This window comes from Zootoca vivipara, chromosome 3, assembly GCF_965207765.1.
Source record: "Zootoca vivipara chromosome 3, rZooViv2.hap1.1, whole genome shotgun sequence".
NCBI lineage: Eukaryota > Metazoa > Chordata > Lepidosauria > Squamata > Lacertidae > Zootoca > Zootoca vivipara.
In genome coordinates, this window is record NC_142586.1 from 66817176 (window position 1) to 66961354 (window position 144179).

Here is a 144179-nt window from a genome sequence, read left to right on the forward strand (position 1 = left end):
TGAAGCTATTTGGGAATCCCTAGCCTAGAGTGGAAAACAAGAGACATTCAGGGACCATCTGGGAACAAGGGTGGTCCAGAGAGAAGATGGCTTATTCCAATGGATGCATGGTATTATGTGTATCATTGCATATACCCTGGACCTGACAACCCTTCTCAGACCCTACCTACCTGATGAGAAAGAGTTCCTCAAATGAACAGCCTTTTGGCTTGGAGCCTGACACTCTGTCTCCTCTCTGTTGTCTATCACTGGGTGCACTGCCTGTAGTGGATGAGGGTGCTGACACTTGCTGGGGCATCCTCATTAGGGATCTCTGCCTTAGGAGGTACTTGATGGACTCAGGCTCGATTATTCTTTGCTTCTCTGGCCTGTGTTACTGGCTATTCTGTCTCATCTGGATCCTCTCTCTTTGAGTCAGTGTCCAAGTCGCTGCTGGGAATCTGGGTCACATTCAACAAGTTCCTATCCTAGATACTTGTAAATGTGTAAAATACTGTAACACAGAAGCCTGTGCAAATAACGATTGAAGGTATAGTGGTATTTGATTTTTCAGTAAAAGAGAGCCCTGAGGGGTTTTTTTCTGGGTGTAGGGGGTGTTATTGACTCATGTGTCAAAGCTAAAGTCGCCCACGTGGCTTAGTTTCACGGCAGAGTGGGCAGATTGCAAGGACTTTCTCTTAATTTGATTAGTCGCTTGTATTTTAAAGAACATATATTTTTGGACCCTGTCTGCTCTGAGATTCTAGTAGCTGTGCCTGTGTGAAGGCAGAACACGGCAAATATATGTTGCTCTGCTGCATCTTGACTGATGTAATGCACCCCTATACATCTTAGTTATCGCCACTACTGTCTTCTAGAGGACTTTGCATTGGTCGAGGTATCTTGGGAGGCTGAAACTTCCTATACCAGGGGGTCCCCAAACTAAGGCCCGGGGGTCGGATGAAGCCCAATCGTCTTCTAAATCCGGCCCACGGACGGTCCAGGAATCAGCATGTTTTTACATGAGTAGAATGTGTCCTTTTATTTAAAATGCATCTATGGGTTATTTGTGGGGCCTAGGAATTCATTCATATTTTTTTCAAAATATAGTCCAGGTCTGAGGGACAGTGGACCGGCCCCCTGCTGAAAAAGTTTGCTGACCCCTGCCCTATACAAACCAGTTGTTGTTGTTGTTGTTGTTGTTGTTGTTGTTTTGCTTTTACAAATATTCTTCTGATGAAGGCTGTCAGGTGATTAATGCCTGTATCAATTCATTACTTCTAACCAAGTCATTAATCAACAATTCCATTAAGGAACTATGTGCGAAAATCTCAGACTTACTGGTTATTACTATGTTTCAGAATTGGTCATGTGTAGACTCACAGTAGATAAATAGGTACCACTACAGCGGGAAGGTAAACGGCGTTTCCGTGTGCTGCTCTGGTTCGCTAGAAGCGGCTTTGTCATGCTGGCCACGTGACCTGGAAGCTGTACGCCGGTTCCCTCGGCCAATAATGCGAGATGAGCGCCACAACCCCAGAGTCGGTCACGACTGGACCTAATGGTCAGGGGTCCCTTTACCTTTAGACTCACAAGCAGACAGAAGATCTGCTTTTAGAGGTTAAGTTAGGCTTTACTGTGATCATCCTTTAGCCAGGTGGAGTAAGACTTGTGCTTCTTGCTGCATAGCTGACTGAACGTTTTAAGAATTTTGTATTGTATGCCATTGCATCGTTCTAATTTGGCTTTTAAGTTATTTTATTTGTTTGTATTTGTTGTTGCTGTTAAGTCACTTTGAGACATTTGTTTATTGTATAAGTGACTAAAAATGCTAATGATGCCAATAATAATAATAGAATTTTAAAGACAAATAGAATCCTCTGTGAAATGAAGAAGTGGAGCCGTAACATAACATTTGATGAAGAGACGGGCCTTGAGTGACACACAAGAAAGAGAACCAAAAGTAGAGATATAAGACAATTGCCCACACATTTGTCACTTCACGAACCATGATGACCTTTAACACCCACAAGTCAGTGCAGGCTAATAACTAGAGGCTCACCAGATTCATAGCAAGGTTAATGAGGGTTTCTGGGAAACCGCCACTCAGGACCAGGGATGGGGAATAAATTTGATTCCGTTTGCATTTAAAGGGGAATGTTGGGAGGGTTGGAGAGATGGAAGAGAGGACTAGCGAGGAAGAAGAAAGCGCTGTTGTGAATGTGTGGCATATGTCTGTGATCAAGTGCTAGAAGGGGCTGTGTAGGAATGAGATGGAAAGGGACTTGACTGGGGGAAAAGGACAGCAGCATATAATAATAATAATAATAATAATAATAATAATAATAATAATAATATATTATTTATACCCCGCCCATCTGGCTGGGTTTCCCCAGCCACTCTGGGCGGCCTCCAACAGAAAAATGAAATAAAATAATCTATTAAAGATTAAAAGCCTCCCTAAACAGGCCAGCCTTCAGATGTCTTCTAAAAATCTGGTAGCTGTTTTTCTCTTTGACATCTGATGGGAGGGCGTTCCACAGGGCGGGCGCCACCACCGAGAAGGCCCTCTGCCTGGTTCCCTGCAACTTGGCTTCTCGCAACGAGGGAACCACCAGAAGGCCCTCGGCACTGGACCTCAGTGTCCGGGCAGAACGATGGGGATGGAGACGCTCCTTCAGGTATACTGGACTGAGGCCATTTAGGGCTTTAGGTTAGCACCAACACTTTGACTGTGCTCGGAAACGTACATTCCTTCACAATGCAAGAAAGGCTGCAGCCTTCTAAGGGCATCAGAGGAAGGAAATTTACACCTTCCCTCAGGGGTGGGGAAGGATTTCCACCATAATTATAGGAGGTGAGCTGCAAAATGTTCTGCTCCTTGACATTCCCCTGGTGCTGCCCAGCTGACTGGGGAATAGCTGAGAGGGGCTAAAAGCGGGCTTCCCTGATTGGAGATAGAGAAGGACTGTTGGTAGGATGTGATGATGCCAGATGATGCCAACTCCTGATGCAGTCTCCTCACCTGAGGTTTATGAATCCTTTGGGGAGAGAGATTGGGGAGAGAGAGAGAGGCAATTGCTGTAAGCTGCCTTGAGCCCATGGGTAAGGTATAAATATAGACAAAATGGTCCAGCTGAAGAGTGAGCTACTATTGAAAATACTGTAACTCATTTTAATGGACTGCCTATGCAGTAGAGAAGCATTTCTGATGAACAAGGGAAGAGTTAAATATATTTTCCCTGGTGTTCTTTCCCAGTGGAGCATGTGGCTCATTCATCTCTTGAAACGTGTCCTTTGTCACAGATGCATGCAGGACAACAACAAACCTATTCATTCCTCACCCTGGCAGCAACAGAGCCTGTCCTCTCCAATGAACCTCGTCTTCTGATTTCCCACAAGGTACCAATCTCCTTTAATTACCCCTGCATTGGTGCTCATGGAAAGGCTTCAGAAGAAAATGTACTGACCTCTAGCCAATATGTGTGCCTCTAGCTTCCTTGTTCTTTGCCAGTTCCGGACCTCATTTACTGGTGAAGAAAAAAAGAGGTCAGGAAATTTGCACTAATAGGTTAGATCTGAGAAGTAGGAACATAAGGCTGCAATTCTCATGTTGGAGTAAATTCCATGGAATTAAATATGTCTTGCATCATTCTAAGTGGACATGTTTAGGATCACACTGTTTGTGGTCTGTGCTGGTGCCTGCCATTGGGCAGTGAAAATCTGGCGTATCACTGAAAAAGAGACTAATTCATCACCCACCAAAAAAGAGGGCACAGATCTTTCATGAGCTAATTCTTATGTAGAGATGCAAATTTAGAAATAATTTCTGTAACTGAAATAGAAAAACAACACATCTGGCCATAGTGAGGAAGACGGCGAACAGGCAATCAGTTTGTCTGCTCAGCATAGCTGCCAAGTTATCCCTTTTTTAAAGGGATTTTCCCTTATGCTGAATAGGCTTCCTCGCGAGAAAAGGGAAAACTTGGCAGCTATGCTGCTCAGCCTGCTTCCCCAGTGCTAAAGGTTGATGGGTAATGAACCTCGGTTGCTAAAGGTTGATGGGTAATGAACCTCGGTTTATGAACACCTCGGTTTATGAATTTTCGGTTTATGAACGCCGCAGACCCATCTGGAACGGATTAATTCATTTTCCATTACTTTCAATGGGAAAGTTTGCTTAAGTTTATGAACGCTTCAGTTTATGAACAGACTTCCGGAACCAATTACACCCATGCTTCAGTTTATGAATGCTTCAGTTTAAGTACTCCGCGGACCCGTCTGGAACGGATTAATCCACTTTCCATTACTTTCTTTTTTTTTTTAAAATATATTTTTTATTAATCATTTTATCCACAAACATACAAAATACAAAAATACAAAATACAAAAATACAAATACAAAAAACATCAAAATACAAAAATACCAAATTCAAACAACATATAACAGAAAAATATATCATCTCTCATCCATTTTGATATTCATTGTCTTCAGGCTTCCCCAATTCCCTACTATCTGATTTTCATTTTTATAAACCTCTGTAGCAGTTTCTAAATCATCTTTCTTACCCATCATGCAATCCCTTTAACACTTCAAAATTGATTTCATCTTTATATCATCTACCAAAATTCTTAACTTTCAATCTTCTATTATCTCCCTATTGCCTTGACTTCTTTATTTTCCTGGATATTCAAACTCTAATTATCAAATACACTTTCCATTACTTTCAATGGGAAAGTTTGCTTCAGTTTATGAACGCTTACTCTGCGGACCGTCTCAAATGGATTAATTCACTTTCCATTACTTTCAATGGGAAACTTCGCTTCAGTTTATGAACGCTTCAGTTTATGAACAGACTTCCGGAACCAATTGTGTTCATAAACCGAGGTACCACTGTAATAATATTATTTACAACCTGCCCATCTGGCTGGGTTTCGCCAGCCACTCTGGGCGGCTTCCAACACAATATTAAAATACAATAATCTATTAAACATTAAAAGCTTCCCTAAACAGGGCTGCCTTCAGATGTCTTCTAAAAGTCTGGTAGTTGTTTTTCTCTTTGACATCTGGTGGGAGGGCATTCCACAGGGTGGGCGCCACTACCGAGAAGGCCCTCTGCCTGGTTCCCTGTAACTTGGCTTCTCGCAGCAAGGGAACTGCCGGAAGGCCCTCGGCGCTGGACCTCAGTGTCCGGGCAGAACGATGGGGGTGGAGACGCTCCTTCAGGTATACTGAATCAAGAAGACAAGAAATTTTTAAAAAGAATGGGAAATGTTTATAATGCATATACAAAACCATTGTAAACAGGCCAAAACATTAGCAGGATTTAAAATACACTTGTAATGTAACAGAACGTATAGATAATTTAGGAAGATGAAAACCTGGATAAGTACTGATACGCAGTTGAAAATAGAATCAAAAGGACCCATGGATGGATGGGGGGGGGGAGTCAGGAGATTCAGAGTAATCTTGATATTTGGATTTTGTATGGTTTTATGTTGTATGCTTATATTTTTGAAAATCATTAAAAAAGATTATTTTAAAAATCCCATAACGCCTTTAAGCCAGGACCACCTATCTATGGTGGCGTGTGTGTATTTTGCAGTAATCCAGAGGGGGAAAGCTGCTTGGCAGAAATCAAAGTTCTCACACTCAGATCTCGTTTGGCTCCCATATTTTATCTTTTCAAACTGTGTTTGCGGACAAAGAAGCATGCAGTAGCAAAGGAGTATGAAGCCTGATGGAATCTGTGTTTCTTGACAGCAAATCATTACTTAATAACCACGTGACACTTCCTATAATACGTTGATTTTAAAAGCTACCTGTTGGTTTTTCCTCCAGCTAAAATCCCACGAGACAAGATGCACAAAGGGGTGAGCACTGGAGCCTACAATTCAATGTAGCTACATAATAAGAAAGATGGGAAACGATTGCACCTCTTCATTCGCATTGCAGCAAGTGCAAATGTCAGAAAGACAAGGGATTATCAGCTCATTTGTGAGAGTTTGCCTCTGGTGATCCTGGGGCAAGAGTCTTACACCATGCTGCACATTGGCTTGGAGTAAAACATGACACCCACAACAATACATTTGAGTGGCACATGGTGTGGGAGATGTTTTTCCCGTGTCTGAGCTAAAATGTGGCTTCCTTTCCATATATCCCTTCCCCCTTTTGGTGATTGTTCATGAATGGGGGCAAACTTGCCAGGCCACTTGCCAGACCCATAGAAATTAGTGAACCTAAGTCAAGGTTCATCCACACTTCCACTTGCCCCATGTTCTCTAGGCGTGGGTCTGAGAGGTTTCTCTTTTGTCCTGCCACTTCTTGCTGCTTACTCCTGAATCGGCACAAACATCAATTGGGTCTTTGATGTTTGTTCTGATTCAGCAGTAAACAGTGAGTTTTCCTGGGGAAAGGGGCAGGACAAAATAAAAAAACTTCTCCAACCTGTGCTTAGAAATCACAGGAGAAATGAAAATGTAGATGAGTCCTCTGTCTTATCCATTAACTTAAATGGATCTACTCTTGAGTAGGGCTAGCGCTGAATAGCACCCTTTGATTAAATGAAACCTGATTACACTTATCAAACTGCAGCGGCATATGATGCTTGTAACTGCGACTGCAAAATATAAATGCAGGTTTTGTAGAGCCCTAAAGTAAGGTTGCCTATTTTTCCTGATTCAGGTGAAAAGGTTGTATTTGAGGAACAATGAGCCATGCAACATGCTTAACAATCAGACACAAAGCAGGTCTACCACAATGTCATAGCTGCCAAGTTTTCCCTTTTCTCGCGAGGAAGCCTATTCAGCATAATGGAAAATCCCTTAAAAAAAGGGATAACTTGGCAGCTATGAACAATGTTTCCTGTTTAAAACTAATTGGAATGAAAAGGAAAGTATCACTTTCTTGGACTGAAACATCTGGTGGAAGAGACAAATAGACAAAATATTTAACACAGACGCTTGTGTACTCATTGGGTTATTTGTTTTTATATTGCCACCAAAGCTTTCCCTCCACACTTCACTCCGAAACTCTGGATTAGACATAGCCCTGTTGATCTGTGTGAGGAGCCCCATCTTACATTGAAAGCAGTAGCGGGGGTTGGGTGGGGGTTAACCAGCCCCAATCCAAGAGCATTAGCACCAGAAGGTCCAGAATCAGGTAGCTGGTCAGTAAAGGAGCCCATGTCCGAGAGCCCATTGGGTACAAATTTCCTTTGTGATGAAGTAATGGGAGAAGCAGATTCTGCTGAATTTCTGCATGGAAGATACAGTGGTACCTCAACTTATGAATTTAATCCGTTCCGAATGGACCTTCGTAAGTTGAAAAATTTGTAAGTCGAAGCCAATGGGGGATTTTTTTTTAAAAAAAATCGTAAGTCGAAAAAATCCTATCTAAACCGCATCCAAAATGGCGGATGGAACTCTGTTCATAACTCGAAACATTCGTAGGTCGAGTCATTTGTAAGTCGAGGTACCACTGTATATTTAAGAACAGGAGTCCATTCCAGAAAATGTTGGGAACTTCATTTTGATCTTCTTATTAACCATCTTACGTCTGAAGGGCTACAAAAAGCTTGACAATATCTTAGAGGTGCCCTGAATATTGGCTATGAGTAAGAAGCAAGTCTCAAGTCCTTAACAGCATGAAAGAAGATCAAGCGATCATCAAAAGCACATTTTTTGCTTTCATTTCTGACACACTGCTGTTGTTCCAGCTGGAAAAGGGCTGTGCTCCAGGCTAATGTCATAAGAAGGTAGCAACTTGACAAGTCTGCTTCTAATTTTAGAGCCTGAATGGTAAACATACCTCATGTACACTCCCAATCGAAATGGGTGGAAAAAAAGGATAAAACTGCTAAGCTTCGACTATGTGAATGCCCTTGCCAAAGATTTGTTGAACTTCAGTTTATTGGCTCTCATCCAGTCCATTGCTGAGGCAAGAAAAGGCAGATGTACATGTTCTGCCTTGGTCAGACCACACCTGGAGTCCTGTGTCCAGTTCTGGTCGTTGCAATTTAAGAAGGACATTGACAAGCTGGAATGAGTGCAGAGGAGGGTGAGCAAGATGGTCAAGGGTCTGGATACCAAGCTTCTTTGAGGAATGGTTGAAGGAGTTGGATATGTTTAGCCTGGAAAAGAGAAGACTAAGAGGAGATATGATAGCCATCTCTAAATATCTAAAGGGCTGTCACATGGAGCAAGCTTGTTTTCTCCTGCTGCAGAGGGTAAGTGTCAGGAGTGTGTGCAGGAGCCAGGCCCTGTGACTGGTAGGGCCTCACAGGACTGGGGTCTTCCTGAGTTTGGCCTGGAAGGGCAAGGTGCGGCCGCACAGGTGAGGCTTGACAGAAGACTTTTAGCACCTGGTGGCAAGGGCCGGGAGGGGTATATAAGACCACCATTTCCCTCTGGCTCTTTGCCACAGCAACACGCTACCCACCTAGCTGTGCTTTGGCTTCCTGACTCCTGGTTTCCTGACCCTCAGACTCTTGGCTTCCTGACTTGGTTTCCTGATTCATGAACTCTTGGCTTCCTGACCCCTGGACTGCTGATTCCTGCTTCCCGACCCTCTACTCTGGTCCCGACGTACCAAGCTGGGACTCTGACTGCCTGTAATCCAGACCGTGACAGTAGGACCTGAACCAATGGCTTCCAAGTCACCAGAAAGGAGATTACAACTAAACAACAGGAAGAACTTTCTGATGGTAACAGCTTTTTGACAGTGGAACAGACTCCCTCCAAAGATGGTAGACTCTCCTTCATTGGAGGTTTTTAAGCAGAGGTTGGATGGCCATCTGTCTTGGATGCTTTAGTTGGGATTCCTGTGTTGGACACTAGGTGATCCTCGGGGTCCTTTCCAACTCTACAATTCTATGATTGTTCTTTTCATGTTGTGTAGCTGCAACAAGAGTCTGACCGAACATGAGTCTGACCAAACTGCGGGAGGCAGTGGAAGACAGGAGTGCCTGGCGTGCTCTGGTCCATGGGGTCACGAAGAGTCGGACACGAGTAAACAACAACAGCTACAACAAGAAAACAAGCAGCAGATATCAGAATGATATTGCTGGAAGATAGAAGAGGACGGTTGCCCATCCCTCTCCAGAGAGTCTGTTATGTCAGTCACTATCCAGCTGGAAGAGACTGTGCCCCATTATAAGGTACTATTAAAGCTGCTACTATGGATCTATTCGTGAAGCTCCAGCTACAGATCCCAGCGCGGCGGCGCCATCGCCTTGCTCGCCTGCGTGGAGCACCAAGCGCTGCCTTCCTGGCAGGAAGCAGACACCCCTCCGCCCCTGAAGGCAGCCCTCTGACACAAACGCTAGGCCAGCCGGGGGCGGGCTGCGTGCCTCACTCCTTTCAGGAGGACCCGCCTGGGCTGCGAGCTCCCACCAGCGAGCCACGCGGCGGGCGGGTGAGCGGGTCAGGGCTGCTGGGCGGGCTGCAAAGGCATCTTCCAGCCGCAGAGGCGCAGAGGGTGGGGGGACCCCCGCGGAGATGGGGGGCGCCTGAGGGATCCCTGCACCACGGCGCCACAAGCTTAAGACGGCCCTGAATAAAGAGTATGACGTCACTACAGGACTTGCAGTATATTTCAGCGAGGCTGACACACACACACACACACACTTCAGAGCTCTCTTGGAGTGCTGGGCACACTTAGGGTTACTGAAATAAAGTGTCCCCAGCACTCCAAAAGCTAAAAAATCAATGGGTAGACTGCTTGAAGCATGTTAATTTGCTTCCTGGGACAACGTCTAAATCACTTTCAGACAAAAACAAATAGTCACATGGGGTGTGTTTGCTGTACGTCCTGCCGAGCCCCCGGCAAAGATGTTTTGAAGCCTGTGCCAAGCATCATTTGAGCCTTCCATTGCTTCCTTTGCATCTGGGTTAATTCTGCTGATTAAACTATACAAGTGGGCTTTGGCTGCCAGCCTTTCCCCTTGATGGAACAAGAACACAGCACTGTGGCAAATTCCCCCGAATGGTTCCTGTATTTTAACTGAGGCATGTATGGCAGTGGCGGAGCTTCATGCTCCGGCACCGAGGGGGCAGAGAGCAGGCAGGGGTGGGGCTGGTGCGCGTCCTGGGGTTGTGGTGTGCCGCCTGAGGGGGCATGGTGACCAGCGGGGGGGGGGGGGCAGCCGTGATGACACCCCAGCAGGATTGTGCTGCCAGGGGCGGTGCACTCCGCCCGCACTCCTCTTCCTCTGCTAGTGATGTATGTTCTGACCAAATGGACTCCATGACAAGTTAGGAAGGTGCAGTATCAGTTATAACACCATCACCACCAACCGCCACTGGCCTTACAGACTCAATCAGGCCAAAGCCATCCAAAATAAATAAAAGTGAAACCCTACTGCATGTACTGAATCCAATTGTTTCTCACTTGTACCAATTGCACGGTACAAGTTAGAAATATGGGACAATAACAAGATTGGTTCAAGTCTATTTGTTTTAGGCTACAAGGCAGAACGAAAACAGAAGTGTGCCCCCAGCTATGAATGAGTCACAGCCTCACTGTTTGTGTCTTGTATCAGATTTGAATCCAATCATCTGTGATCTGCATAGAATTTATTACGGTACAGTACTCTTATTTACTGAATTTCTCTGCTGCCCTCCATCTGAGGATCGCAGGGCAGTTTGCAATATAAAAAATCAAAACCACAGAGCTATGACCCGCAAACTGCTGCCTCTTGCATTGTTTGATCTTTGGGCCTAACTTTGTTCATTTTTTCTCTGTAATCAGAGTATATATGCCTGGGCACTTCATGCATCTGATGAAATGGTCCATGAAAGCATATGACACCATAGGAATGTAGAAAGCTGGCCAATACCAAGTCAGGGTAGGTATTTGTCCATATAACCTAGTATTGTTAATTTGACTGACAGAAGCTTTTTATCCAAGTTTTTAAGCTTGCACAAGACTTTGGTGTTAAGAGTTTATTTATGCTGCAGTTTAATAAGAGGTGGTTCCTGTATGCCAGGCATCCCCAAACTGCGGCCCTCCAGATGTTTTGGCCTACAACTCCCATGATCCCTAGCTAACAGGACCAGTGGCCGGGGAAGATGGGAATTGTAGTCCAAAACATCTGGAGGGCCGAAGTTTGGGGATGCCCTCTGTATACCATGGCCATCGCAAGCCAGAAAACAGCATGCAAACTGGGGATCTCCCATGCCTATCTGTTTTCTCCATGCCTATATATTTCTCTCTCTCCAGGGAAGCAGAGGCAAGCCACAGATGTAGGGCCAACCTTAAGATATTGTTTAAAGCCATTGCACTATATTTGTATTTCAATAAATTCTGTCAGTGTGTCGGCTCAGATCATTTGCTTTGTAAACCACACACCACTTTCTGCTTTTACCTTCTGAAGAAGCACCTTGACACACTCAAAGGCTTGAATGCTGTTTCACTAGAACACATCAGTCCAATAAAACATATTGTTGCAACGTCTATTGTTGCAACATATTGTTGCATGGCCACTGTTCTTCCCACTGCAGTTTTTCATACATTGGGTCTAGAATTCTTGTGGGCTGTGCTGCCCCCCAGTGACTGAAATGTTGACTTGCTCATTTTGATTTCCTTCAGATACATGTTAGACTGCAAGAACCTGTGTACTGTATACAGAAAGAGGAATGTGAAAAATACTGAAAATTATTCCTAGTGGGCCACCTGAGGAATGGTAAGTTGTCACAAAAGAGGATATTAAAATGGGTACAGCTTTTTATCCACAGGAGGGCACAGAGGGGAACCTACCTCCCCAATTTTATTTAATCATTCATTTCAATGATTCTATTATTGATTTCTATTATTTCAATGAAAATTGTCTGTCCCTATTTCTCCAAAGGAAATCAAGATAGCTAGCGATAATGAAAACAGAGTAAGCAAAACATAATCCTTTAAAAAGCACCAATATATATTCAAATTAATAAATTAATAATATCCAACCTATTTAACAAATTCCAGTAGCATAAAAGTAACATAACTGAACAAGCAAAAATCACACAATGAAGAAATGCTTTTTTAAAAAGTCAGGTCTTCACCAATCACCTGAACAGCATAGTGATGAGACCTGACAGGCCTCATTCAGCAAAGCGTTGCATAGGATTGGTGCCACCACAGAAAATACCCTGTCCAATATAGTGTCCCAGATATGTGCATGTGTGTGTGTGTACATACACACCACTTTATTTGCATTTCTTATTTTAAAAATTAATTTAAAACCCAAGAGAAAGGCATGCTACTTTTTCTGCTCACCTTAATGAATCACGCTACAAATAGTAGACCAGAGACCATTTTTAAAGGTGTTTTTATTATTATTAAAAAAACAGATCTAGGAAAGACTTGGATCATACTGAAGACAACATAAACGAACCCTTAGCAGCACATGTCTTCTCGGAAAGAACACCATAGAGTTCAATGGGACTTACTCCCAGGTAGGGATGGAAGGATCTTTCCAATTTGATTCTCCCAGTTTCTCATTTCTCAAATCTTAAATTCAGTTCTCTACATTTTGCAGTAATCTGTGGCTTTTTAAATAAGAATCCTCATCAAAATTAATTGACATCTTAGTGCCAATTTCTCTCAGTAAACAGATTTTTACCTGCAGCTTTGACTAATGTACACATTTCTGAAAGCACTGTCCTCTAATATAATGTATGTTTGTATGTTATTTTCACGAATATTTTTGTTTTTATGCACACTGTCTCCTAATGCATGCTTCTTTTGTAAACATTGGCTGGAGAACTACATCACAAAATTCAAGTGTACAAATTTTTGAAGGATCTTTGTGTTGTGGTTTGCATATTGTTTTGGAATGTGCAAATTTTATAGATTCAGCTTTTAATGCCTACTGAATCTAATTTTTCCTCTATCCCTACCCTTGGGCATATAGGACTGGCACCTAAAATATCACATTTCTGAGCACTATTGACTGCATGTAATATGCTCTAAAAAGCCATTTGTCACATGGAAAGTTGAGTTAGTTCAGAACTCTGGATTTATGCTGGGATGAATGAATGAATAAAGGAGGGAGAGAGAAGACAGAGCAGACAGGCCTGTGGAAACTCAATAATATTTTATTTGGAAAATGCATAAGGTTGACAACAGGGCAAGTGAAAAAGGAATGTGAGGAGCATGTTACCAAAAAAAATTAAGACAAACAATACATACGGTATGTCTTGAAGTACATCAAAAGCAGGAAACCAGCCAGAAGGACTTTGGAAGTTGTTAGATACATACCCAGTTCTGAAATGCTTTATTTGGGAAGAACCACTGATGGAACTAGTGAAACAGAGAAGGCAAGAGATGGCTTATTAATGAAAATGTTCAGCTTGTCACTAAAATCAGCCTTCTTATTTGAGGATTTTAAGTAGCCAATGCAATGCCATTTTTTTAAAAAAATGTGACTAGGGGGGAATTGTAGGCCAGCTACCCTAACAACAGTGTTTCTTAGTGGTTCGAGTGTGTCAGACTAGGACTTGGGAGACCAGGGTTCAGGTCTCCAGACATGAAACTCAGGGATGGCTTTGACTTGAGTCTGTTGCTGCTGCTCAGCCTAACCTACCTCACAAGGTTGTTGCGGGGATTAAATGAGGAGTGTATGCCCCCTTGGGTTCTGTGGAGGAAAGGTGGGATACAAAGGCAATGAATAAATAAAAATTAATAAATCTGTTTTGGGTAAATGTGCAGAAATCATTATTAGATTTTAAGAGAACAAGCACTGCTGGGAATATCAGCATGGCTTCTGTAAACCTAAACCAAAGTCCTGCTTTTCCAATATTTTAGAGTTCTTTGAAATTTTCAGCAAGCACCTGGACAGTAGATATTATATATTTGGACTTCCAGATAGCTTTTGACAAAGTTCATCACTAAAGATTCCTTAGCAATTATGGATTTAAAAAAGCAGAGAGCCATTCTTTCTGCCTCTATAGTAATTTGCCCAGGTCTAAACTCTACTCAAGAAAGACTGGATGCCAGGGCAAATATGCACCAGTCATGTTGTGTCCAGGAAATAGGAAACAAGAATCTGTATGCCTCCCCCCCAAAAGCTAGTGGTATCTGCTGGCCTTTTTCAAAAGTATTACATTCATGAACATGTTCTTTTTTTTCTCCTCACCCCTTCAGCCCTACTGCCGTGGTACATGGCTTTCCTTTATTGCCTGCCAACTCTAAGAACAAAACATGGATTTATGTGGCATGAATAAATAGTTTGATTAAATAATCTGTAGTCCTTTTCAGTTCAGCAAATCGCAAACTTCCTGTTGGCATTCAGTTGCTGGTGGAAGAAATGAGTTCTTCTGACCATTCTCTAGAAACAGAAGGATATGGGTACAGGGAGGAAAATATAGGGTGTGTGTGAATCTTAGGAGTGTTAATTGACATGAAACATTATAAAAGCTAATATTAAATGTTAAATTCCCCCCCCCATTTACACACATCTGCTACTAGATCCCCTCTCTCCAGCCCCTAGACACCTGCCTCAGAAGTCCAGCGTTTGAAAACCACCACAGTCTTATTTCTTTTCCCAGAGTCTTGCGGGTGCGTAGTGCCTCTCCCAACCGCGGCTCCTGTGCCTGCCCGTGTGAGAGGCAGGTGGCGGCAGCGGGACCAGCGATGAGAAAGGGCTCCTTTTTCGCCGCTCGTCTTGCCGCCACCGCCGCCCACTTCACTCGAGTTTAAGCGAAGGGGGGCTTTTTCAGCACAAAAAAATGTGCTGAAAAAGTAGGCTTATACTCGAGTATATACGGTAATGATTCTAACCTCTTGGTCAACTCCATCAAAGACCATTTAGAGCACAACTATGTTTCACAATCTTCTTTACAAGCACAATGACCTCATTATCATTGCACAAGATAACCAGTTATTTTGTGCTACACACTGCCTTGCTGTTGAGTTGTGCATTTTACCCTTTGACAGCTTAGTTTTAAGCTGGCAGATCATTTCCCCAAGAACTAGCAATGGATCGCAGGGCTATTTTCCAAAAGGAGGCCTACCTGACGGCACCATCTTTCCCTGCATGCCACCTCTGTTTATTTCTTTTTAATAAAACTTGAGCAAGGAAGCCACATTCTTTTAGCATTAATACACTGACTCGATTGCTTTCCACATCACTTTCAGGGAACAACTGGTTTGTATCATTCACTCAGAAGAAGTGTAATTTATGGAAGAGTCGGCATCAAGCGGAATTCTGTTGTTGTTGCTTGAGCTTGGCAGTGCAGCTGCAAATGTGAACCATGCATTTGGACCGCAGACCTTCCAAAAAACGATTCCCTTCACACCCTCAGTGGAGTTAATATAAACACCAGACAGGATATTGATGGGATATTTAAATCATTGGCCATTGAGAAGCCATCAATCTTTCTAACCCTGCATTACCAGGGGGTCTGAAATGTATGCTGAGAGATTAAATCCCCATTATCTCAACAGGTTGGAGTTGCCATCTCTACTCTCCAGAGAAAGGGGGAGAAGGAGCAGGTCATTTTTCATTTGCATGTATTAATCCATTCAGGCGATTTTAACAATGCCCTTTCCCTAGTACTGGGATAGAGCATACTTTTTTCTCTCCCTCAAATTAGAAACATACACAACTTTGACAGATTCATTCCAGAAGTTAGGTCACTGGAAGGGAGCTCACTAGACAGATAGCACTTCTTTTGCTGAGTTTTGAGCTACCATAATTCTAAATGTGTGAGGAATAACCCTCATGAGGTGGAGCCATAGCTCAGTGGGGCAACACATGCTGGGCCTGGAATAGGCCCCGGGGTTCAGTTGTTGGTTGCCATCTCCTGAGAGCGACAGGCAAGATTCCTTTTTACAATGCCAGAGAGGCGCTGCCAGTTAGTGTAGACCAGGCATCCCCAAACTGCGGCCCTTCATGTTTTGGCCTACAACTCCCATGATCCCTAGCTAACAGGATCAGTGGTCAGGGGAAATGGGAATTGTAGTCCAAAACATCTGGAGGGCCGAAGTTCTGGATGCCTGGTGTAGACAGCACTGAGATAGGTGGGCCAGCGTGATGCCCTCCTCCAGATGCTGCGGACTACAACTCCCATGATCCCTGACCACTGGCCATGCTGATGGGAATTGGCCCATAATATCTGGAGGTTATCACACAGCAATGGAGATTGTCCCCTTCTCTTGCCTGACCATCTGAATAGGAGCTTCATCCACACTTCCCATTAAAAACAGTGGGAGAATTTTCACTGGCTGTAAAATGCAGGCAAAATTTTGATAAATGATTGACTTATTTCTTATGCGGCGACAATAATTATTGCAGCTCTAGCAATGCCAACCATCAGTTCCAATCTGAGGTTTGGACATGCCTCTTCTGAATGCCGTGTCTGTTTCTGATGAGCCTTTTAAATTATGGGTGTGCTTTGACACTCCACCCTCCATTACACACCCCACTACAGTACTGGCCTAACTAAGGTAATTGAGCAAAACAAATTCCATATAACCATGGATACAAGCTGGTGCTTATTGAAACATGGCACCCAGGGAGAGTTCCATTCTGTGAGGAATTCCATTTGTCATTCCCCCACCCAGCCTTCCTTCAGATGTTCTCCGAGAGTAAAAGTTTGTAAAGGTGGACAGGTTCAAAGGTGTCAGGGAGACTGATCCTTCCACTCCATTCCATTCTTCCACTAGATAGGGTAGCTGTCTCCACAGAGATACCAGTATATTAAGCAAACGACCACACAGTAATTTTTAGGAATGCCAGCTGATTCTAGAATGCTTAGTTGATTAACTGCCTGCCTTTTGACTATTTAAGTGCTACAGTGTAAATAGCTCTCCACATTGCCAAAACATCAACACACCATAGATTTAAAGAGCACCATTTCCCCCCAAAAATCACGGGAACTGTAATTTAATCCCTCACAGAGCTACAGTTCCCAGCACCCTTAACAAATTACAATTCCCAGACACATGCATGTCTCCCGATATTTGAATGCAACAAAATACACATGTGCTGTGTCATCACTTATGATGTTCTACAAACAAGTTTTCATACCTTTCCCCGCTATGTGGAAGTGCTTTCTGTACAGTATAGGGAAAGTGCAGTTTGTGTACAACTTTGAGGATTTTAATGTTTTTGTCAATTTGTCTGTATTTTTTTTCCTGCTGCCTGGCACAAGATGACACACAGGAGGTGTGGAGGACTATTATTGTTAGGATTAGCTGAACTTAGCATTGCTAAACTTTGCAATGTTTAGTTTGAAGGGCACTTTTATCTGAGCTATGCATTAACAGCTACACATTGTGTCACTGGATAAAGAATGATGACCTGCTTCCTGCAGATAACTGTACAGTCTGGTATCCAACTGGATAGGTGCACTGCAAAAAGGATTAAGAAGACCATTAACATTAAAATAATTTTTGGAATGCATCAAATTCAGGAGGGGGGGGGAATGCACCTTGAACTTTCTTTTGTTTCATCCATCATTGTGTTGCCCAGAAATATGACAAGGACATTCCAGGAAGGGAAGGGGGAGAGAGAGAATTCAGTGGGCTTCACCAAGTACATTCTAAGAGAGATTCTGAAGGAAATAAAGACCTGCCAGGCTAGGGAACCATCATTGGGTGTTTTGTGCTTCTTTACTTGCACTCAGGGGAACCAGTGGCCCTCAAGATGTTGCTGAACTCCAACTCCCATCAACCCCAGCCATCATGGTCTATGGTCAGGGGTGATGGGAGTTGTAGTCCCAGAAACACCTGGAGGTTCATAGGTCCCACCCCACCGGCCCACCACTTTAGGAGGTGTTTATATCATAAGACAGAGCTGGCACAGTCTTCAGGCTTACAGGATCCAATCGTGGTCTTTCAATGGAAGCCTGTTTTTAATTAGCATCCATCCAGATTTACTTAAACAAAGCTGACGCAGAGGTCTGAGTATATTCGGTCTTTATTGAGCACTCGTTCTAATCTGTTGGTTGAGTAGGGCTGCTTGAATATGTCTTTGCCATCGGCCAAAGGCCAGGTGAAAGAGGAACCTTTCCTGGACATTAACAGGGTTTCAAAGGCGGAATTGATTTTCCAAAAGGTGGTGCTTTGTCCTGGATTGGGGGGGGGGGTGTTTTTGTACGAAAACGCTCAACAGTTTTGGGGTCTTCCTAAAAAAAAGTTCAACAACTTTCAGGGTGTCCTAATTTTTACTTTTTGAAATATGGCAACCCTATTGGTGGGGAGTTTATACAGCAGGCATAGGCAAACTCGGTCTTCCAGATGTTTTGGGACTACAACTCCCAGCATCCCTGACCACTGGTCCTGTTAGCTAGGGATGATGGGAGTTGTAGTCCCAAAACATCTGGAGGGCCGAGTTTGCCTATGCCTGTTATACAGCAACAAGTGTCCATCCCACATTTACTCTGGGTGCTTGCTGGGTGTCTGTACATCTTCCAAGTCATCAGTCGTTCATCCCACACTTTTCAGTGCATTTCCCTATGACTTTCCAAACCACAATAAGTTATAAAAAGAAGTAGTAGATTTGCTTTGCTAGGGAGACAGAGCTCTTTAATATGCTTTAATTGTGCAGGTGTACATTTATGGTATGCTCATGAATGACACACTGGAAACCACCAGTGTGATATAGCAGTGGCAGAAGTGAGATTGGGAAACCATAGGTTCAAATCCCTGCTCCCTCCTGCTCACATGTTAACCTTGTGTCAGAATTTGAGAGTGGGGGAGGGCATTATTATTATTATTATTTGAATTTATATACCGCCCCTATATCCGGAGGTCTCAGGGCAGTTCGGCCCTCTTTACCAGATGCAGGGCGTTTGCTTGCTCGCTTATTTATTTTTCCACGAGGAACACTCCAGCCTAGCCCCCCTCCCTTGCGGCCTGAGTTGGTACAGCCCAGAATCCTACGACCCACCTGGCGGTAATCCTGTTCAGGATGACTCTTCTTGGCCTTCGCCGCCGCCGCCGTGCTCGCAATATCGCCGGCGGCCAGTAGGGGGAGACATGGGCGCGGGGAGAGCGAGCGCAAGGCAGAGACCCGCGGGAGGCAGCGCAGCCGCGGGAACGGCGAACTTTTGGGAGATGCAGCAATGAAGAGAAGCGGCGAGCGGCGACGGCGGCACCGACGGAGCGCGCCTTGATCTCTGCCGCTCGGACCCGAGGGGAGCTGCACGGCGATCTCGGCGCGGGCTTGGCACTGCGGAACCCCCTCCCCGCGCACCGCGGACTATTGCGCACATCGGACCCATGGCTGCTGCTGCCGCCGCCGCCGGCCCGACTCCGCGGATCCTCCTGCTGTCGTCCTGGGCGCTGCTCCTGCTCCTGGCTGCTCTGCTCCACTCCGCGGCACCAGGTACAGCCCCCTCCCATCCCATTTATTTCTCCCCAGTGAGGGGGTCTCCATCCTCGAAAAGGGGGCGATGAGGGTTCTCTCTGCGTTTTAATGCCAGGGACAGCCCTCCCTATTTCCAGCATGAAAAATGGAGAACTTTTAACACACACACCCTGTCTCTATATTTCTTTTATCTACTTTCCATCTTCGATTTCCCCCCTACAGATATTGTGAAGCCCTCGGGGCAGGGATCCCATCTATATTTCTTTTATCTACTTTCCATCTTCGATTCCCCACCCTCCTGATATTGTGAAGCCCTCGGGGCAGGGATCCCCGTCTATATTTCTTCTATCTACTTTCCATCTTCGATTATTTTCCCTCCTGATATTGTGAAGCCCTCGGGGCAGGGATCCCCGTCTAGCCTGGGCTCCCTGCAAAAGCACCTCGGTGGCGGAGGGGGAAATGGTTCAACCGTCGCGCTTGTCTGTGTATTCCGAGAAAGCGGATCTAGTCAGAGCCTCGCTTCCCCAGGAAAATCTTTTCATTTACAAAACGTGGGGAATGCTGTTGAAAGTCAACAACAGCTTCAGCACAAAACGAAACGTCCCACTGGCGAGGCATTTCTCTCTCTTGAACCTCAGCCCCACCTGCCCCTCAGATCCCTCCTGCTCCTCTTTAGGATCCAGGGCTCCCCGCAGCCTCTGATCGCAGCCCAGTGACACAATTAAAATTATTAATATTATTATTAAAGCGTTTTGGGGTGTGTGTGTGTGCCAGGTTGGCAAAGGCTGCCGCAGAGCATCCCAGCCCTTCATCTGGGAAGGGAACTGCCTTGTCCTGGAATGCAAAGATTGCAATTCTTCGAGAGCAGTTCCCATTGAGCTCTGGGGAAGGAGCAGGCAGACTATCAGGCAGGCAACATGGAGCTGCTGCCATTCAGTGTGGGACAGTATTGAGCTGGATGGTCTGACTCTGTACAAGGCAGCTTCCTTTGTAGAGGAGCATCTGATGAGAAACGAAGAGCCGGATGCTAGTTGCAGAGAAAGAAACGCGTGGCAAATGGAGGCTTGCCCTCACGATTGCCATTGCAGAGGGGAAGTGCTGTGGCTCAGTGGTAGAGCCTCTGCTTTGCCTGCAGAAGGTCCCAGGTGGCAGGCATGTCCAGGTAGGGCTGCCTGAAATCCCAGAGAAGCGCTGCCCGCGCGTGTAGGTGATGCTGAGCTTGATGCTCCAATGGCGTGACTCTGTAGAAACTCCTGCGTAAACTCACTTTCCCTGCGTTGGCTTCTGTTTGTGCTTATAGTGTGGTTCCTTCCCTCTGTTCCTTGGTACTTTCTCTTCTTCTGGGTCTGTGCATCCTGCTCCCCCCCCTCCTGCCTTAAAGGAATGGGAGAAGTAAGCTGTATGTGTTGCTACAAGTTCCACATGCAGCCAAGTGCAGGAATTCTGAGCTCCAAACTTGCCCACGGGGCCAGTTCCTTGACGGCAGGCGTTGATCGTAATTGCAAAGACAAGGGGGCTGAACCTGAAGCCGTGCTTACTTGCTTGGAAGCAAGTTTCATCGGAGCACCGAGGCATATTCTCAAGAAAAATAAGCGCAGGAAGGGGTGGGGAACCACCCCAGCTAATTTGCAGGCTTTCCCTCCCCTGCTTTTAAAGAACAATAATTCAATAATACTAACATAATGAGTCGCGTGATCTGCACCATGACTGATTTCCTAAGGCAGAAGTTTGTGTGATTGGCTAGTAGTTGCTTTCTTTTGACACAATGTCCTAAATCATAATGGACCGAATAAATGTGGTAAGGGAAAAAACCAACAGCCTTTCCCTGTGCATTTTTTCAACTCCTTGAGAACTGTTTCTTTTGGAAGTGAGCAACAGGACATTGGTTTCCAGGGAGGGGAGCGCTGGAGAGCCATAATATAATATGGAATGTCCTGTTTGGGGAGCCTATGGCTAAAACACCTGTAACCCTTTCAAAGATATTTTCTTCCTCCCTCCAGGCTCCTGCTGCCTTTCTGGAATCAGGGTTGTTTGCTGTGGCTTGCAAGCTTCTGTTGGGCTTTCCACTGGTGTGCCCTCCCCTTTGCCCCTCCCATTCACCCCGCAGCCTATAAATCACTCCAGAGATTGATGGAATGTTTTAGCTGGAGAGCTCTAGCCTGAGAGTCTTGCGCTGAAGCTCAGGTCCACCACATTAACACAGGATTTGCAGCGTATGGATGGGCAGATCAAAGATAAAATACTTTTGGATAACCGGTGGGATTAGCAAGGTGGCGGTTGGGGGAGCCTTTGCTTTGCATGGGTTTAGGAGTCTGATTAATCTGTTCTGTGTAAAATATTTGATTGCTTCCCAGAACTTTCTGTTCATCCATCAGGCTTGGGAGGTGAATTCAGCTCTGAAGTGAGCAGCCTTTTGCTCTGGTTGAAAAGATGGGCAATTTAGCATTCCATGCAAAACGACATGCATGAATTTATATATTACTGCCTGTTGTGTTGGGTGCCTTCCTGGGTAGTCTTGATTGCTCTCAGAGCGGATGTCATATGTTATAATGGATGATGGCATAAGTGTTTAACAGTACAATTCTATGCATGTCTACTCAGGAGTACATCCCATTGAGTTCAATGTGTGTGTGTGGGGTCTTTCCAAGTAAATATGTATAGGTTTGCAACTTTAACCTCCTATACTGCAGACCAGGGATGGTGAACTTGTGGCCTTCCAAATGTGGACTACAACTTGCATTACCCATGAACACTGAAGATGTCCCAACAACTTTCCATGCTCCACCCTCCAAGCTTTTAAAGATGAGCCCTGGCATGCTCACTCATGAGACTTGCTTGCCATATGGAAATATCAGGATTGCAAACACATGCTCTGTCAGGGCAGGTGGGTTTGCTCCCATCTGCAAAGGTGGCCGCTGGTTCTAGGTCACAAGACCGCACCTTCCTGGCCAGGGTCCTGTCTCACCTCTTCCCTTGGCAGCTCAAAACTGCCCCTAGGTCTGGCAGGGAGGGGGGAGAGCCAGCATCTGCTTCCCTTTCCAAAGTGGCTGAATTTGGGGCAGAAAGGGGCTGTTCATGCTCCCCTATTAAAATTCCCCTCTGTTTCCTCCTCCCTCCCTGCCTGCTTGAAAGCATGTCAGTCCAAACCAGATCCCAACAGTACAGGGACTTGCAAATCATCAATAGGGGTGCTTTTTTTAATTATTGAAAAAGTTCTGGCTCCCTGGCATGGGTGGAGCCAGGCCAGGTAGAGATTGGGCAGAAATTGACAGTTTGGGGACAGAACTTGTAGGACTTTAGTGAGTCATGAGCAAGTAAAGCAGAGCGTGCTTGAAGAATTAATTTTCTATGAATTCCTAGAATTCTTGGTCTGTTATTCAGGTGTCTCTTGCTGTTATTTATTACTGCATTTACTGTAAAAAAAAAATTCACATCTCGCTCTTCTTCATCATCAAGGAAAACTAGAGTGACAACAAGATTATGACAATAAACTCATGTCTAAATCATAGCTCTTACTTTTACAGTTATTGGATGTGAACACATGGAATGAATACCCCCCCCCCCCGGGGTGTTTGTGTATTATCACTTGTTTTGTATTCCAGTATTTGTCCAGGTTTTGTCTGTGTCTCTTGGTGTAGACATGTGAGTGGGCTGTTGACTGAGAATGTGAGATCGAATTATGTTTAGTGGTTTCAGAATTTAGATAGTGTGAGTAGAAAATGTGCTAGAAGAACAAAGTTTGAGTACATTGGTTGATGTGTGGGCACTGGTGTGACAGTACGCTTTAGTGGAACTGTGTGGAGTGTTATATTTACCGGTAGCTGCCATTAGATTAATTTGTGTTTATCATTGTGTAGAGAGATGTGAATTTAATTGGATTGGTTTGTTGAGTAGACATTTGGAAAGAGTGAGTCTCTTTCCCCCCTCCTTAGTTATTGATCACATGATTTTAAAATGTGCGTTTTTTATGTTTCTAGTTGATTTTCCCTTGAAATATTTTACTCGGTTGTTCTGAGGATAATTTAGCTGCTAACTGTGTTCTAAAATGTGGATTTTTGTTGTTGGAAGGATGAAGTTGATCAAGCTTTTTAGAAGATGCCCTATTTCATTGTCAATACTGGTATTTTATGTGGATTTTTAAAAGTATCTTTTGTATTTGGTTTTCATTTATGATGTTTTACATTGAAAATTGCTTAGAAATTTCCCTGGCCAAACTACAAGCAGTATATAAGTTGACTGAATAAACAAATAAAAAATAAAAAGTGAAGTCATAGCAACGCTACAAACATACAGCAACTTGATTTTTGAAACAATAACAAAAGAGCTTATTTTCTTTTTTTAAATTTACTGACTGCAATTCTAGTAACCCAATGTTGATGACCGGATTGTGGTTAGGATCACATACAGTGGTACCTTGGGTTACAAACGCTTCAGGTTACAGACTCCGCTAACCCAGAAATAGTTCCTCGGGTTAAGAACTTTGCTTCAGGATGAGAACAGAAATTGTGTTCTGCCGGCGCGGCGGCAGCAGGAGGCCCCATTAGCTAAAGTGGTGCTTCAGGTTAAGAACAGTTTCAGGTTAAGAATGGACCTCCAGAACGAATCAAGTTCTTAACCAGAGGTACCACTGCAGTTTGCTCTCTACTGGCCTCTGGTGGCAGTGAGGAATACTGCCGGTTCAGGAGGGTCAACTGTGCAGGAGGTCCCAGGTTTGCTTGTGTTGTCAGAAAGCTGCCACTGGTGATTATCCTGTTAGAGGTAGCAAAATGGAGCATTTCAAGGTGGGGCACCAGCAGTGTTGGGTCCAGATACCCTGAAGGACCAGCTCATAGGATCCGCTCTGCTATGTCATCCTAGAGCTGGCGTAATGAAAATTTATAAGAAGTTGCACCCTCATCTTCTACCCAGGCTGGTGCCATGCTGCTCTTTCTTGACCCCACTTAGGATTGCACTGCCTGGTTCATTCCTTCACACACTTCACACACTTATTGGAAGTGGTGTTGGGCTAGGACCTGGGAGACCAGGGTTCAAATCCCCACTCAGCCCTGAAGCTCACTGAGTGACCTTGGGCCAGTCAGCATTTCTTAGCCTAACCTACCTCACAGGGTTGTTGTGAGGGTGAAATGGGAAGGAGAAGAATCATGTATTCTGCCTTGAGATTATTGGAAGATAAAGGTGGTGTATAAACGTATTGCATTAAACAATCAAATAAATAAGCTCCATTAAACTTAGTCAAACTTACTTCTGAGTAGATATGCATAGGATCGTGCTGCTAAGTTTGCTCAGCTGGAAGTTAGGTTGTGCCCTTTGCTCACATGCAAACAGCAGATTTTCAGAGCACCGCTTCGCTCATTACGTAACGTCAGTTAATTTATGTAACCCTCCTTCTGCCTAAAATGTTAAAATCTGTAGCTCATCACACACGGCTTCGAAAGCATTTGAGTCGATTCTTACACTAGAACACTTCGCTTTGTGGGGAGGGTTATTGTTTGTTAACACTCCCATGTTGCAATCGTATAATTACAAATTCTCAGATCTCCGCAGACGTTTCCCTCCTGTGTTGCAGTGCTATAGCTACGGAATTCACTGCTTCTCTCAGTTCAGAGTTCCTCAGGATAAGGGATGGAGTTGGAGGACTGAAGTGAGTGGAAGGATATCCCAGGTGGAAAAGTGTGCACAGGTCTTATCTATGTAAAGGTCTTGGGTTGGGGGTAAAAGTTCCACTCCATAGTAACTTCATTCCCACTTTTTCTCTCATGCCAGGGGTGAGGAACCTGTTTCAGACTAGGGGCTGCATTCCATTCCGAGCAATTTCCCAGCAGGCCACAGGCCAGTAGTGGGCGGAGTCAGAGGCAGAAGTGGGCGGGGCAATGAACAGGAATTGTGTCTTTGCCCAGGATGCTAGTTTCTACACAGACTTGCCCAACCCTCCCCATCTTCTATTCAAATAAGCAAGAGACTAGGCAAAACAACAACAAAACACTCAGAGGAAGTGTGCGAAGTAAAGCCAATGAGGGACAGAGCCTTGGGAGAGTGGGTGAGTCCTGCAGGCCCAATAAAGAGGATTGGGTGGTCACATTTGGACCCCAGGTCTGACTTTCCGCACCCCAGTCTTACACCTTGCTCAAATGTAAAGTGTTTTTTCCCCCCAGCACTGGAAAATAATCTTGCCCCAATGCATGGCTGGTTCATACTTGGCCTGTGTAGGGATAATTACGTTGTGTAAAGTTAAGTGGATGCTGACCTTGCAAAAACATGACTATTATTTCACATGCGGTTTAAGTTATTTTGATTCCTAATTTACCGTAGCTGTAGGGTTGAGACGAGTTCGCAAAAATACAGGGAGACAAATGTCAAAGACCCAGAAGAAATGAACAATTTAGCATTGCACTCGGGCTGCCACTAGGTGTCTCAAATCAAACCTCTGCACAACCGAACAGTCTGCTCCTAAGCCCCGTCTCCTATCAGAAGCTGTGCTTGTCAGAAAAGGAAGACCAGGAGTGCTTGCAAAGGGTAATTCTCCCATCTGCTGCAGCATTTCACAGTACAGGGACTTGCTTTTAACAGCCTACTTGCGTGTTTATTCAGATTTGTACCATGCCCTTCAAGCACAAGATCACAGTTAAAAGAACATAAAGTAGCTGGTGCATAAGAACAGCAAATGTGTAAAAAGCAGCATACATGTGATATCAAAGCGAGCCAATAAAATAGGTCAGCAAAAATAAAAAAAGCCAAAGGAAAAAAAAAGGTCTTTGCCTGGCACTGAGAAAGCTGAAAAGGGAGTGCCAGCCTTTCACAGCTAGCACATTGCCACTGAAAAGGTCCTCTCTCTGGCAATAACTCCTTACTGTACCAAAGATCACGGGTGTCTCTAACTGGAGTGAGCAAAGGGAAGCTCCCCCCCTCTCCCCCTAGGAACTGTGGCCCGCAGATTCCAAGGTTTAACTTTTTGAAAAGACTAGATTGTTAGCATCCGTCTGCAATCTAGGAGACAATGGAGGAGGCATGTGCCTTTGGGGGTGAGGCCAAGCTGTTGGATGGCTACAGCTCCTGCTGTTGTTGTAGAGACTGATGCGAGAGAGACGTGTTTTGTTGCAGCTGGGGCAGGTGAGGGCGCCCAGTTGTGCTGCTGCAGATGCATCACAATATTTCTTCTCTGTGCTCCTCCCAGCGGTCATTCCTCCTTTGGCCACTGCTATGGATACACGATATAAAAATACGAACATTCTAGCATTTCAAAATCCTGAGTTATGAAGCAAAATGTACAGGAGCAACCCCCCTCCCCCTCCCCGTGTGTGTGAATCTAGTTTTCTTCTCCCATCCCCATTAGTGTGTCACACTGCCCCCTGTTGGTGGCCATCCCTGAGGTGCTGAAGGGGGTGATGGGAGTTTCATTCAACAGCACCTGCAAGGCCACAAAGCCACTCCACCTTTGCTGTGTGCTACTGGCGCCCATTCATCCTCCATGACCGGGCCTTGCAAGCTGCGACTGACAGGAGCTGGAATTCAACTTTATCTGGAGGGCCAAATCCCCGGGTATAATTATACCACCCTAACAAGAATCTCTGTGGAGAGGATACTTGAACTTGATAATGCATAAATTAACGTATTGCTTGTGTACTGTGTACTGCATATGAAAGTTAATAAGAATGTACCACTGGACAAGTTACTGTAGTTACATGTTGTATTTACATGAAAAACTATAAAAATTATGGGGGGGGGAGGAAGCGTATAATTACTCCCTCTCCAACATTTCTCAGGTGAAAATAGGGACATCCTATTCCATCCCCGCCAACATTTCTCCGATGAAAATAGGGACTCCCAAAGGGAAAGCGGGACAGTCCAGGATCAAATCAGAAACCAAGACGGCTTCCGTAATTCCAAGACTGTCCCTGGAAAATCGAGACACTTGCTGGGTCTCTAATTATGACCCCATTCAGTTGAACTCTTAGGGCAGTGGATGCTAAACTAACAGCATTTTGTTTGCTTGCTTTTGTTTGCCTTTGACCTGTCAGGTCTCTTCCTAGGTTCTTCTCCTTGCTGTGAGGTTTATTTTGGGAGACGGGGTAGGGTGGGGTGGGGGCAACCTCCCAGGGGTCCTTAGTACTATGCCTGGTGGCAGTGACCAGAGGATGCTTCCCGGAAAACAGCAGATGTGCAAAACGCTACAGAAATGGAATGGCAGAAGCAGCAATTATAAACATGAATGTGACCTGAATTCCAGCTTTTGCCAACCTGGTGCCCTCCAGTTGTTTTAGAGTGCAGGGCTGGCTGGGCCCAATGGCATTTTTACTCAAAAATATCTTGATGACACCAGGTTGGCTGAGGCTGCTGTATTCTAACTCCAGTTTCTTCGCTGCAATAAAAACGTCTGAAAAACTGCCAGGCGAAAGTTGTGTTGTTTACATGGAATTAATTACTCTCACCACATGTGTTTGGAAATAGGCACAGTGCAGAGCTGAAATGAATGGCCACAATCCAAGTAAAATCAATGCGTTTTGCTGGCTATTAATTTCCACAGGAAAGTGACGCACCTGCTTAAATATCTCTTATTGATTCTCAGTGGAGCTTTACATTGTTTACCTCCGACTCCTGCCCATCATTCTAAAATGGTGTGTTTGACACCAAAAATCTAAATAGCATATGATTAGACTTTTTCTCTCTCTAGCCAGAGTGTGCTAGAGTGTATAATAATTATTGTACCCACATGTGTGTGGGTTGAATTTTCATTTTGATGCAACTGTTTCATCTTTATCTCGTTGTTTAATTTAACATGGTTAAATTAACAAGGCTATGAAATAATATGTTTTCATTTAAATAAAAAAGAAATAAATAAAAAAGATTTTTTTAACATGGAATCTCCAGATTGGCAGCAAACCAAAACTCCCCTGACCTTGACAGCCAGCTCGCCTGGCCCCATCCATATCCTGGTAGGTGCAGTGCCCCATGTGGTGGGAGGACTGTATTGCAGCTACTCACACACTTCAAGTGCCACTGCTGCTCTCCAGGTACTCACAAAATGACTTTTTACTCATGATGGTCTTTGATATCCTGCCCACTTGCCACAGCGTATAATACTGAATGCAAATTTATATTTGAGGGAGTCTTTCCATTCCTCTGCATGTAGGGCTATCCTATTTTAACTTTGCAAGAACACTGCAAAATAGTTTAGACTGAACAATGATGACTTGACTAATCCACCCAATAAGTTCCATATTTTAAATAGGAATTTCAGCCCAGGTCTCCCTGAACCAAAGTCTTTTTACTTTAACCATATAATAAGCAGAATTCCACAAATATGTTTGCCACTGGCTACTGCCTCTTCTCAAGCTGGTGACTGTCCCTTTCTTTCTCTTTAACTCGTGTGACAGAAGAGATAGCAAGGGTTTCACAGACACACTCTGTTCAGAAAGTTTCCCAAAGTTGTAAAGGTGTGGAGAAAATAGGAAGCCAGATGAGTCATGGAGAAGAAGCATTTGGGGGGTGGGTGGGAACAATTATCTAATCTTTGCTAATCAGAGCTAGTTGGAATTCTGAACTAAGGAGAGGGAGGGCATGCTAGGCAGAACTTTGTTTCTCTCTCTCTCTTTCTTTCTTCAAGACTTCCCAGTTCAAGTTCAGAGTGAGCAAATGCTCTGAATTCCAAGTGGTGCAACTGCTAGTCTGAATTTTGAGGAGCTGAATCTTTGCCCCCCCAGAGGGAGAAGTGTGTGTGGGGGTATACAATAATGCACAGAGGGGCTGCATATTCCCCTGTCTTTCTTTGACAGGCATTCTGGGAAGGACTTAATGAATGAATGAATGAATGATATAATTGGCATTTGTATCCATTCTTACCCATGACCCTTTTGATCGATCTGGTTTTGTTAATATACAACAAAATATATACTTTTAATAAAAGGTTAAAGCAATGAGAACCCCCCCCCTGTATTTAATTGTCCAAGCTATACTTTATTATTTATTTATAGAGACAGCTTGCTTGAGATCAATGACCTCCGTGCATCCCAGGCATTTGGCGAGTACTGTAGTAACACTGCTGGCCTCTTACTTTCTAGGGGAAAGTTGTCACTCAGTTAGGCGATCTGTCTCTGACAATTGTCTGACTTGAATATATTCTGCTCTGTGTCCAGAGACAGGATCAGTCCCAGAGCACCATTAATATATTTGTGAAGTTCTATCTATCGATCTATCATCTATCATCTATCTCATCTATCATCTCTAGCTATCTATCTCTATCTATCATCTAGGTAAGGTAAAAGGTAAAGGACCATGGACCGTTAAGTCCAGTCAAAGGTGACTTTGGGGTTGCGGCGCTCATTTCGCTTTCAGACCGAAGGAGCTGGTGTTTTGTCCACAGACAGCTTTCTAAGCTATGTGGCCAGCAGAACTAAACCGCTTCTGATGCAACAGAACACTGTTACAGAAACCAGAGTGCATGGAAAAGCCGTTTCCTTTCCCGTCTACTTGCACTGGCGTGCTTTCGAATTGCTAGGTTGGCTGGGACAGAGCAACGGGAGCTCACCCTGGCCCGGGGATTTGAACCGCCGACCTTCCGATCAGCAAGCCCAAGAGGCTCCGTGGTTTAGACCACAGTGCCACCCCTATCATCTATCTACTTTTAAATATGGTATGTAAAGTATTCTACTTCTTTGCACCTGGAGAAAGCATGTGTGAGAAGGTGTGCCTGATTAAAAAAGAAAAGTGACAAATTTAATTCAAGCCAACGTGAGTCATGAACAGTATTGATAACATAGATATTAAGGGAAAGCATTTCAATCTGCCTCTCACAGAAACAGAGACAAGTTATTTTCTCTTTGCCTGTCTAAGAGGTGTCAGTTTTGACATTCTCCAGCATGATATTTGACAATTGCTTATAAAGGAGGAAGTTTTAAAAGTGAATACCGTTTCCAACACTGTTACCTTTGGCAGAGTTGCACTGGTTGAAGCTCATGGATTTTTAATGATCTGCTGGACATATATTTGCTTTCTTCGCTGAATGCATGTTAAAGCTTGAATTTGTGTGCCCTGACTTTTCCTTGAGCCTCCGAGAGAATTTTGGCAGAACCCAGTGGAAAGTTAAACTTGCACTTTAGAGATGGAATGGAAAGACTTTACATAAACGTATGAATCTTTCTTGGACTGAAAAAAAAAAATCTTGTTGTTGCAACACTCAGTGGAAGAACCATTTTGCAGTCAGGCCTAATCATTGTAACCCAAGACACATGAATGTTTGGGTGAGACCCAATTTATACCTGCTTTTAGAAGTTCTTGAAAACTTCTGGTTCCTCAGACTGCACCATTTCAAGTCGCAGTTGAAGGGTTGCAAGCTTGAAAGCTTCCTTCAGAAACCAAGTGCATTTTAGGGAGATGGACCTAGGGCTCAACTCTATTCAATTTAGGTTGGTGCTGTGTGCTTCTTTTTTGAACTTTAAATCGGGGATGGGGAACCAGGGGCTCTCCAAATTCTGCTGGACTACAGCCCCCATAAGCCTTGACCATTGGCCATGCTAGCTGGGGTTGATGAGAGTTGGAGTTCAGCAACATCTGAAGAGCCACAGGATCCCCAGCCCAGCTTTAAGTAGTGGCTGCAGGTTTCAGAGCATCAGGGCTGGAACCATGGTGATGGGTAGGTTTTTAAACCTTTTACTCCTACCCTGTGTTTGTGGGAGGGAAGTTATTGTTTTGTTTTAACCTGTGTTTTTATCTTGTGAACTGCTCTGGGATCTTCGGATGAGGGGTGATAATAATAATAATAATACGGTAATAACAATAATGGATCCTGATTTAAATCTCCCTGAAGCTACTCTTTCCATCCAAAGAGATGCTCCCTCGCAGTCCACAAGGGTATGTTTCTCCTGACACCAATAGCAGTTTTGGGAGGAGAGGGATTTCCATTGAGACAGCGCCATGGAAAAAGAGTTTAAAAATCCACCCCCTGCACCAGTTCTCCCCTCTGCAGCTGCTATTTATAGCTTTAAAATAACTGCATAGTGCTAAACTGTGTTTTTAATGTTATATGCCATTTGACACTCCATTCCCCAGGCTAGCTTTTGCCCAGCCATATTACATATGTCAGCATTTGGAGGGTTTTCTTAGTAAAAAAAAAAAAAAAGTGCAGCTAAACATCTCTGCGGAATGAACTCTGTACCATATGATTTATCTTCATGTGTAGAGTATTTTAGCTTGGTTCACGCATCATGCTAGGGCAAACCATTGTTTAGTGTGAATGGGTTCCTGGAGTGGAGATCACAGCTGCTTTTCTCCTCCCTGGTTGAGCTAAACCATGGATTGGCTTAGTGGTTGTTTGAACCTGAGCTCATGGTTTAGTTCAAACCAGACAAACCACGAGCCCTCAACTATTAGTTACAGCTCGTGGTTCGTCTGGAAAGAGCTAAACTCAGAACCCACAGAGCAAAAAGAGAATTTCCTCTCATGTAGAGGCAAGATGAGAGAATACCTGGTAAAAACCAGCATGCCTGTCTTTCTCTGGTATCATATTTTAAGAGTTAGGTCACGAATAATAATATATTTCAACAGAGAAGAATTGTAATAGCAGGAGGTGACATTTTCTTGGCATCAGAAGCATGTTTTCTGTCATGATACATCTTATCAGGTGCATCCATACTTGCCATTCTTCCCCACAGAAGGGAAGCATAGATGCAGCAGCTGTCGGTAGGTGGTTTGGCATCATTTCACAGGGAGAAGCAGCATTCAGCCCAGCCCAGAGACTGAATGGATTCAATTCCTTTCCCCCTTTCCATTATGCCAGCACTACTGATAAAGCTGGACTACAGCTCCCAACATCCATGACCATTGATTGGCCAATTGGCTGGGGCTGGTGAGAGTGGGAATCAAAGAATACCTGGAGTTCCCCACCTCTGCTGCCCACCAAAAACACTGTCATTGGGGAAGCCATGTGAATAATTTCCATTTCACTTCTCTTTAGACAAGGAGGAGAAATTTGATTTAATATTCATTTAAAGCCAAATCTATCAAAACCACACTTTCCAAAACGATATGTGAAGAAGGAAACACAGCTGTCCTCCAACATTTGCACTTATCTGAATGTTGTGATGCTGTTCTCCAAACAATGTTTACAAAAATGCATTTGTTTGGGGGGAGTGAGCATAAAAATGATGGTATTAGAGAAAATAGCAAGCAAATGCACCATTCTATTGAGGGGAATTGCATGCAAAAATGTGTGTGTTAGTCAAAACTCAATATAAAAGTGCTTTTGTTAGGAGAAATTTGCACTACGTTACTAATGAATATTTGTTAGGGGTCCCCCTCCCCAAACAAAAATCCATAATTTGTTGCAAAAATGTGGAGATTTAAGATGAGGAAACTGAGAAACTGAGAATTGAAGTGGACAGATCCCTACTTACAGGGGAATGAATTCTAACTCCCTGCCGCCAACATCAGGGCTCCGGGGAGCGATGGAGCCACCGCCACATCTGTATCCTAGCTCTCAAAGTGGCAGTGGTATAAGGTGGTGGCAGAGACTGTTAAAGCCTGATGCCAGCCAGCACCAGCTCAGCCCCACCCTTGCACCACTCTGCTGGCAGTGATTGGCAGGAGGCTGTCTGAGTTGGCAGAAGCGAGTGGAGGGATCTCTTTGCTTAATACACATACCACACACAGCCCAGTGTAAGATAGTTTGGATTACAGCATTAAAACGCAACATAAACATTTGAAAAATGAGTCTGCAAGGCACCATGACAACTTGGTCAGAAAACCCCTTTGCAATCGGTCTCAAATGTTTAGTCTTGGTCTCATCGCTGCAGAGGGTCTTCTTACAAAATCAGTGAAGTAGAAAACCTCAGTAGACTGTCTTAACCTTTGTAAGTAGCTCCAGTGCCATAGTTGAGAGAGTCTCATGTTCTTAAAACAAGAACTGAAATGTAATCCAGAAGCACAGATCAATGCTCTGTACTGTGACACCGTTAAATGTTTATGTGCATCTGGATATCCGTGTGATTGTGGTCCTACCATAAAAACCAGCAACAGGCTTTCCAGCCCAATGCCCAATGAGGCCTTCATCATCTTAACAACAAAATACGGCTACTTTTCAGTTATTCCCCCTGGCAATTTTCTTGCATTCATCGTTGCAATGAAAATGGGAACTTGGAGGAGATTCAGAGTAGTTTGAAAATAAGTTGGCCCCATTTAAGCATTGCTAAAAAAAGAGGAAATGTATCACCAAACAATGTAAATGAGGGAACAGACTAGCATAAAATTAGCATATACTAATTTACATGCATGTATGGAAATTCAGGAGTTATTGAAATAGAATCACATGTCACCTCATTAAATAGAAATGTGTCTCATCTGGGACTAGTCAGAACAGAAGTGTGTCAAGCTTGCCCCAAGATGCTCTTGAAGAAACACCCATTTAGGGATTAGGTCTCAGGACCATCCTGTGCACATGGTGATGAAACATTGTCAGCAGGTCATCCCTCCCAGTACAATAAGCTTCCTTGTGACACATAAAAGGAGAAGGTTTCAAGGTGTCTCAGACCCTTGAGTCCACTTGAAAACCTCATGCAACTTGCTGATCAGGAATTGGCTGTGTTTTTAGCATGTTACTGCACTCTAATGAGAAAGGGGAGGCAGAATGCAAACACAATCTACTACAGTGGAAGAATATAAAACCAATTTAGCAAAGCTTTGGGACTGGGCATTTTAGGATGTTGAACAATACAAATGAATATATTCTACCTATACTGAAAACACTAATGTAAAACCCTTTGGCCTGATATATGATGAAATTGATCAATAGATTAAATCAGTCATTAAGATGTTTGGCAAATGTGGGGCCAGCTCCAGGGTTAAGGACTGGCTTGGGGGGAGCTCTCCCCTTGATCCCAATCCTGGGCCCCATTTTTGAAAGGAAAAACAACAACACCCTTTTCTCTTGATGCTCTAGCACCAGGTCCGTTTCTGCTACGTCTTGAATCCCTACCTCCCTCAATGCCTTGGGAGTTAGGTCACTCTGGTGCATTGTGAAATCATATTTTTGTGGTAGCAGCTATCTGCCCCAGACAGCCTGCACCAAAGTCCAGGGATGACTCCACTTTCTAGAGAGCATACCTACCTAGAGCTACATCTATATGGTTCCATATTAGAAGTCATAGATCAGCTATACATTGCAGCTGAGTTTCTGTTTTACTCAGTGCTAAATCAAACCACCTACTGAAGTCCCTTGAGAATTGAAACAGTGGCCTGATGCAAACCATATGCTTCAGAGTCTGGGGCTGTGTATTTTGAACCGGTTACAGCATAAAACCACAGTGGAGTGAGCTGCCCAGTTGGCGGAGCTGAGAGTTCACCTGGTAAATCTAAATGTTGAAGGCTGTTTAAAAAATAAAATAAAAATCTTACCTATATATTTCTTATTATGATTGGACTTGAAGGAACGGTGCCTATGATTAAATCTTGCACGCCGCATGGGAACCTGCATAGCTTTCAATTAAAACCATGTGTGTAATATTTATGGCATGGGTGACATGAACCAAGTTCCACTTATGGAGTGGAAACAAACAGCTTGATCTGCAAGTCATTTAAGGTGGAGTATTTGTATTATTATTGGCTGACCCTCCAGCCCCAAGCACATTTAACTAAGTCTCATTGTTTTAACAGAAAGTCCAAGGAAATGGCTTAGTTGGAAGTCAATGGGATTAAGAACCAATTTACACAAACAGTGACTTTACAGAACTGAAGGAATGCATTCAGACATAATCCCAAATTGTGGTTTGGCGTTATGTGGAGAGCCCCATACCCTTACCTTCCACTTCCTCAACCCCTTAATTATGACAATTACCTTCTTTCAGTCTTTTTTTTAATATTTAAAGCAAACAATAGTCTGACCTGTGGAGGGTGCAAATAGGCAAACTGGTTTGCGCACTCCTGCAAGCCAAACGTCAATCCAGGTATGTGAACTGAATTTGCAGGCAAGCACAAACCATAGTCTGACTGTTCAGGCATAATGATAAGATGTTCTTTGCTGCAAACAATCCTGCATCTGAATACATGCATAGAATTCCAAGTGATCAGTTACATCTGATTGTCTGATTATTCAAAGCGTTTGTCTTGGATGTAATGGGTCTGTGCCTTCATTTCTCTCCCAGCAGGAGTGGTCAGATGGAGAGGAGTGAGAAGAGATTGGGGAACTGGAGTCCAACCGAGGAGAGTGGCCTAGCAAAGTGGGAGGCAGTGACCAGGGCATGTTGTAAGACTCATACCCTGGGAAGGGGCTCAGCAGATTGGCAGGTGGTGTTTTGGACCCAGGGGAGGATTGAGTCAGAACAGATGGCCCTGGTGTGACATCCCAGCTGGTTGATATGGCTCCAGCCTTGCCCTCTGTCAGGGAACAGCCTTCCTTCTCAGGGGGGCACCTAGGGATACATCTGGCAGTGATCTTTCCCCATTGTCTCCACCTCCTAGGATGCACTCAGCCTACATGGGCAAGAGCTCATTTGCTTGCCCAGTCCCAAGGCTTGGGATGCCAACCAGGTGAATGACTATGCCCACCCCTCTCTTCAAAAGGAGAGTCATTGGGACGTGAGAAGTGATGGGACAATGTCTTACTCCTAGCCATGTACCAGAGCCCTTCCATGTTTTCTGATTGTATAGCCTGCCACTTGACTTATGTCTGGGCACGGTATTGAATTTTAGAATAAAGTATTCAATCATAATGGAGTCCCGAGGATCAAGTCTGCAAGTCAGAGCCAGAGCAGTGCTGTACCAGTGAGCTGCGGTCTGTCCCAAGGAAATGAAAAGTGATGTGCCTTCAATGTGATTTTCTTGATTGAGGCATTTTGTCACTTCCCATGTTTTATATTGTTCTTCATGTGAGACCTAGTGGCTGTTTTTTGGGGGGGGGACCAACGAGGCTTTAGTGAAGTAGCTGAATAAGCAATACTTGCATTTGTAGAATAATGACTGGGAAAATTAGCAGTGTGGATGTCTGCACTGAATTGCAAAATGACATGCATCTTACACAGAAAGGTAGAGTTAATAAGATTTCCAGTTTTGGCTATGTGTGTGGAAAGTGAGGTAAAAGAGTTCTTTCTCTACCTTCCCCTTATTAGTATAAACTTCACAGTAGTTTGGCCCACAGAATAACTCAGAAAAATTAAGTTACAGGTAGGTAGCTGTGTTTGTCTGGTGTAGTCGAAACAAAATAAAAAAATTTCCCCTTCCAGTAGCACCTTAGAGACCAACTAAGTTTGTCATTGGTATGAGCTTTCGTGTGCATGCACACTTCTTCAGATACACTGAAACAGAAGTCACCAGACCCTTATATATAGTGTAAGGGTGGGGAGGGGTATTCTCAGGAGGATGGTGGGAATGGGTGTTTGGCTGATAGGTGTGGAAACTCATTGGTGACTGTTAAAAAGGTAAAGGTAAAGGGGCCCCTGACCATCAGGTCCAGTCGTGTCCGACTCTGGGGTTGCGGCGCTCATCTCGCTCTATAGGCCGAGGGAGCCGGCGTTTGTCCGCAGACAGCTTCAGGGTCATGTGGTCAGCATGACAAAGCTGCTTCTGGCGAACCAGAGCAGTGCACAGAAACGCCGTTTACCTTCCCGCCAGAGCGGTCCCTATTTATCTACTTGCACTTTGATGTGCTTTTGAACTGCTAGGTGGGCAGGAGCTGGGACCGAGCAACGGGAGCTCACCCCATTGCAGGGATTCGAACCGCCAACCTTCTGATCAGCAAGCCCTAGACTCTGTGATTTAACCCACAGCGCCACCTGGGTCCCTACAGCGCCACCTGGGTCCCTGTGACTGTTTGGTGACTGTTAATGACTGCAATTTCTCTTACAGGGAAAAAGCAAGGGGTGAGAGGGCTAAAGATAAGAATCCAATGTCTTTGTTCAGGCCAGGTCTCCCCATGGTTCCAAGTTTGGTAATAAGTTGCAGTTTGTCATACCAATGACAAACTTAGTTGGTTTCTAAGGTGCTAGTGGAAGAATTTTTTAATTTTTATTTTGTTCAGATAAATTAAGTTCCCAATCTTCTCCTTGTGGCTGTGCCGGGGAAGGGGAAGGTTAGGAGCAACTGCAAAACCTGCCAAGCCCCAAGACATTTCACTGCCTGAGGTGGACCAGATGTCTGCCCCCATTTAATGTCCTGAAGCCATTCGGGATGGCAGCTGATTCTTACTTTAGCACTGATGATGCACTTCAGGAGTGCAGGCTGGGTTCCATGGCACACACTTCTTTCTCCTCACCCCACAGCAGATCCTGCCTAGGCCCTTTCCTGTAACAAAAAACCATGGTTTATCGATACATTCAAAAGTGTATGGGTTGAGGTGCTAAGAGAGGAAGCACCCGTAGTTTCCTCTGCTCTGCCTTTCTTGCAGCCACCAGGACTTGCGTCAAAAGAAGAGGAGGGCAGAGGGGTTGATGTGATCACCAGGCAGGAGACTCTGTAGCTGCATTTTCTATCAGTTACAGTGGTACCTCGCAAGACAAATGCCCTGCAAGACGAATTTTTCGTAAGACGAATGTGTCTTGCGATCTGATGGTGACTCGCAAGACGAATTCGTTTTGCGAAAAATTTGTCTTGCGAATCGCAGTTCCCCATAGGAATGCATTGGAATTTAATTAATGCATTCCTATGGACAAAAAGAAATTTCAATGCATTCCTATAGGAAACCGCGATTCGCAAAACGAATTGACTCGCAGAACGAATTAAATTTGTCTTGCGAGGCACCACTGTATACTTGGAACACTTAAAATGACAGCCAGTCACCATCTCTTCATCTCTGACTGCAGACCTAGCTGCCGTGGAAGTTGGTGGGGCTTCCAAATCAGCACTAACCTAACTTACTTCATTTCACATAGTTGCTGTGAGGATAACATGTCCAAGGGTCCTAGGTTCATGCCAGCTCAGGTGCTAATTGTGGAGGAGCAACTTCAAGGCCTCTGTTACCCTCTCTTGAAACCATGCTGGGCAAGACAGCCCTTCAAAGAGAGCATGCTTCCAAAGAGAGGACAATTCTCTGAAAGCCCTTCAATTCAATCACCTTGCCTCTCCGTAATTACTAATAGGGATGGGAGAGAAATTCAATTCAGTTTGCATCTATAGGCAAATATACCCAATTTGCACTTTATAAAACGACGTGTGAACAATACAGTGGTACCTCGGTTTATGAACACAATTGGTTCCGGAAGTCTGTTCATAAACTGAAGCGTTCATAAACTGAAGCGAACTTTCCCATTGAAAGTAATGGAAAGTGGATTAATCTGTTCCAGACGGTCCGCGGAGTAACCGTTCATAAACTGAAGCGAACTTTCCCATTGAAAGTAATGGAAAGTGGATTAATCCGTTCCAGACGGGTCCGCGGAGTACTTAAACTGAAGCGTTCATAAACTGAAACATGGGTGTAATTGGTTCCGGAAGTCTGTTCATAAACTGAAGCGTTCATAAACTGAAGCGAACTTTCCCATTAAAAGTAATGGAAAGTGAATTAATCCGTTCCAGATGGGTCCACGGCGTTCATAAACTGAAAATTCATAAACCGAGGTGTTCATAAACCGAGGTTCCACTGTACTGTGATCCTTCACAATTCATACTTTTTTCTGAACTTTTCAGTGTAGTTCTGAAGCCATGTAATGTGTACAAAATTGCATATACAGTACACAGTAAAATGCATATAAAAATGCCTATAGTAGGGGAAAATGCATACAAAAAATGCATTATGTAGGCTTGGTATATGTCAGGATAATTCCTGACATGTCTTGGTTTTCTGGTGTAAAAATTGCATGGGGGGATTTTGCCAAATCGTGAAAAATGTCAGGGGAAACCGGATGTATGGCAACGTGATGGGAAAAGCAGCAGAAACGGCTCCGAAAGCTTAAAATCACATTTTTTTTGGGGGGGGGGAGGTTTCAGAACCCACCTGATTCTTGCAACTGTAATCTGTTGCAATATTGAAAAGCTCAACCATTTGGGGTTGCTCCCATTGAAATATTAAAATGATTGTTAAATTATTGAAATATATAAAATTGAAAATAAAAAAATAAAGATAAAAATAAAAATGTGGTTTGTTTCCAAAAACTTTGCAGGTGTTAGGAATTTTAATTTTTGAAATATGGCAACCCTGCATTATGCAAGGGAAAATTGCTTTGCATAATGTATTAGGCAAAAATTGATACAAAAATGTGTGTTAGGCAAAATTTGCACTTAAGTGTAGCTGAATTTTATGAGGACTTGTCTGTTTGTTTTAAAGTTTATAAACTAATAATAATAATAATAATAATAATAATAATAATAAAATATTTATACCCCACCCATCTGGCTGGGTTTCCCCAGCCACTCTGGCCGGCTTCCAACCAAATATTAAAAACAATACAGCATCAAACATTAAAAACTTCCCTAAACAGGGACGCTTTCAGTTGTCTTTTAAAAGTAAAATAGTTGCTTATTGCCTTGACATCTGCTGGGAGGGCGTTCCACAGGGCAGCTGCCACAACCAAGAAGGCCCTCTGCCTGGTTCCCTGTAACCTCACTTTTTGCACTTTTTCTGGGAACTGCCAGAAGGCCCTTGGTGCTGGACCTCAGTGTCCAGGCTGGACAACGGGGGTGGAGACGCTCCTTCAGGTATACAGGACCGAGGCCGTTTAGGGCTTTAAAGGTCAGCACCAACACTTTGAATTGTGCTTGGAAATGTACTGGGAGCCAATGAAGATCTTTCAGAACTGGTGTTATATGGTCTCGGCGGCCACTCCCAGTCACCAGTCTAGCTGCCACATTCTGGATTAATTGCAGTTTCTGAGTCACCTTCAAAGGTAGCCCTACGTAGAGCGCATTGCAGTAGTCTAAGCGGGAGATAACTAGAGCATGCACCACTCTGGCAAGACAGTCTGCGGGCAGGTAGGGTCTCAGCCTGCGTACCAAATGGAGCTGGTAGACAGCTGCCCTGGACACAGAATTAACCTGTGCCTCCATGGGCAGCTTTGAGTCCAAAATGACTCCCAGGCTGCGCACCTGGTCCTTCAGGGGCACAGTCACCCCATTCAGGATCAGGGAGTCCTCCATACCAGCCCATCCCCTGTCCCCCAAGAACAGTACTTCTGTCTTGTCAGGATTCAACCTCAGTCCGTTAGCTGCCATCCATCCTCCAACCGCCTCCAGACACTCACACAGGACCTTCACCGCCTTCACTGGTTCTGATTTAAAAGAGAGGTAGAGCTGGGTATCATCTGCATATTGATGGACACCCAGCCCAAACCCCCTGATGATCTCTCCCAGTGGCTTCATGTAGATGTTAAAAAGCATGTAGGAGAGGACGAAACCCTGAGGCACCCCACAAGTGAGGGCCCAGGGGTCTGAACACTTATCCCCCACCACCACTTTCTGGACACGGCCCAGGATGTGGAAATGTAAAGAAGTGGACTCATAAGTGGAAGATGAGGAATTGAGGCAATGGCCAATCCCCAACTACTGGTAAAAGGTTTTTTTGTTTTTGTTTTGTTATCTCTTTAGTGACAGCTGTGCTAGACCCTGGAATGGGTATTACTGTAACTAGATTCTGGAGAAGCTAATTGACTTCCCATTCAATTCTCTCCTAATTGTTCTTAACTAATGTTGGAAGGACTGATCACATCTATTATTTGTTTGAGGAAAAAAGGTCCATACTACTGTGCTTAGCTTTAAGAAGCCCCTGCAAAGAGACTTTTGTATTGATTTCCAAATCTTTTAATTTTGAAAAAAAGTTTTTTTTAAAAAAAGTAATATGGAATGCAAGGCAACCGGAACTCAAGCTTTATAATGAACAATTACATATAAATCAGGCTTACCGCTGGCCACAGATGTGCTGCCCAAAATTCTTGGCATCAGCACGGTGAATTCTGGCGTGCGTTCCCATTGTCTTATGGCAACCAATGGAAGAATTCCTCTTTCTGTGCAAAAGAAGTAATTGCTCTGCGACAGACAAAGAAATTGCACAGAGGTTGGCTTAATCCTTTAAACTGATGGGCTATGTTCCAAAAGAGGTCAACTTCCTGAATCATCAGTGATAGATATGTATTTTCTTTAGGGGGGGGGTCAGTATCTACATAGCAAAGCATTAGGACAGTGGGTTCCTGAGGATGGCGTATGGGAGGCAGAGTTTCAATTACTGTACAGTAATTTGTTCTAGAAAATCTACCTATCTATTAAGTTAAAGGTATTTTGCTCATTTGCTTTGGCTGAATGCTTGCTTGTTTATTCCTGTTCAAGCATTTCGCGGCCTTATCATGCCATCGGTCTAGTTCGGGATTGTCTAGTCTGACTGGCAATGACCTCTCCCCCCCCTAGTCTCAGAATAAGGTTTTTCTCAGCTATCCCACCAGAAGTCCCTCTAATTGGGAAGGATCAGGCTGGTGATATTTGGACCTGCTTAGGCCGACACAGCAGAGGCTTCTAACTGCCTGCCTGTTAGAATGGCGGAGAGTAAGAATTTCTATTTCCTGGTGAACTTGCAAGGGAGTTCTAAATCCTAAATCCTCTGCACACACCTTCTCAGGTATTATCAAAGGTTAGGTCAGGGGGTGGGGAAACCTCAGGCCCAGACTCTTCCTTGTGGGTTTTCCCCTGGCTGGAATCTGTCCCCCGAACAGATTTACACTTATTGCCCTGTTGCCCACCGCTGACATGTTGGCTCCCATAAGCTTGCGCAGGAGGGAATACAGCTTTTGTGCTGGAAAATCTTCTCCACCTCTTTGACTCAGATCTGCATATTTCTTGTTCTGCATTCCCTGACAGTCCAGGCAGGGCCTCTAAAAGACCAGAGGCCATCTTCATGACTGCAGGATGCTACATCCACTCTATGCATCCCAGCAGCGCCACCTGACAGCGGCCCACAACCTATCCCCATTCGCGAGAATTGTGAAACTGCCCCTTGAAAAGATACCTGCATCAGCAGCCTTGCCATTATTACTCAGGGTGGCTTACAACAATTTAAAATTCAGTCTTGAAACAGATTACAGTTGCAAGAATCGGGTGGGTCCTGAAAACTCGCTTGGCTGCTTCCCTGTAAACACACGGTTGCTACATGAGGACAATATCCCCAGCTAAAATGGTTGTGGGAACGGGCTCAAAATGGCTCTATTAAGGACAATCTTCACAGAAATCAGCTGCCAAGATTAATTGTTCTCCAATGCAACTGTTGCCATGGAAAAATAATAGGAACAATAACGGCTGAGCTGAAAGTTCTGCCATGAATGTATTTTAAGCAGGTATTGAAAACTGTTTTGTTTTTTTGGTGGGCATTTTTGGTTGCTGTTAATTCTCTGGTAGGTTTCTCTCCCTCATTTCTGCTCTTTTTATTGCTTTGCTGCTTGTTTATCTTACCTCACTTTGCTATTATTTATTTTAGGTTGTTTTTTTAAGCTGCCTTGAATTGGCATTTTGCTTAGAAAGGCAGATGTGATACGAATAAATAATTTAAGTAAAAAGGTGTGTGAAAGGGAGGGTGAGAGGGATCAAAACACTTTGGTATCTCTAGTTACAGACTCGATCTGTTCGGGGTTTGCACCCCGAAAAGTCCGTAACTAGAGCAGCGTTTTTGCACATTCGTGAGGCGCGCAGAACGCTTCTGCGCATGCATGTGCGGCGAAACACTTCCGGGTTTGCCGCGTTCTTATCTTGAAAAGACGCAACCCGCAGCGGACGCAACATGAGGTATGACTGTATTCAGAAAGCTAGATTTCATGCCTGTCCACTGACGTTTGTGGTGCTGCTTGTCTACTGCTTTGGAACTGTGGTTTGTTTTTACAGCACCTTCTTCCTCATAATGTCATTATATAGGCAGGCAGCTTTTGCTATATGCCAGCATCACTAGGACAGGGAGGGCAATGCCTGTTCAGGAATCATTGCCCTAACTCTGGATTAGGGATTGGGGAGAATATTAGAACCGTAGCAATTGAAGGTATTCTGAGGGTCGTCTGCTCCAGTCCCCTGCAATGCAGGAATATCAGCTAAAGCATCCATGACAGATGGCCATTCAACAGAGGTTGCTTTAAAAACCTCCAAGGAAGGAGAGACCACCATCTTCTGAGGGACTGTGCTCCACTGCTGAGCAGCTCTTACCGTCAGAAAGCATAGCTGATATCCTCTTTCTTGTAACTAGAAGTCTCATTTTTTAGACTTCTTTTGTTTTATCCCTGCCCCTTAGTCTCTAGAAGGGCAATAGACTCCTCTAGCAGACTTCTTCCTGGATGAATAACAGACTCATATAAAAACCTTGCACTCTGTAAATTAATGCAAACTTTTATATACTGTGCTCTGCTTTTAAATGTCAGTGTTCTTCTCTTTCAAATGTACCATATTTTCATAACCGGCACATTTCAAACTCTTGAAAACTTAAGATGGCAAGTCAGAATTAGGGCTCTGTGTAAAACAGATGTATGAAATAGGTTGCCTCTTGAGAAGTATAGAAAACTGAGGAGAACATAATAAACACCATGGGCTGCAAGCTAAGCATGCTGTAGCTAATTATGTCCTTCCTCTCAATCTGGCTTTTAAAAGGCTTGATGGTGCCCTTGGTGCAGTGGCGTAGAAAAGGGGGGGGGAGGGAACCTTGAAAGTCAATCTGGTGATGCAGAGACCCTCTGGTGGCTAGGTATGGTTTGCCCCTCTGTGAGCATTTGCCCATGTGGACCCTGCAGGCAAGCTGCATGCAGAAGATTATGCTGCTGCCCACAAAACAGATCTGTCTTACTGGATCAGGGATGGGATACAGAATGTGTTGAAAGAACAAGATGGAATGCTGCTCTTGGCTTCGGAAAGGAGAGTCGCAGCTATCTTCTGGTCTGATATTGGACAGCTGGAATTCTGCAGCTGCTCTCAGCATAGGCTCATCATAAGTGCGTCCTGTTCTTCAAACAAAAAAAGAAAGGTTTAGCAGCAGTTAAAGGCTATGAAGAAAGTTTCAGAAAGTGAGACCAAAGCTTCACTTTTATCCCACCATTTCCAAACGTAGGGTAAAACTAAGGGCACATTTAAAGCTACTGGGAGAGGTTTAGCACTAAGCAGGATAAGGTGTTGATCCTTTATCAGGGATCAACACCTCATCAAGGAGTCTTTATCAATAACTTGGATGATGGACTTGAGAGCAAGTTTGCAGATGACACCAAATTGGGAGGGGTGGCTAATACCCCAAAGGACAGGATCACACTTCAAAATGACCTTAACAGATTAGACAACTGGGCCAAAGCAAACAAGATGAATTTTAACAAGGAGAAATGTAAAGTACTACACTTGGGCAAAAAAAGAGAAAGGTACAAATACAGGATGGGAGACACCTGGCTTGAGAGCAGTACATGTGAAAAGGATCTAGAAGTCTTGGTAGACCACAAACTTGACATGAGTCAGCAGTGTGATGCAGCAGCTAAAAAAGCCAATGCAATTCTGGGCTGCATCAATAGGAGTATAGCATCTAGATCAAGGGAAGTATTCTGCTCTGGTCAGACCTCACCTGGAGTACTGTGTCCAGTTCTGGGCACCACAGTTCAAGAAGGATACTGACAAGCTGGAATGTGTCCAGAAGAGGGCAACCAAAATGGTCAAAGGCCTGGAAATGATGCCTTATGAGGAACGGCGTAGGGAGCTGGGTATGTTTAGCCTGGAAAAGAGAGGGTTAAGGGGTGATATGATAGCCATGTTCAAATATATAAAAGGTTGTCATATAGAGGAGGGAGAAAGGTTGTTTTCTGCTGCTCCAGAGAAGCGGACACGGAGCAATGGATTCAAACTACAAGAAAGAAGATTCCACTGAAACATTAGGAAGAACTTCCTGACAGTAAGAGCTGTTCGACAGTGGAATTTGCTACCAAGGAGCGTGGTGGAGTCTCCTTCTTTGGAGGTCTTTAAGCAGAGGCTTGACAGGCATATGTCAAGAATGCTTTGATGGTGTTTCCTGCTTGGCAGGGGGTTGGACTGGATGGCCCTTGTGGTCTCTTCCAACTCTATGATTCTATGTGTGATTATATCTTTCTCTTTATTATTATTTTTCGTAACAAGCATCCAAGGAGGTAATGATGGAGTTAGATCAGGACTGCAATGCTGAGGGGTGGATTTTTTAACCCTTTTTACCATGCTCCCCCCTAATGCAAATCCGTCTCCCAAAGTTGCTATAATTTGCCTCAAAAGGGAACACAGTCATATCTTACAACTGTTGGAGCTGGAGGCATTTACATCATTAAAAACAGAACAGGAGAAGGGTTAACTCCACCTAGCAACATGGTCTCAATCCAGTTTCTCCTCCCTGCAGAGGCTTGCAAACAAACAAACAAACAAACAGTTGAGAGATCCCATGGCATGGCTTTCATGATTTTTATAGAAGTTAACACTGAGCAGATAGAAAATTTCCATCTGATAGATAGATAGATAGCATTTCCATCTGTATAGTCGGAAAAGAAGACAGAACTCTAGTGATTTTCGCTGATAATGTAGCTTCAGAGAAGAGATGTAAACACTGTGTTGCTGAGGGTAACCCTTCACCTGGTATTTATTATTATTATTATTATTCTTTAAAACTCACAAGGCTTTAAATCACACCATTAATGTAACGTGTAGTTAGGACCTGGCTTAAACAAACTTTGGGATCAATCTTAGCATGAGGGGAGAGTTTTATTGTTGCTTGGGAATATGCTCTAATCTCTTTTATTATGTTTGAGTTCTGTTCAAAAGCTTGGCGAATACTTTGATCTGCTTCCCAAGTACAAAAAGAGCTTAACTCAGGGATGGGGAACCAGTGGACCTCCAGATGTCGTTGGACTTCAACTCCCATCAGCACCAGCCATCATGGTCAGTGATCAGGGATGAAGGGAGTTGGGAGTCTAGCCATCCCTGGCTTAATGCTGCAGGGACTTTTCTAGATAAACACAGAGTTATCAGTGAAAAGTCATGCTCCAATAAACTTGTTTGGACATATCTATGCTGCAGACTTAACCTGGGATTTGTAAGTGCCATCTCTATGCTGCAGCAGGTCATGTACATGAGACCGACAGGAGTGCTTAGCAGAATTCCCAGAACCAAATACAATTGCCAGGATTCTTTGGGGGAAAGACACCTGGTATAAAAACCACACTGGTTTCTAGCATCTTTTCTAGCTTGTCCTTTTTGCTATTTGCGTGGCATTTACTTGCTTCTGTGTAGGCCTGGACACTTCATAGTTGCATCACTATTTACTGTACTATTTATTTTGTATAAATCACATTTTAATGTGTTTCCTTTCTACTCCGATCTTCCTTCCATTCTTCCATTCTTCACAAGCATAATTCTGCTCTGCCGTCTTATCAGGACACATTTCTGCTTATGCAAACCATTTCTGCCATTGAAAACCTGGTGGTCTTTGCAACTCAGCAGCCACTTTGGAGTGGTTAGGTTGGCTTTCAGACTTGCTAGCTCCACAGTTTTTCTACACAGAATGCATTCTGGGTCCTGGATTCCACTGGTGGAAGTTCTTGGGTTGGCAGACCCTTGGAATATTATAACGGAATAGCTGTGGTGTGGCTGCTTGTTTGAGTGGTTTGTTTGTTTGCCTTTTTTAAAAGAAGAAGAAACAATTCTTCTTTTTCTTCTCCAAAATATATATTTGAACAGTCAGATGCATAGTGTTCTCTATAAATAATAGTTGAATCAAGTCTGTGCAAAGTTTAGAAAAGCAACAAGATTCAGCCTTTCCCCCCATATTTTTAAGGGATTAGTTGTATATGACTGCATCTTGTGTTGTGTGTGTGTGGTCTAGTGAATTGTTTGCTCTATGGGAGTGCTGCGAGTTAGCCTGCCTTCCCTATTTTGAGGTTCTCACATCTGTGCATAAAAATCCTGTGCCTATTTTCTAAAAAGTTAGTCTTGCTATATACAGTTACTCCTGGAAAAGGGTGCATAGGAATCATGCTACATGCCGTTAACTTGAATAGTTTCCCAGATAAGCCTTTTTGGCAACATTGCCATAGCTTGCCATATAGCCTTTGAGGTTGCAAGCCAGTATAGTGTGGTATAGAGCATTAAATCATGGCCGGAGAGACCCAGGATCAGAGTGGGAGACAGCCCCACTCTCAGTCTATAGCCTACCTCACAATTATGTGAAGATAAAGGGTGGGGGGACCACAATGTCCAGCAAGAGGCCTACAGGAAGCTCACAACCAGGGTATGAGGCAATAGTCCTTTCTTCCTGTTTCCTAATGACTGGTGTTCAGATGTATGGTGTCCCTGATCCTCAAGGTAGCATATAGCCACCCAGTCTTGTAGTCTGTGACAAATCTTTTCCTCCATTGATTTGTTTGTAAGAGCGTAGGTCCTGGATAGATGGGGGGGAACCACCTATGACTGACCACAACTGGTGAATACAGTCATACCTTGGTTTGCGACCGCAATTCGTTCCGGGGAGCCGGTCGCTCCCCGAGTGCGTAGTAAACCGAGGGGCTTTTCTGCATGTGCGCGAAGCGCCGATAGAGCGCTTCTGCGCATGCGCACGCTGCGTAAATCACTTCTGCGCATCTGCGCGCCGCGGAACCCGGATGTAAACACTTCCAGGTCCGCGGCGGTCACAAACCGATCAGTCGCAAACAGAGGCGGTCGCAAACCGAGGTATGACTGTACAGCAGGGAAGGCCAATGGAGAGGCAGCAGCTCTCTCAATGGCCCATTGGGCAAACTGGTTCTCTTGGTAGGGTGGCCAGATGCCAAAAAGAAAAAGAAAGCAGACAACATCACCAAAAAAGAGGGCACATATTTGTGTAAAATTTACATATGCTGATGTATGTACGCATGCATATTTAGGAATCATTGCCCTAATTTAAATCTAAATAGAATACTCACTCTAGTGAAGATGTCTATGAGCGTGTGACCTGTGTACCTGCTTAATACGCTGTCCAAGCACTAGCTGTTGATGGGCTTCTTCTGCTCTCCCTTATTATGGCTCTGTATTTTTCAGTGGAACGTGGACTGGACAGCCCTTCAAATAGAGGAGTGATATCTGTAAAGTAGAACACTATCTCTGGGAGAAGGCGCTGCAGCAGGACTGAATCCCAAGTGCAGCCAGTAGTCTTCTGCAGATTTAAGAATGTCTGCTAAGACCTACACAGATGGTGTTTGGTTTTTGTTTTTGTTTTAAAGGAGAGCCTGCAGTGAAATTTTGAGCAGATAAGCAGTTCCTTGCCTAAAGCCGCATTTGTTTTAAATGCAATGCTTTCCATATGACTTTCTGGCTGATTTGGTTCCTTTTGTAGCCTTTGTCCCATGAAAACTCTTTATACTAATTCCAGTTGGAAAGCTGTGACGTTTCTTGGTGGAGGCAAAACTGATCAACTGCAGACTCCCTTCCTGCCAAACCAAGCTAGCAAAAGTTCAGTGATATTATGTGGCCAGTAGGAATGTATTCAGTCTTCGTAAATAAGACTCATTTATTGCAGAATGAAGAGCCAGGAGAGATAGCATTATGTGGATGTGCAAGGTCTGTAGATCTTGAACGTGATGCATTTAAAGACCTTAGAATAAAACCTGCCACATAATAGAATATTGAATAGCCCTGCGTTGCTGGCAAAATTGCATTATTGTTCATAGGACTCATGCCTGCTGTTGCATTCTTTGTGAGCTGCATTACGAGCCGCAGCGCCTGTAATCTAGACTTAACTGGCTGGTAAACCTTGGCCTATAACTACTCTATGGGTTGCTGGAGGAATACAAAATGAACATACTGTAGTAGTTAGCTGTACTCTTCAAAGACAATTTACAACTTTTAAAAGAAAATACAGGAAATAAGAAAGGCTGACTGAAAGGTTTCTAATTGAAGAAAGGGCAGTGGTTGCTGAAAGGGTGATCTGTTGGCCAGGTACTTTATTGTATGTAATACGGTAGCTGCCTAGAACATCAGTTTGTAGTTTTAAAGGGGATATGGAAAGGGTAGAATGCTTTATGTAAATATAGGTGAGGCCTGCAGCAAAATGTTGCAGTATGGAGTACAGTGGTACCTCGGTTTGCGACCTCAATCCGTTCCGCGGAGGCGGTTGCTTGCCGAAGCGGCCACTCCCCGAAGGCACGCTTCTGCGCGTGTGCGAAGCACCAGTAGAGCGCTTCTGCACACACATGCGATGCGCAGATTGCTTCTGTGCATGCGCGAGCTGAGCAGATTGCTTCTGTGCATGCACGAGCTGCGCAGATCGCTTCTATGCATCCGACGCCGTGGAACCCGTATGTAAACACTTCTGGGCCCGTGGCGGTCGCTCGCCGAAGCGGTCACAAACAGAGGTAGGTGTAAACCGAGGTTTGACTGTACTGCCTGATCAGCATTCCACTCGCTCCATTCTATCCCCCCTCCTCTCACAGTCAATGAGCATTCTATTGCTACGGAGCATGCTCGGTCTTCATCAGGCTTTGTGTTTGTCGCCCCCGCCTGCCCCCGCCCCCTCAGTATAGCATTCCATGGCTCCTAAGCATGCATAGCCTTCATTGGGCTGCTTAAGGGATTTCTTTCCCCCTTAATTGGGGTGGGGGAGTCTGCTTCAGTCTGTAATTCATTATGTTTTCCTTTTATTCCATTTCCTTTATGGATGTCTATTTGTGGCTTGAAAGTGAGATTTCCACCTTCTACCCATTCACAGCCTGTGTTGGAGATACTTCTGCCACAATTTGGGTGTCTCCGTAGTTCAAAATGCTTGGGAATGTGTGTCAACATTTGTTCTCTTTTTTGTCTCCCCAACCCCCTTTTTCCTATCTGCACATCACATAACCTGTTTGCTTGTTGGAAGTAATGGCTGGTGGCTGTATATTTAACAAATGATGCAAATTTAGCTGGTGTATCCTGAGAGTTGTTGTTGGATATATACCGTATTTCCCCATATAGAAGACTAGGGGGTTTTTAATCCAAAAATTAGGTTTAAAATTGGGGCTTGTCTTATACACGGGTAGTGCTGAGGGGTGTTTTCTTAATTTGGAGTCCCCCAAAATAAGGGGCGTCTTATACACTGAAAAATACTGCACTGTGTAACTTGTCCCTTCCTAGAACTACCATGCTTGCAGACCTCTTGCAACCATGATTTCAGGGTGTCTGTTATAATAATATGCCACAATGGGCATATTAGTGTCCCTATTTTCCAGGGATAGTCTCAGATTTACAGAAACTGTCCTGGTTTCTGATTTGATCCTGGAATGTCCCACTTTTCCTTAAGATGACCCTATTTTCATTGGAGAAATGTTGGCCGGTATGGAGTTATCTGACCCCTGAGCCACCTGAAGGGCAGTTTTAAAATGTTTAAAGTTTTTATTATGTTTTTATTTATGTTGGAAGCCACCCAGAGTGGCTGGGGCAACCCAGTCAGATGGGCTGGGTGGGGTACTAATAGTAGTAGTAGTAGTAGTAGGACGTCCCTATTTTCATCGGATAAATGTTGGAGGGTATGGTTCTTGTTTTGTTCACATCTAAACAAATCAGTTTCCGTTCCTTGCCATAAACTGTCAGGGATGTCTCTAAGTGTCATTGGCTCCTGGCATTTCCTTTCTGATATTCCAAACACGTGGAACATCTGGACACCATATCTGAGTATTCATGCCTGGCCAATTTAGTATGTCATTTCCCTCCCCCTGCTTTTTTTGCACAATACATTGCCAAAGTTTCCTGTCTGAATCTTCTTTAATATGCCCGGTGTCAGTGGTTTTTGGAATAACGATTCATTCTCCTTGGAGTACAAGTCCCCTTTCTGTTGTTAACTCTGCTTTGATGCTCCAGAAGTCCTTAATTTCCCATTGCTCTTGAGACTTGATTTTGGGCCAATCTCCTTTTATCATCCTAATAAACTTTTTCATAGTTTCATCTTTGTTTCTTATTTCTTCCATTTTCTCTTCAGTTGCTGGAATGCTTGTGAATATCATGTGTCAACGAGTGAGGCGGCAGTAAATCACACGGTCAAAGTTGGAGTTAACGCTTTATTAGCAAAAACACAATCTTCACAGACTGGGCTGAGTGTCAGGCTTAATGAGCACAGCAGCTGGTAGGTCTGGCCACATTTATCAGTTGCCGAGACTGAAAGTCCTCACCTCCCCACACCACAGCCGTCAAAGTCCCTTCCTCTCCAGGGGTTTCCTAACAATCAGAGACTGCCCCTGCATGTTCAGCCTGCCACTGCTCTGCCCATTTCAGCTCTCTTCTGGTTCTGGGAGACAATGGGGGAGGAGAGCTTGTCACAGCAGGATGGGGAGACACCCATGGCTCTTCACCAGCCTGACTGATCTCTGCTTCTTGGCCTCCCTTCTCCCACTTGCCTGTTTCAGCTTCTGCCTCTGATTCTGGACTTCTCTCTGCCACTGACTCTCCCAGCTCACTAAGCCCTGTTACCTCTTCTCAGTCTTCTCCCTCTTCTATCTCTGACCACTCGTCGTTGTACTACCAGTACACCCCAGGCTCTGAGCCTTTTTCTCTTGGTGGTTCCCCGGCTGATTCCTCCCACCATTCCTCTGCGTACAACCTGTCCATGACATCAAGTATACTTGCTGCTCCAGAGCATCTTCCTTTGTAGCAGAGGCAGTTAACCTATGGCCCTTTAGTGGTTGTTGGACTTCAGCCTCCATCAGTCCCAGCTAGCTGATGGGAGGTTTATCCCATCAACACCCAGAGGGCTATGAGTTTCCCACCCACTGCTGTAAAACATTCTTTCTAGTTAGAAATGTTTTAGTTGAAAAGTTTGCTTGATGTATTTCTGTCCTTGGTTTATAGCTAGTTTTTCAGACGATATTTCAGAAGCAGGGGAAAACATTATTTACAATCTGGCTGCACAATCTGTCTTAAGTTGGCACCTCAACTTGAGGCTTCTTCATTACGTTTTTCAGTGGCTTGTGGTCTGTCTTCACCATAACTGTTGTTCCACCATAGATGCATTGATGGATATTTGCACAATCTACCACAATTACCAACATTTCTTCTCATACCTAAGCCTCCACCACTTGTGTAAAGTAAAGTTCTGACTGCTAACCCTGGAGAAAATCTGACTAAACAGTTAAACATTCCAAATATAGTTTCCATCTCTGATATGGATATTGAGGTTTCCAGTTGTTATATTGCTGCAGTTTTACCTTAGATCTGGTTTTATTTCTTTTGGAGTCAGTATAAGGCCAAAAAAGTAGTGTTGCTGATCTTTATCTGCATTTTATTCTGATTTAGTTTCTGGGGTTTTCTTTCTGCATCTTTGCAGCTGTGTTGTCTGGCTATGTTCCTTCCACATAGAGCCATGCATTAGTGTATCAGCAGTAATGATTTTGACACCTTGTAATTCAGGGATGGAGAACCTGTGGCCCTCCAGGTGAAGCTGAGCTCCAACTCCCACCAGCCCAAACCAGCTTAACCAATCATCAGGCATGATGGGAGTTGGAGTCCAACAACACCTGGAGTGCAATAAGATCCCCATCTGTACTTCCTTTGAAAGATTCCTGGGTGGAGGAAATTCCTAGAGGCACCCTGCTGAAGTTCCATCAGCCTTCAGTGCATTGACTTGTGTCAGTTGGCTGCTTCTTAATCTAGCATCAGCTACCAGTATCTTGTTTGTGCATTCAATATATTTAAGTACTTGGCTTGTGACAGCTTGTATGTAAGAAGCTTGTAGTGTGCTGTCAGATTTAAATCTCTTGGATTGAAGACGTTAACTCTGCAGCCACCAAAGAGTTTACCCAATCTGTCACTTTGTCTGCATTCGCCAGTCCTCCAGTTTGCACCATGTTCCATTTCAGTTTTTCTCTTTGAGAACAAGATGAATGTTTCTAAGTGCATGAATAACATGGTTATGCATCTGGCTTCAACTCTGTTTGACACTGGTTTGGTACACTGCCTAGATCGGCAAATTCATCTGCAAGCATTCTTTCCGTTTTTGCTTTCTTGGGGCCAAACTATACCTTGCGCTTTATGCATAGCATGAATCTCCATCTCCATTTTTATTGACTCGGTTACAGGTATATAGGGATTCCAGTTGTTATTGGAGCCACAGTGCTCAAGGAGAGAAGGTTTATCACTTCCCTCCCTAGCCATAAGCACCAATTGCAATCGCCCCCCTCGCAGTGCTACAAAGTTTTGTACAAAAGTTCTCATTGGAACCAAAGGGCATTGCCTCTTTTTTTTTACTAATGCTTTCAAGGCAGACAGATGCCAACAACAATAGCCATGATGGTGGGTGTTTTTTTTTTTGAGGGGGGGGGGAGATGTTATGACTAGAGAAGGGATAAGGCTTCCCCTCCTCATGCAGGCTGAAGGCTCTTCATATTTGGTCTAAAGGAATGTGATTGTTTATCTTGTTCCATATCTTATGAACTGAAAACCAAGGGCAGAGCTACACATTGTATGACAACAAAAAGTCTGTAAAGACTAACAGATTGATTACGGAGTAAGATTTTGCAAACTAGAATCCACATCTTCAGCTGGCATGCAATATACATGCATAGAGGAAAAAATGGGGCCAAATGACTATGAAATGTAAAAATAATAATTGTCTGGGACCATTCTATGTACAGCTTAAAAATAAGCACTGTAACCATTTGCAAGAGCAATAATTGGTGTTTCTCAGCTGTTGTTGTGAATAGTCCATTTACTTCCCTTAAGCTTTATATAGAATTGTCACAGTCCGTTTCTATTTTGTAGCCATTCCTCCCTGATTTCCCCCTCTATATACTCCCTTCCTCTAGAGTAACAGAGCATGGGTACCCTCCAGAAAATGTAGTTCTGTGATATATATAAGCAAATATATACAGAGTATATATTTTAAAAAATCATGTATAACACCCATGGTTGACTTCCAGTTGGGAAGGGAAGGGAAGGGAAGGGAAGGGAAGGGAAGGGAAGGGAAGGGAAGGGAAGGGAAGGGAAGGGAAGGGAAGGGAAGGGAAGAGGTAGAAAAATGAGTGTTCAGCCAACCACTCAAAACCCAACCACTCAAAACCTTACAGTTCTTGATAGACAGCCAGGCCTTATCAAAGCTAAGCAACCAAACTCCTTTCAATAATGGGTGGGTGTATGGTAGCTGCCATTGCTGTATCCTCAGATTCTCAGGGAGCTGAGGAATGAGCTGCTGGCACCTCCTAATCCCTTCAGTGGTTGTCATCCTGGTGAACCCTAAGCCTGCAGCCTCCTTGGGAGTGGTGTAGAATCGGGAAGCCCCACCGGACCCTTAAAGTGATGAACTGATTATTTATCCCCCTTGCACCACTACTTCATTTCTCTAGCCTTATTTCAGATTCACCATTTATCAAACTTGTCTGCTCAATGAATAAATTGCGAAGGTTTTTTGTTTTAAAAAGGTACCTCCTATGTCAAGTAGTTAACACATGAAGGGCACTTAAGAGTAACTCTTGATTTGTGTGTTTTTACGTTTTTCTGAAGAGAAGGAAGTGCCAAGCAGATCTTTAAGAGTGCGCGGCCGACCATCGTCAGCTGACAGGACGTTTGTTCGGTGGAGGCCACCCCATACTTCAGGTTCAAGGAGCCTACGTAGATATCCAGGTTACCTCTTGGGATATGGAGAGAGCAGCAGAAAGATGAGTTATAAGCCACTGCCAAAAGAAGAAAGAAGTCATGAGGTGAAAAGATTAGGTAAGTCAAGACCAAAGTTTATTTCGCACAAAATAATGTTTGGGATGCTGAAGCATTGGGTTGGATTCAACTAACCGGGCACCCTAGCCGAAGCCAATGCAAGGGCACCCAATAGTGCAATAGGGCTCCCCCCCCCCGTGCCACTCTAGAGGGTAAGGAGAATGCCCAGAACATTGGGGTGTGGATGTGTTCTGCTGGGCAAGTGGAAACGTTTGTGCTAAATTCCTTCGCCCTAGTAATTTGGTTCAGTGGGTTAATTCACTCATTAGAACAGATTCCTGAAAGTGTCTAATACACATATATCTAGAATTTGACTGCATGTGTTATGATCTGCTATGTAAGCAGTTATAGGCGTTTAATTAAGCAAATGGAAATTCTTGACCAGGACGAAAAAGGCAATGGCTTGTATCCAACTAAGTTCTCCTCAAAGCTGACCCATTGAAACTAATGAGCCTGAATTTATCATGCACATTACTTTCACTGGGTCCACTCTGAGTATGCCTAGTATTATGTTGAATTACTCAAGCTAAGTTGCAGTAACTTCACAGAAGAGGTAGCTTATAATTTTCGTAATGTTTCAGCTAAATTGAGCGTTAGCAAGCCAAGTGTTACTCCACTTCCAACAGTTTAGCGGAGATAAAACTTGGCAACAGTATTAGAACTGGTAGGTTTCATAGGTTTAATTGACCCAAGCTTCAGTTAATTAGTCAGAGGGGTCCAATTTCAAATATTAGGAGTCAATTTTAAGCAAAAGAACTTCAAATTAAGGGCAAACTTATACTTCGTTAAACCTCATTTGGTTCTGATGTTACATACTCCACATCTTTAGAAGTTTTGTGTGCCACATTTTAAGAAAAACACCAACAAACTGCTCACTGAATCGCTAGAAAAAGAGAAGACAGAATCATAGAATGGTAGAGCTGGAAGGGACTGTGAGGATAATCTAGTCCAACCCCTTGCAATGCAGGAATTTTTTGCCCAATGTGGGGTTCAAACCCATGACTCTGAGATTAAGTTCAGTGGCACCTCGACTTACGAACGACTTGAGTGGGGCAAATGGCCGCACACGTACGAATTTCTCGACATCTGAACGGAAACCACGGTGGTTTTAGATAGGGTTTTTCGACTTACGGATTTTTAGATGGGGTTGCTTTGACTTACGAATTTTTCTGTTTCCAATGCATTCCAATGGGAAATCGCGTTTCCAATGGCACTTTTCGACTTACGAATTTTTCGACCTACGAAGGTGCCTTTGGAACGGATTAAATTCGAGGCACCACTGTATCTCATGTTCTTCCAACTGAGCTATCCCAACCAACAGAAGTTATCAAAATTTGTTTGATGGGTTTGCCTAGCCCCTTGGTTAGTGTTTCCATATGAGGTAAAATGTAGAGGAATTTCAGAGTAGAACAGCTGAGGAATTTCCTACAGGAAAGCGTACAGGTGTGGGAACCCCAAAGGTGATTCCTCTTTGAGAGAATTGCATGTGAGGTGTGGCATTATGATTCACTACACGCTGCATGACTGCTACTTCATACTCAAACTGCGACTCAGAAGAGACGCTGGTTTAATTTCTGTGTAAACAGTGCAGGAAATCCAGCTGTAACTTGTTAGCTCAAGAAGAAACGATGGCAAATGAAGTCACCCTGAGCTGAGGTGGGAAGAGCAACTGGTAGGAAATTAAGGTTAGAGGCTTTTGTCCAAGTTCTAAGCTCAAGATGGCCATGCTGCCAGTCCGCCAATGCATGTAGGAATATGTGGAGCAAGGTGAAGGAGGTTGCCTTGAAGGAAGGAAATGACCATCAGCTTAATCTTAAAAAGCAAAACTCATATTGGCTGCAGTATAGCCAATGCAGATGTAATGGAATAATCTTATCTTCATGTCTTAAACTATCTGATCTAATTTGTCCCTGGGGGAAAGAGATGAAATCCTAGTTACTTAGTGATGAATTGGGAGCAGGTGGTGCAAGATAGAAAGCAGAAACTTTGGTTTTAGCTGGTTGACTTGTATCGTGTTGGTGTGTGTTGAGTAGTTCATACTGGCTTCAGCCCATGGCCCTGGTCACAGGGAATTGTGCAACATCTGTGGGTGGCTATGGAAACTAAAGAAGGCTGGCGTGGAACTATTATTCAATATTTTTTAAAGAAGAAACCTGCTAGGATTCACACTTAATTGGATACTGTTCCCGCTAGCAGTCTTGCAGCCTGTTCCCATATGTGTGTAGGCTAGTTGGGTTCACTCAGGAGTCCAATAACATCTGGAGGGCCACAGGCTTCTCCATCCCTGCTTTACTGCATTTTAAGATTGATACTGACATTGCGTGGCATAGACATTGCTCTGGAGCCGACTGAAGACTCCCATATAAGTTCCACCATCTATTGTGTGTGCAGGGTGGTCCTAACCCTACCCGGTCAACTCCCCTGGCAACACCTCTCCAGCTGGGATTGGTTAACTGTCTGAGGTTAGGAGGGAACCTCCAGGTATCCAACTTGGGGAGGCGAAGGCAGTCTGACTTGCCGGGGATCGTGTAGGTCAGGGGGCTGCACGCAACCGCGCTTAAAAAGCGCCCCCCATTTGAAGTGGGGAGTGGTCATTTCTAATTTAGGGTTTGAAAACAAAAACAAATTAATCACAGTATTCTATATTTTTGAGACTGCCTGCTATAAATTACCGGTATTTAACTCCAGCCATTTGAGCTATTGATTATGGTTTATTAACATGAGTAGCCAGCCTGTAAGTGGACATAATAGTAAAGTGGGCTAAGGGGCTAATCAGGATAATTATGTAAGCAGGGCCATTAAGCATGACCCAATATAGAAGCATCATGCAGTTCTGGTGCAATAAGAGGCCAATGCTAATAATGACGATGTCCAGAATTCTCAATACTGACTCACTGTTGTGGTTGTATTTCAGAAGAGGATGAGCTGGAGGAGACGAAAGACATCGCTGTTCGTGTAATGTCTTCTCAATCTGTGCTTGTTACCTGGACAGATCCCATCTATGAGAAACAGAAGAAGCCTGTCTCCTCTAGGTACTAGACATTCTTTTGTTTGCATCTAGATATGCCAGAGGTGTTCCAAGTCCAACTTGTATGAAGCTACTGAAATATGGCATGGTCAGGGGATAACTTCAGGATAAAATAAAGCGAGTGGTTTCATACCTTCCTTTGCACACGAGTAATAAGGCTGACCTGTACTAGTGCCAATCCACAGCATGTGTGGCACATCTTGGTGGGTATCTGACCTCAACAATCTGCAGTGTACTGCCTAGCAGACTGGTGTCCATTTTCATTGCAGATAAGGTGTGGAAAGTATTGTTGTCACGCCTTCATTTTCCAGAAGTGGTGTGTTTTTCTTCTATTAGGATTGCTTTTAATTCAGCATATGAAATAGATGAGGACAGGGAGGAGAGAGAGAGAGAGAGAAGGCCTTATTTGTCACACCGAGGGCCCATTTACTCAGGAGTGGCTTGCTTGGTAGGGCAGAGTCACAGCTCTAGGGACAAGACAGCAGCAATGCCAGGACTGGGCCAGCACACCTGTGGAGTCAGTCTATCACTCCCACTGGTGCACCTGCAACAGCTCTGATCTTGCTACCACCGCACCCCTCCCAGTAAGCGGCAGTGATGCTGCTACTGGGAGGCTATTGCTCTGGCTTTGCCCCACTGAGTGAACCACTCTTGCATTTCCATTTGGAAGCGTTTTTTTTCAAACACCTCATGCTGGAGCATTGAACAAAGACAGTGAAACTTAATTGGAGCTGCTTGTGCAAGCTCTTACAGAAGCATGAGAACCATTAGGGTTGCCATATTTTAAAAAGTGAATATCTGGACACAAAAGTTGTTGAGCTTTCTTGGGCAAAGTTGCTGAGCTTTATTGGCAAAATCACAAAAAAATGACACTTTTGAGGTATTTTTCAGGAAGATCAACGAAAACAATACTGCTGGCATGGGTGTTTCCATATGTCCGGATTTTCGCAGACATTTTGCCGTTTTCCGCCCAGACACTGCTTCTGACTGCAGTATTCTGGGTATGTCTAGGAAATTCCAGACACTATGATTTAGTGTAGAAGATCATGTGACACACGGTTAATTTTAATGACACTCCTGTGTTTGAGGAAATGTGATCATGGCCTTATTACCGTGACTCAGAATTGCTATGTCCTCCTAAACATTTATCTTGTATTTCTGGTGAAGATAGTCCGATGGACTTGTGATGAGCTGAACAGTTATAATTGTGATTTATATCTTGTGACTGTGGTTAACAACACATTCTTCAATGTTTTATTCCAAGGCAGTACACTGTCCGTTATCGAGAGAAAGGGGAATCAGCGAGGTGGGATTACAAACAAATACCCAACAGGAGGGTGTTGGTAGATAAACTGATTCCAGACACCATGTATGAATTTGCAGTTCGAATCTTGCAGGGAGAAAGGGAAGGCAAATGGAGTGCTTCAGTTTATCAGAGAACCCCAGAAGCTGGTATGTATTATATTTAAGAATGTGATTTATATGAGTTAATTGCTTGGGTTGGATCTGCAACTACTTGGGGCTGCTTTACACAGAATTCTACATCATTCAACATCTCATTTCTTAGTGACTCAGCAATTGATTCAACATCTCATTTCAACATCTCATTTCTTAGTGACTCAGCAATTGATTACCCAACTGAAAAGAATTGTGTTTGAGGGCCATATATGATGTTCCACCATATGGGCACATGCTGCCCAGATGGATTTCATGGGAGGAGTTCAATATGTTCCATTAGCACAAGTCTTTCAGCGTAACTGATGGAACAATCCCCACTCTTCTCCCATTGTGCACTGTTCTGGGAGTTCTCCTGACCCCCCCCCCCTAGCCAATTTGGGGATGGGCATGAGGGAGCGCAGGGGGAGGGAAAGGGGAAAGCCCCTTTGTACAACTGGAAATCATTGCGCAGGGCTTCCACTGATGGGACTCGTCAGGTGAATCCTGCCACAATCATTTTGCTCCCCTCTCTTCTACTGTAATATCCAATAGCACATATCTCGTACTGTGATGTCACACCATTCTTTGTTTCTGTCCCCACCTCACTCTACATCATTGCCCCTTGGAAGTGGTCAGAAAATATGGAAACTTCATAGCATGGGCAAGTTTTAACAGGCATCACAGAGGATGAGGAGTAGCTAAATGCTCTTCTACTATTTTGGGTGAAAGCATGTACATTTTACTTTGATGTCTCATTTGGGCCCTAAACTCACACGAACTTTTGTGTATGATGCTTGACCTGTGTTGTCAGTGCCATACACACAAGTAAGAAAAAGAGGCTGGTTTTGTTCAGGTTCTTTTAGTCCAGTCTTTCCCGTCTTTCTTTCCTCCAGTTGTTGTTGGACTCCAGCTCCCATCATCCCTGACCATGGAACATCCTGGTTCAGGGATCATGGAGTCCAACAACACCTGGAGGGAACCAGGTTGAGGAAGGCTGCTTTAGTCCATTTCCAAAGTGTTTTGCAGAATCTGGATTTTTTTAAAAAAACAACAATAACAACAACATAGCTGATAAAAATGTGGATGCTTTCAAATTGCTTCAGGTGGCACCTACCTCTTTTCAAATGCCTGGATTCCACCGCCCAACTCCATTGCTTATTTTCACTATTCCTTTTTCCCTTTTTCTATTTGGTCTGTTGTATATGTCACAGCTCCCACTGGTGCTCCAGAAAACCTGAATGTTTGGCCAATCAAAGGCAAAACAGCAACTGTTGCTGCTACCTGGGATGCTCTTCCAGAGAGTGAAGGAAAAGTGAAAGGTAGGTGGCGACCACATAGAAATTACTGTATGTATAGCAGAACAACTGTAAATCACCTTGAAATTAATATGAAAGGCAATGAATTCATTAACAAATTAACAAACTAGCATGAGAGGTTCTAAGCTCCACCTCAGGTAGAGCCGCTTAGCAAAGATGAAGGAAACCACATATTCAGTCCTGAAAATCCAGTGGCTATAATGTACTGTACTCAGCTTCTGTTTGTGGCTTGAAAATCCTGCTGCTGTGCTCTAGGTCCATGGCTGGGGGATCTGTGGCTCTCCATATCTTCTTGAACTCTGACTCCCATCAACCACAGCCAGAATTGCCAAGGATCAATGTTGATTGGGTTATAGTGCAACAACATCCAGAGGGCTGCTTGTTCTCTCGCCCTGTTCTAGGTAATAGGCTCTTATTGCCTGGTGGTCTGCTGCCAGGCTGAAATGTCTTAGATTGTTTGCAGTGCTGCAAACAAGCAGAGGACTTTCAGCTGTGGAACATTTTGACTTTGACTCTAAAATGGCCTGGTAGATTTTCCTCCTCCCCCATGGATTTTAGTTTTGTGAGGGACCAATAAGAGAGAATTCCTGGAACTTTCGTTGAGCCACAATCCCTCGGATTTTCTGACTGCTTCTCTTTGCTACCTTTGTTCAAGACATTTCTAGCCATCAACATGATCTATGGGGCAAGTTCCAAATTCTACACCATAACCCCACATAGAGGGGAAGGTTGTGCAGACAAACCAGCATGGAACCAAGGTGTGGGTCAAGAATGTTGAACTGGAAGGGACTGGACTATACAGGGTGGTGAAAGCAACCACAAGAGAGGTCTATTTTTAATTTGCACATATACTCTGACTCCTTCTGTTAACACTAGGTGAATTTTGTTCATCTGTTCACATATTGCCTATTTTGGAAGAACACGTGCTCTGTGTAGCTATTGCTGGCAAGCCGTGATATTACGTGTCCTGTAAATGGCTGGTAGAGTCTGTATTTTTCATAGATAACATTATCCACTTGTCTTTATTATGAATTTTCTGTTGTTTTGAGTTATCACCATAGGCACCACTTTTTATATATACAGAAGCAAATTCTGAATACAGCAGCTCATGCAAAGCAATTGCTCCACTTTTGGTACTGCAGAAAAGGGACTGGTGCTGTGGGATCAATAATTCAGAGTTAAATTCTGCAGAGGAGGCATTTTTGCACAGCAAATCAGTTGTGGAGTGGAGGGGTGCATGTGATCTTTCTTTGGGGCGAACATAGAGTTGGGGGAGGGCTTTAATGTCTCTTACAAACTTATTGATTCAATTTGCACCTAAAGGGAAATCTGTCAAATTTTCACTTTCCAAAATATGGGAACCAAAATACAGTAATCTTTTGGAATTCACACTTCTCTTAATTTTGCAGGTCTGTTCTCCAACAAACTAGCATTTACAAAAATGCATATATTGGGGAGGGTGTATAAAAATTAATACATAGGTGACATACAAAACCAAATCCTATTAGAAAAATGGTTTGCTTGCAAAAATGTGTACGTTACTCAAAACTGCATACAGAAATGCGTTTATTATAAGAAATTCACATCAAAATGCGAATTAAAAACAGACACAAATTGTGGCAGAAACCTGGAGAATTTAAGATTGGAAAAATGAGAAACAGAGAGGATCAAAACTGACATATCCTTCCATCCTTGTTAGTGTGAAACCAAACTCCAAAGTGAAGCAGTGTGAGCACAAGCTCCAGATGAGTCAAGTGGCAACAGAAAGGAGTGGAACAGGGAGGAAAAATACTGTCCTAAACCTGTCCTATTCCCTTCCAGTTAGCTTTGTCTCTTCTCATTGATTCCTGATCAGAAGCCCTGCTGCTTCCCATGCTGTTGAGGAAGTGCCAATGCCTTGTGTCAGCTGTGCCCCAGTTTCTGAGAGGGATGATGCTGGCATGTGGAGGAGCCAGCAGCTATGGTGTGGGCTGCTCTCAAGTTGCCTGTAGTTTGTTGCCTTACCTTGGCAGTGCAGAAAGGAGCACATCTTCATTGCTATTGGCACTGGGTTGTATCTAGTGAAGTCATCTTGTCTGCACATTGACTTCTGCTTGCACAACAGGACTTCTCTTCCCTGTCCTCTCCCTCCCTACCTCCTGCAAATCTGCTCCAGGGGGTTGGTGAAACCCCTACAGCAGATTTGGTGGCTGGCACACAAGGAGAGAAGAGAAGAGGAAAGAGAAGTTCTGTTTTGCAAGCAGAAGGACTTGTGTGAATGGGACGACGTCATTGGATACAACTCATAATTTTAAAAAGTAATACCAGTAGTAATAACTAAATGCAACTCTAAAAATGACATGGAGCCATTCTTGGTTATCTTTACATTTAGGGCTGGTTGAGGTATAAGATATCAAATGATTGACACTTCAAGCAATAGCTGGAAGAGTTAAGAGTGCACATCTGGCTTAAACCTTCCCATGCTTGATGGCATATGATGCTGAACCAGGGAAAGGTGGGCATGGTTCACTGAAAATGGCATGGCAGGCCAACCTCAGAGGCCTGGCAAGCCTATCTAAGCCCTGGACTATGTGCCTTTTATCAACTTTTATTTTTTATAAACCGCTGATTCACTGTATTATTTGCAAAATCTTACGATGTCCAAGGTAGGGGTGGTAATATAAACGATAAATAGTGAGTGAGAGAGTTGGGTATTTAGTTAAATATATTTGGACATTTGAAACTAAAAAGGTTGATGGAATGTTTGCTCAACTTACTATGTATATGATGTCTTTGATGCCCCAGCTGTTGACTTGACGTGCATTGCCAGTGTATTAATTTTAGTAATGCACGTTCTAATTCATCCTACCCATACAGTCTGTCCGCTGGAAACAGGATTGTTTTCAGTTTCCTCCTTCCAACCGTCTGCCAAATCATTTCAGAATACATTCTCTCATACGCCCCCGCTCTCAAGCCCTTCGGAGCAAAGTCCATTTCCTACCCGGGAGATACAACATCCGCCCTAGTGGAAGATCTGCAGCCTGGGGAGCGCTATATTTTCAAAATTCGCGCAGCAAACAGGAGGGGCCAAGGGCCTCAGTCTAAAGCTTTCAGTGTTGCGATGCCAGCAAGTAAGTATGATGTCACAGTTCAACCAGCCAATTTCCTCTTTGCTATTTTGCCCTTGGATCGCTTTGGAGTGGTGCCTTTTCTTTTCAAGGGTTCTTTAGTGTACGGCTGAGCATTTTGTTTGCGGTGTATGCAGGGGGAAACAGTTTCTCCCCCGCCCCACCTTGTTTGGAGGGACACTAAGACATTTAATTCTTAGGCATGAGCATCTGCTGGGTTTGGAGTTACAGTAAAGGGAGCAGCATCTGTCCCAGATCCTGCATCTGTAGAGACCATAGCTGTAGATGTTTGGGCGTCTTTCCCCCCACCTTCCAAAATGTACATAAAGTAACTTGCTAATTTCTCATTAATAATGGAGAGATGGGCTATGTAAACATTCTACAAGTTGGCTGAAGTATATTAGATTTCAGTGTAGAAACGAACATTCTCATCAGAATTCTACAGTTGCATTTAGAGTGTCTTGGTGGCTGGTTAGGATGCTGCATAGTCGGTCGCCTCTCCATTGGCCTCCATTGGCAGAGAGGAGTGCTGCCAAATTGGAAGGTGGGGTGGCTCCACCCATGGAGGTCCGAGCTTTGGCCAGCTAGGTAGGAAGCTACTACTACTGTTTCTTCTACTGTATCTAAAGCCCTGCAGATTCTGTGAGGGGACTAGCCCTGGTACTGGCATAACAATTTTAAAGTATTCCACACACACACACAATACATATACATATACATATACATATACATATACATATACATATACATATACATATACATATACATATACATATACATATACACATACATATACACATACACATACATATACATATACATATACATACATACACATTTGCACACACTTCCCCAATGGCCATATACCAAGACAGAGGTCCATCTCACTCATTATTGTGTATTGCCTGGCAGTGTCTCTCCAGGCACTGAGTCACAGTCCTTGCACCCTGGCTGGCATGAGATTGCAGGGCTTGGAATGTGGTGGTTGATTGAGAACCTCACTGCTTCCTAGTTTGAATTGTTCTGTTTGTCTCTGAGACAGATAGATTTGCTCTGCAGTGGCATTTAGTTTTTGGCATCCAGTGGCATTTAGTTTTTGACATTTCACAACTGATTCCTCAAAAAGCAAAACAAATGAAAAAGCTTACAAGTCATAGGCCCTCACATTTCAAATTAAATTTTTGTCTTAAAATGCAACTTCATAACTTCACATTTCAAATTGTCCATTTTCGACTATTTATGAATATTCATTACTATGTTTATTCCATGGCTATGTGAACGAGAACCATAGATTTAGGACAAAGGCATTGAATCACCATAATTTAAAACAGGGTTTGGGATTGCTGCCATAATGTTTCATTAGGCAAGCTATTTTCATTTTCTTTTAATAACAGTTGATTACTTTTATAGATTTCTATGTTTAATTCCCTTCCCTCCCCCTTCCCCCTCTTCTGTTGTAGCCAATATAGGTGAATCAAATATTGATCAACAAACAAATATTGATGCGGATTTGGAGCCGAAAGCATCTAAGAATTCTGTGCCTTCTTCCTCTGTTCACACCTCTTCTGCCTCATCACCGTCCTCTTCCTCTAAGCAAACTTTGGATCATTCATCCACTTTTCTTGGTGGCAGAGATTCAAAAAGTTCTGCTTCTGACTTAAAGAATAAACTCCTAGCTGGGAGCAGAGTCCCTACCAAGCCTCAGGTGTCTTCTAGAAAGGGAGCAGAGCTAGAAACTGATTCTGTCTCCAGAGAAGACACTTCTGACCACAATCCCTCCAAACAAGCTGCAACAGTGCAGCCACAAAATCAGGATGTTAAGAGCAGTGTGAAGCCACAGTCCCCAATTAAACCTCCACACTCTGTCATTTCCTCAGGTAAAACACCTCATAGGTCACGCACACCTGTAAGAACAGGGCAAGCAAGCACTGATAAGCATCGGTCATCACCATCCTTCCTCTCACCACACCCTTCATTATCTTCCATTCCTAACTATCCCAAAATTGAAACAAAAAATCTAAGACAGAGCAGCTCTAGACTACCTTCTTCCCATGAAGTCACACTGGATAATCTGCCAGTTGATAATGAAAGTAATGATCAAGTTGACAGTGCAGAGGAAAAACCTAAACCTCCAGAAGTTAAGCATTCACATTCAAATCAGCAGCCACCTGGATCTCGGAAGGTAGTCCAGAATCACCCCACAAAACTATTCCTTCCTTCTGTATCATCTGCAGCCACAAATTCTCAAAGTCATTCACACCATCCCTCTTATAAACTAGTTCCCCCTGATACCAGTGATGCTTTTGATGCTGATAAAAGCAAAGAAACAGAAAAAAGAGAGCAAAGACCAGGTTCCAGGCTCTCTTCTCCTCAGGGCAGTTCATCTGCATCTGTGCAAACAAGGCCTCTCCTGCACTCTAACCGCCATGTGCCACGAGATCCGAGAGTTTCTGCGGTTGCTGCTGCTGCTACTCATACTTTACCTCACTCACATAGCTCATCTGCTAAACGTAAGGCTGAGGGAAAAGAAGGTTCTGATGCTAATAGTGAAAATGATGAAGGAGAAGATGAAGAGAACAGAAGAAGGCCATCTTCTAGATTCAGTTCTAGGTCTTCTTCAAGTTTGTCTGCATCTGAACGCTTTAATTTGTTCAAATATAGATCAGCCAACAGATTTGCCAACAAAGGCAGTAATATGTATGGTACCAGGACTCCACCCCCGAAAAGCCCCTCTACTACACAGTCCTCAAAGGTTCAACCTCAGTCCAGTTTACGTTTGGCATCAGGCAGTAATCACAGGTCCAATTCCAATAAAGACAAAGAACTGGAGGGTGAAGATGAAAGTCCTCTGCCTCCAACTCTTCCTAATGCTTATTCACCATCCTTTTCTAAACAGTCTTCTTCAATGGACTATACCAAAAGGAGGAGTTCTCTGGCTGAATCTAAGCATCATCACAGAGTTATACAAGAAGACTATAGCAAAGAACGGGAAGCTACAGATTCTTCACTTAAAGTTCAACACTCTGATGCTGTGTCTTCAGTGTCTAGCCAGTCTCCTTCATTAAGCAGAACAAACCATCATTCCGCTGTTTCTTCTCAGTTAACAAATGGCCATAGTTCAAGGTCCAGAGGCTCATCTCCACCTTCTGATTCTTTATTAAGGACATCTATGGAAAAGTCAGTTCCTTTACAGTCTCCTGCTTCTAAATATCAACCTGACCATCTTGAGAGCAAAGATACATCTCCTAAGTCAAAGCAAGCCTCACCTTCGTCTAAAAAACCATTAATGGGAAGGTCTCATGCTTTATCCCGTAAAACACTTCATCCAGAAACCAGCTATTCCTCAAAAACATCAACTGATCAGTCACAACATTCAAGAAGCCACCTTACACTATCATCCCACCAAAGTAATGAAAAACTAGAAGTCAGAGATGATGACAGTTTGGAGGAAAATTATTATAAAGAGGCAAATGATAAAGAGGAACAGAAGGGTTCTTATTCAATACCTGCCAAAGAAGTCGCGCCATCTAGGAGAATATCTCAGGGAAGGACCAGCTCTTTTTCAAAGCATTCTGAGTCCCAGACCAGTAAATCTGGGCAAAGATCTCCAAGTCAGCGTGAGTCTTTAACCTCCTCCAGAGGTTTAGGTCTGTCACCAGGAAAACATACTGGGTCAAAGATTATTGCATCCAGTGAAGATACATCTGATACATCTAAATTGCTTGCATCTCCCCATCAATCCAGAGCCATTCAGCCAGCATCTACCTCTAACAGAGACATAGACAAAGACCATCACTACAGCAAAGAAACTTCTTTATTTTCAAAATCATCCTCAACTTCTCTGAGACAAACTCATCCTTCAGTGCCCCGCTATCCATCTGGCTCCAGAGTCCCTACTAGGACAGCATCTCAGACAGACAAAAAATATGGACTCCTGCAGCCAGCACCAACCAAAGTTGAACTTTCTCCCAAAATGTCATCCTCTAAAACACATCAATTGATAAACAGTGGTGGTGATTATGAGGATTATGAACAGTCAGAAATGGAGGAAAATCCAACATCTCCAGCAGCAAAGTTGCCATCTTCTTCAATTTCTAGGGGCAGTAAAAGCCTAAATAACAATGTTGCTGGTGATAAAAGCAAATCACCAAGCCCTGCATTGCCCCCAAAAGCAAAATTGGCTGATGAGGAAGTGTACAAACAAGAGGAGGAGGAGGAAGAGCCCACTTCTAAAACATCGAACACTGCATTGAGTAGATCTACTGCTTTAACTTCCAGGTCTTCACAGTCTTCTAACAAACTGAATACATTTCCTAAAGTGAACTTGGCTTCACCACGTTCCTCTGGTTCTACTTCTGGATCTTCTCAGCTTCATCCCACTCACTCTGCTTCTCCAACACATTCTTCATCCTCAGTGTCCTCCAATCAACGAACACAAAACTCAAGGTTATCCAACCCTTCTCAACGACAGCAGTTTAGGCTTCCTAACAGGCAAGGTAATACATTAGTGATGCTTGTATTAATGCTTGTTAACTGTGTGTTCCTCCCATCCTAATTCTTTTATGAAGAAAATGTGATATTATAAGATGCTCCCAAACGTTGTGTTTTGAGATCCCATCAGTGGAAATTGTTTTGTTCTGAAACCATCTATCAGTTCACCTACTTTGCTATGGGGCTCTTTAATTCCTTGCCTCATTTTGGCCAATCCCCAAATCTCACTGCTCCCAGCATCTCACTAGTGTGTCCTAATTCACTATATCTGCAGAAGATTATTCGATCTAGTGTGTCCTAATTCACTATATCTGCAGAAGATTATTCAATTTGAACCTAATATTAGGTAGACCTGACCACTAGTGGGTGAGTATTCATAAACTTGCATAGTTTTTTTTTATTCAGGGTATGTCCTGATAGGTCAACTGAATTTTATTCCTTCAATTGATTATTAGTCACACAAATCCTGTATATCTAGCTAATATATAGAATGTTGATGAAAAACAAAAAAACATCTGCAGGTGAAATCTACTATGACATAAGAATATCCCATGCCTAAATATAATGTGTAAAGAATTGTGTTTGTTTATTCAAACCCTGCCAGTGAGTCCAATTATTTATGTTGCTTCTTCATATATGCTGTAAATAGTCCCCATTCTCTTTTAAAGTCTCTGTTATCCTTTTCATGTAATTTATCTGTTAATTTTGCCAGTTCTGCATATTCCATAAGTTTCCCTTGCCATTGTTTTACCGTTGGTATCTGTTTTCTTTTTTCCAAGCTTGTGCTAATATAATTCTTGCCGCTGTTGTCGCATACATAAATAATTTCCAATTTTCTTTTTTCTTTTTAAATCTTGATCTAAAATTCCTAGGAGGAATGCTTCTGGTTTCTTAACAAAAGTCTTTTAAAACATTTTTTTCAATTCATTATATATCATTTCCCAATAATTTCTAACCCTTTTGCATTCCCACCACATATGATAAAATATACCATCTTTTTCTTTACATTTCCAACAGGTTTTGGATCCCTTTTTATACATTTTTGCCACTTTCTCTGGTGTAATATACCATCTATACATCATTTTCATATATTCTCTTTCAACATGATGCAATCTGTAAATTTTAAATTCACCTTTCACATCTTTTCCCAATCTTCCCAATCCTGAGCCCACTTTATTTGTGCTGACTTTACCATTTCATCCAGCGTTTCCCCATATAACAGGAGATTATACATTTTTTAAAGTAATTTTGTATCACTCTCAATTATCTCTTTTTGAAGTTTGACACTGTGTAGCTGAAACCTTTCTTATTGTCTTCCTTAAACTGTTCATTCAATTGATGTAACCAACTTTGCAGTGTGATCTTTAGTTCCTCTTATTCTTTCAGCTTTAACCCTTTTTTAGCCTCTATTAATAATTCTCTGTACGTAAGCCAATTTCCTCTCTTACTAAGAAAGAGGTTTAATGCTAATGCTTCCACCAGCGAGAGCCACCATGGAGTTTTGGGTTCTAAAAAATCTTTGTTTATTCCACACTTTTATGAGTGTTTTTCTTATTATATGATTATGAAAACCTTCATTTTTTTAATCTTTCCCATACCATAAATATGAATGCCAACCAAATCGTATTATCATGTCCTTCCACATATAATATTTCATCTCTCTCTAATTTAATCCAGTCCTGAATCCACGGGATGCAAGCTGCTTCATAATACAATTTTAGGTCTGGAAGGGAGAAGCCTCCTCTATCTTTAGTATCTATAAGTATTTTGTATTTTATTCTAGACTTTTTCCAATTCCAGACAAACTTAGAAATATCTTTTTGCCAGTTTTTGAAGCAGACAAAGTTACTTAGTATCGGTACTGACTGAAAGAAAAATAACATCTTTGGTAGTGCATTCATCTTTATTGCTGCTATCCTTCCCATCAGAGAAAGATTCATTCTGTTCCAAATTTCCAAATCTTTCTTAATCTCATTCCAAGCTTTCTCATAATTACCTTTATATAAATTTAAATTTTTGTTGGTAAGCCAAATTCCTAAATATTTGACTTTTTTGTAAATTTCTTTTCTTGTGATCTCCTGCAATTACTTTTTCTCCGGTTCCTTCATTTTTTTTGTCTTTTCTTTATTTAATTTAAATCCTGCTACTTGCCCAAACTCTTGTATTTTTTTCTAAAACTTTAGGGAGACATAATTTTGGTTTCTCAACTCAATTATCAAGTCATCTAAAAAAAGCAAGTTGCTTTTTTTAACCTGCATCCCAATGGAATACCCGCATTATTTCATAAATGAATATACTGTACAAGTATGTACAGTATATAAAATACATTTCTATGTTAACATATGTTTTATTAAACAGCTTTGGGTTTTATAGTTTTATAGTTTTTTTATAGTTTTATAGCATACCAATTGTATTAAATAAATAAATAAACAAATAAACATTGTTTTATTATAAATATTTGGAACTATAATTTCACTGAATGGACAGAGTATAGACAAAGTAATGGATAATGCATACTTTGTGTTGTATATATTTCAGGAAATGGTGGCAGACCCAATCTAACCACAAAACCAGATCAAAATAATAAAGTAGTCCCTGGTACTAATGGAAAGCGAAATGGACAGAAGATAATAAATGGTCCACAAGGAATAAAGTGGGTAGGGTGACCTTATTTGAAAATACAAAATACTTTTAAGATTTAACGTTATATTATTTCATGTTGAAGAGCCTTTCAATCTACACGTTGCTTTTAGATTGTAGATCTTGACCGAGGGCTGGTGCTGAATGTTGAAGGAAGGTACCTCCAAGATTCCCAGGGAAAACCTCTTAGAGTGAAATTAGGAGGAGATGGCCGGACTATTGTTGGTAAGTGGCAATATGAACATAGGGCGGAATGTGGGTTATTCAGAGTATGGGTTCTTGTAACACAGGAAGGGAGACCTGTGGCTCTGCAGATGTCACTGGACTTCAAACCTCCTAAGCATCCATGACCATTGACTATGCTGGTCAGGACTGCTGGGAGTTGGAGTTCAGGAACATTTGAAAGGCTGCACCTTCTCCATCCCATTTCTACTGAGTTGTGACCGACTCTGGGGTTGCGGCGCTCATCTCGCGTTTGGTCGAGGGAGCCGGCGTACAGCTTCCAGGTCATGTGGCCAGCATGACAAAGCCATTTCTGGCGAACCAGAGCAGCACACGGAAACACTGTTTACCTTCCCGCTGTAGCGGTACTTATTTATCTACTTGCACTTTGACGTGCTTTCGAACTGCTAGGTTGGCAGGAGCTGGGACTGAACAACAGGAGCTCACCCCATCGTGTGGATTCGAACCGCCGACCTTCTGATCAGCAAGCCCTAGGCTCTGTGGTTTAACCCACAGCGCCACCTGCGTCCCAACTGAATTACTTGACACTTTTTCTATCTGATGAGCTGACTAGAGCCCATTGGCATAGCAAACTATACAATACAAAGCTATGAAAAAGACGGGAAATTTTGTGTGTGTGTGTGCGCGTGCGTGCGTGCGCGTGGTATTCTCTAGATATTGATGCAGCATGCCTATGAATCTCATTTGCTGGGAACTGCAGGTGAGGAGAGTGCTGCTGCATTCCGATCCTGCTTGTGGGCTTCCTATGAGAATATGGCTTGCCTATGTGAGAACAAGATGTTGGACTAAATGGGCCTTTGGCCTGATTCACCAAGTCTCTTCTTAAGTTTCAGGGCAGCCCCTACATCTTGCTAGCTTTGTTGCAACAGAAGCATGTACCTATTCTTCCTAACAATCCCTCTGCCCCCGCCCCAGTAGTCCCTCAAACGCCACAAAGCAAAACTTCATGGTATTAACTGTATCTGAAGTAAATTTTTGTCTTCTTCTGTTCTTTTAGATTCCAAAGGAGCTCCTGTAGTAAGCCCAGATGGTTTGCCATTGTTTGGGCATGGGAGATTTAGCAAACCTGTAGCAAATGCACAAGATAAACCAATCATCAGCCTGGGAGGGAAGCCACTGATAGGCCTTGAAATGGTTAAAAAGACAACCACTCCTTCCACAACAACAACAACCGTGAGGACAACTACTGCCACTACTACTACCACTCCTGAACCTACCACTCCTGAACCAACAACTACTGAGCCACCAACTGAGAAACCACAGCCTACCTGCCCGCCTGGGACGTACGCAGAGTATGATGAAGAGGGGAATATAGTGTTAGGATTTGACGGTCTGCCTGAATGCAATTCTGAAGGTACTGACTTTTCTGCTAGTTTATGTGTATATGTATGTGGCTATGCAGCAACTGTTCCACCGGGGGAAAGAAGTATTTCCATTTAAATAATTCCAGTAGCAGTGCAGACAGGCAAGATTCGGGTGGCAGGTACCTTATATGAACACTGGCCATGGATGAAGCAACAAACCAAGATGTGCCCCCTCCCATTTCCTCCTGTTTTCTGTTGTGATGAATCATCGTGTTGCTTGAATTAGTAGAGATGGAAGAATATTGCATACCATCCTTTAAAACCAGGAGGAGAAGCACACACTGGTTTTTAGTTGTATAAAAGTAAATCTCATCCCTAATGAATATTGGGTGGGTATGCAAAAATAGCACACAAACCTGTCAGCTGCTTTGTTGATGAGACATTAGGGCCATGGTTCCCAATGTGGGGCACATGCCCCACAGGGGGGCAATTTGATTTTTAAGGGGGCCAATTTGAGAATGAGTTATTAATAGTGAATGGCCTTTTAGGCTTCCTCCACGTGAATAGGAGTTCACTTTTTGAATAATAAGAATTATATGTCATGGGGGCCATCAGGATTTTAGGGATGCTTAAGTGGGGCCTGGCCAAAATAAAAAAGTTGGGAATCACTGCATTAGGGTAAAGACTTGACCCATACGATGCATTTATCATATAGAACAGGGAAGGGGAGCCTATGGTTGTAAGATGTTTTTGGACTACAGCTCCCATTATCCCTGATCAATGCTGGTTGAAGCTGATGGTTGTTGAAGTCCAAGAACATCTGGACAGCCACGGATTCCCGAGGCCTGATATCAAGGTCAGCATCCTCTGCTTTATATCGTATCCCTGCCACTGCCATCAAGGAGCCCACCATTTACGGTGTGGTAAACTACCATGGAGTGCATGTCACTATTTGCCAAACGGTAAAAAGTTTGGTGAATCCCATTTCTTGCCCAGGGGAGTGGGGAGAAGCATGGTAAGATTTAGCAAGTCAGGACAAATGGCTGATTTACCAAGTGGTCAGTTTATCATTTTTAGTGTTGCTAATCTAGTTTTGACTGTTTTTGTACGATGCACTGGTATTTTATTTTTGTAAGACACTGTGAGACTTCAAGGGAAATGACTAATGAATCAAATCAATTATTGTAAAGATGCACTATGGTAGGTTAACCATTCCATAAATATTAAGGCAGTCAGGACATTGAATGTGTATTATCTTGTCGCCATCCGTTATTATATATCCATTCGAATTTCAATGTCTTCACCATGGAGCACCACATCATGAAATGGCTTCCTGAATTTAGCCGGATAATAAAATACTCTAAAGGAATTCCTTATAAAAATGACCACAAAATGGAATTAGTATCAAGGAGCAAGAGCGGGATTAGGATGGAGCACTTGGGGTAACAAAGAAGAGGTTAGAAGGAAATGACTGAGCAGAAACCTGAAAGAGGAAGCAGAATCTCAGCAAGAAAAACAAGAAGGAAATGACCCCCCCCTTCAAATTTGTACTAGGTGAGTAATCTCTCTTTGAGGGTGTTTTAAAAATAAATAGATCTGAATGAAATTACTGTTGTTCGTTAGCACTATTGGCCGGGCCTTCTAGGGGAGAGATGGTGGAGCCAGCTGTGAACCACCTAGCCTGGTGAGAAGATCCAGCCCCCTGCCTCTTGGTGTGCAGGAAAAATATTTATTAAATTTCTACCCCCACCTTTCCTCCCAAACAAGCCCAGGCACTTTGTTTTGTTCTTTTGTCTGTTAGGGGCTATCTGCACTATACATTTAAGCAGTATCATACCACTTTAAACAGTCATGCCCCCCCCCAAAAAAAAGAATCGTGGGAACTGTAGTTCCTTAAGGATGCTGAGAGTTGTTAGGAGATCCCCTATTCCTCTCAGACCAATTCCCACAGTGGTTTAACAAGCAATTCCTCTTCTCCAGGAACTAAATAACAGCCAACTGTCCAGCACCAAGGGATACCTTTAGTATTTCAAATGTAATGCTTTGCATGAGCCCTTGTACACATTATATCTGAACCAAACCAAGTTATGGTAAATACCTTTGTGATTTTCTCTGCACATTGCAATATTATTATAAAATTGAATTGTTGATTTTGTTTTAGTTTAGTTTGTTGGAATTGGATTTTTTCAAATGTTATGTATGCTGATGTATATTTGTGTGTGTTGAGAGCTGCTTTTGGCACAGTTCACTGTGGAAACGTGGCATATAAATAAACTAAAACCAAAACTTAAATGAAATTTAAACCAGTGGCCGCCACTGCCTTTGTAGCTGGAGTCAGTCAGAGCCCCGTTTTCTCAGGCCAGGTGGGAATGAGCAAAACAGAAAACGGGGATCAGGTCATACAGGACTTGCAGCTAAATGTTATCCAAGTCTATGCCATTATTTTTTCTTTCTTGTTTGTATCCCTGATCTCAAGCCCCATGGGAGCGCTGAGGCATATATGGAGCTCCAATATCAGTGAGGGGCTTTCCACATATATTGCATTGTTGGAGTCTGCTCTGTAGAACACAATGTTTGTGTAATAATAATAATAATAATAAATTATTATTATTATTATTATTATTATTATTATTATTATTATTATTACCTCACTCACCTGGCTGAGTTTCCCCAGCCACTCTGGGCGGCTTCCAACAGAACAGAACAGAACATTAAAATGCAATAATCTATTAAACATTAAAAGCTTCCCTAAACAGGGCTGCCTTCAAGTGTCTTCTAAAAGTCTGGTAGTTGTTTTTCTCTTTGACATCTGGTGGGAGGGCGTTCCACAGGGCGGGTGCCACTACTGAGAAGGCCCTCTGCCTGGTTCCCTGTAGCTTGGCTTCTCATAGTGAAGGAACCGCCAGAAGGGCCTTGGTGCTGGACCTCAGTGTCCGGGCAGAATGATGGGGGTGGAGACACTCCTTCAGGTAGTGAACATATGTGATCAGAGCTGCTCCTCAAACCAAAATTAATGAATAAGCATGCAAAGACTTCTTGCTTTGGATATGTACGTGCTTAGGGTGATATCTGCCTAAGTAATATTTTGGAATTTGATTTCTCTCTCGGTGTGTGTTCTTTTCAGCTACCACTTCTCCAGTTGGTCTGGACCTAGCATTGCTAACCACACAATATCATTTATGGAGTAAAGCAAATCTATTGAGGGACTGATGCTCTGCAAAATAAACAGCTGTCCCTGTTCAGAAGTCCAAGATTTCAAGGGCTCTTTCCCCTGTAATTCAGATGGAAGTGTGGAAAAACAGAATGCTGCCTGAGCTAGTTTTGCTTCTTACACACTGAAACACCTGAGCAGCGTAGCAATGCACCTGGAGTGTTATGAACGTTTCCATGAAGGATAAATGTATGAGCTCTGTGGAACTTAGGCTGGCTGGCTGACGAAAGCAATAATGGAGAGAGCATTGCAAAAAAAGACGCACTACTCAACAACCACATCTGAAAATGAATGCAGTCTTACATTACGTATATTGCTACCAAATGCAGTAAAAATTAGCCTGCTAAGAAAGTTCCAGAATGTTCTCGCAAGATGGAAAAACAAAGCACCATACTCAATATGCTGTTATTTCTCAGGAATCCGATATATTGACATGTTTCCAAACAGACTAAGAAAATGTGGTGTGAAAAATGCTGCTGTGGGTTCTACTAACCCTTTGGTCCAATTTCCTGCTCAGGATTTATAAAGATGACTTTACCAGATATGATTCTGGTAGTCGGAGAATACACGAGGAGCCCAAGCTTATGTGGCACTGAAACTCCAGACGGCTCAACTTCTTTGAGGAACTTTAGTCAACAAAGCCATTAAAAGCCACTTTTATAACTGCTGCTATCATATTACTGGAAAATATAGGCCTATAAACTTGAAGAACAGTAATAAGCATGAAAGTATTAAAGGACCAGTCTTTTCATATTTCCTGCATATCTGAGTTTCAGTAATTTGCTGGCTGTGTTAATTTTTCTTTTAAAGATGCTTGGTAAAGCTAGTGTTTTTCTCAATTAGCTTTGTTCAGTGCATTCAAAATTCACTGGATTGATGCCCAATAGACTCTGTAAGCTTGTGGTGGTGGTGGTGGGGTAAGTGAGTGGATGGATGTACCGTCAGGGGACAAAAATCAAGTGAAAATGATGTGGTTAATATGTTCTTAAGCAGAAATGCTGGCAACACTTTTGTAGAAGAATGAACCATTTTTCTATTACTCCCTGCTCCCCAGGGTTTGCTTTGACATGGAAACAACAGTTACATTAATTGAACTGCTTTTGAAATATATAAAACGTAAGGGCAGAACCAGGAAAAAAAAATACTGGTTATGCTTCAAAAACAATGCTGTTGCTCAGATATCATTTACATCTGCTTGTTTGCTACTGAAAATTGAACTTGATCAGCCAGGCATTAACCATTTGCTTTACCATGAACTATAGAGCGAGATGAGCGCCGCAACCCCAGAGTCGGACACGACTGGACCTGATGGTCAGGGGCCCCTTTACCTAGATTTATATTAACATTTTTTAAAGCAGTGGATTAGAATCTGTTTTATGAAGACTTGCCATAAGTAGGTAATACTGTACAAGGCTTTTAAAATTTATTGTGATAATACTGGATAGAAAAATATATGGCAAATATTACTAGGCTGTTATAGTCAGAGGTTTAAATGTAATCGTTTGCACAGTTGCAGAATAGTATCTGTGATTAATGTTTTAAAGGAAGGCATACATTTAACAATAATCTATATGTAAAAGCCTCAGTGCCCAACATTCTGTCACTTTCTAACATGACCAAGGGATAGAATATATTAGAAAAGAACTATGCAGATCATGGCTGCCAAGTTTTCCCTTTTCTCGCGAGGAAGCCTATTCAGCATAAGGGAATTTCCCTTTAAAAAAGGGAGAACTTGGCAGCTGTGATGCAAATAGGAGCAAGCTTGCTCATGAGCATAGCTCCTTTACTAGCTCCCATACAAGTGATTATTATCTGTCATCCATTTATATAGGAAAATAAAGCTTTGCACTGGGTGCACTGTTGTTATGAAATCTCTAGGGCAAAGGGGAACCTGCTTCATTCCAATGTCTTCTTCTTTCCATAGATACATTCTCAGGGCTTGATGCAGATGTGACGGGAACTACAGAGTCATATGTGATATACGATGGAGGTACTGATTAATAGTAAAAGTCCTTTTCTGAAGTGCTTTGGATTCCTTTCGTTTCTGCACTGTCATCTGATAGCCTAGAGCAGGCATCCCCAAACTGCGGCCCTCCAGATGTTTTGGGCTACAACTCCCATGATACCTAGCTAACAGGACCAGTGGTCAGGGATGATGGGAATTGTAGTCCAAAACATCTGGGGGGCCGAAGTTTGGGGATGCCTGGCCTAGAGCCAGCACTCAGGTCTAAATACATCTGAACAAGAAATTGTAGCTTGCTGTTCTGTTTTTAGTACTCTCAGGCTCTCAGAACAACAACAACAACCTATTATTATTATTATACTGGCCTTCATCCGTAGATCTCACAACATAAAAATACAAGATAAAAAACACAAAATACATAATAAGAAAGAATAAAAACAAACCAATAATTCTCCCTCCCACAACACATTTAAAAGGGTATTGGATGGATGTCAATCAGCCAAAGGCCTGGTTGAAGAGAGGAATGTTTTGCCTGGCGCCTAAAGGTATATAATGAAGGCATCAGCCAAACCTCCCTGGGGAAAGCATCCAACAAATGGGGAGCCACTGCAGAAAAGGCCCGTTCTCATCTTGTCACTCTCTGGAACTCTGGTGGAGGAGGCACATGATGAAGGTCCTCAGAAGATGATCTCAGGGTCCGGGTAGGTTCGTATGGAGAAAGGTGGCCCTAGAGGTATTGAGGTCCTGAGCCATTTAAGGTTTTATGGTTCAAAACCAGCACTTTGAATTGGTCTCGGAAACTAATTGGCAGCTGGTGCAGCTGGGCCAGGATTGGTGGAATATGTTCAAATCGTCTTGCCCCAGTGAGCACCATCAGAAGTGATGGTGGCAGGTCCACATTTATTTAAAAACGAACAAACCTTAAATTGATGGATGGATTTCATGTTGAAACAAGGATCTGCTCTGATTATGTAGAAAGGGCTGGGCTTATTCCAACAGCAAAAGGAATGCATGACTGAGGGTTACTGAAGTCTAACTCCATCCATGGCTTTACTCTTCCGTAACCTTGTGTACAAGTGCTTTTCTTTCAACCCAGCTCACTTCATATATCAGAGCTTGGCCAAAGAGGAAAGAGAGGCAGGGAGACAGACAAGAAAGTAAGTCTTAGGCTTGGGGGTAGCAGGTGGGTAGTTTTGTTAGCTAGCTAATTCATTGAATTTCTGAATTGCTACCCACAACAGATAGTCCCGAAGCGATTTAAAAGAATTGCTGTCAACATTTGACCTACATCTTCTTTCTGCATAAGTGGGAAAGATCCAGGTTTTTTGTTTTAATAAAAAATATGATCTTCTGATTGGTCTGTTTCTCAGTTTAGTCTTATTTAGTCTTATTTTTGTGGTAGGTATTCAGTTAAATATTGCCAAATAGAGGGCATGCATCACCCAAAGGAAGTGTGAAAAAGACACACATTTGTCTAAAGTGTGCATATACTAACATTTAGAAGTACTATAATATGAATAAAAATACAGTACTGTACATCTCACCACAAGACTATGGCCACGTGACCCATGTACTTGCTCAGTGTGTTGTCCGCATGCTAAATGTAGATGGGCAACTTCAAGGCTCCTTTTCTCCCTTCAGCTGGGCAGGCCTCATGCAGAGGATGTCTTCAAATAGAGGACTGCCCTCCGTAAAGTAGGGCACATGGTCACCCTGTTTCAGAATAGTATCCTTGGGCATGACCCAATTTTATTTATTTCATTGCAACATATGTACATTGCCTTCCTCCCCATGAACAAAATTTGAAGTAACTAACAAGTGCTTAAGACAAGCCATTCAAACAAGCTCAAAGGAAAAAGTGGATTTAGAGATGCAAAACAAAGCAGCAGGGAAGTAATGTTGCCAATAAAGCAAGTCACCACAAATTAAAACAGTCCCAGCTGCCCAGCTGCCAAACCTAAGCAGACACAACTTGGGCAGAACGAGAAAGGAAATGGCCAAAGCCAGGTACACAGGACAGCCTTTGTTTGGCATCTAAAGGAAAATAGAGAGGGGACCAGGGTAGGGAGGCAGCAGAAACTTGATTCAGTTCACATTTGTGGACGCAGTCGCAGTGCCATTCCCCCCCCCCCCCGGCCGATAACTAGATAAGTTGTTTAGTCATTTAGTCGTGTCCGACTCTTCGTGACCCCATGGACCAGAGCACGCCAGGCACTCCTGTCTTCCACTGCCTCCCACAGTTTGGTCAGACTCATGTTCGTAGCTTCAAGACCACTGTCCAACCATCTCGTCCTCTGTTGTCCCCTTCTCCTTGTGCCCTCAATCTTTCCCAACATCAGGGTCTTTTCCAGGGAGTCTTCTCTTCTCATGAGGTGGCCAAAGTATTGGAGCCTCAGCTTCAGGATCTGTCCTTCCAGTGAGTACCCAGGGCTGATTTCCTTCAGAATGGATAGGTTTGATCTTCTTGCAGTCCATGGGACTCTCAAGAGTCTCATCCAGCATCATAATTCAAAAGCATCAATTCTTCGGCGATCAGCCTATTTTATGGTCCAGCTCTCACTTCCATACATCACTACTGGGGAAACCATAGCTTTAATTATGCGGACCTTTGTCGGCAAGGTGATGTCTGCTTTTTAAGATGCTGTCTACGTTTGTCATTGCTTTCCCCCCAATAAGCAGGCATCTTTTAATTTCGTGACTTCTGTCACCATCTGCAGTGATCATGGAACCCAAGAAAGTAAAATCTCTCACTGCCTCCATTTCTCCCCCTTCTATTTGCCAGGAGGTGATGGGACCAGTGGCCATGATCTTACTTAGATAAGTAGACTCAGGCAAACACTGCGCTGCAGAAGCCATGCACAGATGACCTTTTATGTGCTGCTGTCTGGCTTGGCATGGCAGTGGGCAGTGGCCAGCCAGCCAGGAATCCCCTCACAACTGGAGTCCTGATTGGCCCATTTGAACCTGGCTTACTGTGCAGGAAGTCACGCCCCCATGAGTGCTGGCAGTGGGGGCAGTGAAGGGAAATCTCTGCCAGCCAGTGACCATGTGCCTTCCAGCTGCTGGGAGGGAGGCGGAGAGCGAGGGTCTGCAACCGACACCCGCCAGGAAAGCGGTGAGCGCCTGTTACAGGAGAACTTACCTGATTTGTACTTTCGGAAACAATATTCGAACTGAAACACAGCTATCCTTCGCAGTTGGCTCTTCTCCAAATTTTGAAGTGCATTTCTCCAGTCAAGAGTGCACAACAGTCCATATATTAGTGCAAAAAAGATTAGCATGCATTATATTAGGGGAAATGCTTTGCAAAAAATGATCACATAATACAAACATGTATGTTGGGAAAAATTAACTGAGGAATTTTCGTAAGGATGTTCCTTTGATGCTCCTCATCCTTTTTCTTATCTAGATTATGAGCTTTTTGAAACCACTTTGGCGCCCACAACCACCACAACCACTGCCACCACCACTACCACAGAAGCATTGCCCGAGTTCAGTGTGGTGGGCTCAGATCCTCTGTTAGAATATGACGCTGCTGGAGAGAGGCGTTTCACTGGTAAGTTTGAAACTTGCATCTTGCAAGTACAATGGATTAAGCGGTAGTATGCCGGCAACCCAATGCTTAGATGTCTCCTCTGAAGAAAGTCCTGTTGAGTTCATTGGGGCTTACTCTCAGGTAAGCACACACCGAAATGCATCCTGATTCTCCACTGCGTTCGAGCCATACCATTCCAGATAAAAGGAAGACATGGTTTACACGTGGTCATTTGTGATTTTCTTCTCCACATACAATGTCTCCAGGACCATGGTGGAAAAAGACCTGTGTCAAGCGCACCATGCTCTGAATGTGCCATGTCAGCATTTGCCACCCTGGTGTTCTCCAGAAGCTTTGGACTATAACTGGGCTGGGTGTGATGGGGGTAGTATTTCAAAACAGCTGGCGGGTACCAGATTGCCAAAGTCTGCCCTATGCTGTGTGCAGCTGCTATCATTGATACAGAATCTCCCAACTGGCACAGTATTTGCTGCGTGTGATGCCAGGATGCTTGCAGGTGCTGTGTCTTGGTGGCAAGTTTGATCCCATGACTAGAGCCATGTTTACAGAAGTCTGGCCCGCACTCTGCGTTCTTATTGTTGAGCAGGTAGAGGAGCCATAGCTAAAACTCACTTGTTTGGATATTCTCAAACGGAGATATTCTCCTAGGATAATGGAGTTCTCCTTGGAGGAGTTGTCTGTTCTTGTAGTGCTCTACTAATGTTTATAGAGTAGCCTTCCCCAATCAGGTGCCCTCCAGATGTTGTTGGACTACAACTCCCATCATCCCATTGGCTCTGCTTAAGGAATGCTGGTTTAGAGAATGGTGGGCTATTTTATATCAAATGTGGAATACTCCTGGGTTTCCACTATACTTCCTATGGAGAGAGCCATCCTTGCGTTGTGTGGCAGCTAACCCGAGTTTCCCATTTAACTGTACCTTCAGTCGGGAGTTGCAGCCAATCATGACTTTTTGATTAATGTTAACTTTAATCAAAGGCATCTTTCTTTTGAGAATGAGAAAGCACACAACATAAACGGACCCAAGGCTAAAAACTTAACTGATGCACAAAACATTGTTAATGAAGCAATCAGTAAGATTCGAAGAATCACGTGTTATCATGTTAGTTCTATATCCTATGTTGTCACTAAGCAATGTGTTTTAGGAGGGAAGTGGCAATGAGTTTTTTATTGCTTAGGATCTAGTAGCTAAATTATGGAAGCAGTCCCCCTTCTCAAAAGATAAGCAAACCCTCAGTTAAAGAACCATTGAGGGGGGAAAGACACATTATGTTCACAAGCAGACTCACACATGGTAAAAGATGATGATGATGATGTTTAACCTTTCTTTATAAGGGTGTTGCTCTCACCCCTTGATCATTTGGTCAGTACGCCAAATTCTAACACTACTTGGAAGAGCAATCAGCTGAAGAAATTTTGCCTTTAAGAAGAAGGAAACACATAATGCAGAAGATTTATTCTTGAACGGTCCAAATAGGGACACTTAAGTTAGAAATAGTGAGTGTGTGCATGTTCCCACATTCTGATAGGGAAATATTTTCCTAAAATCAATATTCACCCCAGGTGCAAATGCAGAGACTATTGACTTATAGGAAAGGAGATGGTCTATGCAGAAAGAAAGATATGAATGATTCTCAGTCCTACCTTTGCATTTCACCAGGCAAGTCATTTCCTCTCTTTTGAAACTGATTCAGCTTCATCTGGACTTAAATAGGTTTTATTGCTACACTTCTGCTCCAAAGTCAACCTTCCTGGAAGGGAGAAGCTAGAAAGTAATGAACAGAGTTTCATTAGATTTTCTTAACAGAAAGCAAACCATACTCATAAAAGATAGAGAGAACAAACATAGAGTCGGAGATATTAAGTGCATGACACTCTGCGTCTTGGTGTAATTGCAAACATCTGATCTCCTGTTGTTTGAAATGATGTGAAACAAAGTTTGCTACATAATGTGGAATGAAGCACTCCTTTGAATTTCTAGTTTAGGCCTATAAGGAAAAGCCTTTTTAAGGTGGGGGAGGAGAGAGAAATCTTAAGATTTTGCAACAGTGGTCAGGACAAATCTTGTCTCTGGGTTAAAAGTCCCATTGTACAAAAGGAAAGGGGAGCAGCACCAAAAGTAGCTGAAGAAACAAAGAAGGAAGTAAACATTGGGGTGACAATAAAATTTCCCAACAGGGGTAACAATTACAGATTCCTCAGAGTTCCCAATCGTGAGAAGACATTGTTTTATTTTTATTTCATAAAATTTGTATGCCGCTTGATTGTAAAAACAAAAAGAAGCATTTTACACAAAGCTCATTGTGTGTGTAGACCCTTTAACCATCCCAAATAAATTCAGACAAGACTCAGATTTTTGGTTTGGTTTTTGGCAGAATTTAGGCCACAGCTTTCTTGATTACAATCAAGTGAGTGGTTGCATAGTCTCTGGTTTGACTAGCTCCCTGCACCCTTGCAGGCAGTGCTGACCCAGGGCACACCATAGGTCAGCCTTGGATGAACACCTGGCACAGTGGAAGGCGGGGTCAAGCCAGTCCACCAGCCAGATGCCCCCCTGGACTCAGGCTCAGGGCACAATCCCTCTCAGGGTTGACCAACCAAAGTGTCCCAGGATTCCTTTAACAGAATGCCCATCGCATAGGGATGGCCAGACCGCTCTGCCACCCCTATCACCTGAACCAGAGCCTATCCACAACCTTAGAAGTTGTGACGATTTGCTATGCGGCAGGCGAAACCTAAATGGCACCAGCCAATCAGCCAAGTGGGGAAAATTCCTGCCTGTCCCAACGACAGATGACACACGATGGCATAGCAAGGTCATGCGTGCAAGCTCTAAATATAGGGAGAGGTGGGCGGGTGTTCCAATGCACTGGCCCCAAAGAAGAAGCTCAGGGATATGTGCATGGGCTTAAATAGTAGTCCCTCGATACAATTTCGCTGGCATCCCAAGGGTCTAATTGCACCCAGCATCAAGGGACCTCCAATAGGGTGTTGTGGCCATCCAAACATTCCCACCCACAACACAGGTCTGGTTGCCAGGTCCCACCGCAACACGTGCCCTCTTGTTAGGGAGGACCCGATATGTGCTTTTTTATGGGCAGGTGCTTGCAAAGTATGAAGTTTGTCTCCTTTCCTTCTCACCTGCTTCGGAAATAGCCAATGGAGGCCTCTGTGTCCTTGAAGGCCCAACAGGGCATTCTGCTTTTAGTTATCAATCTGTTTCTATTGTGAATTTTGGCAATTCGCAACTGAATTGAGCAGCAGCGAGGCTTGCTTCTGGTGTGCTGTTCACAGAAATGGAAATGTTCACAGAAATGTTATGGATAGGCTTTGAAGTGTTGCTCCTCCTCAAACTGACGACAGACATTCTGCAGCCCCTGATTCTTCCTGACAGTGGTGATTGATGAGGGCTCTGCAGGGACAATGATGTAAAATGTCCACCCCAGAGTCCTTAGATGTCACTTGGCAAAGTTAGTGACCTAATTAGATTGTCATAAAATGGTTTTATATCAATCAAGACTTTGACTAGTTGTTCAGCTAATCTCTTTTGAGCAGTTGACTGGCCTCCCTCTCCTCTCCTGGACAGGGTTTCTCAGTCATTTGGGAATAGAGAGCCCTTGGAGTGTCTAAAGATAAATACATGACACATTCTGGAAAATAGCTCCCTGGAGGGCATGAAATCTAACAAGATAAACTAAGAACATTGCTCTTATATAAACATTTGAAGGCATTTAAGGGGAGAAAGAGGAAAAAATTACCCATCTAGCAAAATCTGTAAACTGTCGCTGAATAAACATTTCCAGTGACTACAGTAAAACATCTTTCAACTTGAAGATGACCTTTGAGGGAATAAATGTGCCTATTAATTCCTGAGCAATGTTGGAGTGAGCATCATGTTGTTATAAAACAGAAATGCAATTTATAGATTGTATGCCAAATCTTCATTCACAAGTTGCTGTTTTTTGAGGGGGGAGACATGCTTTGAGGGGGGGCAATAGGGTTCTCCTCCATACCAGCTTGTATACCTCTTCTCTCTCTCTTTCTTTTTACTGTGGCTAATGTCTGTTTGCTACCACTGTTTCCCCTAACTACTGTATTTTCAGTGCCATTTTATGCCCTCCTTTCCTTGAAATGATCCCAACCAATCAGTAAGTGCAGCTGTGTTACTGAATGGACAAAGATGAGGCAGAGCGAAGTCAGTGCACCCTACAGAGGTCACTTGGCTGATCCAAATGAAATGGGAACAGGTTGCTTTTCCTCGAAGTTAGCAGGCCACTTTAGAAGGTGCTGAGTCTCTCCCCCACTACTATTCCCCAAAGAGGGCTTAGGGCATGATCACACTCATTTCATACAGCCCTCTTGCTTCTTGGTTGGCAACTGCCGGGGCAGCAAATAGTGTCCCTAGAGGGGCCAGAATTATCTCAGGGGCTACCAGTTGCTGATCCTTAGTATAAAGCATTGGTGCAACATTCAGCATTGCTTCTGAGCGTCAGTAACAAACCCTAATATGCACCAGTTGCTTGTTGCTCTCCATCTATTGCCATCAGAATGTGGCTTAGTCACAATGAATATTTGCCATGCTGGTGGCTTCCTCAGCACTAGGTTTATGTGCCTTCTCATACCGCTCTAGGAGCTTTCCAGATGGCACCACTCTGTATTCTTGAAAATTTGAGCAAATGGTAGGAAAATATACAAATTCTAAATCCAGGAAATGAATGTCTAATTTACAGTGTTTAAAAAACAAATGTATACTCTTTCTGGTTTGCAGTTTCAATACACTGTGGAAAAAATTCTTTTGAACGTCAGGAATTCTTTTTTAATAATCCATCTTTCTGTACAGACTTTTGGAGTGAATATTCTCTTTCTCTGTCTCTTCCAGCTCCTTATGTGACTTATCTAAACAAAGACCCAGCAGCTCCTTGCTCTTTGACAGAGGCACTAGAGCACTTCCAAGTGGAGAGCCTGGCTGAGCTCATACCCAGTGACCTAAAAGGGACAGAGATGCGTCCTCAGAAGGCCCCTCACAATATCACCATAGTAGCGGTGGAAGGCTGCCATTCCTTTGTGATTGTCGACTGGGCTAAGCCTACTCAGGGGGATCTGGTCACAGGTACAGTTATGCCGTTTCCTGGCCATTAATATTGGACTGGTAACTGATGGTTGTTTTGTCTTGTACCGCCTACCCAGAGCTAAGTCATTTTGCCCAGTGTAAAAGGCAGTAGTGGTAGATGAGGCAACTCTGAGCACCACTTCTGGTTTCTGATCAAGTGCAAGGTACAGGGAGCTCAGCACAGTGCGGGCTTGAAGAAGTATTTGGAATCAAACATGTTTCTAGCTGTTAATACCACAGTTGAATGAAGCAGCAACCGATGCGCTGTTTCAGTTTTGGATTTGTGCAGTGGCTGCAAAAAGAAATCACACACTACAAAACCTTCCCATAACACCAACGTTATGTTATTTGGTGTTTTAAAACTTGCTAACATATTAATGACCGCATGCCAATGTCTCTGAAAATAGGCTGATCTAGTTTAAGATTGGGTTAGTGGGTTGGTGATTTCCAGCTTTGTGAAAGCTCAAGAAAAGACTACCAGGTGCAGTGGCTCAAAGCCAGACGAAGAGAAAATAACATATCACAAATGCAATGTGGAATGTAAACAACTAATCCCGATGAAGTGAATAAAGAGTGTATTGTAAGCTGTGAAGGTTGCTGCTGGACATGGACAGGTGGAGCACCTACAAGGTAATTCTGATAACCTGTGTGAAGGTGTGTCTGTTTGGGAGTTGCCAGTAGGCTTAGCTTTCTGCTTCAGTGCAGAAGTAGAAGAAGTGTCAAAGAGTGTACTGTTGAAAGAAGTTAGGATGGGGTGTGAATTTTCCTATGCTGACATCACTCCTCTCCTACAAAGAGTTGAAAGAAAGAAACTGCCAGAAGTTAAAGGAAAGGCTAAAAAACGCCCTCTCCTTTCTTTTCACCCCCTTTTCACCTCCCTGCCCCAATTCTGTAACTGAAAGTCCTTTTCAAATACAATTTTGGCTGAGTGGTATTTTTTAAATAGTTGAGAAAAGAAGGAAAGTCTTGATGGGCCTTTCTTGTCTCCAGAGGAACTGTCTCTCCTAACACGTTCTTTTTGCCCCTTGGGGATGGAGACAAAGAGCAGGTAGGGGAGTAAATAAGTGTTCAAATAAATGATGGACATATTATCTCCTTTCCTTGGCAGGATATTTAGTTTACAGTGCATCTTACGATGACTTCATCAGGAACAAGTGGTCAACTAAGACTGCAGGAAGCACTAATTTGCCCATTGAAAACCTGAAGCCAAATACAAGGTACTGATATGTTTTTGGAATGCAGTTTGAAATTGTTTGTGGCCTAATGATAAAATAGGTACATACCGTACTTTTCCATGTATAAGACTATGGTTTTTTTTACTGTAAAATAATGTTGAAAATATGGGCTCGCCTTATACGCAGGTAGTATCTCCCCCCCCCCATTTTCTTAAATCGGAGTCCCCCCAAATAGACGGAATAATACTGTATGTTAGTGTTAGAAATGGAAAAGAATTTCATGAAAATAGGGTTCAGAAGTCACCAGGCCATTGAAAAACCAGCCCCGTCGCCCTCAAATTTCACCTTGGCTTGTAATGGCTCAGCACCAACTCTCTCATCTGCCAGTTCCCCTCATCCCCTTTCCTTTCATAAAGTACCAAATTGTTGGAGATATATGCATGTGGGATGGAGGGGGAGCAGTCTATGCTAAAGCTGAATGCTGCTCATAAACCATTCTAGCATTTCTTCCAATGAGAACTCTGGAAACATATTTTAGAACCCTTCTAATTCGTTGACCGGTGGGGGGGGGATTCTACAATTTCCAGAGTTCCTGTTGAGTGTGGAGGGTCCAGGCATGCTCGGAAACCTTCATTGCTGAGAGCAGAAAAGTTATGGAGGGCCTCTCGGCTGCTCTTTTTCCATACTTTCCCAGGCTTACAGGTTGGGTAGGAGGAAGAAAGAAAGCTGGCAGATGAGAGGCCTACTAATGCTACAAAGCTGAAGAGGCTTTCACTTGCCTTGTTGTCAATTTTGTGTGTGTGTGTGTGTGTGTGTGTTTCTAGCCACCATAACCAATTTCTCCATATGCATCTCCCTAGATCAGGCATAGGCAACCTTGGCTCTCCAGATGTTTTGGAACTACAACTCCCATGATCCCTGACCACTGGCCCTGTTAGCTAGGGATCATGGGAGTTGTAGTTCCAAAACATCTGGAGAGCCAAGGTTGCCTATGCCTGCCCTAGATGCTAAGATCATCAGAGGCAGTCCTGCTTTGGGTGCTGTTGTCATTTGAGGAGAAGCCTATTGTGATACCCAACTTACAGTATCCTATCCTTGAGAGGTCCATTTTTTAAAAAATCCTTTAGGTGGTTAAAATGATTTTTAAAAACCTTTGAAGTATCTGGTGGCTGCTATTGAGTTTAATTGGTAACTCAACTACCCAAATCATTTCTGTTGTTGTTTTTTTATCAAGCTCTCAGTACAGCTGGGGCAGAATTATTGTGTTCAGTCTTGAAATTGCATGGGAATTGTCTTCCTTGCCGCACTTCTGAATTATAGCAATAACACATTCATACTGGGAGGAGATACAAGCAAAGATCTTGGCAGAGCAACTCCTACTTCATTAATCTGTTCAAACAAAAGCAGTGACACCCAATGTAGGGAAATGGGGCTTTATATGATAGTCCACTGGGTTTATTAAAGTCTCCATTGTGAGTGTATCATCACTTCAGTCAGAGATTACTGATGTCAAGCTGTTCCTTACGAACCAACTGGCTTTTACTAGAGAAGCATGGGTGTAGGAATACATAGGGGTGGGATGATTATTTTTCTTTGGCACAGAAACTTGTGCACCACCAGCCAATATCATTTGTGTTTTCTCTGAACTCCACAGGCTGAAATAAGTACATTTCATAAAAATAGCTCCTCAACCACTGGCAACATTTCTGTAATTGAGCAAACACGAACTGGAAGATGGAGCTCGACTGAAACCATGTGTTCATGATTATGTCCATATTGTGAGGGGACTCTGATTTGGGGAAAGCGAGTTACCAAGGCCGGTTGTAGCACTGAATAACAAGCATTTAGGATTGAGACCCACCTCTCCAAAGTGGGTTTCCAAACTATTGGTTAGGTGAAAGTAAAGCTAAGAAAACTAGGATAGATATGCATCAGCAAATGCTGATGCTTTAGTGAAATACATGCAAAAAGGAATACAACAACAGCAATAGGCAGATGCATGAATTTCCATTGCTTTACTGTAAGATTTAAATGCTTATTATTGTCCTGCATTTCTAAATCCTAATCTGTTTGCAAGACCTTATATCTGAGGAACCGAACAATTTTGCAAGTCTTGCAAAGCCATTTGCACAGGACTCTGCAGGTGGCTGCACATCGCTTTTGGCTGAGCCATATATTTACCTGCTCCACACCTGGGATCATATATCGCATCATGGGGAGATGTAGGGGGCATAGTTAGGCTCTTGGGCTGGAGGTTCCTCACCTCTGAAACATAGGTGTGATCCTGTACTGTGAGCAAGGCAACAACATCATTCAGTCTTCCTGTTGATGAGAGGGAAGGGATGAGCACTTACTTTGAATTTAACAGGGTAGCTGTCAGATTGGCAGCAAACAGGCTATGGAACACTTCCCCCATATATATTTACTGGGCACCAAATTTAATATATTTTAGGCACCAAGTGAAAGCTGTTTTATTTAGTTGAGCTTTGGGTGGGATTTAACTGTGGATAGTTATTTAATTATGCTGTTTATTCTGGTGGTTTCTGTTTGAGGTGGGCTTTGATTATTTTCTGTTTTATATTTGTATTTGGTTTGAAATATTGGGAATGTTATGTCTGAATGGAATGTCAGCTGAACTCCTATATTAAGCTCACCAAGGAATGAACTTAATGGAAGTGAACTTCTGCGTAGACATGTATAGGATTATGCTGTTAGATTCCTAAGCTACCCTGACTACCATTTGATAGCAAGGTGAGATAGAAGCATAGAGTCATAAAGTTGGAAGGGACCCCCAAGGGTCATCTAGTCCAACCCCCTGCAATGCAGAAATCTTTTTTAAAAAAGAAATCAAGGTCATATATCCAACTATATAAATCAGCATTATTATAGTATGTTTAGTACAGTACCTGGTTCAACTCTCACCAACTAAAATTAAGGGCTCCTTTTGTGTCCTGTTCCTAGTTTCTCTATGGTGCCATGAAGTCACTTTTTAAAATGTGTTTTTAGAAATAGTAATTAAACTGAGTGATGTTTTTAACATCTTGACTCTGGTGGGAGCTATGGTAGAACATTGCTGTTTGGAATAAATTCAAGCAGTTGCAGTTAAATTAAGCACTTTCTTTACACAGTTGTGTGGTGATGTATTTTCATAGGAAAATTAATTATATTGCCACTTGCATGTTCACATTCAAACACAACATTGTCTTGCCTTTCCAACATTCTGGTCTATGACAGAAAGCTTCGAAGGGAAGATTTGTGATGGTGTCTGCTCTGACTTTCCCGGAGAATAATTCATTTCCAGTTGTTGGAATTGGAAAGTGTATACAAATAGAATGCAATTTGCCAAATATGACAGTAAATCATTCAGAGTTTCATTGACTGCTTAAATTAACCCACTGCTGTATGCCACAATATCTACATTGATTCTGGTGGGGGTTTTTGTCCAGCTTCTGTCTGCATCAGAAGAGCCCTTGGGGCTCAAGCAACTAGGATGAATTCCCATTGTCCTATAGTGCACATGTCTATCATCACACATGAAAATGTGCATACCTTTTGATTACAGGAGTGTATGAAATGGTGCATGTGTGAAATGGTTGTCAGGGTGGAAATGGATGCTATGAGACCTGCCACCACTCTGTGTGTCTCCCCCTTCCACCCACATTACTTAAAACATTAGCAGAAGGTGACATGAGTCGTCAGCACATTGTGCATTGCTTGTTCTCCCACCAACAGCCAATGAAGCTGAGTGGAGAGGGGCAATGATGTTACCTGCATCACACATTGCATTAAGCTTGATGGTACAAGGGAAAGAGGTACAGCAGTAGCAAGCAGCTCTGTGTCTCTTGTGACGTCTAGTTCCTCCTTCAAGCAGTGATTTTAAAGCAGCAATATAAATAAGTGCATGGCTGAGTGCCTAGAAAGCAGCATGGGATTGCTATTTGTTTGCCATTTCAAAAAACAGAAAGAAAGAAATAAGGTCCATTGGCAGTTCAGACTCCTGTTTTGTTGTGGGCAAGTCATAGGACTTGGATGTTAAGAGCTCCTGGCAAGCCTGAAGACTTCTAGCGTACAAGCCACTTGGAGCTCTCTTCTAGGATTTAAGCAGACCCAAGTGTTTGCATAATCACACCACTTAATTTTGTGCTCTCATGCATGAAAATTAAGCAGCTAAGCCGCTGCCAAGCGGCTTTCTCATCAACTCAATCTCTGGTCTCACAAAGCTCTGTGGCCCATCTTCACATCCATTTAGAACACCATGAGGAAGTATTTGTGGCCCGTAGTGATTCCCATTGGGCATGGCTAAACCTCTCAGTCAAATAAACCTCACTTGGCTTTTTTGTAAATTAAATTTGGGGGCACTCTTTTCTCCCCTTAAAAAAAATTGTGACCATTCTTAGGAATGTAGGAAGCTGCTTGGCCTTGTCCTCACTGACCAGCAGCAGCTTTCCAGGGTTTCACATTTTCCTTATCCCCACCTGGAACTCCCAAGGATTGACTTTCCGCATGCAAGGCAGACACTTTGCCTCTGAGTTATCATATCAGAATCAACAATATTGGCTCTGTCTTGTACCCGAGCCTGAGATTCTTGCAGTAAATATGCCATAATTTAGACCAGGAGCAGGCAACCTGTGGCCTTCCAGATGTGGCTGGACTCCCATCATCCTTAGCTGTTGGCCATGCTTTCCGGAGCTGATAGGAAGTGTGGCTCCACAGCAACTGGGTGGCGACATCATCCCCACCCCTGGCGTAGACATTCATCATGGTGAACAATCATTCGGCATAAGCTGCTGCTAGAGAGAGGCTGTCTGCAGTGGTGCTGGGTGGACAGGGAGTCGCACCTGCTCCTTCCACTCTGAGCAAAAAGTATCCTCCTAGGTCACTCCAACAGCTCTTGCTGCTTGGTAGCTTTTGAATTCAAAGTGCACAGAGCCGTATCACCATCCCTCATCACTTCCCCAAATTTGGGGAGCATGAAAGGTGGCGCTAGAAGCCTTGGGCAACTTTTCCTCTCTTGCTTCAAAGGGATATGGTGGAGATAACATGAGATAATCCCCTATATAACACTCTGAGTTCCTTGGGGGCAAGGCAGCCTACGAATCTGATATAGACAGAGAAATGAAATGTGGTGGCTCCCATCCCAACATTAAGGGGATATAGCTGGTTGCTTTGAATCCTAGCTTGCACTCCTTGAGCTGCGGAAAGCCCGTTCAGCCGCAGAAAAGAATGAGGGCCTATGTTTAAACCGCTGGTGAATGTTTCCACATTGCAATGGACTGTGTCAGGGAAACAAAAGGGAAGAAAAGAAAACATAGCTCTCCTCCGTTCCAAGCTTTTATGTGGTTTTCGTCTGCCACAGCTAGGATTACATGGAGAAGAAAGTTATGATGGTGTTGTTTTTATTTTCCCTGTAGGCATCACGCGGCCCTTAATTACATTCAGATCAGTTTGCAGACAAGTGGAAAATAATAATTAAACGTTGGTCACGAGAAAAGGAGATAGAAAGACTCGTGGCATAAAGATCTATAACTGTTGATCTTCACTGTGTAGCCTCAGTGGCTATGAGGCTAATAAATAAAGGGCATAGGCCATGGACAGAACACCTATGCCTTCCCAGTTTTGAAGCTCTGGGAATACAACAGTATTCATTAGTGTTCCTAAGTAGTGGTGCAGGGGTCGATGACAACTTTATATGCTCGACAAGGGGTCAATGAATGCCGAAGTTTGTGAAACCCTGGTGTGGATGATACTGAGCTTTTTGGGTTAGGGTTAGGGTTAGGGAAATATACAGCAATAGGAAAGTAGCATGTCTATAAGATACACACAGCAAGGATGATCCTAGTATGAGACCACCAAAAGTCGCCCTCCCAGGGTTTGCATAACCACTTCTAACCCCATGGATTTTCTGTCATATTTCCATTGGCACTAGAAGCAACACAATGGAACACAATGGAATTTTTGGTTTTTATAACAAGTTAGTCCTTTTCTTTGGGGATATAAGAATAGGCAGGGGATTAGCTTTTCAGATAGTTGAGGGTGGCATGAGAGGACCACTATTGCATACTTCTACATAGTCATTTCATACACAATCATATATTTTGTATTCTGGGTTGTTGTTGTTGTGTGTTTTTTTGCAGCACATGCCATAAGCAGTGTCTCTTCTATCATACCACCTCCAGCGCTTTGAAAAATACCTTGTCTCCAGCCTTAGTAATAGCCTGGAGGCCTAGGACTCGGAACAGTAATTGTCTTAGGTTTTTCTAGGCAATGCAACATTTAACCTAGTTAGAAGTTGAAAGGAATATTGCCAAGGGAAAGAATCCAAGTTTTGGTGGCATTTTCCCTGCCTGAGCCAGTCAGTTAGGAAGGTCATGTGGTTTGAAGCCTTCAGGGGATGGTGTTCTTTTGGCAAGACTTGCATTTGGATAAGAAGCAAATGAAGTGGCCAAATTGATGCTGGTAATTAGAGAATGCCAGTGGTTTTTTTCTTGTTGGGGTGGGAAGTGTGTGCATGTCTGCAAGTGCAGGATCCAGCAAGACTTGTTTTAATAGCACCCAGTGACCTGAACTCACAGTATCCAGGTCTCTGTTGAATACGCAGCAGAAGATAGTTCCTGCACTGCTACTCTGATTCCTCCCTCAATTCTCTGACCTATATCTGGAGGTGCAAATTGAGTTCCTTGATGTACGTCAGGCGATAGATTTTCTGCAGCCTCCCCCTATTGAATCAGAGGGCCATTTATCATAGCACCCCCAATGCTCTATTCATATTAAAAAATGCAATTTAAATTAAACAGTTCTCCAAGCAATATGTGCTTTGAGCAATTAGGGTTGGAGTTCCGCCCCCCTATTGATGTTTTGGTTAGGGTACAATAATAAAATGAGCAGATCATCCAGCCCATGACCTTTGTACCATTCACAGGGTTTCATACGGTTAGGAGTATATGCAATTGTAGTGACAACACAGTGGAAACTCTTGTTTCCATTGTCATTTTCTTCGAGTGTTTCCTGGTGGGTGGGGAATTCTGCATGCTGCTTAATCTTCTCTTGCCCTGTGTGAGGCGGAAGCTTTATCAGAGCGGTCAGTGGTAGAAGGAACCAGTATCATATTCTGCCCCAGCTAAAGTGTTTCTGATTGCTTGGTGTTTGATTGGATAAATGAACCTGTGATTCTTGTCGATTATGTGCACCCATTTACATCACACAATATGGGGTTCACCGTTAGTTCCGATTCATGTTAAAATTCATGTTCTGAGGAAATCCAGCTTCTCCAATGTGGTGGTTGTGGTTGGCTTTAGCTTGCACCTTTTCTGTTTCTGATTATCTGTGAATCATTATTCTGCACTGAGCATGGGTTACAGCTACAGTTGTAGTATTTCTCCACTTCAGGATAACAAGTTACATGCTGTAGTGTATTTTCTGATGTTTTCTCTTTAAGCGCCTTTGTAATTTCGACAGCAGATTCAGCTCCATTGAAGTTGGCTGTTGCACAGGGAAGTAGTCATGTTGCGAAATTCCTAATCTTTGGTAAACTGGGGATTTATTAAATTGATAGCTTGTGCTCTACTATTCAGAATCTCAGCCTGGACTGAGAAGTGTTTCAGTTAAACATGTTGTAAATTTAGTTACAGGTAGGTAGCCGTGTTGGTCTGGTGTAGTTCCAGTAGCACCTTAGAGACCAACTAGAAGGAATTTTTTTATTTTGTTGTAAATTTAAACAGGGAAAACAGGTAGAGAAAAGCAGGACTCTACGTCGCCATCTGGTGGCGCAAGGTTCTGTTGCATTTACAACGCATATAAATCGCTTTTTCTTTACCAGTCTAGCTGAGTCCAAGGTCTGCCAAGTCTGTAAAGTGACACATGCCTTTGTCTCTCTCTGGTTACATTTAGTATCTGGTAGACTATCCAGTTCCCCAGAATCTGGTATGAAGCAACTATTGCTACATTTTGGAAAGAAATGCATCCTGACCTTGCTTCAAGGTCAATAGTCAAGCTAGCTACAAATTCTTTTTTTTAATAAAAACAAACTTTATTTAGAATTGTTTAAACAGACACACTCACAAACATACACATACACATATAACGTTAAAGTAAAAGAGAACAAAACTGAAATAAGAAAAAAAAGGAAAAAAAACCTTATACTCGGAAACAATAACTTAAACAAAATAAGGTTAATAACATAACATAATCCAAATAATATTTGTAATGTATCCAAATCATAATTGTAACAAAAATGCTAACATAGGAATCTTAGTCATCAAACAGAAGATAAGAAAGTTTAAAATAAAAACAAATGAGAATAAACAGATCAAATCTTCCTTCAATTAATCGTTCGTGCTCAACCCCCTAATTTTTTCGGACTCTAGTCCCATTCATCTTAACCATTAATTCTATTAAAAAAGGCTTAGTTACCCTCCCCCTTGCCCTCCACCCTGGTGACTTCCAGTCGTTCCTATATGTTGATTATCTTTCTTTATTCTGATGCATACGATTTTCTCCTTCCCTTTAATTTCCTTGCCCTTCATATCTCTTCATAGCTACAAATTCTGATCTGCACTATTGGATAGTTATATAGGGTGCAGTACAATAGTTTCCTCATCAGAATTGTGGACTTAGATCTAGATAAGCTACCTTACTACAATGTAAATTGTGACATTTCCTTGTATGGTGAACTGCAAGAGCCAATGCACTTTAGATACTATGTCACACAGTGGCTATCTGTTTGACATTTCCCTAACTTCATTATCATAAATGGATTTAGTGCCATTTTCATGGATGGTTGTGTTCTCTCTCCCCTTCTCTTTCTCTTCTTTAGGTATTACTTTAGAGTCCAAGCGAAGAATCCCTATGGTTATGGACCTATAAGCTCCTCAATCTCCTACATCACAGAATCAGGTATGGTTTCACAAATGTGAACATTTTACCTCCATGCTATGGAATTACGTTCTTGCTTTTAAAAACCTCCATTGATTTCAGAAAATCTCAGGCTTTCGCTAATTATATTTGTGAAGAACATGACCTGACATTCTTGCAGTGTTCCTCCCTGCTAATGTTTTCCCAACTCTGCCTTGAAGCCAAAGGGCAGGTTGCCATAGTTAAAAATCTAAAAATACACCATGAAATGTATAGAATAATATTATTTAAGCCCCCTGAATATCACCAAGTGAGTAGAAAGAGTGCAGGAATCATTGTGATTTTTGGAAGGAATGAAGGAAGACTAGATTTTGATGGAAGAAAGTGGTTAAGGAACAGGTTACTATAGGACCCATTATTAGGGTTGCCAGACTCAATAGAGGACAGAACTTCTGTGCCTTTAATTGCCCTGCTCTCTTTTGCGTCTGGAAATCTTAAAGAGAAACCAGCAGACCCTTTCCTTGGAAATTAAACAAAGGGTCTGCTGGTTTCTCTTTAAGGTTTCCAGACTCAAAAGAGAGCAGGGCAATTAAAGGCACAGAAGTCCTGTCCTCTATTGAGTCTGGCAACCCTACCCATTATACAGTATAGGCCCCAATAGTAGAGCGTAGGTGAAGAGAATTGAAGAAAAGAGAATTAGCCCCAAAGAAGACAAAAGGAGCTGGAATGTATTGTAGGCAAGGTTGCATTTCAAGGTCATGTTGAGAGTTAACTAAATCTAGCAGCAAAGTCAAGGGAATTAAACCAGAGGCAGCCATCATGGTGCCTACCAATTGTTTTGGACTACACACCCGTAATTCCTGACCACTGGAAATTCTGGCTGAGACTGATGGGAGTTAGAATCCAAAACATCTGAAGGGCACCATGTTGACTACCCCTGAATTAAACCATGCATGTGTTTGGGATTTCTGCCAAAGAATCAAAGCTCAAGAGTCAAACTTTATGGTAAATATGGGTCAGTCAGTACATTTGATGGCTGCCATTATACCACCTCTGTGCTAATCCCACAGACAGGAAGTGCTCACATTAGGTTGCCGGATATATGAACCAGCTCTATCTTTTGAAATGGAAAAGATGGAGACAGGGTGGATGGAGACAGGCTTGTTGGGCAGGCAATAAAGCAGAGAACAGGGACAAAGAAGACCCAGAAGCAAGATAATTTGGTGGTATGGGGGATCAGAACAGAAAGGAATCTCCCGGGATCATTCAAAAGCATGTGGCTAATTCGTAGGTTATTCCTCCTGATTGCATGCTGACAAATGGTGTAAGCATGCATAGAAAAGTAAAGCATGGTTTTCAGCAGGTGATAGAAGCAGTAGTGTGTACAATTAAGAGGTTAAGCATGAACCTTGCAGAATCAAGATGACATGTCAGGGTTCCAATCATCCTCTGCCAAATGGGAGGAAGTAGGTCATTTAGCTTTTTCCATTTCTAGTTGAGGAAGCCAACTCTTAACTAACATTTCTGACTAGTTCCTTGTGCAGGCCAATTGTCTTCAGAGCTGCCTGGTGTGAACTTGGATATCTTTGCCCTGAGAATTGGGAGAAGGTTAAATAAAATAAAAATAAAAATAAAGGATGCTGAGTGTGCCTTTGCTAAATTGGCGAGACACTTAAAATTAGTTTTTTAATTGTGAGCAGCTGAGCAGCTAGAGGGAATTGTGTCTGGAAGGAATATGGGGAACAATTTTCCATTTCAGTTTTTTACTCTTTTGGTTGAAGCTTGTTCCCGTTTCATAATGGCAATATTTCTTTGACAAGGCTTTTTAAAGAGGTTTTTTTCCTTTTAAAGCAAAGATTGTTAAATCTTTTATTTGTTTTATTTTTGCTGAGATGGTTGGTCAAAGGTCAGCCAGCATAGTAAAACATCAAAATACAATGTGTTGATCCCTTAACAAACTCAGGATAATCACTGGCCATTACTGCCACAGACTTGACCCCCTCCAATAAGTTGTTTTTTATTCCCATTCACCCCCTAAACCTGACTCTAGGGTTCCTGCCATAGAATTTATAGGCACTTTTAGCTATCAACATGGTATTCTTGAAAGTTTCAAACTTCAAAATCAAGTAAAGCGTTTTATTTAATGGATTTATATGAGGGCTGTAACATTTAAACGATTAATAGTTCGGTCCTGTACTTGTCTACTTAGAAGAAGGTCCTATTGAGTTCAGTGGGACTTAACCCCAGGTAGGTGGATTGCTGCCTTAATCAGGTAGAATTAAAAAACAAACAAACTAAAAGATGTTGCTGATTAACTAGGCAGTATATTTTTAAAAGCACATGATTTTTAATACAAGTAGGTATAAAAACTGAAGGTGGCAAGCACTACCTTAAAAAAGACATCCCTCCTTTTCTCTTACATTAGGGAATGTCTATTCGTAGATAGTGTCCACTACGACACATGTATGCAGGATCCAAAAGCAATGCTTATTGCTTCAGAATCACTGACTTTGCTCATACAGACTTAATAGAGCAATTACTGTATTTTTATGTGTATAAGACGATATCTCTCCCCCCCCCATTTTTTAAGTTTAGAATTGGGGATCATCTTATACAGGGAATGTTGCCATTAAATATATAAATAGATACATGCCACCCTCCATATTCCCCCCCAGCCTCCCCTCACAGCAAGCCCTGGTCAGGTACTCCCCCCCCGAGCAGCCCCCACTCTGGACATTGTCCCTTCCACCCTCTTCCCTCAGCCGCCCCCTGGCTACCCATTTCCCAAGCACACTCACTCAGGCAGCTCTGGCAGTCGCAGCTCCTTGATCAGCGTTCGCATCTGCCGGAGCTCATGGAGTAAATACGGTACATACCGTAAATACTGAGACGAAAGTGCAGCACACAGACGGGAGAGCTGGACCTGGAGCTACAGTTGAGTTGCACTGAGCTGACAGGAGCAGCTGCCATTACACAGCTTGCCTCACTGTTTGATGTTTAAATATACAGTACTAATTATACCAGTGTTTTGAATATTTAATAAAATATCAAAGTTGTTCTGTTTGGTGTTGGTTAATGGTCTAGAATTCTTACAATGAACAGTCTTGAGAGTTATGAAATTGGGCAACAGCCAGCTTAGTGTTTTGTTAGTAAAGAATGTGTTGCATTACTCTTAAAATTGTGTCGCAGGAATGGATGAAAGCATTCCACTTAGTCCTAAAAATAATGTTGTCTTGCTGAAAAGCAGTAGCTAATCACACCATGTATGTGTGGGGATGTCTCTGTGTTACAGGGCAGCATGATCTAGCCGGTCTATGCCATCTTCTGAATCTGGCAGGCATGCCCCACTTTTGGAAAGGGCTTTATGCACATGCCAATCTATGCGCAAGAGATCCTCCCTACAAGGGGAGGAGGAATCTTGGCTGTCTATCCAATCTAGTGATGGCAAAAAGCAAGGCTCACCGTCTTCACACATTCTTTCACATTTCCACGAGAGTAGGGTTTTCTGAATGGTTCATTTGGATCATCTCCATTCCCTGTTTCATATTGTAATTGTGTTTCTCTTCATTGATACCCATTCAGCTCCTTACAGCTTGCTATTGTTGCAAAGAGTTATTTGCCATCATCATCCCTGTTGAAATTGTTGGCTTATTATTCAAATAGTTGGCTAGCTTGACATTTCATGGTTGCCAAGCTACTGCTCAACACAACATGGTTTTCTCTACCTTCCCCATGCCGTGCAATTGAAACATTGCCACATTAAAAAAAACAAATTCATAATAAACAAGTATGCTAATTTCACTCAGATAAATGGGAAAAGATGGTTATAAAAGCAAACATAACGTAAATACTTTTTTAAAAAAAGGAATATTGCATACTCATTTTTTTGTAGACTGACTTGCCTGGGAGTATTTTTGCTTTCAAAATAAACAGGAATAAGAAAATTAACTTTTGCAACCCACCATTTTTGATGTAGCATTTTGGTTTATATTTTGGCTTCAGGGGATATAAATCTTCATTGTAAGCCACTCATGCATTTTCTTGTTCCCTCTTTATAGATAATCCTCTACTTATTGTCAGACCACCGGGTAAGTCTCATTGCTGTTTTCAGATATTATCTTGTCCTGAGTACTGCAAAAATTAAGGTTGTGACATTGTGCAGCTGACAGAGAAATGTAAAATTATTGACTTCCTTTGAAAGGGAGAGAGGGATATAAGTTTTACGAATAAACCAGAGTGCGGAAAACTGCCCTTTCACCTGATTCTGTTATCTGCTTCCTTTATGCTTTCTGGGGCAGTCAAGTTCTGGAGACAGGATACCGAGTTTTAAAGTTTTGGATAGTGCATTGCTGTTTGTCCATTTTTAACTGTTTTATATATCCATTTACATTTATTTATTTAGAACACCCTTGCATTTATGCACTGGCCTGGTAAGCATAGGTGACAAGGAATTGCATGTGGATGGGTGGAGAAGGGACAGAGTGCTCTACAGGAGTGGTTTGCATACTGGAGCAGGAGCACCCACCCAGTACCCAGATCTTTGCTGTTTACCAGGACCAGCCTGGGATGGGGTGATGTGTCCTCCGAGCCCAGCCTGGTCTAGGCAAGCAGCAACAGGGAGTGCAGATCCATTGAACCACACATACCACTACCAGTATTCTGTCTCTCCTCTGCACCCAGCATCGAAACCAGGGAGGTTGCCGGAGGTAGGAAGCTTCCTCTTCTACACCTTGCAAATATGTGCACTAGTAATAAGAGAAGTTCAGGGGGCTGCTGAAGGTGATCTGGAGTTCTGTTCCCCTCCTCTGCCAGCTCCCGGCAGGCTGCTAAAACCTTTTGCAGGCTACTAACTTTCATGGGATATTTTCAAGGCTGATTAAAAACATATATACCCCGCTTTTCACCACACAATTTGAAGTATCTTGAAAGCTACTAGATACCCAAAACATATTTTTGCATAAAAACGGGGAACCTTCATAGCTGCTAAGTACCCCGTTTCCCCCGGGAAACCCCCGTTTTTACTTACCTTTTCCCGGTGGTCCCCCATATCACTTCGTCTCCCGTTTTTCTCCGTTATTTTCTCCTGCCGGTGGCCATTTTTTTTCTTTCTGATTTGCCCTTCTATGGGCACCAAAAATGGCCACCGCCGGCTTCAAAAGTCGCATCTACGCATGACCGGAAGTGCATAGACGCGACTTCCGGTGTCGCCGGCGGCCATTTTTGGTGCCCATAGATGGGCAGAGCGACACCGGAAGTTGCGTTGACGCACTTCCTGACATGCGTAGAAGCGACTTTCGAAGCCGCCGCTGGCCATTTTTAGTGCCCATAGAAGGGCAAAACGACACCGGAAGTTACGTCAACGCAACTCCCGGTGTCACATGGCTGCCGGTCCCGGATTCTGCAGTCCAGGACTTGGAAGGTAAGAACCTTTTTGAGCTTGAGGGACACCTTCTCTTCTGGGAAACCTTTGAAGAGCCACATGCCTGGGTGAGCAGGGCTGGAGGCAAAAGTGGGCAGAGGAACAAGAAGAAGAGTTTGGATTTGATATCCCACTTTATCACTACCCTAAGGACGCGTGTGGCACTGTGGGTTAAACCACAGAGCCTAGGGCTTGCTGATCAGAAGGTTGGCGGTTCGAATCCCCGCAACAGGGTGAGCTACCGTTGCTCGGTCCCTGCTCCTGCCAACCTAGCAGTTCAAAAGCTGATAAATAGGTACCGCTCCGGCGGGAAGGTAAATGGTGTTTCCCTGCGCTGCTGTGGTTCGCCAGAAGCAGCTTAGTCATGCTGGCCACATGACCCGGAAGCTGTATGCCGGCTCCCTCGGCCAGTATAGCGAGATGAGCACTGCAACCCCAGAGTCGTCCGTGACTGGACCTAACGGTCGGGTCCCTTTACCTTTAAGGAGTCTCAAAGTGGCTAACATTCTCCTTTCCCTTCCTCCCCCACAACAAACACTCTGTGAAGTGAGTGAGGCTGAGATACTTCAGAGAAGTGTGACTAGCCCAAGGTCACCCAGCAGCTGCATGTGGAGGAGCAGAGACGTGAACCCGGTTCACCAGATTACGAGTCCACTGCTCTTAACCACTACACCACACTGGCTAAATGTAGTTTACCATTGTAGAATAGGCTAGTTTCTACATACCATCTTTCTCCTCTGCCCTGACAAGAAAGTTGCAGTCTCAGAGCTCAAGGACACAATCCAGCTAGGCAAAAATACTCAGGGTTTGAAGCAGGCCACTGAGGAGGTGTGGCCTGGAGAGAATGGGTGTTCTGAGGGCCAGATAGATAGGTCTGAAGGGCCACATGCAGCCTCTGTGCCTGACGTTCCCCACACTATCTCTGTCTTTTAAGGGACTTTAATGGGAAACGTGAACTTAAGATATATTTACATGCGATTATCTGCTGCTATTAAGGCTTAAAATTATTATTGGAACGATAATTTACCCCAGAGTTTTGTGCCTAGTAACTCAGAAGTGCCAAATAACGCTTCCAAGCAGAACTGAACGTATAATGAAAACCACATGGCATGCTTCACAGCACCAACTATGGCGAAGGATAGCCAGTTTCACTGAGATTTGTTCATGGGGAGACACTATGCTGATGAATAGCAAGGGAATGTTGAGTGCTCTGATTCACATTCATTGTGTAGTTTTCTTTCCACGAACAGTTCATTGTTTTGTCCGCACTGAGAATATTCTGGCTGAAATGCTGGAAAGAATGGCACATGTGAAAAAACTTCTTGGGTACAAAAGAAGTCCCATTAAACTCAAGTCAGTTGTACTGAAGCCCGTCTCAGCCAAACTCAATGAGACTACTATGTGTGTTTACAGGGTTGTGGTGTGCTTCTTTTGGAGTCAAAAGAATCGATTAAAGAAAAGACCAAATGTTGCTTTGTCTTTTCTCCTTTTAAAAATGTGGTTCCCATCCCATGGAACAGTTGCCAACAGCATAAGGGAGACAGAGCACAGGGGGAAATGCGGTGAAAACAAGGAAACAACGACTTTCACATTGTAACCTTTCCTTGTCTTGTGCATGGGTAGAGTAGCAGTTATTATAGAAGCAACATGGACTTTACTGTTTGATCTATTTACAGCTTGTAGCCGAGAATTCTTTTATGTGTTTAGTCTGTGTTGATATTTTTATAGTCTGATCCAACACTTAGGAAGTCCAAATATTTAGTGCCTATTGCCTGATCAAGTGATTTACTGCAGGCGTGGGGGCCCTGGGGCAGGCACAGGACTCTACCCCCCACATGGACACTGCCCTATTTATTTCAGTCAATGGGGCAGCTCCCTACGTACACCCTTTCGTATTCACAAAACTACAATTTACATCTGAAATGATTTGGATGGCCCTCTGCTGCCTATGTTTACACACCAGAGCTCATGGGACTTTGAATCAGGACAATGGATGTCAGCCTGAGTCTTTACAGATTCTCACAAACTTTTAGACCAGATTTGTGGTGAACATTAACCCTTTTCAGGCACCCCCCCCCCCGTATGATTACATGAGAAGAAGGCGGGGGCACTTGGTAGCTCCACTTCCTCTGTTGGGTTCTTGCTGTCCAGTTTTTGGACCTCTTTCTGTAAGGGCAGCTTCTACAGTGGAGAGCATGCTTTGCTTGTATGAGATTTCTTTGCATTATATTTATTCATTCATTTATTAGATTTTTACACCACTCTTTATCCGAAGATCACAGGGCTGTTCACAACATAAAAATACACAAATTACATAATGGAAACAAACCAGTAGCCCCTCCTCCCAGAAATGCATTTAAAAGGCCATAGAACCCAGCATGCTCCCCTTATAGCACATGAGAGGCACATGAACTGGGCAGCAAAGACATAAGAGAAGGGAGGAGGTCACAGAGCAGGCAAGGGTCAATCCTTGAATAGGGCCTTTGAATGCACACTGAAGTCGTTTTCTGGCCCATGGTGCCCTGATTGTGGTTACAGCAGTGGCAGATGTCGTGGTGGGGCTGTGTTGCTCACTTGACCTCTGTTAGCATGCTAGGACAGGAAAGGATGTGGTGGCAAAGCTGGCTAGGTACCAATGGCACAGTGGAGCCAGTCAGACACTCCTGCTGGTAAGCTTCCACCATGCCACTACGGCGCCTCTTCCAATCCCAGTGTGCTGCAGCGACTCAGCCAGATGGCTGTCAGCTGAGCATGCCACCATTCCAGCCACCACTGCTTGTTGCCACTCACATCTCTTTGAGACCTTCCGCAGTGGTATAGACAGCCACGGGAAAGGAATTGGGGACCTACTCCCTCATTTGGAAGCATCATCATAATACAAGGGTCGTGTGAGTTTGCCTTTTAAAATCCACTAGATAGTGGATTGGGCTGTGAATAAGTGGCAGCATTTACTTATTGCCGCCACATAGTTTGAAATGGCCAAAGCAACTGGATGAACAACCGTTGCTGTTCAGAAAATACCTGCTTGGTTTTCTTGCTTTTGTGCAATCTGTTTTGATTTAATGTTAGCTTGGGGGGGGGGGACAAAACAGAAGTTCAATTCAGGGGGAAAAAACCTCAAAAGTGCTTATGTTTCTAGGCTCATTTTAAAATATCAAGTTAACAGATAATAATGCACACCAAAGTCAATAACCCTTTTATGATTTGTTGGCTTTAGCTCTCTTCATTTTCTTTTTTCAAAGAAATACAGAACCACAAAAATAAAGTTGTGCTAAAATATTTGTTTTGACAAAAAATCAACTTTAAAATGCTCATTGCTGCAGCTATCCTAAAAGTATCATTTTACAGCTCTCCTGGGTTTCAAACACATTAAACTATATTAAGATTATAAAGTTAATATTCTTAAAAGGTCAAAAGCATTGAGTGGTAATGTTGGACACACCATTCTTTTAAGTACCATGGAAACAAAGCACATCTCAATTTCACTAACACAATGACATGATGCTATATTACAATATGTTATTACTTCATTCTGAGACATTGACAACTGCCCTGAAGGCTCAGTGGAGAATATCAGGTTTATGCCATTTGTGACTTGGGCTACAGTCCTAAGCGTATTTAATTGTAAGTCAACTCCATTAGATAAAATCAATAGACTTCCAAGAAAATGTCTTTAGGAATGGATTCATATGTTGGTTATGAAGACTTTTTATGGCCTCTGAAAATAGAACATCAATTAAGATATGATGGTTAACATAAACAAGCCAAGAAACTTGATGACTGAACTTTTAAGACTGTTACTTTAACTCTTTTCTTAGGTGGTGAACCAATCTGGATCCCATTCAGTTTTAAATATGACCCCACATATTCCGAATGCAGTGGCAAGCAATATGTGAAACGGACATGGTACAGAAAATTTGTAGGTGTTGTCCTTTGCAATTCATTGAGATACAAGATTTACCTCAGCGATGACCTAAGAGGTATGTATCTGGGTCAACAGAATTGTGGCTGAGCCAAAATTCCATATTTAGTGTGAACATTGCTGCTGGTAAACCCCCATCCCTCCAACATATCAATAGTTTGTCCTTTCCTATAAATTGGTAGGGAAATGCTGCCCCACTTTTGCAGGGGAGGGTGATTTTTAGGTTATTGGAGGAATTGACTCTGGTAAAAAGAACCCATGCTTTAGACTTTTTCAAGTGGGGTCTGGCATATAATCACATGATGTGGCTGGCCATTCTTTCTCTGTGTGTGCTTACATTGGGGTAACAGTGATTGATGATTTGGGGGTCTTACTTAAAAGTGAAATCGTGTCTAGGCTTGTGGATGTTGTGACTTCTGCCCCCAGCCTGATTTAGAGCCTTCCATTTGCCATTGCATCCTATGGAGCCTTAGCTGTAACCTAAAAGACATAAAGGACTGCCCAAGTTGGTTGATTGGGTGTTTCTACCCCCAAATCTCTGCCCTCAGGTTTACAATCCAAGAGACGTGACACAAAAGGAAAAGGGAGGAGGTGGTGGGAAAACGAGCTCGGTCACCAGTTTGTAAAGTTTAGACACATGTAGCATGAGAGAAAATACTAAAAATGCATATTTTGAGAGGGAAGTGTGCTTAAAATGCATATTTGAATGTGCTTCTTGTGCAGATTTAAAATATTTATAGCAGAAATAAAAAGACTTATGAGGGAACGCATGCAAAAATGACTGGGACCAGAAATTCATAGATTCATCCAACCCTAGTTGAACTGCTAAAGCTCAGTTCAGTTTTCTAAGCCAACTTCAGTATTGCTCCCCTTGCTCTGAAATGTGTGCTTCCCTCTTCTGACGGGAATATGCTGCTACTTCACAGTAATGTGCATTCTTAATTGTTGGTGTCTGTCTGTCTTGGGAGACAATGGAGGAGTGCTCCTTTGGGGGTGGGTGAAGTCAAGCTGTTGGACAATTGCAGCGCCTGCTGTGGCTGTAGAGACTGGTATGGGAGAGACATGTTTTGTTGTAGCTGGGGCAGGTGAAGATACCAAGTTGTGCTGCTGCAGATGCACCATGGCGTTTTTTCTTTCTGCGCTACTCCCAGCGGTCGCTCCTCCTCTGGTCACTGCATTCTTAATTACACTTTTTAAATTACTCCTTTTTTAGTTCATTCTACCATTGTGCTGGTAGCTGCTTTAAGAGGCAAAGCTTTCCCATTGCATTAAGTGCAATTAGTTGATGTGCATTCTTAATCATACATCAACTAATTGCACTTAATGTAATGAGAAGGGAGTCTTTGCCTCTGAAAGCAGCTACCAGCACAGTGGCAAAATGAACTCAAAAAAGGAGAAGACACGAAATCTCCAAGTGGGATTCTCAGCCAATAGCAGACATAAAAATCTGTTTTACTGACTTCAGGAATGCTGGCGAGGACCACTGGCTTCCTTTCATACTGTGCCAGTGGATTCTTTTACCATAACGCTCCTATTATTTCAGCTATATTCAAAAATAGCAAATAAGCCCACTTTCGAGATCTGCACCCTTCATTTCTAGATTAGCATTACTTCTGTCTGAGCCCTTCCTTGCCCTCTCATTAGAATGAAAATTTAACTGTAATCTGTTGCTTAGGCAAACTATTTAAACCAGAGACATTCTAAAACCCTTAAATGTCTGGATGGGGATCCCTGGATGAGGCTGCATGGACTTTTGAACTGACATTTTAAAGCACTTCCTCACCTTTTGAGTGCAGATAGAATTTTTGTCTTTGCTAAAGTTAAACAGCTGGCCCCTGACTTGAAAGTCTGATGCCTCTGCCAGCCTCAGTAGAGTCTGCTGATATTTCATCTTTACAACCCATAGATACTCCGCTTTGAGTAACCTGGCTCCAATCTAAAAGAGCTCAACAGGGAACAACCCCCATCCATTTTCAGATGTTTTCAGATGCCTCTTCTTGCGCATGACCCTCTGCCCTCGCTGTGTTGCAGCAGTTGCAAGTTCTAACCCCATGCATGCAACGTTTTCAGATACATTTTACAGCATCGGGGATAGCTGGGGAAGAGGTGAAGATCATTGCCAGTTTGTGGATTCACACTTGGATGGAAGAACAGGGCCGCAGTCGTATGTAGAAGCCCTGCCTCCAATTCAAGGTAAAAAAAGAAGAAGCAAAATTGGTAGTATGGAGTGCCAGAAATCTACATTACACACCAGTGGTGGAATGGACTGTAGGCAGATTGCAGATTGCAGGTGTTCAGCATTAACGATTCTCAACAAAAATCACATATTGCAGTTGCAAGCAAAGCAATCATCACACAAATGCATTGAATTGATTCCGCGCTATAAATTGTTTGCTCACCTTTGATGGGTTTTGAGGCACAGGTTGTAAGAATGGTGGCGTTTTTATAACCCTTGGGTTCTGAGGGCAGAAAATGCAGAAGTCACAGGATCATACCGTGCTTTGCAATCTAAGCAAGGGCAGCTAATCCAGATGTGCCTGGTTGCTGGCTCTAAAAAGCAGAAATATGAAACACAAGGAAAGTATGGAACTGGCACAGTGATCAGATAGAATACCATATGTGTGGAAAACAATGTTGGGAAGTCTGCTAATGCTTTAAGCAGTCACTTTTTCTCTACAAATAGCTTTTTTGATATTGCTTTTACCCTGATACCTTTGACTTCTGTCTTAATTGTGAGTGCTGATATTCCAGCCTCCCTCATTTTCCTTACTCCTCTATGGGAAACTAAAGTCCTTTCCTAGGTAAGCATATTTTGGGGACCTTAATTATCCAAATTACCAAATTATTCTGGGGCATCCTTACACCTTGCCAGAAAGAGATGCATCTGCTGTAGGGAGATCTCATTTTCCCAGCACTCAAATTGCACGGACAAAAAGTTATTCTTTCTCCAGCTAGCGCACTCATAGCTATGCAGAATGAAGTTAGCATCATCACAAGTAACTGAACTTCTTCATGCCTATCAAATTCAGTAAGCTACATGGCTGTCAGCGGCATCCTCTTGGATCTTCCCAGGCCACTCTTGTTCTTGCTTTGTGAAGTTTCTGTACCAAAGCATTGGGAGATGCAGGAAACCCGAAATATTGAGCAATATGTGCAGAACAAAGCTGGGTTTTGGGTGTGAATGAATTGTAGGTCTAGAAACAGTACTGAGGAAGGGGACTCTTTCTGTTGGGCATCTAAGGTGCTTCTTGGAACAGTTGCATATCCTTTTCTATGCAACTGTTCCAAGAATGCCCAACAGAAAGTTGTGTGCCATGTGCAATAACACAATGGCAATCCAGTGAGGAAGGATATGGCATTTGAGGTGATTTCCCAGACAGCAGATTAGACCACACTTTACCATAACATTCCTCCTATGTCATGAAATTCTACTCAATATTGATCCAGAGCAGAACTCCAACGTATAGTTAGCAGAGCAAAAACAAGCATGTTGCAGGATCCCCAAAAATACCGGTAGACAAGACGCAATTATATTTCATCCAGCAGAGCTTTACTGCTACTGAAGGCAAATGAGCATAATGGTCACAAATCCAATACATTCAGGATTGGCACTGTCCATAAGAAATCCAGTTGCAGCAGACTTAACTTAAACTTACAATAACTTATAATAAGTCTAAACCTTAACACTATACAGTGGTACCTCGGGTTAAGAACTTAATATGTTCTGGAGGTCTGTTCTTAACCTGAAACTGTTCTTAACCTGAAGCATCTGTAATCTGAAGCGTCTATAACCTGAGGTACCACTGTTTCTTTCAGACAGTGAAGCTTCCAGAACCCTCTTGAATTAATTAGAATAGGAAAGATCTCTACACATCAGATCAATACTTTCTGCACTAAGAAATGCAAACTGACATCCTATGATGCTGCTAAGATACTAAATGCTGTATTTTGACTCCTACAGGTTATTATCGCCAGTACCGGCAAGAGCCTGTATCGTTTGGACGCATTGGATACATGACGCCTTACTACTATGTGGGTTGGTATGAGTGTGGTGTGCCTATTCCAGGGAAATGGTAACTGTGCCGAGGTCTTCCTGCAACGATTCAGTGCAGTCCAGCCAGCAGTGCCTTTTGAGTGACTGTCATTGGAGGACTCTGAGCAGTTGGTTTGGCAAAGAAAGGAAAAAACTGAAATACGGAAAGGATGGAACTAGTGAAGAGTCGACGATAGACGCGGATGAAACTCCATGCTGTGTAGACTTTTGTAAACCTAAGTTTATGGTGCTGCTTGATTACTCTGCTTTAGAGCACAGACAGGATTCGGTTTGGGAGTCTTGCCTTCCTTCTCCTTGCCTCTAAAAGGCCTGGAGAAGATGTATCTACAGTGGGTGTTAACTGTGCTCACTGAAACCTCATATATTTGGCTAGCCACGAAAAATCGGAATGGTGATGTATCTTGCAAGGAATGACTTAAGCATGCTTTGCTTGCATTACGGAATGCTAACAACTTTCCACTGCTATTAACGGGATTCTCTGCTGCCTTCCACTGGCAGAGTCTTATGCTTCAGAATGTTGCTATGCAGTCATGCCGTGTTACTTAAATGCCCATGAGAACCGATCAATGTTATTCAAGACTTCTCCTGTGGGTTTGCACATTGCTGCACAATATACCAGGTCACTATGTAAATTCAACTTATAAAAAGCAGCCAACAACCACCAGTACTGTATGCTTGCAGAAGTATTTCTTAGAACTGAGGTTTTCTTGTTGATTTAGATGACTATGTGTATGGGATGGTTTTATGTAAAAGGTGCTATTAATGAACAAGTCTTCTAAAAATAAAAATTCTGTGAAAAATATACTATGCACAATACATTAACCATGTAAAGAACCAGGCTTCTCTTCTTGTGAGTATTGTTGAACTGTAATGATGTTGATGTTTGTATAAAATAGAAGAATTCAGCCCCGGGCTCCGAGCAAGTGATGTTTCAATGGGGGTGATTTATTTGGTACATTTATCAATGTGACTAATATTCCAATATGAATGCAGCCCAGCAATATAACAGTGTGTGAATTAAAGCCATGCCCAATGGTCTTTAGAGCTTAAGAGGCAGCGTCACAAATAAGTTAAGCTGAAATACAAAGAAAAGCTGGTCTTACTGGAACCAAATGCGATTTCAGGTGCAATTCCACATTTGCTCAGTTGTATCCAGTGGAAAGCTGCCATTGACAAATGCCTCAGAGTGGGTGGGGCAATGTTCACTAGGATTGCAGGGGAGGGAATGGTTCAGTTCACTCTCCCTGAACACTGTGCCCCCAATCATGCTGTTCTCCCCACCCCTAGTGGTTGTTTCCATTTTAAGAAGTGGATATTAAATACAGCACATCGTTTAACATCGGGCCCTTCCAGACTTGGGAGTGGCTATAGGTGTTATTGCCATCTGGAACAGTATTCTTGCACTGTTACACAGCAAATGTGGGATTAAAAAAACAAAAAACAAACTGGAACATTTGTGGAATAAAAAGTTACAGGATTTCAGCAGGATGGTACACTGGTTGGGAAAGAAGCAGGATGTCCACTCTGTAACTTGCAGGCACAGACAAGCGTTGAAAGCAGGATCGCAAATAACTGCCCCAATACCAACTTGAGCACAAATCATGCACAATGAAAAGGATGCCTGGAGGGGTCTGTAATGACCAGTGTAGCCCTCAATGTAGATAATCACGCTGCATGTTTCCTTAAATCCAAGAACGTGGTTTTTAGCTAGGTTGAAACGTTTTATTCAGCACAGCTCCAGATGACTCCAACATATAATTGCTCTCCTAAAGCACGTTATATGTATTGTTAATTGCATTGATTTTGGTGATATCTCTCTGGATAATGTCTATAGAGCATGAGTTCATGCAACCCATACATCAGAAATGCTTAGACATAAAACTAGTATTTAAATGTTGTACATGGAACAGGAAAGTGGGTTGGTCATATTTTATTTGAGTATTCAAAAAGAAGGTGCACTGATTTACTGAAACAAAAGGAGAGAAAGCATTCCCTAAGGAAATAAATGCCACCTCTGCAATGTTGTTATGGTGAAACCAGCAGATACCTCTGCCCTCTATGGACTATGAAATGAAAAGACAGCCCACTCAGTGAGTGCAGAGTTAAATAAGGAACATGCCTTCATGTTATTTTTATTCATCCCAATATAACCTGCTCTATACAGTAAAATTTATGCAGTAAAAACAAACAAACAAATGGACAACGTATGTTCCCAATACTTTCTTTTCCAAAACAAACTTTATAAGTGTTGACTTCCCACCACACCAAACAAAACACACATGTCCTTAAGCTTGTATATAGCATCTTCTATTTCAGGGCTGAGGTTATTGCCTGCAATAGTGTTCCTCGACCTTGGGTCCCCAGATCTTTCACCATCTCTAGCAGGGGCAGGCACCCTGAGCAAAGACAATATTTGGCATCCCTCCCTAGATGATTCCTCTTGGTACAGTTGCTTTTGGAATGGAGCTTCTCAGTAGGTACCTGGGGGAGGAGAATCGGGAGCCCTTTGTAGGCGTTTATAGACTGAGCATTCATCCTGATTTGTTTGCAGGGAGATTAGATGAGAAGAGGGGAAAGTGCTGTTGTGCTTAGGTCCTGCTGGCTGGTTTCCCACAGGCATCTACTACAGGATGCAGGACTAGATGGGCCATTGGCCAGATCCATGAGGGCTGCTCTTATGTTCTTACAGTTAATGAGCATTCATTCTGATTTGTTTGTGGGAAGGCTAGATGATGGGACAAAACAAGCGTCATCCCACACTCTCTGTGTGTGTTCTCCCTTTCCATATTGCAAGACCTCCCTATGAGCTGTGTATGCACAACCTGAACTTGCTGGTATTTGATTGAATCTCACTGGAAAATAGCAGCAATCTGGAAGCACCCAAAGAGTTTTAGTTGAAGCCAATGCTACAGGCTCTTTCAGGTCTGGCATCTTTAAGCAACTGCCAAAGACCTGCTGATATCCCAGGCCCCCTTTCCCAACAGTTTGATGAGCACTGGGTGGCTGTCATTGTGTTATCCAAAATAACCCACCGGAACCCTGTGATCCATGTGGTAGGACTTACAAATATTCCGTTCCCCATCCTGCATTTCCACCTCTTCTTCTTTTCTTCACTACCGTTTTAATGAGTTGGACTCTTTCCTTGTAGTTTCCTTGAAATGCGGCTTTATCCAAACTGTGACTGAAATGTGAAACTAATTTCTCCAAATATTTGTTATAAACTAAAAGGCAAAGTTATTAGACCTCTCCCATAAACATTTTTCCACTTTGAATTGCTCTAATATGTAATCTGAGATTGTTTTACAAGCTCATGAAGGAATGTTTTCTGATGTTATGTTCTTATTTGTATCCAAGAATCTTTCAGAGTTGGACAGTCTAGCTCTTTGTGTGGGAGTGTTCATTATAATATATCGTCCCCTTTAGGCCAAATTTCATTAGCTGTTGCACCAGGAAATACATGTTCAGGATCCGACATGATCACTGTGCTAGCATAATGTCCACCACCTGTGGCCTAGCTCAGATGTACCGGTAAATAACTCAGAACAACTTTCTGCCATTTATAGAATCATTACAATAATTTACATCCCACCTTTCAGAATACAACTCCTTCAAAGATAGATTGCAAGTAGCACCAAATTACATATTTTAAATATATTAAAAAGCCACCAGGATATTTCCCACAGAGCTCTTGATGGTACATTGTCCTGGCTAGGGCAGGGATGGAGTTCATGTGGCGGAAACCTTGAGGTGGTCTTCTCCATCTCTTTTTCTTAAAATCCTTGTAATAGCTTGATATGAATGTTTACCCTAAACAAGATTGCAACTGTGTAAGGGGTGGGGAGTGGGTCTGTGCATGTTGACCTCACTTCCACTATTGCATCCTTTTCAGCCTGCCCACTGCCCAGTCCACATGTTGGCGCGTGGAGGTCTGGAGAACCTATGTTAGTAGTGGGGCATGTAGTGGAGCACACCCAATTTCCTGACACTGGCATCACTGCTACTTACCTGGATGTGGGAGGTCCACCACCACCATCACATATCTGGTGCTCCCACCAGTGTGCCCACATTGCTCCAACCTCACTGCTGTTCTGCCCCAGGTAAGCAGCAGTGATACAAGTATTGGAAGGATGTCTCTGCCCCACCACTGGCTGGTAGGCTCCCTACAGGATTTAGGACCTGGGGGGGCATCCTACCCAGTTGGTGCCACCACCAAAAATGCCCTGCTGTTGGTAGGCTTTTACTGGACTTCAAACAGTGAGGACATCTGAAGCAAAACCTGTGAAATTGAATGGAAGGCAATCGTTTATGTTCCCAGGTTCCAACTCATCTATGGCTTCATAGGGATGGACGAACACCTTGAACTGTACCTAAAAGTGAATAGGCAAGCAACCAGTGCAGGTTAAATAGCAGTGGAATAATATGCTCCAATTGTCTAGACCTAGACAGCAAGTTGGCATCAATATTTTGCAACAGTTAAATTATTCTCCCCCCTTTTTTCTTTTTTCTGCCCACAAAGAACGTGTTACAATAATCAATACAGTTCGAACCATGCTGCATGTTGAGGTGCATATACTTCATCAGCAGTATTGGATGTATATCCCAGGAGCTGAAAGAATAAACATTTTTCCAAAAACAAAGCAAAACAGGTCCAACTGAATAATGACAACAGGGGAAGCTACACTGTTTCACCGGTAGGAAAATAACATGATTGCAAACAATAGGAACAGCTGTTGGCATTTAAGAAATTCATCTGGAAACCTTGGGAAACTCATTTTAAGAGGTTTTTTATTTTAAAAAAACAAGCTGGAAAATTTTTACTGGATGTACCTGACTCAGCTATCTCAAGAGGTTAGTCCATAAGTTTGATGTGGTAGCTGTCAGCTGAGTATAGTGGTTGAAGCTCATCAAATGAGCATCCAAGAGGTGATGTTCTTCTTCAAGTGTTTTGAGCTCCCTCCAAAACAGTTTTCAAGAGGCACCTCCCTATTCTTCTAGAATCCATGTCCTAGGGATGTGGTCCAGCTTTTTAAGAAAAAGGGACATTTTTGAAGAGTGTTCTCATCATCCTGTGTCTGAATCAAAGCTTTATTTCCACCATTTATATCCAAATTTGTAGAGTGCCTCCAGCAGAAGCCTTGGCAGTTAAATCTTTTCATAGTACAGTACACAATTATTTCTTTGAGTAGCTCCTAAATGATGTTTTCATCGGGGTCTTGCTCTTTTAATAGAACATAGAAAGCTGCTTAATACTGAGTCAAACCAATAGTGGATCTAGCCCAGTATTGTCTGGGCTAAGAGCAGTGTGGGTAATCTGTTACTCTCCACACACTGTTGAACTCCAGTTCTCATCAGTCCCAGGTATCATGGCCAACAGGACCAACTTCTAGAAGGCCGCAGGTTGTCCACCCTGAACTAGGATCTCTCTAGGGTTTCAGACAGGAGTTTCTCCCAACCCCACATGGAAATGCCAGGAATGAAATTCTTGACAGAAACAATGGCCTGTTCCTTCCAGTTCTCTTAGCCCTTTGCTTCCTTTATCTACCCATATGAACTAACAGTTTCATTCAGCATTAACTGATAAGGCATTTTCCAGAAGACAATTTTCTCAGAAAAGCTGTTCAAGCATTTAATCTCCCCACCTTTCTAAATATTCAGCATAATGTTTCCTCAATTTCACTGCCCATCAGCAAATCATTGAAGATTCCATGCGCCCACAGTAGGAGTGTGTATAAGCCCCAAACTCTCTTCCACATTGTGCCACATGTACAATTTACTTTCAGATTGTAACCATGAATTTAAGAGAAGAAGGGAAAATGTGGTGATTGACAAGCTGAACTCAATAGATGACAAATATGGAAATATCTCATTTATCATTATATTAAAATGTATGTATAATGCTTGGCTGTTGTATTTTTCTTAATGCAGAGTTTGACAAGGAATCTGATACATAGCACTGATTGTGAAAGTATCTCCATTTATTAAATGGAAAACTTGGGCCTACACTCAGTGCTTATTTGTTTTTGTTTTTAAGGAAAAGGTGTGCCTGAACTTACCATGAAATTGTTACAGAAAGTGCTGCACTTTTAACATTTGAAGAAGAAAAAAGGTACTGGTACTGCATACCATTGAGTACCTCCAGGAAAAAGCACTGCCTACATGGTCATTGAAATATACATACATGCAATGTCTACACACATTATTCAGAAGACATAAATTCAGTTCCTTCTGTGACTATGCTTCCTTTCACAACAGCCTCCAGCTATATTTCCTGACCTGTGAACCGCTGCTCCCATAACACACCACTGCTGTTTTCTTCCCCTCCTTGGGGAAGTTGTGGAAGCACCCCACATATTCAAAAGAAAGCACACAGATTTATATCAAGCAAACCGCATTTGCAGAAACATTGCAAATTTTACTTTGGGAACAGAAGTAGCACACAGTACTGTAATCTGAACTTTCTTGGAGCAGAATTTGGACTTCTTTTTGGCAGGGCACGAGTAGCCCTAATAATGTCTTCTAAACAAATAGCACATGTTACAATGATGCAAGGATTTCCCCCATAAATCTGCAATTCCATCTCCCTCTTTTCATTCATTCTAATCGGATGGCAAAGCTTATAAGAATGCATTTAGTGATCTAAATACAGGAATCACTGCAGACTGGCAGTTCCTTCAAGGGCATTATGCAGAAACCACTGGGTTTTTTTTCCAGTGCCCTTGAAATGCATCCTGGCACATCAGTACTGCAGCATTAGATAGTCTTCTGTGAGATTCCCGCATTTCAGGGGGTTGGACTAGATGAACCGCTACAATTATGATTCTATGGTTTTATAACTAAAGCTGTGCACACTCACCAATCAAGGGCACACTCAAATGGAAGATTCTCACACTCCAACTTGGAAGTAATTTGAGAGTAAAGCACTGGAGACATTGAGGGGGGTAATACAATACAGTGGTACCTCTGGTTAAGAACTTAATACGTTCTGGAGGTCTGTTCTTCACCTGAAACTGTTCTTAACCTGAAGCACCACTTTAGCTAATGGGGCCTCCTCCTCCTGCTGCGCCGCCAGAGCACAATTTCTGTTCTCATCCTGAAGCAAAGTTCTTAACCTGAGGTACTATTTCTGGGTTAGCGGAGTTTGTAACCTGAAGCGTCCCGAGGTACCACTGTATTGAGTGGTACCACTGTATTAGATCCCTCTTCAACATGAACTCTGTTACATGACCAGTACTGCTCCAACAAGGCCTACGCAGACCTGCCTGTTTACATTCTCCATTCTCATATTGTAAGAAAAGGGAACAAGCCAAACTGCTATCTTACCCTGTGCACACAACATTTTAAAAATATGGTTTGTGGGGTAAAGGTAAAGGTAATTAACTGACCGTTAAATCCAGTTGCAAACGACTCTGGGGTTGCGGCGCTCATCTCACTTTACTGGCCAAGGGAGCCAGCGTTTGTTTGCAGACAGCTTCCAGGTCATGTGGCCAGCATGACTAAGCCGCTTCTGGCGAAGTCAGAGCAGCGCACAGGAACACCGTTTACCTTCCCGCCAGAGCGGTACCTATTTATCTACTTGCACTTTGGCATGGTTTTGAACTGCTAGGTTGGCAGGAGCAGGGACCAAGCAACGGGAGCTCACCCCGTCGTGGGGATTCGAATCACCGACCTTCTGATCGGCAAGCCCTAGACTCTGTGGTTTAGACCACAGCACCACCCTGGTCCTGCGTTTGTGGGGTAGGGCTTTCTAAAAGGGAAATTTAGAACTGCCCTATGGTACATGATTATCATTTGTGTGCACCTGTACATTTTCCTTATGTGTGCATACGTGCTTTATTTGATGTCACACTCAATGACATTTAGAAACATACATAGAGTAGGAGAAAATCCACCTATTGTTCTTATTTGTGGTGGCCCTGGTTGTATAATGCACAGATAAAATGTTCATTTTTGTGCACTCTTGAGTGTCTTGTTTTGATTTTCCTTATTCAAACCATTTGACAGTCTATAATTTGAAGGAGACAAATGCCCCAAAAGCAGATACCGTGTTTCTCATATTTTAAGGCATCCCTACAAAATAAGGCATGGCAGGATTTTCCTGAGGTGGAAAAATATAAGGCATACCTCGAAAATAAGCCGTACCGGGTGGTGGAAGAAGGTCTGTGGCAAAGAAGGGTTGCTGCTGCCGCGTTAACCCCCGAGACCTGGCTGCAGCCTCAGCGCGCAGCGCGTGCAGCCCCAGAACCCGGCTGTAGCCTTTGCGCGCGGACACCCGGGACCCGGCTGCAGCCTCTGCCTGCCGCGCGCACAGCCCCAGGACCCGGCTGCAGCCTCTGCCTGCCGCGCGCGCAGCCCCAGGACCCGGCTGCAGCCTCTGCCTGCCGCGCGCGCAGCCCCAGGACCCGGCTGCAGCCTCTGCCTGCCGCGCACGCAGCCCCAGGACCCGGCTGCAGCTTCTGCCTGCCGCGCGCGAAGACCCGGTGGGAGCAGGTCTGTGGTCTGTACAGATACCGGTACCGGTACTTATTTTTTAATTAAGACATCCCTTGAAAATAAGCCATGCTGTGTTTTTTTCAGGAAAAAATTAATATAAGACATGACTTATAATATGAGAAACACGGTATGAACCAATGAATGATGACAATAACAACTGGTGCTATTTTTCTAGAAAAAGAGGTGCCGGAACTCAACATGAACACCTCCCTCTTAGAATGGTGCCCACTTGAGAGCTGCCGGAACTCACCTGAGCTGTGTCGAAAATGAGTTCCTGTGAGTTCACCCTGAAAAACAACAACCCTGTGTCTCCCCATTCAAAGTTCAAAACTCTAGCCACTACACTGCACTGATTCTCTGGATTATTTTTGCTGTAGATGCCTAAAAAACAGGATGAAAGTAAATGAAACAAGTTATTCATGCTGGAAAGCTCTCCCCCCTCCCCCCTCCCTATGAATGGAGCTTTTATCAGAATTAATACTTCCTTGTTCTCTCCATAACCCGTTTGTGTCAACTGCCATCCCAATATTCATAGGAACGCAGTTGTGACTCCTAATTCTTGTGGAAATCAAAGTAGTTACCAATGTCGGCTGATTTTCACCTCAAGCAGGAATCACAAAAGTTAAATCTCTCTTGGCCTGGCTCCCACTACGCTTGGGTCAAGCATTCAGTGTTTTTCATACTTAATGGAAATAGTAAATGGCTTAGTGCAACAGGTGTTATTAATATCCAACAAGGCAGCTGCCAACACCTTTGTTCTGAGCTAGCTGGATCTGCTTGTTAACACCTTGAGAGTACAAGGTCTTGAAGCATGACCGGAAAACGTTCATCAGGAAGTGGCCTCTCCACCTTTTCTACCCTTCGTAATGCCAGCAGTGATCTAACCCTTGTTTGTTTGCCATCTCCATCCTTGCCTTTGAATAGATGCCAGTCTTTGCCCTTTTCATACTGTAAATTAGGGGGACAATACCAGGAAGCACAATTCATTGGCATTTCCTCTTCCCCTTCTTTACTGCACTGTGTTAAGCTATCTATGCTAACCACCTGCAGCTTTGTTCTGCAAGGTGGGCAATGGGCATCCTAACATGATCCAGATCTCTGCTCACGGATTTACGATGGCCTGTTTGGGTTGTGTGGCTCTGCCATAGGGCAGGTGGCTGGAGCAGAAGATTCCCTTTGGCTCCTTCTGGTGCTGCGATTCAGCCTTAATAAGAAGCCTAGAATGAAGCCCCATCAGTGATGGTGACAACAAGCATCTGGTGTCTATATATATAAAAAACTTCCCTCAGAAATATCTTCATTTAATTAGTGTTTAATCAAAATCATTTCTCACTTGGAAAAAAAGCAAGGGAGGAACATAGGGAACTATAGAAGGAAAATAAATTAATTAGGCCTCGTAATCACCCAGCATCTCCAAAGTACAGTACACATTACGTCATATTTGTATTGATAGGCCATTAAGGTTGAATTGAGAAACCAACAGCAGTCACTGCCTGTCTTACACTTCTGAATTTCCATCCAGAAAAATGAAAATACCTGGTTGCACACCTGGTTGGCCACTGTGAGTCAAGGATGCTGGCCTAGATGAGAGACATGGAAATGAATTAAATGAAAATTGATACACACACACCAATATGCACAGTGTATATTTTTGTACTGGCAGAGAAGAACAACAGGTATGAGCTACACAAAATAATAAACCAATATATTAAGACCCATGGATATCAATGAAAGAGATTCCATCACTTGTTTCAACTCTCCCATTGAAATAAATGGCTCCCAAACAGGGGCGGAGGAAGGGGGTGGAGGTGGCCCACCCCGGGTGTCATCACTGAGGGGGGTGACATTCGGCGTGCCACCTGTGACTCCCAAGCCTACCCCGAGCCATTGGGGGAATAGGCGGAGCTACACCGCCTTGCCGGCAGCCTTCCCCCCTCCCCCTTCATTTTGACAGCTCAGGGGAGGCTTGGGAGCCAGTGTGGTTAAGAGTGGTAGACTAGTAATCTGGGGAACCGGGTTCTCGTCTCCGCTCCTCCACATGCAGCTGCTGGGTGACCTTGGGCTAGTCACACTTCTCTGAAGTCTCTCAGCCCCACTCACCTCACAGAGGGTTTGTTGTGGGGGAGGAAGGGAAAGGAGAATGTTAGCCGCTTTGAGACTCCTTCGGGTAGTGATAAAGCGGGGTATCAAATCCAAACTCCTCCTCCTCTTCTTCTTCTTCGGAGTCACGGGCGGCGCACCATTGCCCCCCACCATTGCTTCCTGGAGGGGAGCCTCCCCCAAGCTGTCAAAAGGAAGAGGGGGGAGAGGAAGGCTGCTGGCAAAGCGGTGTGGCTCCCTCCCCTCCCCCCACCCAGGAAGCAGCCTACCATGGGCGGCTCACTCCACCTCCCATGGGCATCTCACTCCACCCCATGGACGTCTCGGGATGCTCACCCCACCCCCCTGGGATGGTGGCACCGCCCCCTAGGACACTGATCCCACCCGTATGGCCCCGCCCGGGGTGCACAGCATGTGCGCCGCTCTGGGTGCCGGAGCAGCTAGCTCCACCTCTGCTCCCAAAAAGTGTTTCACTTTGACTGGATCATACCTTGCAGATGACAGCTATAGCCCCGAGATGAACCTTATGTGAAATGTCTGAGAAAGTGCTTCCTTGCTGGGCAAATAAGCTGGGAATTTGGTAACCTTCATATTAACAGGAATAAGCTGAAATATTTGTTATGACTTGGTTTCATTAAAACTTGGGATACACAGTGAGAAGCAGCACAGTGGCGGAGAGCCAGCGTTAGCTGCTAGCAACCTGAACCAGTCATTGTATAGTTTTGATTTCCATCCTAGCTAAGCCATATTCTTCCTTTTCCCTCCCCACAAGGTCATGAAAGGGCATCAGCTATTTGCCTTACTCATTCCTTGTTTTCAGCGGATTTGCTTGTAACACAGTTACTTAAAGCATAAAGCTAAGTAAAGTAAGTATATTATGAGCAAAGGACCAAAAAACAAAACTAAACTAAAAAACAGTTATGTGTCTCAGACATGCAGTAATTCCTCTGTCTTGAAGCCCAGATGTCATAAGGTTTGTTTCCAGTCCTGAGACTTATGAACAATGAAAAAATGATGAAAAAAAGAAGAAATATGGATAATCTATAACATGTGCTTGGCAAATAACTACGTTGCTTTTTTCTTCTTAAAGCACTAATGAATTTCATTGGTAGGGCTTCCTCAAATATGCGGTGGAGCTTAAATGGTTGCTTTTTGTATTTTTTAAAACATCAAAATATATAATACAAAGTAGAAGAGGTTAAATATTTTGACTATCCCTCTAGCTGTCCAAACACTGGACAAAATGAAGTGGTATGGTTCCAAAAGGGATTTCCCCCATCTTCTTCCGCATGGTATCATTTATTTTATTAGTATACATTGAAATGAATGACACTCATTAAGTAGGGCGAAAGCCAAGCATGTAAAAAGGGCGAATAAAGGAAATTGATGCTATGAGAAAGGCAATAAAACAATGGCAGCCCCATCTTACAGTCACTTCCTTCTCTAATTCCCCCACTATCCCTAAGCTCTGGCCTTGGTTAACCAAAGTCTTTGCCTGTTAACAGGCATTTCCAGTGATGGTCATGTTCATGGTGCCTGACATATGCAGGCTGTGAGGGACAGGGGATATCGCGAAGTCCCTCCCCTCCTGAGTTCAAGCCCATCCCCGAGCACAGGGGAAAGCAGAGAGAGTTCCGATGCCAGTGGGGAAGCAGGAAGTCGGGTCCGAGGCTCAGGCAAGGTAGAGGAGCCAGGGTCCCAGGTGGGACAGGAAGGGGCGAATAAGGGGGGGAGACCCATCCCCCCAACTCCGGAATTACGCAGAAAGAGGAGGGGAAAGAGGATGGGTCTGCCAAAGCTTTTGTGTTGGAGAAAGACGCGCCAAAAGCCATTCGGAGGTTCTGAAACCGACTGACCACATCACTCCGTGTAAATAGCAATGACTTCAGCACTGTAAATACGCAGCACCAATAAAAGAATAAAATGCAGAGCTGCGTAGCGTCGTTACTCTGAAGTAGCCCACTCCGGCCACTGTGACAGCAACCTCCGAATCCTTTTTTGGGCTACTTTGGAGTTGCCGGGATGAGCGTGTCAGAGGCGGAGAGATGGCGGCAGATCGCGGAGCAAGCCCAGCAAGAACTGCAGCAGCTGTCGCTGCAGGCGCAGGGGGAATTGAAGGCAGCTAAAGAAGAGACTAAGAAGGTCCAGGACGACCGGCTACAACTTGCGGAACAGGTGAGAGCGCTACAGGAAAGAGAGCAGGAATTAAGGGCGGTGGCGGTAGACCTCCAAAACAAGCTGGATGCAGAGAAAAACAAGGCGGGAGGGGCACCCCAAGTCCAAGTGCTGCCAGGAAGGAGAGCCGGGACCCTAGTAAGCAAGTTCAATGGAGACCCGAGGGAATTTCAGGGCTTTGAGACTGAGATTGTGTATGCTCTTGAGCTGCACCACGATGAGTTCCCTGATGATGAGCACAGGGTAGCGTTTATTGTGGAGCACCTTACCGGGGCAGCCAGGGAGTGGCTAAGACCGTTAATCGCAACAAAGAATCCTTGCATGAAGAATGTCAAACTATTTCTAGAAGGTTTGAAAACGATGTATTCGTCCGATAGTCATATGGACCAGACTAAGGAGGAACTTCATAATTTACGCCAAGGAAATATGACAGTTCGCGCGTATTGGGCGAAATTCACCATGCTGGTGCACAGATTGGGGTGGGAACTAGAGTCACCCCCAATGCAAGCGGCGTTCTACTTGGGGTTGCATGAGGAGGTGAAGGATGAGCTCTCGAGAGGTCCAAAGCCCAGTAATATGGATCAGCTGAGCAAAGCGGCTCTGGCGGTGGGGGTGAGACAGGAATCCCGGTGGAGCGACAAGCAAGCAACGCGCGCAAAGCGGGCTTGGTTCCCACGGTCGCAGGAGAAGCCACTCCCCCAACAACCCTTTCAAGCCACGCCTGGGGCCAGCCAGGACCAGGAACCCATGCAGATTGATAGCGTGCGCGCGGGGGCTTTTCAAACCCCAGCGGCGCCAAGACGCAAGGAGGGAAGGGGTGGGAATTGCTTTCTCTGCAACTCCCCCCAGCATCTCGTCAGAGACTGCCCACATCGCAGGGAGTGGCAAGGAAAGGCGGGAACGGTTGTGCCCTCCCCCACTGAAGCAGCACCACAGCAGGGAAACGGGAAAGCCTGGCTGCAGGAGACAAGGGGCAGCAGCCAGGCACAGTCAGCAGACAACAGCCCCAACCCACCCACCCGCACAGAGAGGAGCAGAGACAGCCCACCCCTCCCAGAGCAGGAGTGGTTCTAGAAGTGACGCTCACGCTCCCAAATGGCTATCCCCTGACGGTCCTCGCCCTAATAGACAGTGGGGCGTCAGCGAACTTCTTCTCGAGAAACTTTGCAGAAGAGCACCAGATCCAGCTTCTGCAGCTGGATTTTCCTCTGCACGTGGCAACCATTGACGGCAGAGAGCTGCTGGGAGGGGCCATCACTCATCAAACCCCCCCCATGAGAATGACGGTTGGAAGGCACTCAGAGACACTGGCATTCAACGTCACCACCATCTCAGACCCCCCCATCGTCTTGGGCATGAGCTGGCTGGCGCGCCACGACCCCTCCATCAGTTGGCACCAGAGATGCATCACTTTTGGATCGGACTTTTGCCTGGAACATTGCATGCAGCACCAACCAGGGGAGGGGCCTCCAATAGCCACGGTGGCCACCATGCACGTCAAAGGGGGTGAGGCGATACCCAAGCCGTACTGGGACCTGCAGGAGGTCTTCAGCGAAGCGGAGTCCGACCACCTACCCCCGCACAGGCCTTTTGACTGCCAGATCAACCTGGTGCCAGGGGCAACTATACCCCCAGCCAAGCTGTACGCCATGTCGGACCAGGAACTGGAAGATCTGCGCGCTTTCATCGACAAGAACCTCAAGCGGGGGTTCATCAGAGAAAGCAAGGCAGCAGGGGGCAGCCCGGTCTTCTGGGTGGACAAGAAGGACACGCAACAGCGCCGTCTTGTGGTGGATTTTAGACGGCTGAATTCAGTGACAGAGCCAGTGGCTTTCCCCATGCCCAGAGTGGATGATCTCCTGACAGCGGCACGCAGGGGCAAGATTTTCACCAAGCTAGACCTGAGGGGGGCGTACAACTTGATCAGGATCCGGGAAGGCGATGAATGGAAAACCACGATGTTCACGCCTCTGGGCTCTTTTGAATATCTGGTGATGCCCTTCGGGTTGCAAGGGGGCTCAGCATGCTTCCAGGCCTTCATGCACCACGTCCTGGGGTCCCTCCTCTTCAGGAAATGCTTGGTCTTCCTGGATGACATCCTTATCTATTCCGATGACCCAGTGCAGCATGTGAAAGACGTCAGGGAGGTGTTGCAGCGCCTGAAGGAGAACCACCTGTATGTGAAGCTGGAGAAGTGCAAGTTTCACACCAAGGAGGTGGACTTCCTGGGCTACAAGCTGTCAGACAAGGGGCTGGCGATGGACAAGGACAAGGTGCAGGCCATCCTGGACTGGCACAGCCCCAGGACGCGCAAAGATGCCCAACGCCTACTAGGCTTCGCCAACTTCTACAGGAAGTTCATCAAGAACTTCTCTCGCGTTACGGCTCCCATCACTGACTGCCTGAGAGGCAAGCAGAAGTTCAGGTGGACACCAGAGGCGCAAGCAGCGTTCGAAAGCCTCAAGAGGGTGTTCGCCTCAGACCAGAACCTGTTCCACGTGGTTCAGGACGCGCCCCTACGCGTGGAGACAGATGCTTCTGATAAAGCTGTGGGCGCCATTTTGTTGCAACTGGACGCCAACAGAGAGTGGAGACCCTGTGCCTTCTTCTCCAGGAAGTTGACCCAGCCAGAGCGAAACTACACGGTGTTTGATCGGGAACTTCTTGCGATCCACGCTGCGTTCCAGCACTGGAGACACTTCCTGATGGGCGCCAAGCACCCCATCCAGGTGTGCACAGATCACAAGAACCTGGAGTTCTGGAGAACTGCCAGGGTGCTCAACCAGCGGCAGATACGGTGGGCAGAGTTCTTCTCGAACTTCAACTTCTCCATACACTACATCCCGGGAGAGCAGAATGTCAGGGCGGATGCCCTCTCCCGCAAGCCAGAGTACATGGAGGAGGAGGCGCCACCGGCACCCAGGCACATTTTCCCCCCGTCAGCATGGTCCTGCGGAGCAGCAGTGGTGAGCGAGGCAGAACTCACAGCACTGACGGCAGCGGATGAATTTGCCAACCGCATCTTCAGAGAACTGAGAGGGGGGGGAGCAGGCAAAAGACTTTGCAGCACGCAGGGGGCTGCTTTTCTACAAGGGTGCACTGTACCTGCCCACCACCCAGCTTAGACGTACGGTCCTCAAGCAGATGCACGACAACCCAACGGCGGGTCATTTTGGGAGGGACAAAACCGCTCACCTAGTCATGAGACACTTCTGGTGGCCAGGGGTGCGGGAAGATGTTCAAGACTATGTACGGGGCTGTGACACCTGCCAGCGGGCAAAGGTGGTCAGGGCAACACCAGCAGGGTTGCTGGAGCCCTTAGCCACACCACACAGGCCGTGGGAAGTGGTGTCCATGGACTTCATCACAGATCTGCCTTCTTCCAGGGGCAAGACCGCAGTGTTGGTGGTGGTGGACCTCATGTCCAAAATGTGCCACTTTATACCGTGTGCCAGGGCGGTCTCTGCAGAAGAGACAGCCAAACTGTTTGTTGACCACGTATTCCGACTGCATGGATTACCTTTAAGGGTTATTTCGGATCGTGGCCGCCAATTTGTTTCCAGGTTCTGGCGGCGGCTCATGAACCTCCTGCAGGTGGAGGTCAGCTTGTCGACGGCTAGACACCCGCAGACCAATGGACAGGCGGAGAGGGTCAACGCCATTCTGCAGCAGTACCTGAGATGCTACGTCAGCCAGCGGCAAACGGACTGGGTGGATCGCCTGCCACTGGCAGAATTTGCCTACAACAATGCGGTGCACGTCTCCACAGGGGTGTCGCCCTTTAAGGCCAATTACGGGCGCGACCTCAGATCTTTCCCAGAGAGGGAGGGGGAGGAGGAGGAGGAGAGCCCACAGGCTGAGGATTGGGCAGAGGAACTGGAGACGGTGCACCAGCAGCTCAGAGAACACTTGGAGAAAGCCAAGGAAGCGTACAAGAAGGGGGCAGATCGCCACAGGCGACCGGGGGAGGTCATTAGGGTGGGGGACAAAGTTTGGTTGTCCTCGGAGGGCCTTCCCATCAGAGGGAGGTGCAAAAAGCTGGCGCCCAGAAGGTTGGGCCCCTTCACGGTCACGCAACAGGTCAACCCGGTGGCATACAGGCTGGCACTGCCAGAGGACATGAGGGTGCACCCAGTGTTTCATAGATCGCTGCTGTCGCCGTACAGGGAAAGCAGCAGGCTCCGAGGCAGCGAACAAACCCCTGAGGGAGGGGGGGGAGAGGGAAGGCAGGGAGCAACTCAATGAGGCCACGGCCATCCTGGACTCAAGGTGGGGGGCGGGGGGCCTGGAGTACCTCATGGCATGGGAGGATGCTCCACCGTCCCAGAATGAATGGGTCCCAGCCACTCAGATACAGGAGGAATTCCTGGTAGAAGAATTTCACGCCCTCTTTCCCCATAGACCCAAGCCCTGGCACATGGAAAGGGAGGGGGAGGGGGAGGAAGCACGGGAGAGCAGTTCACCATGGCGCTGGGAAGCGGAGTTTGAGGAACCAGAGGATGAGGTATGGGTGTCACCGAGATCCACCCAGTCAGAGGAAGGAGCAGATTGGCAGAACATTTTTACCCCTACCAGCTCTGACGCCACGGACTTTTTGGGATTCCCGTCCTCCCAGGCGGAAGGGGGGGGCTCGCAGGACTGGGGGGAGGTGTTCAGACCAACGGGCTCGGAAAGCACTGAGTTCTTAGGCTTCCAGTCGTCACCGACACCTGGGGGGGACCTGGGGAGGGGTGAAGGAGAGCTTGGGAGGGGGGTGGATGTGAGGGACAGGGGATATCGCGAAGTCCCTCCCCTCCTGAGTTCAAGCCCATCCCCGAGCACAGGGGAAAGCAGAGAGAGTTCCGATGCCAGTGGGGAAGCAGGAAGTCGGGTCCGAGGCTCAGGCAAGGTAGAGGAGCCAGGGTCCCAGGTGGGACAGGAAGGGGCGAATAAGGGGGGGAGACCCATCCCCCCAACTCCGGAATTACGCAGAAAGAGGAGGGGAAAGAGGATGGGTCTGCCAAAGCTTTTGTGTTGGAGAAAGACGCGCCAAAAGCCATTCGGAGGTTCTGAAACCGACTGACCACATCACTCCGTGTAAATAGCAATGACTTCAGCACTGTAAATACGCAGCACCAATAAAAGAATAAAATGCAGAGCTGCGTAGCGTCGTTACTCTGAAGTAGCCCACTCCGGCCACTGTGACACAGGCTGTTCCACATTATCTTTGGCGAGCAGCAAAACACTGAGCATGCGCAATAGGAAATGCCTGTGGGGGTGATCTGGCTGTGACATCTGTCACCCTATTGGTTGCCAGGGTTGATTCAGCTGATCTAGCTGGCTAGGCGAATGTTCCCTCCCTCCCTCACCGCTCCATGTGTGTCCCTCCCAAAACTGTGTGCTCAGCGGAAGAGGACAATCGTCCCACCCCTGTGCATGACCTTCCACCATCATATTATTTACACTCTTCTTAAATCACTTCTTCCCACTGCCTAAGTGGTAAGAATGAAGCTAAACCCTGCCTACAGTGTGGCAGTGTGGTTTCATTGGCCGCCGGCTCCGACTCCTCATCCTCCACCACTGACCAGGGGCTGCTTGTTCCCCTCCTTCCCTTCTGCGGCAAGAGGAGGAGGAGCTGCCTGCCATTGAATCTGCACTGCCACAGCATCCCTAGCTTCTCTGACCTGATGCAACATTTGTTGTTGTTGTTGTTTAGTCGTTTAGTCGTGTCCGACTCTTCGTGACCCCATGGACCATAGCACGCCAGGCACTCCTGTCTTGCACTGCCTCCCGCAGTTTGGTCAAACTCATGTTCGTAGCTTCGAGAACACTGTCCAACCATCTTGTCCTCTGTCGTCCCCTTCTCCTAGTGCCCTCAATCTTTCCCAACATCAGGGTCTTTTCCAAGGATTCTTCTCTTCTCATGAGGTGGCCAAAGTATTGGAGCCTCAGCTTCACGATCTGTCCTTCCAGGGAGCACTCAGGGCTGATTTCCTTAAGAATGGATAGGTTTGATCTTCTTGCAGTCCTTGGGACTCTCAAGAGTCTCCTCCAGCACCATAATTCAAAAGCATCAATTCTTCGGCGATCAGCCTTCTTTATGGTCCAGCTCTCACTTCCATACATCACTACTGGGAAAACCATAGCTTTAACTATACGGACCTTTGTCGGCAAGGTGATGTCTCTGCTTTTTAAGATGCTGTCTAGGTTTGTCATTGCTTTTCTCCCAAGAAGCAGGCGTCTTTTAATTTCGTGACTGCTGTCACCATCTGCAGTGATCAAGGAGCCCAAGAAAGTAAAATCTCTCACTGCCTCCATTTCTTCCCCTTCTATTTGCCAGGAGGTGATGGGACCAGTGGCCATGATCTTGGTTTTTTTGATGTTGAGCTTCAGACCATATTTTGCGCTCTCCTCTTTCACCCTCATTAAAAGGTTCTTTAATTCCTCCTCGCTTTCTGCCATCAAGGTTGTGTCATCTGCATATCTGAGGTTCTTGATATTTCTTCCGGCAATCTTAATTCCGGCTTGGGATTCATCTAGTCCAGCCTTTCGCATGATGAATTCTTCATATAAGTTAAATAAGCAGGGAGACAATATACAACCTTGTCGTACTCCTTTCCCAATTTTGAACCAATCAGTTGTTCCATATCCAGTTCTAACTGTAGCTTCTTGTCCCACATAGAGATTTCTCAGGAGACAGATGAGGTGATCAGGCACTCCCATTTCTTTAAGAACTTGCCAAAGTTTGCTGTGGTCGACACAGTCAAAGGCTTTTGCATAGTCAATGAAGCAGAAGTAGACATTTTTCTGGAACTCTCTAGCTTTCTCCATAATCCAGCGCATGTTTGCTATTTGGTCTCTGGTTCCTCTGCCCTTTCGAAATCCAGCTTGCACTTCTGGGAGTTCTCGGTCCACATACTGCCTAAGCCTGCCTTGTAGAATTTTAAGCATAACCTTGCTAGCGTGTGAAATGAGCGCAATTGTGCGGTAGTTGGAGCATTCTTTGGCACTGCCCTTCTTTGGAATTGGGATGTAGACTGATCTGCTCCAATCCTCTGGCCATTGCTGAGTTTTCCAAACTTGCTGGCATATTGGGTGTAGCACCTTAACAGCATCATCTTTTAAAATTTTAAATAGTTCAGCTGGAATATCATCACTTCCACTGGCCTTGTTATTAGCAGTGCTTTCTAAGGCCCATTTGACTTCACTCTCCAAGATGTCTGGCTCAAGGTCAGCAACCACACTACCTGGGGTGTATGAGACCTCCATATCTTTCTGGTATAATTCCTCTGTATATTCCTGCCACCTCTTCTTGATGTCTTCTGCTTCTGTTAGGTCCTTACCACTTTTGTCCTTGATTATGGTAATCTTTGTACGAAATGTTCCTTTCATATCTCCAATTTTCTTGAACAGATCTCTGGTTTTCCCCATTCTATTGTTTTCCTCTATTTCTTTGCATTGCTCATTTAAGAAGACCCCCTTGTCTCTCCTTGCTGTTTTTTTGGAAATCTGCATTCAGTTTCCTGTATCTTTCCCTATCTCCCTTGCATTTTGCTTGCCTCCTCTCCTCCGCTATTTGTAAGGCCTCGTTGGACAGCCATTTTGCTTTCTTGCATTTCCTTTTCCTTGGGATGGTTTTCGTTGCTGCCTCCTGTATAATGTTACGAGCCTCCATCCATAGTTCTTCAGGCACTCTGTCCACCAAATCTAAATCCTTAAACCTGTTCCTCACTTCCACTGTGTATTCATAAGGGATTTGATTCAGATTGTATCTTACTGGCCCAGTGGTTTTTCCTACTTTCTTCAGTTTAAGCTGGAATTTTGCTATAAGAAGCTGATGATCTGAGTTACAGTCAGCTCCAGGTCTTGTTTTTGCTGACTGTATAGAGCTTCTCCATCTTTGGCTGCAGAGAATATAATCAATCTGATTTCGATGCTGCCCATTTGGTGATATCCATGTGTAGAGTCGTCTCTTGTGTTGTTGGAAGAGAGTGTTTGTGATGACCAGCTTGTTCTCTTGACAGAACTCTATTAGCCTTTGCCCTGCTTCATTTTGAACTCCAAGGCCAAACTTGCCAGTTGTTCCTTTTATTTCTTGATTCCCTACTTTAGCATTCCAATCCCCTGTAATGATAAGAACATCCTTCTTTGGTGTCATTTCTAGAAGGTGTTGTAGGTCTTCATAGAATTAGTCAATTTCACTTTCTTCAGCACCGGTAGTTGGTGCATAAACTTGGATTACCGTGATGTTAAAAGGTCTGCCTTGGATTCGTATCAAGATCATTCTGTCATTTTTGAGATTGCATCCCATTACAGCTTTTGCCACTCTTTTGTTGACTATGAGGGCCACTCCATTTCTACTACAGGATTCTTGCCCACAGTAGTAGATATGATAGTCACCCGAACTGAATTCGCCCATTCCCTTCCATTTTAGTTCACTGATGCCCAGGATGTCGATATTTATTCTTGTCATCTCATTTTTGACCACATCCAGCTTACCTCCATTCATGGTTCTTACATTCCAGGTTCCTATGCAATATTTTTCTTTACAGCATCGGACTTTCCTTTCGCTTCCAGGCATATCCGCAACTGAGCATCCTTTCGGCTTTGGCCCAGCCGCTTCATCAGCTCTGAATCTACTTGTACTTGTCCTCCGCTCTTCCTCAGTAGCATGTTGGACGCCTTCCGACCTGAGGGGCTCATCTTCCAGCGTCATAACTTTTATATGCCTGTTGTCTTTGTCCATGGAGTTTTCTTGGCAGGGATACTGGAGTGGCTTGCCAGTTCCTTCTCCAGGTGGATCACGTTTAGTCAAAACTCTCCACTATGACCTGTCCATCTTGGGTGGCCCTGCATGGCATAGCTCATAGCTTCTCTGAGTTATTCAAGCCCCTTCGCCACGACAAGGCATTGATCCATGCAACATTGCCCCCCCCCAAATCTCCCTCGCAAATTGGCACCTCTGGCTAGCAGTCACTGATAGCCTTATCCTCTATGAATTTGTCTTTTAAAGCCATCAAATTTGGCGGCCATGACGACATCTTGTGGAAGAGCATATGAAGAAGCATTTCTTTTGATTGCCCTGAATCTTCCAACATTCACTTTCATTGGACGGGCCTCATTTCTGGTATTAGGAGTTCTGCTATTATTATCCACCCTCTTGTACACTTCTATTATGTACCTTTTAGAAATAAGGGCCCCAAATGTTGTAGCCTTTCCTCCACGCCTTGATAATTTTGATTACTCCCAGTTTGATAGTGTCACATAGCACTCCCTCCTGCCCGTATACAGATGTTTTTCCCCCATCTCATATAAACAAATGGAAACTGCAAGGTTTTAGCAATGGACACAAATATGACATCATGACTGGCAATCTGAATAACATATACTATTATCTCATCTGATTTGGAGGTGAGGTCTGTCACCTGGGAGGTGATGGTATATGTAGCCTTGCTTTCTGCATTAGCTGCTTCCCCTTCCACCATTACGGCGTTATCATTCAGTTATGGAGTTCCTCTTGGAGTTGAAATTGCTGCTGTTTCAAAGCAGAACTGAGTGAAATTGGCAAAGCCACTGTCAGCTTCACCACATATTTTGCCTGGAAACTTTAGGGAATTTATTGTAGAAGCAAGCCTTGTGTATAGTAGGACGAATCTGGGTAACAGTTAGATTTAACTTTTTAAAAAAATGGGGGGGGGGGAATGGGGACCAGCCATTGCTTCATTATCCTAGAATCCTAGGTGTATCTTGATACCTGAGGCACCTAACTGAGATTAGGTCAAACTCTGAGACTGAATCTACCTGTAAATGCAGGCTTCATGGCAAGAACATCTAGCCTATTTTTTGTGTGTATCTGAAGAAGTGTGCATGCACATGAAAGCTCATACCAAAGACAAACTTAGTTGGTCTCTAAGGTGCTACTGGAAGGAATTTTTTATTTTGTTTCGACTACGTCAGACCAACACGACTACCTACCTGTAACTAGCCTATTTTTTGTTTTCCTAATTTCCTGTTTTCTTATTTTGTGTAACAACTAGCTTGATAAATAAGAGTTCTGGAGAATCCGAAAGCTGGTTCAGTATTTTGTAATAGTTTGGTTATCCCCGATAATAGCATTGCCCAACTGCTGGTTTTAAAGTACAATGAACATCTAAATTGCATATAGATACTATGAGAGAATATCAGTGGGCTGACATAATCAGGCTTAATGAAGAAAGAGGAGGTCTGTTCCCACACAGTGTTCTTTTTATATCTATATGAAGCTCTGCCTTATGAAAATGAATGGTACAATAACATAAAGTCGCATCCAGGCATGGAAAAAAGATAGGAAGGAAATTCCCTGTGCTTCAGGGCATTTAATATTGGCAGATCTCGATACCTGTATAAAAAGGCTAAGAGGGCAGTAAAGCTGCACAGAGACACCTGCATCAGACAGTCATGTGCATTCCAGATGTGGGCATTTTTCCATCTCCCATCTGTTGTCAGAGCTTTGAGCCTGGTCAGGTGGGGCATGATGGATCACAGGACAGGGTATTCATCTCAGCTAGACAAAGTAAATAAGCCTACCTGTCTGCTGAGGAAGCTGTATATCCCTCCTGTTTAATACACTGATAATAATTCTGCAAAGGGAAATTTTCTACGGCATTACCGCTGCCCCCATGGGGCTTGGTATATTGCATAGCCAAGATGGCTCGTTCCATGAGTAGATGCAAAAGGAAGGGTGGAGAAGAGGCTGCGAAGTGCAGCAGGAAGGGCAAAATCTAGATTTCTGTAAGGCCTCAACTGCACGTTACATCAAAGATGCTTTGTGCAGCTTCATCTACATTCCTCCTCCCCAATTATTGTTATGAAGGTTGTATGCCACTCCCAATCTCTGCTGAGTGGCAACAAGATTCCAGGGGGTTCCAGGTTATGTTTCCATTGAGAATCCAGGCACGTCAGAGATATATGGCTTATTTTACATCTATATACACCTGGGTCTAGTTAGAGGAAGCGGGTTCACAGCATTACATCTCCAGAGAGGGTTGTTCTCTACAGCAGCGCAGTACTGAAGCCCAAGGCATCCTGCACACCATTTCTGTGCCTCTGCCCCAGCCTTTCAAGATGGTTCTGTCCTGCATGGCCTGTGCCTGGATTTCTGGCACCTCCTTTCTCCTTCCCAATAACCTTTGCTAAGTGGCCCCTCCGCTTCTCCAAATCTCTCTGTTTTTTCCTGCTACATCATGCCCCCTGCCACCTTGGCAGCCTCCCAAATCTCCTGTCTCTGCCCGCTTCTCAGAGCAGGATGGGGTGGGGTGAGGATAGCTGTTTGCATTGTCAATGACCTCAGTGGTCCAGTACCTGGTTCTTCCTTGTTTCTCAATGGCTCTGTACTTAGCTAGCCTGGACAAGCTGGTTTGCATAAGCGAACCCAGAAATTTCTTGTCTGACACAGTTCTGCAGCTTGTATCTTCCCTTCATATCTCAAAATATTATCTAAATACTACCGTTTATTAAGTTCTACCATTCACTAACGGACTCTAGTACTCCAAAACTATGACAGTCTTAAGTGCAGGGAGGGGAGCAATGCACTTAACTCTTCTCTTTGCAAACTAGATCTCGTGGGAACTTGCCTTTCATGCAGCAATTAGCTTAGAAAACTCCCATCGGTGCCAATTACTTCGTGAGTGGGGACTATTTTTGTCAGAATTGCAGCTGGGGGGGGTAGGGTTAAACTTATTTTTGTGCTGTGTTCATGTTGAAAATATCCCTCTTGCATGTGATTTTAAATCTCTGCTGGGGTCCTCTCACTAAACAGCACTTGCCCCAAACTTGGATCGTGGCATCCAAGGAATTCTCCTTTCATACTTATTTGTTCCTTGAACCAACATGGTTTTGGTTGCAGAACTGTATCACCAAATTAATAGAAGTGCTGATTTTGAAGGGTCACTGTGTTTCGGTTTGTACAGTATATTGTTTCAAGGAGGCAAAGCTAGTTACTACTACTACTACTAACAATTTGGGATTCCCTCTTGTAGAAGAAGAAATGAATGATGATGAGACACTTTGGCTTTAAGAAAATATGTTTTAACAGAAAGTGGAGAAGATGGCTACTAATATGGATTGAATGTCTTAAATAAGCCTTTCCTAATGTAAACTGACCAACACCCCTCCATTGCTAATGTTTCTTTTCCCTTTGTTCTTTTCTCTCTCTTTTTCTTCTTCTCTATTTTACTTTCTTTCCTTTCTTTTTTGTTTATTCGATTCTATCTGATCTAGATATTATCTTATTGTATTGTGAAAACTGTAATAAAAAATACTAAAAAGAAGAACTGTGAATTAAGTGAGGTCACATTAAAATGGGAATTAAACCGGCTTTCTCCCCATCCCCATCAAGGACAAGTGAGTGCAATGCTGGCCTGATCCAATGTCTTATAGACAAAGATATCCAGAAATAATGCAAAGGAGGCCCTTTCTCTCCAAACATGAAGAACATGGATAGCAACAAGGAACTTGGCATTCTGTACAAAACAGTGCCCAGTCTAGTTAAGGCAACCGTCTTCATTTCTGGAATGTGCTTGTAATATGTCTGATAATTTTTGAACTGTTTTGCTTGCAACTGCCCGTTCAATAGCATGAGGTCATGTCTGTTCAGCCAACACCAGGGAAAACACTGGCTGTTAATTGACTTTAGAGTCCAGATCCTAATCTACAGTACTGGGACATTTTCTTTTTGTCATTGGTTCAACAGTACTTGAAACACTGTTCCAAGGGCTTTATTCATCATAACAACATTTATGCAGCTGACAAATCAAATAGCCCAAAATGACAGTTATGAAACACAATCCAATCAAATTCAAGCATTTTTAAAGTGGAGAATTAAATAAGTGGCTAAATCTTTCTCACTAGAATTAATGAGATTTACATGTGTTTAATTTTAGGTGGACTGGGTCCCTAGTAATCAAAACCAATGTGAGTGACTGCTCATACAGAGCTAGAAGCTTGATGCTGAAATCCTGGGCACTTTTAGGTGAAAGTTCCTCTGAATTTACATCTGAGTAACCGTGTGTAGGATAGGGTTCCATGTGTGCCAAAGGATTCATAAATACATAGGAAGCTGCCTCATACTAGGCCAGAATTTTACCCAATATTATCTATTCTGACCAGTACTGATCGCTAGGCAGATGTCTTCTATATCAGTCACTAGCCCATTATTTAAAAGCAACCATACTAGAGAGTCTAGAGATTGAACCTGGGTCCTTCTTCATGAAATATAGGAGCTATAGGTCCCTGCCAGTTTTTAATAGCTGTCACTGCAATGTGGTATGGAGCAATTACCATCTCAGTTTACAATTCTGCCATTCCATAAGATGGGGACATTATTATACCTTCCTTAACTGACTTTGTAATTTTCTACTTTGCATGCCTAAATGAAGCCAATATTAAGCAAGGGACATTTTTGAGAGGCCACAGTACTCTTTGCTCTTGGGTGGGATTGAGGATGCTATCCTGTATTTACAAACAAATGCCCCAAATGGGTACGAAAACCTCATAAATCCAGCATTAAAAAACTGTTTAACCTGTGTGCACCGGCTACCCTAATTAAAATGTAGCACACTGGGCTAGACGAACTAATGGTCTGAGATGGGATAATGCAAGGCAACCTCCTATGAGATGGGACTTGTGAAGGCTTCATTTCATATTTTGTGTTATTTTCAATGTGGGAAAGCCTCATAAAATCTTTCCTCTCCAAGTCAAAATTCATTGGATAGTAGAATCAAATCTATAGTGGCAATGTAATTAGAAAAATCATATGTGAATAAGGCCTGGTTTAAGCATGACTCAGGGTGTTTTACACACACACACACACACCTACCTCTGGAGGGTTTCATGGCTCTGACATAATGTTAAACTATGTCACCACACTAGGGCCTACACCAGGGGTGGGGTTCACCTAATCAGTCTCATCAAAAGAAGTCCTGTGCAAAGACTTTCATTTGAACAACGAGGTTTTCCTCCCCCTTGTGCGTCTCTCAAAATTGGCTCTGGTGGTGGTGGTGGGGGTCAGGAGAACCCCCAGAACAGTATGAAGGTGGACAAAAGGGGGATTATTCTATCTGGCAAGCTGAAATGCTTGCGCCGATTGGAAGAACGTGGTGTTGAATTCCACCCTACGGTTCTGCAGCTTAAGGATGGAGGAGGAATGTAGTTTTGTGTGCATTTTAATGAGAAACTAGCTGATTCACATTTTTCTAATTAATATGCTCACCAAAAGACAGCTATCACCAGTCCATTAACTGAAACATGGCTATCATTCAAAATTTGTACTTCTCTGAATGATGCCATTCTCTAACCCAGTGTTTCTTAACCAGTGTGCCTCCAGATGTTTTGGGACTACAACTCCCATCATCCCTAGCTAGCAAGACCAGTGGTCAGGAATGATGGGAGTTGTAGTCCCAAAACATCTGGAGGCACACTGGTTGAGAAACACTGCTCTAACCAAACAAAGCCATTCCACTTCCGAGTGGGATGGTGTTGCGGTCAGATCACGTGGCCTCCACACACAGCAGGGGTTGGCGAAGCCCCACATCATGGCCCCTGGCCGGCCAATCCAGTTGGCCGGTTGGCGTGGCTAACCCCCCTTTTAAACTGTAGCGCTGCAAGGGGATCTCCCTCTTGTTCCGGCTATGGACCTCGGTTGGTCACCGTTGAGGGGCCTGGTAGGAATTTTTCCACTTGGCAAATTGGCACGGGCCATTGGTTTTCGCCTGCCTTGTAGCAATCGTCACAACTTTGTAAGGTTTGGCGGTTAGGCATTGGTAAAACCTTGTTTGGGGGAGGGCAAGTGTGGCCATCACCTGCCCCTCCATACTAAAGGGTATTCTGTTAAAGGAATCCGAGGGGCACGGTCACACCCTGGGGGAGATCCTAGTTGATGTGCATCAGCAGGGCTCCCCCTACTAGTGGCTAACACTTCTGAGACTTCCTGCAGGTAGGCAGGAGTCAGATATAGTCGGTTCTATTCCAGTGCCTAAGCCAATACTGCTCACATTCTGTAAAGTTGTGGCCTAAATTTTGCCCATTAACCTAAAATATGGTGTCCACATGTTGTTATTCAACATAGAGGCAAGGCCTCGGGGTCTTGACACGCAATGTATATAGTAGGGGAAAGTGTGCATAAAAACAAGTTTATTAGTTAAAATAGCATTTAAAAAGTATTGTAGATGGGGAAATTGCTTCCAAAAATGTCTATTAGACAAAACTACATACAAAAATGTGTTAGGAGAAATTTGCACTAAAATGCTGTCAAATTTTCATGAGAATCTTTTTCTTAAAACAAATTGCAAATTGCTGCAGAAATGTGAAGAATGGATTGGTGTGTAACACATGCATGTGGTAAGCAGATTAAGGCTCCGGTCCTACATATACTTACCCTATTTCCGAGTAGACATGTGTCAGATTGTGTGTCCAAGGGGGCCTCTCGTTACGGTACAATGGCAACTTACTGTACTTGGTCATCAAGTTGTTAAAAACAAGAGCAGAAACCACCTAATATATAATGTTCTGCAGGATGAAAACATTTACCCAGAATTGCTGACGAGAATAATTTCCATTCTAAGTCTAGCAAATGTGGTGAGAAAAAGGAAATTTATTTTGGACTTCCTCCATGTTAAACCAAAAGTGCCACTTTTTAATTCCTATTATTTTTGTCCCGGACCCCTTTGAATAGCAAGAGGATTGATTACATTTTATGGTCACATGAGTAGGAAAATCACAACATATTGGCTCTGCTGAAATGGGTTTTGGGAGCCAGGTAGCTTCTCATTTTGAAATGAAACAGGAAATTAACAGTGGGGGGAAATATCATAAAATGCTATATTGGTTCAGCATTTACACTCCTCCTGAATGCCTATAGGCTAGAGGAGGATGTGACAAAGCTTTATGAACACAATGTAGTTTCATCCAACATTTCCCTGGTTGATGAATAACAGAATGAGTAACTAACCCACTCATTTCCCCCAGATCTACCTGAGGAAGCATTGACAGATTGCTGTCTGCAGATCAAGGACGTTGACCAATGCCAAGATGGAATGTAGAGTCTTGTGCGAAAGGAAAGGTTGCCTTTCCCCCCTGAGTTAATGGACTTAAAACCAGCATTCACTCTTTACTAGCTGCCCTAGGGTAGGCAAATTATCATACAAACCTTCACAAAAGAATGTATATCTAAACACCTGTTTTATTATATCCCAGCAGGGGTGAACCACAAGGGAAAATAGATTTCATAGGATTTGGAGATATAAATCTCTCTGCTTTTATGCAAGATGATAAAAAAAAAGGCTGAAAATCTGTTTGGGATATTTTTAGCTTTGTTTAGAAATGAAGTAAATCCAACTGTATTGTAGGTACCTAAGGGTTTTGTTTTGTTTTTTACTTTTATCTTGATTTTTAATGTGATGAATATTACTATTAAGGTGACCAACATTAGGTTACTAAGAGAAGAGAATTTATTGCTATTTATTGCTACTTTTGAGAGACAAACATGATATGATGAATAAAATAGACTTGTATGTATGTATGTATGTATGTATGTATGTATGTATGTATGTATGTATTTCAATCAAGAGCATTTCTCAACCAAAGTTAAGCACTTCTAAGTTATTCTGGACAACATAATCCTAAGCATAGCTGCCAAGTCTCCCGCTGAAAAATGCGGGATCAGCAGCGGCGCGGCACCGGAAGTCGCTTCTACGCATGTCCAGAAATGCATAGAAGCAACTTCCGGTGCCGCTCTGCCCGATTTCCGGTGCCCAGGCATGGGCAGAGTGGCACCGGAAGTTGCTTCTACGCATGTCTTGTACAATTAAATAATTCATTTACTTTGCAGGTATACTCCTTATAGTCTTTATATCCTGGCTATTCTTTCCCCAAACTTTTTTTTAAAAAAAATCAAAACTCTATAATGTCTGGAAATACTTGGGGTGTTTTTTTTGGCAGAATCAAATCCACCCTTCCCTTTTGCATTACTTTGTGCAAAAACAGAGGTTAAATAAAAGCTGCTCGAGAGAACTGTGAACAGTAGCTGACTGCAGAATTAGGAGAAATAAAATGTCAGTGGGAGTTCTGTTATCTCTTGAAACTGAGCAGTTAAAAATATGAATACAAAACTAGCAGCATCTGAAAGGAGCTGAAATAAACTTCAGTGCACTCTTGAAAATGCCATTGCATGGACAGGCAGAGTCCCCCAAACCCCAGGTGACCCCCTGAGCGGAATAATGATGCAAGACAACGTGCTATGGGATTCAAATTGACCGCAACTTTATTAAGATTCAGATGTAAGGAGACCTTGGCTCAGGTATTGGGCCTTATCCTCCCCAGTCCCCAGCCGGGGTTCTGGGAGGCTTCGGGGTTGTCCAGAATGTATGGGGGGGGTTGGGCTGGCTCTGGAGAACATAGGTTCAAGCAAAGAGAGCCCGCCCCCCCCGTTCACCGCCGCTGGAAGGGGGAAGTGATGACACCTCTTGGCATGGTCAATGCTTCACCCCAATACCCCACTCTTGTTGCCGCAAAGGGGGTGAGGTCTCCGCCTCACACACCTCCCTCTAGGAAGATTGCCAAAAGAATTCCACCCAAGGCCTGAAACTGCCAAAGTTGTGACGTATTGCTACAGAAAAGGCAAAACCTGCCAATGCAGGAAAATTCCCTTCCGACCCTTCAACAGCAACCTTGATGTAGCAGCGTCTGTGTACCTGTGGGAAAAGGGTAACCTGCAAAAGAAACTTCAATGAGGGTGTGGGGGGTGGGAGAAGCTCTGGAGCCAACTGGTGCTTGGAGGTAAGATTCAAATTCTATTGTGTGAGCTGGAAAGTCCCTTGCCTTACCTGGCCAGTCCCCTGGCAACACCAGCCCCGAACTACCAGGCAGTCGCTTTATGGAATCAGGGGGCTGCGTGCGACCACGCAAAGGTCGCCCCCCATTTGATGTATTGAGCGGTCATTCTGAACTTCTGCGCACATTCCTTTCTTGAAAGTGCTTTGTAGCTTGAATGGGGGCCCAAAGAACACTGTAAGAATTGATGCTGCTGAGATCAAGCAGATCCCAGCCTTGCTAGGGAACTCCACGTAAGCTACTCTGAGCTTTCCGAATGAAGTGGAGGCATGCGTCATGAGTAAGTATTCTCAGTGTGGATAAAGTGAATATTCCATATGCACCAGTACACATTGCTCAGAGCAGCTTTCTGGCAATATTTTGTCACCCCCACCCCCACCCCCACCGCCTGACAACGTGGCCAATGTGTGAAGTCATGTCATTGTTCACAGCTAAAAGGAATTTGGAATACCAGCCCAAATCCAGTCTATAAACACATTTATCTTCAAGCTGCCGTCTCTGACTTGATTAAAGTGGAAAATAAAATGGAACGACAGAGACAATATGTCTAAGGACAGTTTAATTAATGGGCCGGTGTCCAGTCTAATGGACATATCGCAGTGCAAACTTGATTCATTCCAAAGCACTTCCCTCTGGAAGTTTATTCACTTCATATATGCGGGATGGGATTAAATAGTGCACAGGACTGAGTGGAAATTTTTTGCATTCATAATCTCTGCAACCAGGAATTCTAGATCAATGCTGGAAAGAAAAAATCACAGGAAATTGGTTGTATGTGTTGTTTTTACACAGCTCCTAAGCAGGCTTGGCCAACAACTGTTGCAATCGAATCTTTATTTCTTGCTCTCTTTAAGTGGCAAAAACACACACAATATGGTGGTGGTGCTTGGGTCATGGCCTATTCTTGCAATGAGTCCTTATAAAAACACACACGCATACACTCTAAAGCAGGTATGTCCAAAATCCATTTCGGGGGCCTAATCCAGCCCGCCAGTTGGTTTAATCCAGCCCCTTTGGCAGTTAATTTCCTGGGGGAAAATCCTAAAAAACACCTCAACAACTTCAATCCTTGAAAAAGCTCAACAATTTCAACCCTAAAAAACAGCACAACAACTTGGGGGTAAAATCATAAAAAAAGCTGAACAACTTCGATCCTTAAAAAAGGTCAACAACAACTTTGGTCGGCCCCTTGGTCGGCCCCCTCACGGCCCTTCACTTCATCAAATCTGGCAAATCTGGCCCTCTTGGACACCACTGCAAGAGACTTCAGTTAAAACCTGCTTCTAGGTAAATGAGAATAGGTTTGCAAAAACCCTGAATACCTATGAAAACTTTCCTCTCTTTTTTTTTTGCAGTACAGTCATACCTCGGGTTACGAACACCTCGGTTTGCGAACAGTTCAGGTTACTTGCTGCAAAAGATACAGGACAAATAGTACATTTATGTGTGTTATGGCAATGGAGACCTTGTGCCAAATTGTATATTAGGCCCCATATACCTTTGTCATCTGGGCCAGCTCAAAACATTTTGCCACTTGAGACAAAGGACATCCACTCTAAGCCAAACCATTGAAATGATCCTTTCTGGATTACTGACGTTCTCAGGACTGTCTCGGAGCCAGATCCATACACGGCCTGCTCATTGGAGACATTTGTATTTCTTTTTAGGCAGAGAGGCCAAGGGAGTCCTTTCAAGACTTTGAAATATGAGAAACGAGCCTAAGAAGTGCTCCAAAACTTGCAAACTCAGGCCAGTAAAAATGTCTTTTATTTGGGCCAAATTCCCATTAGCTTATACATGACTTATTTGATTATTTGCCAATTAAAAAAGAAACCTCTTAAAAGATTATCCTTTATTGGAAGAAGAGGAACAGGAAGAACATAATGCCCCACAAGTGGGAGATGTGGGGCGAGATCTAGACTTTTCCCAAGGAGTCCTCAAGAAAGAAACAGCGGACACTTCTGAACTCCTAGTGAGAGGAGGAGTTCAGGGTAAAAGCTGCAAGACAGAAGGAAAAAGCAGGAAAAAAGAGACAGATATGGAGATGGACTATGCAAAGACTCGGTTACGAGATACAGAGGAGAAAAAGAGCGCAAAGGAAGAGGGGAGGGATTGGACAACAGGTGTAATCATGGGGGGCGGCAGAGTTTGTGGGAAGAACATTGGGGTTGGATCTGGGAGAGGGTGGGAGTAGGATGAATGAGTAAAGAATATTTTTCAATGGACTGATGTGAATGGCGTGATTTGGGTATGATAAAAGGAATTCGCTGAAATGTCCAGAGGATTTGGCTGCAGCAGTAGGGGGGATGGGATTAATTAATTATTGAGGAATAAAGAGGATAGATTATTTGATTTAAAATGTAATTGAATATATTCTTGGTAAAAATAATAAGTTAAGGGAAGAAATATAAGACAGAAGAATTAAGATAGAGGTGATTTAAGTTTGGGAATTGATAGTATGAAAATGAATTATTTAGATATATAATTATGGATAATATGTATATTATAGAAGAGTTAATTTCGAGTATCAAAAAGGATTATATTATTACTATTGTGGAAACTGCCAAATTGATAATTAACAAAGAACACAGAGCGGGGGGAGTCGGGGAAGTCCAAATTGTTTTAAATAATGATATGAACTAAGGATTATTTTTTGTCTTTTTTGTTGTTGTTCCTCTTTTTCTTTTTCTCTTTTTTTCTTTTCTTTTTCTTTCTCCCGTTTTTTTAAAGCTTTTTTTGGGGGGAGGGGATTATTTTTATTTTTATTTTTGGGGGGAGGGGGAGGGATAGGGGGGCTTTTTTCCTGTTGCTTTTCTTATATGTATGGATAGAGGTAGGGTGGACACTCTTCTCTCTCTTGCCTCGTAACCCGGGGCCCACTGGTGGCAGAAGAGGGCTCTGGGGGGGAGGGACAAGGGGGAGGGGGATAAACCCAACTAGAAAATGGACCACCTTCAACTATCTGCCCGGCGCGGGATCTTCTCTTGGCAGGAGGGGACTCGTGGGGGGGGGCGTGGAAGAGGGTGGGATGAATTTGATATATGTATTTTATGTGTTATTCTGTAAAATCAATAAAAAATTATTTTTAAAAAAAGATTATCCTTTATAATTTGGTGAAGTTGTGATGCAGCATGATATTAATTTGTTATTGCTAACCTCTGGGCGGGGAATAATATTTGCCACTACAGGCACATGATGTCTGTGGCCAGTGCAAGGATGGCTGAGAGAAGGAACATAGAAGACTGGTATTGGGTTGAACTAGGCCACAAGTTTATTGATTACAGGTAAGAGTAGGTTTGGCCAGGGTGAACGAAGGCATTGTGACACCTGGGGTGGGGCGTTGCTACATAGGGTGCATGTGCGGTGTCGCTACGTACGACGCGTGCGCCGTATGTAGTGACGTCGCACATACACTGTACATAGTGGTTTGCCGCTGGCGCCGGGATCCTCTGCTTGTGGCTGCAGCCCCGAACGGAGGATCCTCCACATGCAGCTCTGGCGGCATGATAGCTGCTTGCACCGCCGACATGGCACCTGGGTCACACCGCACCCCCGTTGCGATGCCACTGGGTGTGGCTAAGGTATTGGGCAGCATCAGGTTGCCCATGGGCTGCCTGATGGGAACCCTGTGCCGGGGAGTTGACCCACAACATGGATCGGGTGCCACAACCCCGCATAGGCCACCATTTGGAGAGGTACCTGTGTAGACTCCCAGACAGAGTCACCCCTCTTAGACCCCTTTAATGGGATAATAATAATAATAATAATAATAATAATAATAATAATAATAATAAATAATTTATTTATACCCCACCCATCTGGCTGGGTTTCCCCAGCCACCTGGGCAGCTTACAACAGAAATATGAAATAAAATAATTAAACATTAAAAGCCTCCCTAAACAGGGCTGC

General features: G+C 43.8%; 1 protein-coding gene and 2 long non-coding RNA genes across 5 annotated transcripts; all 3 read left to right on the top strand.

Moving 5' to 3' along the window:
• The first annotated feature begins 10278 nt into the window (after positions 1–10278).
• Positions 10279–14188, top strand: LOC148686286 (uncharacterized). Of its 2 annotated transcripts, XR_015949026.1 has the most exons (4): positions 10279–10825; positions 11569–11662; positions 12312–12416; positions 14107–14188. It is a non-coding gene; the product is annotated as an uncharacterized LOC148686286 (long non-coding RNA). The 2 variants fall into 2 exon arrangements; XR_015949025.1 differs by lacking the exon at positions 14107–14188 and having other exon boundaries at positions 12312–13343.
• Positions 14189–18903: 4715 nt separating this feature from the next.
• FNDC1 (fibronectin type III domain containing 1) lies at positions 18904–110566 on the top strand. 2 transcript variants are annotated; one of them, XM_035108622.3, is made up of 19 exons: positions 18904–19294; positions 54626–54835; positions 57750–57867; positions 59128–59315; positions 60512–60619; positions 63538–63726; positions 65184–68219; positions 70753–70871; positions 70968–71079; positions 72095–72451; positions 77537–77602; positions 80985–81131; positions 86011–86241; positions 87350–87458; positions 96229–96308; positions 100325–100354; positions 105504–105665; positions 107678–107800; positions 109569–110566. In XM_035108622.3, exons 1-19 carry the CDS (start codon positions 19189–19191, stop codon positions 109682–109684), a joined length of 5607 nt encoding a protein of 1868 aa, XP_034964513.3. In that variant the 5' UTR covers positions 18904–19188; the 3' UTR covers positions 109685–110566. The 2 variants fall into 2 exon arrangements, with proteins under 2 accessions (XP_034964513.3, XP_088522421.1); XM_088666295.1 differs by lacking the exons at positions 18904–19294; positions 54626–54835; positions 57750–57867; ... (1 more) ...; positions 60512–60619; positions 63538–63726 and having other exon boundaries at positions 68069–68219; positions 70753–70867.
• On the top strand, positions 72458–76777 carry LOC148686287 (uncharacterized). The gene is made up of 2 exons (XR_015949024.1): positions 72458–73955; positions 75526–76777. It is a non-coding gene; the product is annotated as an uncharacterized LOC148686287 (long non-coding RNA).
• Positions 110567–144179: the final 33613 nt, after the last annotated feature.

What these genes read in the sequence shown, in the direction of transcription:
- FNDC1 (XM_035108622.3), top strand. Translation starts at nt 19,189, where the DNA reads ATGGCTGCTGCTGCCGCCGCCGCCGGCCCGACTCCGCGGATCCTCCTG. An exon ending in CAGTGTTGCGATGCCAGCAA is followed by an intron (nt 63,727 to 65,183) that starts GTAAGTATGATG and finishes CTTCTGTTGTAG; the next exon opens with CCAATATAGGTGAATCAAAT. An exon ending in TAGGCTTCCTAACAGGCAAG is followed by an intron (nt 68,220 to 70,752) that starts GTAATACATTAG and finishes TATATATTTCAG; the next exon opens with GAAATGGTGGCAGACCCAAT.